Below are 141,217 nucleotides of genomic sequence, written 5' to 3' on the forward strand. Positions count from 1 at the left end.
CTCTGGACCTCCTCAGAGACCGCCTGGAGAAACGCCGTTCGGACAGAGAAGCACATGGACTTTGGGTCCCCGGGTTTACCTGGCCCTCATGGGCCACTGCATTGCTCTCCTCCCTTGCAGGTCCCATTCTGGTGCTCCTTGCTGTGCTCCTGATCGGCCCCTGCGTTCTACGCACGGTTGCCACCCTGGTCAAATGCCAGCTAGGGGCTGCCAACCTCCTGGTCCTTCTACCCACGCTTCAGCCCACCTACCAGCCTCTCCCTTGGTAGATACCGCGTCTTATCCTCCCATTCAGAGGGGGGAATGAGGAGCCACTGTGCCACTTCACCCACAGGTGTTGTAAGGTACCAAAAGCTGCAGAATTAATATTTTAAGAGGCTTGAAAAACATTTTATTAATTTGTGTGCAGAGAAATTAAGGTGTGCAGAGAAATTTTGAGAATAATCTCTGTACTATGTGATTGGCATAAAACCAGGATGGCCCTTGGCATTGTATTGTAAATGCCAAGGGAAGGAAAACATGGATTACCTGACATTCCACCACACCTGTGGGGAAAGGGGTGAATGGCTAGCCAGGTGCAGGAAGAGAAGAGCCAAAATAAACCTTTTCTTATAGTAATGAGCCACTTGCGGGCATTTGTCCCCAGGAAACTACCTCTCTTATGTAAATGCATGTGGTTTATGTGTGTGACTGGACAGAGAGATGGCGGATAAACATTAGAGAATATAGGAATGCCTTTTAATATGTAAAGAGACATCTTTTTACCATTGTGTTGACTTGTAAATTTTGTTTTCTCCAAATTGAACATGGTCCTATCATGTTAAAGGACATATGACTATAACCAATAATGGTAAAAGGCACCTAATTGCAATTTTTGCTTCTGTACTTCCCACTTACAAAACTATAAAAACTAAGTAGAACAAAGGGCCGGCGCGTTCTCCCTCAGATTTCTGTCGTAGTTGCCGCCACTTGGCCAAGCTAGACAATAAAGCTCTGGTGTGGAATCGACGGATTTTGTTCGTGTCTTCAATGTTTCAAGTCCCTCTGGATTAGGCTTAATAGTGACCAGGCCAGCTGCTGGCCAGGCCCCTCCGCTCTGCGGGGACCCTGCAGTAACCTCTGGCCACTGTGTGCCCTGGGGCTGGTCCCATGATGGAGCTGTGTGAGGAAACCCAGTTCATTCAGGGCACGTGGAGACCTATTTCAGTTCCTGTGTATATCCCCATCAGTAACCTCTGCCTCCCAACAGGCCCACTGTTGAGTTGGCTGGTGGACTTTCTTACCTGGCCAGTCCATTGGTGCGTGTCCTCCCTCTGTTGAGGGAGGAAGCTCCCAGTGTGTGGGACTTCCTGTGTGCCCAGCACAGCCCTCCTTGGGCCACGCCTGACAGCCCAAGTCTTGGCACCACCACCCTCCCAGTTCCAGCTTGGCATCTGACCCATGTAGGGTGCCCAGAGTTAGCAAATCGAAATTCAGGACAGCCAGGTAAGTGATTTCAGAGAAACAACCAATCGTGTTACTAGTACGTCCCAACTACAGTGTGGGACATACTTCTACTTAAAGTTTGTTTTCACTGTTTATTAGAAATTGAAATTTAAGTAGTATCTGGTATTCAATTAACCCTTCAACCGTCCATGAAGACACTAAGCCCGAGGCTTCTGTACATCTCATCCCAGGTGTCACCTGGCCACCATCATTCTGTTTATGGGGTTAACTCCCGCCTCCTTCAAGAAGCGCTTAGCATGCTGCCCTGCAGGGGACGGCCTGTACACAGGTGGATGTGGGATTGGTAAGTCCACCCGGCGGGGAGATGTGGGGCACTTCCTGGCTTTGCCCGAGGCGGGGGCAGGTCAGGGTGCTGCCCACACTCACTGCTGGAAGTGTGCAGCTGGCCCCGGGAGCTGCTGTGAGTCCAGAGCCCTCTGATGTCGGCAGTAGGTGCACCCCTACCGGCCTTGAACACCTCCGAGCACGGGAGACTCCCGACCTCACAGGCAGCACACAGCACACTGTGGGCTTCCGTTCAGGCCAGCGCCTTCACTTTCCAGCCCAGGGCGCATCCTAGTGCGGCCTCTGACCTCCCCCACTACCCTTTCCCCTCGGGCTCGCTGTGTCCTTGGCAGTTGAAAGGCTGCAGGGTTGGTGTTTCTTCATTTCCGAGGGGAGCGTGTCCCATGGTGTGATTAGAGCCTTCGTGCGGAGGTGTGGGGAGTGCGCCCTGAGTCCTGGAGTGGGCGGCACTCGAGCAGCGGGCATGCGGCCCAGGACCCTGCGGCTGGCCTGTCACGGGATCCTAGTGACGCCCGCGCCAGCGGCTGCCTCATCGTTAAAGCTGCTGTTCTGCCCACAGCAGTAAATCATCTCATTGCCAGCACTGACGTAACAAGCTCCTTCTCAAGTGTGCCCTAACTCGGGTCTAGGAGAACGGCCACAGGCCAGGGACGGGCTCGCGGGCACCCGCGTGCTGCCCGAGAGAGGAGACTTTTTTTTCTCTTTAAAAGAGGGTATAATTCAGTTTTCAAATGCCATTGGCGGGGGTAGGTTTGACTTCTAATCAGACACTGGGGGCCGAGAGATGTTTCCAGACCCTCTGTGGACAGAGTGATGTCCTTCAGCCGGGACGCATCCAGGGGCGAGAGCAGGACACTTCCATGGTTCAGTTCCTGGTCCCAGAGGTGTTCTGAATGATCGAGCCAGACCCCTACCCTGGCCCTTCTTGGTGCAGTATTCATGATCCACCCCCTGCCCCGTTCCAGCAGGAGCACATGACCCCCATCTGGGGTTTCCAGATTTAGCAAATCAAATCACAGGATGCCAGGTGAAGCAGTTTCAGATGAACAACCATTAGGCCGTTGGTGTGTCAACCACACAGTAGCTTTTCACTGTCGATCAGAAGCTTATGTGTAACTGGGGTCCTGGGAGTTCCCTGCTGACCCCCCACTAACCCTCGGCCGCCCAAGAGGATGCTTCCATCAGCCTCACAGATGACACCCATCCACAGGTGTGGCCACAGCTCTGCTTCTGGGAGAAGGGACCCAGGGGACTAGTGTGTCCTTGGCCAAAGGACCAGGCTGACCCCAAAGGCCGCCCAGCCCAGAGCACGCTGTGCTAACAAGCCGTGCACACAGGCACAATGAGCACTGTCTGTGCTCACCAATACAGTTGGCACCACCGCACCTCAGGCCTTCACAGTGCACTGTCTGAGCAAGGGCCCAGTTCAGAGCACTCACCAACGTGGCGCCCATGAGGCGAACTCGATGCTTTGTGGTGAAAACCAAGGCCCAGAGAAGTTAGCCAATGGGCCTGGGGTCACACAGCGAGGAATGGCAGGGCTAGTGTGAGGCTCTCTGCTCTGACCACAGGGCTGTGTTCCTGACATGCTCCTGCCCAGGCATTCCTGCTCCCGTGGCACCGTGCCCAGCCTGTTTCGGGGCCCGAGTGCCACGACCCATCATGCCATCCCTCGTGGCCATGCACGCGCTGTGGCCACTTGTCCACGAGCTCTGACCTGAGAGGCGCAGCGTCCTGGCCCTAAGTGAGCAGGTCCTGCGTTGGGGGGAGGGGGGAGCTGAGCCAGGCTTTCTCCTGACGCTGACCCCGACCCCTGTGAGCTCAGGAGGGGGCCTCGGAGCTGTTTCTGACGTAGGATCAACCTCACAGGATGGCGGGAGAAAGGGCTCAGAAGGAAAGAGCAGAAGAGACCAGGCCCAGCATATGTCACAAGCCAGACGCAGGGTCATGGAGCTGCGGAATGTTCTCTGGTCACCACATTATCAGCCTGGGACAACTGACCGCGTCACATGGCAGAACTGTCAGCTCACCGTGGTTCCCAGGAACTGAGGGTTGGGTCTGAGGGCAGGCAACCCTGAGCTTCAACTGGCAGGACCTGCCGAGGGCAGAGGGGGTCCTGGTCTCATTCCTGCAGGAAAAGTGGGGGCCTTGCTGGGGCCCCGGGCCAGCAGTGGTTTCCACAGCTGGAGAGTCTGGGTGGAGAGAGATGGGGGTGATTTGGGCCGGGCTGGGGATTTGGGAGCGTGGACACTATCAATAGTGAAGGGGACGTAAAGAGCAGCCAGTGCGTGTTTGAAATCCCCAGTCCACCGGCTGGGTCCGAGCAGGTTGATGGGACCCGTTTCAGTTTTAGGAATGCCTCGGTCCCACCCCCTCACTGCTGCACCCCCCCAGCCAAGGACACACGCCTGGGGGGGTGCTGCCGGCTCACCAGCTGCAAGTACTCCCCTGGTGACCTCACTCACACTTCAAGTCTCCGCTGGGGCAGAGAGAGCCGAGGCACAGGAGGGTGGGTGGTCTGTCCAGAGTGACAGCAGCCGTGCGGTGCTGGGGTCCACGCTCAGCCCAGAGCCCACACCCCTAACCACCGTCCCACCCTGCCTCAGGCCCATGCTAAAGCTGCAGAGAACTGCCACCTGTGGGCAGAGGGACACAAATGCCTTCATGTCAGCTGGGCCCAGTGATGCGTCACCAGCCCCTTGGGCTCCCGGGGCCTCAGCACAGAGCCCGGAGCGCCCTAACCCAGGGTTGCTGGCACTAACGGGTCCTCCTTCCCTCAACCCTGTGCTGCTCCTGGCTCCAGGGTGTCACAGTCAGGTCCCTGCTCCCGATTCTTCCAGGGATATGCTCATCCCCAAACACGGAGGATACGATAGCTTGGAAAGGGTGGTATTTAGAATGACAGCTGGCTCTCGCATTATAAAACAAAAGCGTAAAGCTCTGATGAATTTTTATTTATTTATTTATTTATTTACTTTTCTGAAGCTGGAAACGGGGAGAGACAGTCAGACAGACTCCCGTGTGCGCCTGACCGGGATCCACCCGGCACGCCCACCAGGGACAACGCTCTGCCCACCAGGGGGCGATGCTCTGCCCCTCCGGGGCGTCCCTCTGCCATCCCCAGCGCCCGGGCCATCTTTGCTCCAATGGAGCCTTGGCTGCGGGAGGGGAAGAGAGAGACAGAGAGGAAGGAGGGGGTGGGGGTGGAGAAGCAAATGGGCGCTTCTCCTATGTGCCCTGGCCGGGAATTGAACCCGGGTCCCCCGCACGCCAGGCCGACGCTCTACTGCTGAGCCAACTGGCCAGGGCCTCTGATGAATTTTTTTAACTGATTGATTTCCCTTCACAGTCCTGCCTGTCCGCGTCCAGCCAGCCCCGCCCCGAGGTTCTAGAAGAGGCTGCAGTCGGGAAATACTGACCTGAAGTTCTGTCTTATTTGAACAGGGGTTGAGCAAGACCACTGGGCCTGGGGAGCCCCCGGGGAGGACAAGCTTCGTGGAGACTCCGGCCACTGAGCTGGGCATGAGAGAGCCCGTGGCCAGTCTTCACCGCTGGGCCCGGAAGCATACAGTGGTGCAGACAGGCGGGCAGTTCTGTCTGGGGACAGGGAGAGGGCGGGGACATAGGGGGCTCTGGGATACGGAAGGCTTCGCAGGGGTGACCCGACATGTGGTCGACAGGATGAACCTGAGCCCGCAGGAGAGTGGGAAGGCGTGCCAGGGAGGACACAGAGGAAGCCTGGTGGCCCGGCCATCATGACCCATCCCTCTGGGAATGCGTGTGGCCCTCGGTGGGGCAGGACGCGCGAGATATTCGGCCCCAGTGTGCCGAAGATGAGGTCGGAGGGCAGTGCCCGGGAGCATCTCCGCCCTGCTGGCTGCAGAGGCTGACGGTGTAGGTGGGATCACAGAGTCCTGGGGGAAGGGGCTGTGGCAGACAGACCCTGGGATGCCGCCACGGACATCAGCTGGGATGGAGCTGTGGGAGAGGGAGGGCACGCAGGGCAGGGAGGCAGCTGCTGCAGGTCCCTCTGGGTGTCACAGCAGAGACAGCAGCCTTCTGAGGACGGAGCAAGGCGGCAGGTGCTGGGCTGAGGGCCACACGGCCAGGCTGGCTGGCACACAGGAGGGTCCCTCTTCTGCTTCCCACGCCTCCTGGGATCGAATCCAGTCTCCTTCCAGGGTTGGTGAGGCTGCTGCCTGGCCTCTGCATCCCCCCAGCATCCCCCCACACGCCTCCTTCCTGCCCAGGGGCCCCTGCATGCGCCCCTTCCACTGCGGGGTGCCCTGTGTGGAGCCAGGTCACGCTTGGGCACCCCACCTGGAGCTGGGGAGCATGCTGGCCCCAGGTCGTTCCTCTCGCCCTTCCTCAGCTCCCCCACTGCACACACGGGGTGGCTCTCATTCCGCCTGAAATCACCCACACCTGTCAGGCATCCCGGTTCTGAGAACGGCTGGAGTCATGGGAGGCAGGCGTGGGCTGAAGACAGAAGAAGCGCAAGAACTGGGGCTCTGGAGTCTGAGGAGGGGCAGCCACTGAGGCAGGACGACCAGGAAACCAGGACGTGTGTCTGTCTGTGTCCTGGAGGCACCACGAGCGCCTGCTTCTGGGACGGGCGTTTGGCATCCAGTGTGTCAGGAGGAACTTCTGAGAGGACTGCCCACTGGACGTCGCCCCTCGGAGGCTGCTGGTGGTGACAGAGCAGTGGGGACGAGCGGGAGGGGGCTGGTGGACGAGAGCAGGAGAGAACGTGGAGCAGTGAGGGTGGCTGTCAGGGGGGCTGTTTAGCTGCAAAGGGAAGAAGAGAGTGGGGGTTCGCTGGAGGGAGTGTTTTAAGCTGTGGAATCCCGGTGCCTCCGCAGTGGGTCGGGACACTCACGTGGCAGAGACAGGGTGGGGTCGTGGAGGAAGAAGAGTGCACACTGTCACTGAGACCGGGACTGAGGGGCTGTGAGGATGAAGGTCAAGGACCTGGGAGGTTTTGCTTCTCAGTGACAGTTGCTGTGGGTGCGGGTTCCAGGCAGTTCGGTCCAGAGGGGCTGTCAGGCGAGGTGTGGAGTGATGTGACCTTAGGTGCAAAGGTGGAGGAGAGATCAGGGTGCAGTGAGGGGCTGAAGGGGGGGTGGACGAGCTCGGGCAGACGTGCTGCTGAGGGAAGAATCTGGGGCAGCGACAGATGGACACTGGGATTGTGAGTAATCCCAGAGCGAGATCCCACAAAGGGAGGGGCAGCTTGGAGAGGGACAGGGACACCTCCTTCCCCAGGGCAGGAGGACAGAGTAACCAGGGTACACCCTGGCCAGGTAGCTCTTTTGACTGGAGTGTCATCCCAATGCACAAAGGTTGTGGGTTCGATCCCCAGTCAGGGCACATGTGGGAACAATGTTTCTATCTTTCTCCCTTCCTCTCTCTCTAAAATCAATACGTTTTTAAAAAGAGAAAAGAACAAGGGTGGTTGTACCTTCTGCCTTTGTTTTCTTGGGGGAGGAAAATGACGGGGGGGGGGTCCCCCAAGAGCATCACCCCAACGTGCACGGCTGCACTCTGGCCTCCAGAATTGCCCGCAGACAGGGCTGTTTCTGCTCCTCTTCTCTGCAGTGTGATAGCAGCACCCCGACCCCATGCGGGAGCCTGGCGGCCCGGGGCCTTGTGGTGTCCCCTTCATTCTCACCTGGAGGCAGCTTGGGCAGTGGCCTGAAACGCATTACGGGGTCAGGATGTCTTCCCATGGAAATAAGACGCATGCCTGCCTGCAGGATGTGGGAAATCGCAGGGCAGCCAGGGTGGGCGTGGGGAGGGGGCAGTCACAGCTGCTTAAGGCTGACCTGGGGTATTTAACTTATAGAACATGTTCACTCTAAATATTTCTCCTTCCTTCCTTCCTCTGTCCCTGTCTTCCTTCCGTCCTACCCGCAGCATGCTGTGTGCCTGGTAGAGCCTAGGTGACGGTGACACAACAGAAGAAGACAAGGAGATGGTGACCGCGGAGGCCCTTCCTGGGCCGTCTCCTGCTGACGGAATTTGGTTCTCCATCGGAAGCAGCCTGTGACCCGGTTCTGGCTAGTGGGGCCTGAGAGGACATGGGCTGGGGGCCCTGGGGGCCCCTCCCTCAGGAGAGGGGACCCTTATTTCTGCCTCCCGTCCTGGCCATGAGATGCTCCAATCTGTAGCAGCCACCTAGGAGTGCCCGACCCGCCAATCACCAAGTTTCTGTTTGTGAAGTCATGACCTGTTCTTACCGTTTGTGTTTGTTTGATTTGGGTCCCAGTATTTGTGAGCAAGGCACCCGGATGGCCACAGCAAGCAGGAAATAAACAGTGTGACTGCTTGTACCCGGGACCCCAAGCCTCCTGGAAGCCAAGGCAAAAAGGGAAAGCAGAGAAATTGCAAAGCTCCCACTCCTACCTGGGAAGAGCTTCTCAGGGAGTTTCAGCTTTGTTGCTCTGAAATCCTTTGTTTGACGCTAAATTTCCACATGGGAGTCTATGAAAGGATGCATAATTGCTAGGTCCGGGGTGACTATTTTGCAGGAGAAGCAGTTTTCACAGGGCTCTTTCTTAAAGACAATGAGAATTTAGATAGAAAAAGAGAGTCTAATCAGAGAGCCAAAGACTGGGTGGGAGTGGAACGGGCTTCACGCTGCCCCGGGCCACCACCCCAGAGGTCAGACATCCCCCAGAAAGGAGCAGGGCCCAGAATGAACAGAGCCCTGCTGAGGAGACAAGATCCACAGGCATCAATGAAGAGGGGAGGGCGGAGCTGTGGGTGGGGCTGGGGGGGGGCAAGGAGAGAAAAGTGTGCAAGGGAGAGTGGAGCCAGTGGGGGCCCCTGGCTGGTAGAAACCCCTGGCTGGGGAGAGGCTGCCCTCTCGTCATCTGCCATGCATGTGTGGCATCTGTATCAACATCTCCAGCCCCCCAGGCAGGGACCGTGTGCCTTGGGAGTCCCGTGGGGCACCGCACCTCTAAGCACCGAGCGGTCCAGAGCATGCAGGTGTGCTCCCGACAGGAAGGTGGCATTCACAAAGGCAAACTGACCAGACAACGGAGCAGCCTCTGCCCCGCCCGAGGACTCACAGGTTTTCACGGAGAACATTGTCCCTGTCCCTTTGCTGTATGATGATAATGGACACTACGAGACCAGAGCTCAGACACATCTCCGAGTGCAGAGAGGGTATCTTTGCTGCGATATGTCCCAAATGGCATCAGATCCAAGAAAAGCCCTTTGTTGGAAGATGCATCCGTATTTCGTGTTTTACTGAGAGGGAAAAAGTGACCACGTTGGGAAGCTCACAGGGACCCACCCATCCATAAAGCTGCACATGTGGTGGGCCCCGCCTCAGTGTAGGAAGATGTGGGGGTTAACCCGCAACGCAGAGAGACAGCACTGCTGAGAGACAGGAGGTCTGTGAGTCCCCCAGGGGCAGATGCAGTCTCTGGGCTCCCTCTCACCGCAGAGCTGCCAGCGCCCAGGGGCAGCAGTGGCTGCTGCTGTCACCACTGTGGGGCACTCCGTGCCAGGTGCTGGGCCAGGGGTTTCAGATGCATCGGCTCCTGCGGGCCTCACGGCGCCCCTGCACGGGGACAGCCTCGTCACTGCCCTTCCCAGCAGAGGGCTCTGGGGCAGCTTGCCTGAGGTGGTGACACTGAGCTTCAGTGCAGGCTCTTCTGCTGTCTCCTGAAGGTGGTGCCTGTCAGACAGCCATGAGGGAGGCTCCTGGCCCACTGAATCTACTTAGCACCTTTCCCAACATTCAGTTTTTCAGTCAAGTGTCTGTTGCCTAAGCAGGTGCAATTGTACACCAGGTTCTGTCAGCACCCCCCAAGGCTGTGCAACTGCCCCTGCTGCCCAGTGGTCCCGGCAACATTGGGCACCCCCATATGAACTGTAAAGAGTTCAGCTCTGGGCATGAGCACACGTACATACTTCAGGGTCCTCTTGCCAGTGAGTGATTTGGGGAGATGCTGGTATATACCACATCTCTGCATAAGCATTTTCCACAACTTCTGACACGGGAGCAGGCTGCTGACCCATGGCAGCAGCCCCCTGCCCCCTGCAGCATGGGTGAGGAAACCTCTCTCTCCCTGCAGGAAGATCCCATTACAACACAAAGGGCTGCCACCTCTGTGAGGGAGCTAATCTTGTGCCCGGGTAAATCAAGAGCAAACCCCCGGGGGGAGAGTTGATTGAGGGTGTTAATATTGGGAAGCTGGTCTACCTGCAACATGGTAGCCAAGATATTGCCCGGGTATGTCTAGGATAAATGGAAAGTTTAGCCCAAAAGGACTAGATCTGTTAATAAAATAATTTCATGTCCCTCCAAATAAAAATGCAGATACATTCGAGCCTCCTCTCAGGTCAGTGGGCTGAATCCCTACAGCTACTAAACTGTTACAGAAAAACCCGTATCCGCCTGTCAGAATCCCTGCTGGGGGTTGGACCCTCCTGGGAGGAAGAAGCTTCTTCATAGTAATTCCGACTACGTGCAAGGTGGCTGATTCTTTAAGATGGCCACACACTTGAAAAAGGGACAGGGTGCAGAGATAGTCCAGTCAACGGGCCAGAAAGGTGTCACCCAGATGTGTTGCTGGTAAGTGACAGCGAGATGTCTAACCCACGCTGACCTCCTGTCGCAGGTGGGCAGGCAGGTGAGTCCAGGCTATCTGCAGGACAGACACAAGGCCTGCCTGGTGCAGCTAGACTGCCCGGGAATCTGGTGGCCTGGGGGTGTGGGCGGGTGGGGGATGGGGAAGAAGCTGCACCTAGAACAGGAAAGGGAGGAATGTTTGGGAAACCTATCCCCAGGTTCCAAGAGCAGCCTCAGGCAGGAACCCTTCTGAGTAGGGGTTGGGCTCATCCCTGCAGGGCCTCCCTCTGTCCCACCTCCACTGGGGTGACTCACGCCTGCACAGGGAGTGAGTCATGTGGGTTACAAAACCAGAGGGCTCCTGAGAGGGAGGCTGGAAGGGCCCTGGGAAAGCCTCTCCGTGGGTCCAGCTCTCTCCCAGGCCTCCCACTCCGCCTCCCCACCTGCACCTGCCAGGCCACAGACCCAGTGAGTGCTATGCACACACACTCCTGGGAATAGCTGCAAGTATCCCACCGCTAGGTCTTGTTGGCCAGCCTGTCCTTTCTGTAGGAACCAGGGTGAGGCTGGCATTCCGCGCGAGCTAGTGGGGACCAGAGTCCCGGAAGGAGTAGAGAACAGGCCCAGAGCTGGCCTCGCCTCTCTCACCTCACTTTCTCACTGTGGCGCTTTTGTCTCCACAGCACAGGGAACACCTACTGTGGGCACGCCCTGGGCTGAGAAGCACATTTATCGACAGCTTATTACATGTCAAGACCTCATGTCATCTTCCCAACAACGCTGGGGGTGGATGCCCATTGTCACACACACTTGCAGGTGGAGCGCTGCTCACCGAGACCACAGGTGCGAGGGGCGACCCAGCGATCCACCCGCACCGCTAGCCCCGGTGGGCTGGAGCCCACGCTGAACCGCTGGCGTCTCCTGGACACTCTCAGAGCCCAACTAATGTGTCAGCTGTTTTTGCCTCACTCAACCTGCCCATTCGTCAGGTTTCCCCTGGGCGACAGTGCCAAGATCCCGCCCCTCCTTGTGGCTTCTTTCCCCGAGAACCCAGAAGCCGTGCATCCCACCGTCTCACGCAGAGATGAGTGAGCACGGCCACCTGCGAAGGAAGTCAAACCCGACCAGGCGAGTGAGGCCTGAGAATGCCGCCCAGCAGGTGGGAGGGCGCAGCCCGTCCCCACTGCCCCGGGAACTGGAGTCACCTGGGATGCCCCGGCCCGCCCTCCCACTCCCGGCATGTCACGCGGGGCCCAGGCAGCCGCGCGGTCCTCCCTGTGTCTGCGCCTGGGTCCCCAGAGCCCCAAAGTCGGCGACAAGTTCTCGGTGGGGGCGTTCCGGTCTCCGGTGCGGGCGGCAGGGGCGCCACCGGGCCGCGCGGGCGGGAGCGCGCGGCCGCCTCCTCCTCCTCCTCCTCGCGCCCGCCCGCTGCGGCGGCGGCGGCGCTTCCCGGCGCGGAGCGGCTTTAAAAGGCGGCACCCCACCCCCCGGCGCACTCGCCGCTCGGGCGCCGTGCGAGCTGCCGCTGCAATGCCTCCGCCCCGCGCCGCCGCCGCCGCCGAGGACGCGGGGGGCCCTGGCTGGCCCGGGCTCCGGGCGCTGGCGCCGCGCCCCTGGCGCTGGCTGCTGCTGCTCGCGCTGCCCGCCGCCTGCTCCGCGCCGCCGCCGCGCCCCATCTACACCAACCACTGGGCAGTGCAAGTGCTGGGCGGCCCGGCCGAGGCGGACCGCGTGGCCGCGGCGCACGGCTACCTCAACTTGGGCCAGGTGAGTGCGACCGGCCGCGCGACCCAAACTTTCCCGGCCTCCTGGGTGGGGGTCCCGGACGCTCGACCCGCGTGGTGGGGGTGACCGAGACTCCTTGCGACGAGTCGCCCGGGAGTGCGCGCACGGGACGCTGGGCGGAGACTACCAGGTGGCCCGCGTGGGCGCCCACGCAGGCGGACGCGCCGGGGGCAGCTCCCCGGGCGGGCAGGGGAACCCGGCGCGGACACCTGTCCGGACCGCCCAGAGTGAAAGCTCCTCTCACGGGCGCTGTCCTCCGCGCCCACCCAGCTCTTCCGGACCTTCTGCCCTCGACGGGTGGCGTGGGGCTCCGGACACTGGTGCGCGCGGGCGAATGTTCCGGCGTCCCTGGGACCCTGCGCCCTTGGTGCCCCTGGCTCCTGGAGGGAGGGCTGCCCGGTGCCTGTGCCAGGGAGTCGCAATCGGGCCCTGCAGCCGTGAGGGGCGCTGGAGGCGGTGGTCCTGAGTTTAAAACCCCTTTAGGTGCAGCGGGGGTGGGGCAGATGGCTTGTTTCTAGGTTTCTGCTGAGGTTCCAGTGACAGCTCTCCGCTGACTAGCTGTGTGGCCTTAGCCGAGTGGATTCTGATCTCTGTAAGGAGGGTGACAGCATTCAGTGTTAACTGGTAGCAAAGCCCCAGGCCGGGACATCCTGGCCAGTGAGCCTCCACCTTGGCCTCAGCTGTCACTTAGCAAAAGTAGACAAGACCTGGGCATAAAGGCCCTATAACCCCAGGGCAGGTCCCTTTTTGGTGCCCCAACTCTGTTGTGGGGGCAGTGGGGGAGGGGTAGATCCTGACTTCTGTCCCATGGAGGGGCACAGTGACCTGTGCAGTCCCATCAGGGGACCTCTCAGGGCAGATAACAGATCTTCTACAAAGCTTATAGCTCAAACTGCAGTCCTCAGTGTGAAATGTATTTTCCTTGTTATCGGTGACAGGAGCCAGCAGAGTGTGGTGAGAGCACTAACCTAAGTCACATTTCTTCTGTATGTGTGGCTGTCTCAGATGCTGCTACCTTACCATCAGCTGTGTGGCCCTCGGAAGAGTAGCTTCTGTTATTGGAACCGTACTTTACACAGCGGGCCAGAGAGCGGCTGAGAGAGCGGCAGCTCACCGCGGGTACAGCCTTTGTCTGTTTTGACCAGTCGGCAAACACCCGGTGACGAGAGTCTGCCTTCAGGCAGCAGCGGCTCCTTTTCTTCTCTCTGTAGTTCTGGATCGGCCTGGCCAGTGGACTGAGTGAAGGTGTCCCTCAGGGTTGCTTCTGGTGCTTGCTGGGTCCTCTGCCGCTGTCACACTTGACTGCTCTGCCTAGTGGCCCAGCAGTTTGCCCTCAGCTCAAAGTGAATCTTAAAGTGCATGGTAAATTACAGAGCGCCTGGGTTTCTGGCTTCTATAATCAGATGAGCAGAGGATGACTGAAGTTGGGCTGTGAACTCTGGATGCTGCCCTCCCCCCACACACATATACACAATTCCTGTCCACAGAATGAATCAAAGTACAGGGTCTTTGGAACAAGCTCGGTCAGATTCACTGAGCTGAGGCTGCTGCCCTCATTCGGCCTGTGGGAGAGAAGGTTCCTCCCTTCCGGGATGTTGTGTGTGTGTGTGGGGGGGGCGTCTCTCAGGGTCCCCCCAGTTCTGTACAGAGGTTTCCACATCGCCTGGTCACTCAGCATGGTGGCTGTGGTGCTGGAAGTGACTGTACAGACATTCACAAACGGAAGGACAAATAGATTGGGGACACGTGGTGTGTGTGTATGTGTGTGTGTATGTGTGTGTGTGTGTGTGTGTGTGTGTGTATGTGTGTGTGTGTGTGTGTGTGTGTGTGTATGTGTGTGTGTGTGTATGTGTATGTGTGTGTATGTGTGTGTGTGTGTGTGTATGTGTATGTGTGTGTGTGTATGTGTGTGTGTGTGTATGTGTATGTGTGTGTGTGTGTGTATGTGTGTGTGTGTGTGTGTGTGTGTATGTGTGTGTGTGTGTGTATGTGTGTGTGTGTGTGTATGTGTGTGTGTGTGTGTGTGTGAGAGAGAGAGAGAGAGAGAGAGAGAGATTACTCAAGGAGGGCCTATTACTCTTTACTCCAGAACTAGCTCTTCTGCCCCCTCCCCAAGTGCAATCCTAATGTGGAAAAGGCCCGGAGCATTCCAGCCTCTACCTGCTCACCCAGAACTCTTTAAAGACTTCTTTTCCTTTTCAGCTAGGAGAATTTCTGACTCATTTATAAGACGTCGATATTCTCAGCTCTGACTTACGGGGGAACAAACTGAGGTGGGGAGCTGTGTGTGTCCCCACCGTGAGCTAGTGTGTCACCTCTGACAACCACGGTCCCAGCTCTTTGTCTCCAGCCGCATTCTCTGGTCTGAAGTCTCCTTTGTGTGACTTTCCCTAAACCCTTAATGGACAGTTAATGTGACGGGTACTTGCCCTGATTCCCAGCCCTGCTGTGGTCGTGAGTCCGAGCATGCCCGTGCGTGGCCTGGTGGTTTTACTTCTCTTCTCTGACAGTCTGACCCTGCAGCCGCTACAGGGTGCCGAGGTAATTCATGTGGTTATTCACTTCTCTTGACTCATAGATCCCTCTGAAAGTCTGATGAAAGTTCTGGATCTTCTCCCTTGAAGCACATGCTTTGTCAGGAGCAAGGCAGACTCATCTCTTCTTGCTCCTCAGCTTGTCACCATATTAGAGGTCCCCCATAATGCACTGTGATTTAAAAGACAGGATTGCAACCTGGGAAGAGTCAAATGTTACTGCTGACAGATGATAGAACTTATTCTACGGGTAATCCAGTGGAGGTGAAATGTTAGGTCTAATAGAGTTGAGCAGGTTGCCTGACCAACAAGACCTTTTCACGGCAGCAACGTCTGAGACGATAAATTATAATTCACCCTACCATAAAAGCTATTGCAGGCTTAGTAATAAGTCTTTGAAAAGTGAGACTTTATGGGTAAAATTAGAAAATATTCAAAGAAGGTCTGCATGTTGAAGCAATAGGTTATGTCCATGGGTGAGAAAACTATCACAGGTTCCTCCCAAATTCACCTGTAAATTCAATGTAATGTCATGAAGTAGTGACAGGATTTTATTAATATATGGGACATGAAATCTCACAAAGGAATTATAAAACCCAGGTAGAAGAATGAGGTCTCAGAACACCTGAGGCAACTCTGAGGAGGAGGAGGAGGAGGAGGAGGAGGAGCAGGGTCTGCTCTAAGAGAGCAGAGCTTACCCAAGAGCTGTGGTCATCACAGTCTGACTTTGGCCAGGGATGGTCCCATCCATCATGGAATTGACCCAAACCCAGGCGCCTACAGTAACTGGTATCTGTGACTGTAGAGTCAAAAATGGTTGGAGAGGGCCAGGCAAGCCAATAACCAGCACGAAAAGAAATGACTCTTCACAGGAGAGACAGTCAGAACTTCACCTCACGCATACAACAGCGCGTTACAGATGAGATGGAAGACTGTGTGTGACACCCCAGCAGTAACTAGGGTGCAGGAATGCATTCCTGACATTGGCAAAGGAAAGGATTCTGTCTATGAAGAAGGCAAGGATTGATACATTACAAGTTCTGTGTAGCAAAGATATAACAAGAGTATAACATGTAACAAACAGATGAGTACGTGGATTATTTAAGAGCTGTGAGTTAGCCCTGGCCAGGGACCTCTGTCTCCTACCAGGGCACACACAAGAAGCGATCCATGAATGCATAAGTAAGTGGAACCACAAATTGATGTTTCTCTCTTCCTTCCCCTCTCTCTAAAATCAATCAATTAAAAAAAAAAAGTTTGCCATGGCTTGTGGCGCAGTGGATAGAGCATTGTCCTGGAGCAGTGCAGCTAGGTCACCAGTTCGATTCCAAGGTCGCTGGTTCAGTCCTGGAGTCACTGGGTGTGTGTACAGTCAATCAATGGGTATATAACTAAGTGGAATAATGAGTTGATACTTCTCCCCCCCACACACAGAGAGTCTGTCTCTCTGCCTCTCCGCTTCTCACTTCAGGAAAATACCAAAAAAAAAAAAAAAAAAAAAAGGAGAGAAAGAAAAAAAGAGGAACACATAAATACAGACTTCGATGAATTTCCAAGTGTCCAATAAACACGAGATGGACAGCTTGCCTCCCTGAGTTATGAGGGTGATACGGGTTAAGGTGGTAATGCCATTTCCCTCCCACCAGATTGTCCGGCGTGGAGAACTGTCAGAGCCAAGTGTTGGCCAGGATCCGGGGCTGTGGGAGCATTCAGACGTGGCTGGTGGAGGCGGAAATTGCTGTAACACTTTAGAGAGTAATTTGGCAAGTCCACCAAGAGGTCAAATTAAATTAGCAAGTTCACATCTAGGAGAGCCATACTTTGTGCAAGCGCCTGAGGAGAGTTGTCCAGGACTGTCCATGGGCATTTTTTTTTAACAGGAGAAAGACACAATCTAAATATCCATCAGTGGAAGAGTGGAGAAGTAAATCACACACAGGCATTAGCAAGGAAGTGCCCGGATGTGAATATCTCAGAAGTCATTTTCAGTGAAGAAGTCAGGGTGCAGGGGGCTGTGCAACAGCATAGATGCAGACTTTTAAAAACACGCTAAGCGGGTCTGTATTATTTGTGAATAGTTGCACATGCAGGAGGGATTTGCATCACATTCTAGTGAGCAGTAAGCAGCCTCTGCAGTGGAATGGAGGAAAGAAACTAGAGAGGAATGCCAAGTGTCATCTGTGGTGTTCTAATTCATAAAATGCGCACTCAATGTGTACGTGTGTGCCACGAACCCGCGCGGCTAGTAATTCCAGGTCCTGAGTGGGAACAGCGCAGAATTAAGAAAATAGACCTAAAGAGAAAAAGGATGGCTCGGGAGGACTTGGCAACGCAGAAGACAGCTTGCAAAAGGTGAGCCTCCTCCCCCTACCTGTTCTATTTATAGGGCAAAGTGAGCCATTAGCAAATCAAAGAGATCATTAAAACAAAGTCACATTTTTAAGGCATCCCAAGAATTCTACCCAGTGCAGAAAACCCCCACCATGCATAACATCTTAACCTCACAAACCAAAGGATAAAAAGAAGTCAGACTCCAGTCTTTCCAGGGAACAGGGGGGATAGGAAGAGTATAAACTATCCAGCACCACAGCTAACTTGAAGGTGTAGAATAAAAGAGCCTTTAGCAACTTCACAGAACAAGTGAGGTGGGGGTTGGGCAGCCAATTCCCCACACCTCTGTCCCCCAAAAGTCTAAAGTGCAAAGACCCTGTTGGCTTTCAGTCCCCAATGTGTGTATAACCTATATAAATTACATACAAAATAGGGTTTAAGCATTTTGCAGTTTTCCTGTGTCAGAATCTATTGCTTTGGTGGTGTGTACAGCATGCCTACACAACACACACATGAGCACCTACACACGCAGACACACAGATTCACATGGAATGTGACAGGGAGAAAAGCACCTCGTATACTCCTGGATCATCTGAGCATGTCCGTGGGCACACAGGTGCCTGGAGCCCAGGGTAGGAACCCTGGTTTAGACCTCCCAGGCTGGGCTGGTTCACTAGTTAAGGAAATTGTCAGGTAGGGAAGTGTTGCCTCACTGAAGATGGAAGGGTTTCTTGAACAGATGGGGCCCAGAGCCCGGAAACCCCAGCATCCAGCCACCACCCTCTGCCTGGACCAGGCTGTGGTCCTCACTCAAACTGTGTACATTGTTACCACTGACGTTGACAACTCAGAAAAGGCAGGTTGTTTATGGGAAAGGGTGGCAACAAGACAGTCTGGCGAACCAAATTCCAGCAGCTCAGCGTCGGCCACTTCTGGAAGGGACATTTATCTGAAGGGTGGCACTTAAGCACTATACTTGCGCTTGCGTTCTGGCTTTGCCCGAGGTATCGAGCTAATTTGCTGGTTCTGAATCTGAGCATAAAAAAAGGCAAGCAGGCTGCCAGGGCCCTTAAAGATGTAAGAGGCTTAAATGATTTTCAACTTGCCTTAAATAGTTTTTCCTTAAAATAGCTACTGAACGGGGCCAGACCTGGCCCAGAATTTCAGGTGGGCCTGCGTCACTCACTTGTCAGCACAAAAAACTGTTCTTGCTGTGGACAGCTTGTCTTATAAGCTGAAGCTTAGCCAGGTGTTAAAATAATGGACCAGAACTTTTTCCAACCCGAGCATCTTCTAGGGGCTTGGGAGGAATGAGGGGAAGCCCAGAATAGCAGTCACCTGTGACCTAGTTCTCTGGTATTGATTTTTGGCCAAAGGCTGTCTTGTTTTTATGCTGCAAGCCAGTGGGGGGGGGGGGGGCAGGGGGGAGACTGGAGAGTGAGGGGCTGGGTGTGACCCGGATTGGGGTATACAGACAAGATTGGGGTCATGGTGCTCTCCCTCTCATTTGGTGATAGACGGTGGCATCACCCTCTCATCTGACATCTTTAACCGGAGAGCAAGAGTTAAATGGACAAGGTTTTATTTATTTATTTTATTCGGCTGGGCTGCCCTTGAAAGTCACCGGCATTGGCGTGGAAAGAAGTGACTGGCTGAACTGGTTGCAGTGCATGGAGCCAGGAAAGCCCCCAACGGCCAGTCAGAGTCAGGCCGGAGCGGACAGCTTCATGACCGGCTCGTTGGGGAGTTGTGAACTCCTCTATGTAGACACCAAGGGTGCCAACCGGAAGCACAGAGCGTGGACACAGAAGACCTGCCTGAGGCCTCCTGCCCGGCCCTAGACTGGGGAGGGGGGCAGAGAGCCACGGGGAACTGTCCACCTCCAGGCTCCCTGGGACGTCTGAGCCTCTACCCAGATCCTTCCTCCAAAAGGCCGTTTCTCTGACCTTCCGTTGCCCAGGCTGGGCACCTGGTGCATCTCCCCTCCCCTCGGCCCTGCATCTGAGCATGTCTGTGTTGCACTTGACCTTGGCGCTGACCGGAAGCGCGGTGTCTGCTTGTGCCCAGCGAGTGTTTCCCAAGTTGGTGCTGTCGCCCAGTCTGCAAGCCGGTGTCATCAGGCCTGTGTGACCACGAGGAGACCTGGATCCCATTCAGTCTGACCTGCTACAGGTTACAAACTGACTGACAGGCCAGGGTGGAAACTGGCCTCTGACTGGCCTTTCACCATAGGCACCTTTGGCTTCTCAGACAAGGGTGGGCCACCCCAGCCCTCTGGTCATCCTAGGATGCCACACTTGGTTGTTCAGCTCTGCACATTGGCCACTGAGCTGATCACCCTTTGCTGCAAACCTCCCTCTCCAGGGCCTGAGCTCAAGGCCTGGAAGTGACCGCCAGCATCCCTGCTCTCGTGCCTCCCACCAGGTCTGTGAGCAGACCCCACCTGTCAGCTTACTGAATGGCTCTCAGGGCCACCGCTGCTGCCCAGTGCCAGCTGAGGCCTCCGTCACCTCTCTCCTTTCTGCAGAGATGCTTTCCCCGTCCACCTGGTTAGCGCCCCGTCCTTCCAGGCCACCTGCAGCCCCGCCCCCCTCTCTCCAGCCCCGTGGACATGCCTGTTTTCTGGGCTCTTAGTGCCCGATGTTGCCTGTGGCTTGTCTGTTTGTTGCTGCCTCTGGGTTTCCTGGTGAGTGGTCACAGTTGGTCTCCTGGCCACTGTCTGTGGTCAGTTTTCATTCTGCCATTTCTCTGATGGCTGAGAAGTCACACCAGGACTCCCTGGAGCCGGTGGACACGTGCTCATTTATTCAGCGAGGGTCCGTGGTATCCTCTCCCGGGTGCTGGGCCTCAGAGATAAGTACAATGGGACTCCTGCCTGGGGAGGGAGGGACGTCAGTGAGAGTGAGGTCAGCAAGGCCAGGCTCCTGTGGCTCCGTGTCGGTTGACTGAACCATCTCTACCCACACTTTTTATCTGAATCCCTTGCTTTTTGGAGTGACACTCAGCAAACCTTCTGGGTTTGTGTTTGTGCTTGTGTGTGGGCAGGGCCCTCCTGCGGTCACTGTCCTTGTTTCTAGGCCACGGAATGTGGCCCTGCAGCTGCCTGGATGGGGACACAGAGGCTTCAGGCTCTGGGGTCCCGTCACCCCACCAGGCCCCAGGTCTTCCTGATGTCCTTGTGACTCTTGGATTTTGAAGAACTGGTGACAGGCGCAAGGCCCTCTGTCCAGTGCTGTGAAGAACGGGAGTGGACAGCCGTCAGCTGTCAGGAGGGAGCCCCAGGCTCCATGGGATGGGAGCGGCAGCTCAGGTTCCCATGGTAACCAGCCCATCAATGCCCTCTGTGTCGAGACGGTGGCACCACAAGAAGAAACAGTCTCATTGTCTCCCCCTTGGCTGCTCGGGCACAGACCAGCCGTGCTCCGCAGGGTCGGACAGCCCAACCCGGCATGCCACGTCTGCTGCTTGTGGACCAGAAAGCCGCCAGCCTCAGCTTCCTGACCCTCCCGGGGTGCTGGAACTCCTGTCCCTGGCCGACAGCCATCACTATGGAGGGGTGGGCCCCTCTGCTCAATGGGTGGACCCCTTTGCTCAATGGGAAGAAGTGGCCCAACTGGGTCAGCTCTCAGAGCTCTGAGGGAAGACCTAGGTGGCACTCACCACGGGGTTGGGTAGACCGTGTCCAATGTCACAGTCCAGTGTTTGAAAGAGGCTGTGATCTCTAAACTTTCTCCCTTTTGTTTCAAAACATCGTGAGGACAAGTCTCCCCTGTGTTCCTGGAGCCAGAACCTCCTTCTTGCCCGTAAAGGGCCACACCCGTCCGGGAGATCTGCCACGCTCCCCTGGTGGGCTGGGCAGGAGCGTGGACAGGAGCTGAGGTGGAGGGTGGCACTGCCTTCTCAGTGGGTCTGTGAGTCCCACTGGCTCGGGGAAGCAAAGCTGTCCCTCTCTGTCTGGTCAGACCTGCGTCCTCCATGCCGGAAGCCGGTCATCCCTGCATGTTCTTGCTCCCCCGAGTCCTGCTCTGTCTGTTCCTGGCCTCTCCCCTGCCATGCAGCCCACTCCTCGTACAGTCTTGGGTGCTGCCCACTGCTGCCTTCCTCCCTTCCGGGCTGTTCCCCATAGTGCCAGCTGAGCCAGGAACCACACGCCTTCCTTCTCCACGTCAGATCCGTCAGAGGCTCCTGCAGAGCGAAGCTGGATACCTTCAGCCCCTGAGGAGGCAGTTGCCCCTCCCTTTGGCAGAATGCTCCAGCTGCTACAGAGCATGGCACTGCCTGAGCTCCAGGGCCATGCCCGAGAGGGTGTCTTTCTCCCCACAAGGCAAAGCCACAGCATCTCGTGCTCAGACCTCGGGCCCCAGTCCAGCTCACTGCTCCCTGATGCACCTTGTCTCATTAGAGGTGGTCCTTGGGTTCCAGAACCCCCACCCCTTCATTGTCCTCACTGTTCACCATGTCGGCTGTGATAATCACCCCAGAGCCCTGGCATGAGCCCCACTCCACAGATGAGCAAACTGAGGCCCTGAGAGATTCACGGATGTACTGCAGCTTAGGACAAGTCAGAGCAAAGCTTTCAACCCAGGCCTGACAGCAGTGCCCACATCCCTGACCATGCCCACCTTAGGAGAGCCTGCCAAGGCAGCTAGCAGCTGAGCCAGCTGTGGAGCTCGAATGGGGTTTTCTAACTGGCAAGGCAGAGGGGAGGTGGCTGCTCTGTAGCACCCTCCCTCCTTCCCAGACCTTTGCCTGGGGTTTCACTCCAAAGGCTTATCTAAGAGGAATGAAGGCAGCCCCCTGTATTCTTGACTTTGAGTCTAAGGGTCCTAACAGCAGGGATCTTCCCCGATGGCCTCCCCGCAGTCCACCAGGAGGGTGGAGCACTCTCCAGCCAGACAACCAGGAAAGCAGACAGAAGGGGCTTAGTGAGAATGTAAGGGGCCACATAGCCTAGTTGTAAAATTGTGTCATTACCAGACTTTTCTTGCTATGATACAAAAGGAAAAGGCGTGTATAGAAAATTTAGAAAACATGGACAGGAACAGAGAAAATGATAAAAATCACTTATGATCTTAGCACCCAGAGCTAATCATTGTTAATTCCTGAACCATTTATTTTTTTTAAACTGTGTGTCCATGTGCACATGCATGTATTTGTGTATGTGTGTGTGTGCATCTTTATATAGGTGCACAAAGGTATCTATGTATTTAATGTTTTATACTATTTGTAGACACAGTGTGAGACATTAGGACACATTGTATACATTTGCAGCTCCGACTTCCCGGACCCATAACTATTCTCTGGCATAATTTTAATGGCTGCCCAGTGCATCATTTTGTGGCTGGCTCATAACTCACTTCATCTTCCCTGTGACATTTAGGTCAGTGGATTCTTTGCGACTCCTCGGGGAAGGGGCTATTCTGTAGCGGGCTCGGAATGTCAGCCCCGGGTGGGGAGGTGGCAGGGGTCCCCTCACGGCCCAGCCCCCCACAAACGTGCCTCGTACCCCTGTTTACAGGGTTCTGTCACAGGTTCCCACCCCCCATCACAGCCTGACGCCGGGTCCAGGACTTGATAATGCTCGTTCAATTCAACTAGTAAGGATTTTATTGAGCTCTTTTCTTGTTATAAAACTACACATCTGATATAAACATTCTTCCATTGTGAAGAATTCAAACAGTGTAGATATAAAATAGAAAATACTCCCAAATCTCCTTCTTCCCCTCAGCCCCCCTGATTACCTCTCCCCTAGCTGTCACCATTGTCCGCACTTGAGTGAGCATGTGTCCTGTGTCAGAAACATGGAGAACTGGAGTGGCTTTGTGTTTCATATAAAATGGGATCATGCTAGACAAGTCTTCCTGCTATAGCTGTTCTTTGCCCAGTATGCATATTGGAAAAGCTTCTCACACTAGTACCTGGTTCTTTTAAAACAGTTTTAAGCTATTTTATGGATGTGACATTTTATTATGCCATTATCTATTGATGTTCATTGGTTTTGCCTCCAGTTGTTTTGTATTATAAACAGCGCTGTGTGACCGTCCTTATTCATGCCTCTCTGTGCACATGTCTGAGGATTTCTGTAGGATACAGAATAGCAAAAATGAATTAGTTTTAATCATCAGTAATGACTGCAGACACCCATTTTGTCCTTACTATGTGCTGGGGAGTTTTCTAACTGCTTTCCTGGTATTGACTCATTTGATCTTCTTAGAAAACCTTTGATAGGTGCTAGTATATATTATCCCCATTTTGCAGATGAAGACATCAGGGCTCAGAGAGGTTAGATAAATTGTTCAGGGTTGCACAGCTTGTGTCAGTACCATGATATGAACCGTGGTGATTTGACTCCGGATTTGGGAGCTGCTGAGGCAAAATGCATATGCCTGTTCCATGTCAGGTGTCGGCATGTGGCTTTCCAGGGCAGCAGTCCCGGTTGACTGACTTCACCAGTCGTGGCTGGAAAAGTGTCAGTTGTGGTGGTGTTTGCCTATTCCTGCAGGTAAAAATGAGGTCTCGCCATTGTTTTTTCCATTCACTTTGTTTTTCAATACTGTGAATGTTAAATGCCTCTTCATAAAGTTATTTGTCATTTTAATTAGTCTCTCAATTGCTCATTTGTATTCCTGGCCCATTTTTCAGTTGGGTTATCTTTTATCTCAATAATTTGTAGGTGCTGTCTCTGTGTCGGGCATCTTAATCTCTTGTTGTAAATATATTGTAGCCATTACTCCCACCTGTCAGTTTTCTGCAAACACTGTCCAGAGGGTTTGTGTGCTTGCTTGTTTTCAGAAATAAAAGCTCAGTTCCATTTGTTCACCAGGCTTTGGGCTGGTCCCTTGGTGTGATTCAGAGATGAAGAACTTAAGCAACTATTGTGCGAGGAGTGGAGTTGGAATCTGGACGCTTTTGAACAATGGAGGATTTGGGGCTGAGTTCACCAGCGAAGTTCAAGGAAGCCTTTGTGACTGGTGGCATTTGAGCCAGACCTTGAAAGGTCCACAGGATTTTTTATAGATAGAGGAACAGGAAGCAGAGAGTAGATCATGGCAGGTAGATCAGGAGTGAGTGTGTTCATTTGTACCCCATCAACAAACAGCTCCCCTTGATGGCTCAGGTGGACAGACTCTCATGAAAGGGTACACATGGATATGTGAGGAGGGTTAAGGGACCAGTGAAGGGTGTTGAGGTGCCCAGGGACCAGCAGTGGTGGAAGCTGCTGCCCACCTTGTGTTGAGGGGAGAACGGGAGAAAATGGGGTTAGCAGAACCCATGGGAGCTGGGATGATGGAGGATGCAGCCTCTACCTGCTGCCCCCCCCGTTGGCTGAACCCTCTGGAAACGTGGCCCAGGTAGGGCTGTCTGGAGGGGCTCAGGTCAGGGCAGAAAAGGGGGAATAGCCACACACTAAAAATAAGTTGAGCTAGGAAAGTTCTGGGCATGTTAAGAGCGTGGCAAACTCCCCGATGTCATTAGAAAGTAGAGGCATCTCTTCGCCGCTTCTTTGATTCAGCAACTTTTATTGGGTGCTGGCTCAGAACCTCTCTGTGAAGGTAAGGACTGTGAAGATAGGTCTGGCTGGGGACCCACTGACGTGCCCTGACACCAGGTTTAGTTTCCTGAGTATCCTCTGGGCGGGGGTCACAGCCGAGGCATGTGGTTTCATCTCTGTCAGTCCCCACATACGTGGACCTTTGCCTCCTGTCCCACTCAGAGTTTATTGAGGGGTGTTTGTCTGGGGACAGATTTTAACACAGAAAAACAAGTCCATTTCTGGCTACCATTGCGCTCGGTCCAGCATACATCTTGGTCTTCTGGTGTTTTCTTTAAACTTAAACAAAAACCCCTGTTGGTGTTCCTTTGGTACAACCTAATTTCTGTAGAAAGAAACCTCATTTTCTATCCCACTTTCAAAGTAACGGTTCATGGCTGAGCTCATTAACCATCTTCTTATGCACATTTCTTAATTTCTTATTTTCAGGAACATGACACACTATTTTTAGCCACGAACTAGACGCAGGGTTTGTTTCAGTGGATTAAACAGGTTTATGCACCGTGACTGCCAATCCAAGACCGTCCTCACCCTTCATCCTAGTGCAGGATGCAAAAACCCACTGGTAGAAACAGATGCTTTCTGCTCCTGTAGGTAGAGTTCCATGTCCTGGTACAAAACAAACTTATTAGTTCTTTCTAGGGTTTATTTTTTTCCTCTTTGGTTTTCTTCTTTCCCTCCAAGGAATGTGGTTTTCTACTTTTTTCTGATATCTGGCCACACCAGGAACATTGCAAAACCAAATTGATTCTCATTCACACTAAACAGTCTTCACACCCAAGCAAAACTCTGAAGGCCACCTTTATGGGGCTCAGGACACAGAATGACAAGCTGTGTCTCAGCAGCGGTCCCAACCCAGCTAAGTAAGTGCATTGCCCACACCTGGGTAATCTTTCCACTTTCCACCTTGAGTCTCACTCTGTTTTCTTGAGCCAGGAGCTCAGTGGCTGCACAGAACAGCAGAAAATCTTACTTACCTTCAGACCAGTTTGTTTTTCTTGCTCGGAGTTTGCTTTACTTTCCAGCGGCCATTCCTTTCCTGTCTCGGTCCCTTGCAAGTGCTCAGTGCAAGGTCTGTGCGGAGGGCTCCGCCTGCCAGGTAGCTGCTTGGCCTCCTCCAGGGCCTCTAGCACGCTGGCCTCCTGGGGACGTCTGTCAGTGGCACTGGAAGGCGGTTCTCCCCCTAAGGTCCAGAAACGTTGTACGTTGGTGGCCACTTTCCCCCGTGGTGTCTGTGTTATCTCAGTCCTGTGGTCTTGGGGCAGGACTGTGTCTCACTGGGGACAACGGGTGTGGTCTGGAGGGAACGGCCATCTCCCCAGACCCGCCTCCCCGTCCATCCTAAAGACCCTGACTTTGTCCTGAGGTCTTTTCTAGGAAGCTCATCAGCACTGAGCCATTTGTGTTTCTGTGACAGCCTTTCGTAGCAGAAGATGACATGTTGACCGCTGTGACCAGGCCTCCCTGTGGCCAGTGGGAGTCAGCTGTGCCTTCCCCTTGGGAGTCATGGTGCTTTTTATTTTTTAGTTGATTTGAGAGAGAGAGAGAGAGAGAGAGAAACATCAATTTGTTGCTCCACTTATTCATGCATTCACTGATCTGTTCCTATATTTGCCCTGACTGGGGAGCAAACCCACAACCTCTGTGTGTCAGAATGACGCTCTAACCAACGGAGCTACCTGGCAGGGGCCAGGGTCAGAGTGCTTTGTTGAGGGAGTCAAACCAGCAAGTGCGTCTGTCAGCACATGTCACCAAGCCCTGCTGGTCTCTCAGAGACCAGGCTCCCCCTCTGTTTGCCAGCACGCCCCCCCTCCCAGGACTATGGAGTTTCTGGGATTTCCACTTGTTTAATTTTTTTAAGTTTCCTGGGCCCATCTGTAGGAGAGTAGATGAACAGATGTGACGCAGGCACACGGTGAACATGTCAGCCGTTGAGCACCAAAGAGGAAGACGCAGCCGCATGCACAGGATGCGGACGGAGCTCAGATGCTCTGCACGGTGGAGAAGCCGCACCCAGGAGAGACGTCTGGCTCCGAGGGCAGAGTCCTAGAACAGGCAGAACAATCCGTGGAGAATAAGAAAGCTGATCCTTGGGGGTGACACCTGGAAACCTGTCCGGGGTGCTGTCTAGTCTGGATCTTGTTGGGGGTTTGGGTCCCATGGGCATGTTTATTCACCAGGACTCACCAGGCAGATAATGAACATCGGTTCATTTCACCACACGTGTATTTACCTTCAATAAAGGGAATCTACAAGCAAATAGCAAACTCTTCATTTGTAATGATGTGTGTGCTGAAATATTCCGAGGGAAGCATGCTGATACTGCACTTGACTCTGGAATGTTCCAGATAACAAGACGGATGGATAAGTAGGCAGAGAGGGGAGGCAGTGTGATGGATTGCTAATAGCAGAACCGAGGTACATGGGCGTTTGCCGTACACGCCTTTCAACTTTGTTGTATGAAAATTGTTCGTAGTAAAGTGTTGGGAGGGGAAGGTTGTTAGGGTTGTGGTCGGGGTCGGAGAGATTTGGGGGAAATCCCCTCTTTCCTCGGAGACGTGATCATAAACTTCTGTCTGGAGATGAGGATTAGAAGCCCAGGGACTTAATGGGGCCAGTGATGTCATCCAAGAAACCCCCATGGAATCTGGGCTGGGGGGCCTACCCTTTTATAAGGTGCGTTCAGGGGTCACCCTGACATCTGACAGGGTTTGTATGGCTCCCTGAGCCCATTACTTGCTAGTTTTTCGTGGGCAGAGCGGTTCAGCCCTAGGGAGAAATGTCCCAATAAATGTAAATGAGTGGAGTCCTGCCCTTTGGACACTCCTGCCGAGGACCAACAAGCCCGCAGCTGGCACCCCTGGCATGGAAGTGGGGGTCTGGGTTGCTTGCCTGCTAATTATCTCTTTAGTCTTGTTCCAGAGCTGAGTTATCAACATTTTATAGGGTTTTCAGCCTCTCTGGGGTTGCTGACTGGAAGAGTTGGGACCAGCAGCCCGTCCTGACAGATGGGCGCCCCAGTTTGGTCCTTGGGATCCCGGGGACCATCCCTGCCCAGGGCAGCAGGCCCGGCCTCAGGCTCCTTGTGGGGGAACCCCGTTTCCTGGTAAATGTGGCGCATGTGCAGGATGTGGGGTTGGCAGGGGGAGAAGAATGGAAGCATTATGCCATGGAGCTGCTTTTATTTATAGATTCTCCTAATGCTATTAAAATGAATGCCAGAGGGAAATAAAACTTGGAACACGTAGCACGTAATAGAAGTGGAAGGATGTGAAGCTAAACTAGGGAATGCTGGTAAAGTGAGCAGAGAGTCTCAGCACCAAGAGGAAGAGGTGATGTTTCTCTGAAAGTCGTCCTGGAATGCCTGCCCTGCACAGGGCAAGTCAGTGGCTATGAGGATGCGGTTAGGAGGAAAACACAAACTATTTCATAGTGAGAAGGAGAAAGTGTGAGGCTGACTCTGGGTGGGGAGACGGGGGGGGGCAAGGGACGAGGAACGAGGACGGAACAAAGACAGAGATTACACTAATCTCGTTATAGAGACAAATAAATAGAATGTCATCCTTGGAAAAGGAAATACAGCTAATTAAATACTTAATGGGCTTTATGAGGAGTTGGCAAAATAAAATGTATTAAATATGATAAAATATGTAAATAGGCATAATTTGCTGGCTCTGTTCTGGCAGCTGGTACAGAGCTGCACGTCCTGCATGTAAAACGGGGATTTCTGATTCCTGAGATAACGTGGTAATGGGAAGAGACACAAAGTAAATAACCATGTAGATTAGAAAGGCTGGAGTCAAATGAATGCTTTTAAATGAATGAATTGGTAAAGGAATTGAGGGTTGTTGTTTTTTTAGGTGAGAGGAAGGGAGGTAGACAGACAGACTCCCACATGTACCCTGACAATGATCCACCTAGCAACCCTGTCTGGGGCCGATGCTGGAGTACCGAGCTATTTTTACTGTATGAGGCTGATGCACTCCAATGAAGCCATCATCAGCACCCGGGGCTACTATTGAACCAATCAAGCTACTGGCTATGAGAAGGAAAGAGGGAGAGAAGGGGAGAGGGAGGGGTGGAGAAGCAGATGGTCGTTTCTCCTGTGTGCCCTGACCAGGAATCGAATCTGGGATGTCCACTCGCCGGCTGACACTCTTTCCACTCAGCCACTGGCCAGGGCTGAGGATTTCTTTAAAGTAAGGACTTTAAAAGGGAAAGCCATAGAACGACCTTCTAAGATGGAAAATGTAATGAATTAAGGCGTTAAAGTGGACACTTGGTACATAGCAATGCTAATACTATAATCATTATCATCATGCTGATTATTAACACCAAGAGAGAGAAATAACATATCTTTTTAATGTCAGGCATTAAAAAGGAGTCTGAGCCTGGCCTGTGGTGGCGCAGTGGATAAAGCGTCGACCTGGAAATGCTGAGGTCGCCGGTTCAAAACCCTGGGCTTGCCTGGTCAAGGCACATATGGGAGTTGATGCTTCCAGCTCCTCCCCCTCTCCTCTCTCTCTCTCTCTCTCTCTCTCTTTCTCTCCCTCTCCTCTCTAAAATGAATAAATAAATAAATAAATAAAAGGAGTCTGATTGGCATCAGACTCAGAGAGCACTATTTCTTTCTTTTTTTTGGAAAGTACTGTTTCTAGAGCAGGAATTTGAAGCTAGTAAAAGAAGGCATGGAGAAGATTTAGGAGACACGATTTGTTTCCTGGGAGAAGCTCAGGTACTGTGAGAAGCTTCAGATGGGAGAAGCAGAAGGGAGCAGGAGGGAGGAAGAAGCAGGAAGTCCTGGGGTGTGAGGCCAGCACCCCCACCCCCCCACCCCACTGCAGAGCACGCTCCTGGCAACCCCCTCACCCTAACCGCTTGTTTGGGAGTAATTAGCTAAGGATTCCCCCTCAGGGATGAAAGAAAAGAAAACCTTGCATTAAGTAAAACTTTGCATGTCGGTTAGCCTAGTGTTCATCTGGGAGTCAACGGAGAAGCTTATGAAGGACTCTTCTGTTGCCTGGGCATGGCCAGATCGGCCTGGGCAGCTGTCTGTAGCATGCCTTTGTCCATTAATTATAGCGGGCATGTGCCACTCTCATTCCCCAAAGAAAACAGAGTGCCTGGAGATGCTCTGTTTTCCATCCCCCCGTACTTTCCTTAGTCCGGGCATCACACAGAACACTGACTGTGAAGTGCAGGACGCGAGTCGTAAGGGGTGGGACTCTCTGGGAATGGGAGGGCTGGAGGGGGTTGTTTTCCCTCTTCCAGCTTGTCCCGTAGTAACCACTTTCCCCACGGTTACTTACCCCGTGTGACCCGTGGTTGTCGTTTTATAGGGCAGCTGTGATCTGGTGGCTCTTCCAAGCAGAGCCAGGGACAAAACCCAGACTTTAGAACCGGAAGAGCCAGGTTCTAATCCCAACACATGTCTACAAATTAGTCAGCTGTTGGCATGCCCCTTTACCTGTCTGTATGCCAGATGGCACACTCGTCTGTGAAGTTTGGTTGTGGTGGCCGCTGCCCAGACCAACCATGTTCCCATCTGGCTTTCGTATCCACTGCAGACGGAAGCCTCTTCATCAAGGAAGGGTGGCCGTCACCCGTGCAGCTGTGAAGTGGACCTCCTGAGGACAGACACCTTGTGAGGCCCTCTGTGTGGACACCTGGCAATGGTCCCTGCCCTGACCACGGGCCCAGGGCCCAGGAGGGTGGGTGGCCATGCCCACTTACCACAACCTGCTGCAGCCCGCCCCCTACATTTTGCCCAGGTTGGTTCTGAATTGAATTTTGGAGAAGCTGTGGAATGCTGGGTGTGTGTGGAATCCTGGAGGCACAGCCTCCCTTCTGGTGTGAGAACTGAAGTTTGAAATGTGGCAATTCCATGTAACCAGTCATTTAAAAGTCCCCCCTCTGAGAGTGGATCGTTTGCATTCCGCTGGGGAATACACCCTATGCAACCTGGAGGCGTCCTCATGGAGCCTCCAGTGATGCAAACAGATGCAAAACCAGGTGACGGCCTCAGGAAAGTGGGCTCCTCTCTTTTGCTCAGCAGGTCTGCAGACGGACCCTGCAACATTGGTGTCATATCCGGTGGTGTCTTTCATCTACTCCGCCACACTCAGCAGGAGGTCTGTGCCCTCATGCCAGCACCAGCGGCAGCGTGGTGGCTAGTGCACCTTCAGGCCTCAGGTCCAAGTTCCATACAGGAGACAGAGCTGGGGGCACAAGGCAGAAGAGTGGAAGCCTTTCCCTTTTCATTCAGGAAGGGCCACCTTCCTCAGAGTGTCACACTGACATCCCACAGGACAGCACTGTGTCTGTGGCTATGTAGCTGCAAGGGAGTCTGATAAATCAGGATTTTTAAAATGTGTCAGGGAGGCGAGCAGAGGAGAAAGGGTTGGGAGGAGAGGCGGGATTGACTGACCACACGTCGCAAGGACTGTGGTTGTTTCCCTTGCCTTGTGGATGGCCAGGAAGGAGAGAGGGGAGAGAAAGTCTTGCATCATTGCCAGAGAGAAACCACCTGTGAATAGTGCTCAGATGAAGCCTCAGGTCTCTGTGGGGCAGGCTGTGACCCTGCTGCTGTGGGGAGTGCAGAGGGGACCAGGTCAGGCCAGCTAGTCTCAGGACTTGCTCTCTAGCAAGAGAAATGCCTGCACCAGTAACCACTTCCCAGGAGAATGTGGTAGATTGTCCAGGAGGGGGGACAGCTAGGCTAGAGGACTGGGTGGGGGGCAGTTTCACTTTCCAAAGGAGGATGGTGAGGATGGAGATGAGGAGGAGATGAGGGTGCGGGTGGTGAGGGTGGAGACGATGACAGTGACAAGCGAGGTAAACTCTTGCTGGGGCAGGAACAGCTCTGGGTGCCCGATCGCATTGCACCTTACAGACACTCCGTGAAGCAGGGCCTCTCCCTGCCCCCACGTGCCAGATGAGGAAACTGAGCCGCAGAGAGGTTAAGTGATGTACCCAGAAGAGAAATGGCAAAACCAGACCTGGCTCCATGCTTATTTCTCCTTTGTTGCTTTTAGAACATGTTATTTGATACATGAACTGTTTCTTGTAACATGCATGTTACTTTTAAAAAGCATGAGGACAGGACTTGGGAAGACTCGTATCAGTGTTGCCTCATATTCATCTTCTGCCTTACCACTACTCAAAGAGAAACTGAGGCTTATGTAAAATTTTAAGAACTTACTTGAGCAAAAATCAATTTGAACTGGGCAGCGTTGAACCGGAAGTGGTTAGGAGCCCAGTGCTGACAGGAGCCAATGAGAGAGAGAGGACAGGGAGGCTAAGCACCGGGACAATGTGATTGGCTGGGGCTTAGCCCGTGACCTTATTTGGGAAAGCCTAGTAAGCTGTTTCTGATTGGTCATCCTCAGGGTTTTGATTTCGTAACCTGGAGGTGTTTATAGGCTTAGGGTTCGGTTTGCTTAAGTAGGTTGCGAAGGTATTAGAACCGCAGTCTGCTGGCTTCCTTGTTTAATGAGTTAAACACCACCCTGTGGCCACGCCTCCAGCCGCACAGAGAAATCACTGTCCGTGTGTAGCACTGTCCAGGTGTAGCTCTGGGGAGACAGTCCATTGCTCGGGTTTGTTTCTGAGCTCTATAGAGATGGTATCTTGTGTGCGCTGTTCCCCCCAGCCCCCACTTAACATCATGTTTCTAAGGCTCAGCCACATTGTAGCCACAGCCCAGCTTAGCTCTTGTTTGGTTCTTTTCTTTTCTTTTTTTAGTGAGAAATGGGGAGGCAGACAGACAGACTCCCGCATGCACTCGACTGGGATCCACCCTGCATGCCCACCAGGGGGTGATACTCTGCCCATCTGTGGCATTGCTCTATTGCAACCGGAGCCATTCTAGTGCCTGAGGGTGGAGGCCATGGAGCCATCCTCAGTGCCCAGGCCAACTTTGCTCCAATGGCTGCAGGAGGAGAAGAGTAGAGAGAGACAGAGAGAAAGAGGGGAAGGGGTAGAAAAGAAGCAGATGGTCACTTCTCCTGTGTGTCCTGGTGGGGAATCGACTGCTGAGCTAACTGGCCAAGGTCTCTTGTTCAGTTATTTTCACTGCTACATAGTATTTATTGGTCTGTGCATCACAACTGTCTGTCCATTCTCCTGATGAGGAATGAGTGTCATTTTTATTAAGAATGTTGCTGCTAAGAGCCTGGAATATGACCTCTGGTGCACCTGTGCTAGTTTTTCTCAGGTAGGTGGGATGGTGGGTTTATGTATATTAATAGCAACCCCTTGTCAGTTACATTTGGGAAAGCGACATTTTTCAGTTTGTGAATGAAAAATAATTATTTTTGTTGATTGATTTTAGAGAGAAAGGGGGTGGGGACAGAGAGAGAGCCAGGAACATAGATACACCTCCTGTATGTGCCCTGATTGGGGATTGAACCTACAACCCATGCACCTTGGGATGAAGCCCCAACCAACCAAGCTATCTGGTGAGGGCTCAGTTTGTGAATTTTTTGAACTTGTATAGGTATCTTCTGGTTAGAATGAACTTTTACATAATTGTGTACATCAATCTTTTCTCTTCAAATAATTAAGATAATATTGACATAGCATGTGACATCTATTTTAAGTGTACAATTCAATGTTTTATAGTTTATTCAGAGTTGTGTGACCATCATTGTATCAACTTCAGAGCATGTCCTCGCCCCAGAAAGAAACTTCGTGCCCATTAGCAATCATCCCCATTCTGCCCTGCTCCCCCGGCCCAAGACAACAGCTGACCTACTTCCTGTCTCTGTAGACTTGTCTTTTCTGGACATTTTCTGTAATAAATCATATGATGTGTGGTCTTTTTGTGGCTGGCTTCTTGACTCTGTGTGCTTTCAGAGTCCATCCTTTTTGTAACACTTATTAGTATTTTGCTATTTTCTTTTTCCAAACAATACACTTCTGTATAGATTTCCGATAGATGGGTATTTTGTTTGTCATTCAGTGGCCGTTGAAGTTGTTTCCACTCTTTTGACGGTTGTGAATAAGGCTGCTATGAGCCTCCGTGCACAGATTTTTGTGGGGTTGTCTGTTTTCACCCCTCTGGTGTTAGATCTGTGATTGGCATTGACCTGAGAAAATACCCGGCCGTTTTCCAGTTGGGTCCATCTGGAAAACCCCAGCAGCAGGTGTGAGGATTCCCACTTCTCGTCCTCAGGCTTGTCATGTCTGCTTTTTGTATTGTACCATCGCAGTGGGCGCCAACTGGGTGTCTGAGGGGCAAGCCGGGCTGGGGGCCTTGGACACTCCCTCTCTGGGGTCTTGAGTTGCCGGGAGCTAGGTAGCAATGGTTTCTCTGACTTGGAGGCAGGACAGTCTATCAAATAAGTTGAGTTTTGGTGTTCTTCTCTCTCTCTTTCTTTAAATCTTCTACCCCAAAGCCTTTCTTCCTTGGTTGAGAATAGCCACATGTACATCTGTGCTCTTGGAACTTGTGGCCCACACAACCGTGGTGGAACCCTCAGTAGTAGACAGCCAGGAGCAGGAGAGAATTCTAGAGGAGAGATTACCTGGGCGTGTGCAGGGATCAGAGGAATTGGAAGGCAATTTGTTTTTCCCCGAGTGAGGCGGATATGGAGGGATTCTGCAGAAGCTGACAGATGTGCCCACAGCTGCCGGCCTGGACACAGGGAAGGGAAAGGTTGGAGGCGTGTGTGTTGTGATTAGACCCATCACTGGGACTCTGAGTGATTGTGTGACAAAGTGTGTGCCTGCCATTGTCATTCCGGAGAGATGGAAGGGAAGTCAAAAAGGAACTGGTCCACGGGGAGAAGTCTGCAGCCTTTGGTGAGATGTGCTCTAGGGTGCCAGGGTCTGTTCTCCAAAGGGAGTGACCGGGTGGGGAGCCTCTGGAACACAGAGAGGGTGTGGGGTCCCGGAGAGGGAGCCAGGCCACCAATGGGGGAATGGGGCCAGGAGCCTTCTCGGGGCTGCTCCAGGGCCCCCAGGGGAGGAGGTCACAGTAGACCCCCAGGCATACTTTCTTTAGACTAGACTGTTTTCAGAAAATTGGAATCGTTTTCAGTGTTTAAACCTGAGGGGAGATTATCCTAGCTTCTCTGGAAAACCCAGAAGAACTGGCACCATCCCTGTAGTCAGGACAAACAGGAAAGTGTCCTGTCAGGCTGATGACAGATATTCCCTTTGCCACACCCTGCCCCACCCGTCTGCCCAGCAAGTTGGGTAGAGACAGTGTTGGGTGAGCGTGAGGCAGGCAGTGTGCTAGGCAGTGTGGACTTGCCAGCCATGGTCTGGGAGGGGACACCCCGTGCCCAGTCAACTGGGCCCTCACTGGTCACCTGTTCCTAGAACGACTAAGCCCTCTCAGCAGGGTGTGTCACCATTGCGTCCCAAGTCACAGAACGCTCACCCAGGGCCCTGGCCGAGTAGCTCTGTTGGTTAGAACGTTGTCTCCGATAAGCCAACCGTTGCAGGTTCGATCCCTAGTTCAACTCAACCCATAAATGCATGAGTACGTGAAAGAACACATTGATATTTTCTGCTCTCTAAATAACAGTAGTAATAATGATAATAATAATAAAGAGTTGCTGACCCAGTCCCACCTGTCTAGGGCACACGCCATGAGTGTCTGTCAGTGAGAGGGGTGGAAATACCAGTTCTCAGCCCCATAAGGAAGGGGTTACCGTCAAACAAGCGCCAAGTGAGCATGTCTCTCTCTTGGAGGGAATTTGTCTTTGGTGACCTGGGAGCATGAGGGATGACCTGAGGCCTGAAATCGTCCTACGGAATCCGGACCTGAGAGCTTCAAACAGTGTGTTAGCCCGAAATCGACCATACGGTGCTGGCTCACTGTATGAGATGGTAAAAATAAAAGGGATAAGAAATGAGTTTGTTTCAGGGCCCTGGAGTCGAGAGGGTTGTCAGGTGGCAGAGAACCTTGCCCTGTCTGGGAGGTGGTGCTCAGGGCTGCCCACCCGAAGACCCTCTTTAAGAAATAATATGAGGCCCTGGCCGGTTGGCTCAGCGGTAGAGCGTCGGCCTGGCGTGCGGGGGACCCGGGTTCGATTCCCGGCCAGGGCACATAGGAGAAGCGCCCATTTGCTTCTCCACCCCCACCCCCTCCTTCCTCTCTGTCTCTCTCTTCCCCTCCCGCAGCCAAAGCTCCATTGGAGCAAGGATGGCCCGGGCGCTGGGGATGGCTCCTTGGCCTCTGCCCCAGGCGCTAGAGTGGCTCTGGTCCCGACAGAGCGACCCCCCCCCCAGGGGCGGAGCATCGCCCCCTGGTGGGCAGAGCGTGGATCCCGGTCGGGCGCATGCGGGAGTCTGTCTGACTGTCTCTCCCCGTTTCCAGCTTCAGAAAAATCAAAAAAAAAAAAAAAAAAAAGAAAAGAAATAATATGAAAAAAGCTGCCTGAGCCACAGCCGCCATGTGCCAGGCCCCATTCCGGCCTCTCCCATGCAACTGGCCTCATTTACCCCCCAGCAACCATGGGATGGGGGGGAGGGAGTTGCTTTTAACCCCTTTGAATGGAAAGGAGCCTAGAGCCTTTTCAGTTAAACAGAGGAGCTGGAATTCTGAGCTGGGCAGCCGGGCTTCAAGGCCCGAGATCACACTTGGTCCCAGTGAAGTGTCCCCTGAAGTCCATGCAAGGCAATGACTGGGATCCCTCTGTGCCCCCCACCTCCTGTGTCCTTCCTCTGTCCAAGGGCCCCAGCTTCCTTGGAAGCCTGGCAGAGAAGATCTTCTGTCCAGAGGAGGCACCAGCCTCTGAGAACGTGGGTCTGTTTTGTATCCAGAGGCGTTCGACCCGACTGTGGCTTCTGGTTCCCCATCCGAACATCAGCTGGACAGAAGGACTACCTTTGGGGCTCCCTTGTCCTGCCCTGTGGACCTCACTCCTGTTGGCCTCTCCCCTGGAGGAAGGTCCTGGGCCTGTGTGGGTCCAGCAGGATCCCCAGTGTCTAGGACGGTGCCTGACTCAGAACGCCACTCAGACCCTCATTGAGAGAGTAAAGGACAACACGGGCAGCTGCCCAGCAGTCAGGACAGGCGTCACTAGTGATAAACACACGAGAAAGTTACTGCGGAATGTGAAAGTTCTGTCGAAACCCTTCATTGCCCAATATTCCATAAACCCTGCTGTTCACATGGAAGGGACAGAGAAGCGAGCTGGTTCAGAGAGCAGACACTGTGGCCAGCAAGGGGGTAGACAGGCAGCCCCCCGGGCCCCCTGGCTTCTAGGTCAGCGGCAGCTATCACGAAGAATCCCAAATGCCACAGTCAAGGCCTAACACGGAAATAATTGCACAAAGCTCTGTTTTTTGTTGACAGGTCAAAATGTGCTTTGCAGCCAGGAAAGGGTGTCCTTCGAGCTGCAGTCTGGTGACATTATGACAGCTGCCTCCTCAGTAGCTTCCTCACTTCCCATTACTAGCGTGGGGTTGAGTCAGGGAAGCCAGATGACCGCCTGTGCTTCCCTTCACGACTGTGTTGAACTGACATTACTCAGTTTGGGCACTAACGCAGGTGGACTCATGTTTTCCGTATCTTCACAAAGCATGAGCCACCCATCCCCGTTGGGCAAGTCTCCGAGAGGTCAGGTTGGTTACGGGGCAGCCTGGTCAGCAGACCCTCAAGGTTGTCACCTGGGGTGGGCATCGAGGTGAAAGTAAGCCGGGATGGTGGGGCGAGGTGAGCTGGGCCATTTCCAAGAGGATGGCCATGTCCTCCCTGGTGTCCTTTTTCCCGTGTAGAGAAAGCACGTAATGGAAAGGGACAGTGGAGAGGACACGCTGGGCAGAGGGCCTGGTTTCTGTATTATTCTTGGGGCTGGCTGCAGTTCCTGCCTCTCAGTGCTACCGTCCCTGGAGCCGAGGTCCTCAGTGCCCCGAGTGACACAGGAGAGGCGTGGGTTTTAGGAAAGGTGGAGAGAGAATGCAGAGATGTTACTCTTGATTTAGGTGGCAAATAGGCATAGCAAAGCTTAGCATCTTAACCACTTTGTAATGTGTAGTGTAGTGACAATAAGTGTACTCACATTGCTGTGAATCAACCACCATCCCTCCCTCTTCAGAACTCCATCTTCCCGCATGGAAACTCAGCGCCCACGAAACGTGAATGCCCGTTTCCCCTCTCTTGGCCCCCAGCACCCACCAGCCTATGCTCTGTTTCTGTGAACGTGGCCACCCCGGTCACCTCCCAGAACTGCAGCCACACAGGACGTTTCCTTGTCATCATTTCCTCGAGGTTCCTCCGTGTGTCAGAATGTCCTTCCCTCTTGAGGCTGAATGACACTCCCCTGTGTATGTGGACTACTCGTCTGTATATTTTGTCCACTCATCTGTCGATGGACACTTGGGTTGTGTCCACCCTTTGGCCACTGTGAGTAACACTGCTGTGCATATGGGTGTGCAAATATCTGTCCGAGTCTCCGCCTTTTTACTTCATTTGGGTATAAAAGCTATTTATTTTTGAAAAGTGGAAATTTTGAAGATCAATTTCCAAAACACTTTTTAATTTCCCTTAGGATAGTTGCTTTCTAGTCAGAGTAGTTCAGATATTGGAGTTTGCATTTTAAACATTTTGTTCATAAGGACAGGAATCCCTTTCGTGTTTTCGAACCTTGCAGCCTCCTGACTGTCCTCAGTCTAGTGGCCCCAAAGTGCAGCCCAGCGCTGGCCCTTCTTTCTGGGGAGCCTGGCGGGGCCGGCAGGAAGCAGACAGGCCCCACCTGGGTTCCTTGGGTGCTCAGTGTAGCTTTATGCTTGGATCCACAGTGTAACCGCCTGCTCAGGTGTGCCGTGCCTGGCCATGGGTGCCCAAGGTCACGTTCACATTTGGTCTCTAGTTGCAAAAGGTGCCCCCAATGTCCACGGCCCCATCAGAGACCCCGTGATGGGGTGGAGGTGGGTGGGTGGAGACTCGGGTGACCCGCCCCGCTGAGCTCCTGAACTCTTCCAGAGCCGCCGACATCTGATCTGGCAGGAGCTCTCCCAAGTTTTTCATGTTGGCAACGGATTTTAACACCTGAACCCCTCTATGCAGCCTGCCCAAGACATCCTCCAGGGAAGAGCAGCCCTGGGTACGCCCAGGTCAACTAGCAGCCCTGGCTCCTCTGGGTGCAGAGGTACTTGGAGCCCAGACTCAGGCTGTGGCCGGGCTTGTGCTGCCGGAATGTCCCTGCTCAGGTGCCTGTGCTGTGGGGGTGATGGGAATGACGTCTGTGTGCACGCACTCGCACGCGCTCACACACACACGTGTGCATGTTTATTTCTCTGTGTTGAGGACTAAACTCACTAGGAAGCCCAGCTCCCATCCAGCACCACAGAGTTCTGTCTGGCTTCTCCACCTGTGTCTTTCCCCCGGGACAGGGAGAAGTCAGACTCCCGTTACCCGAAGGTGTGAGGTGATGTCACCCTGTTAGATCAGCTCCCTGTGGTGGCCAGTCCGCCATGTCTTCTGCCAACACCTCTCCGCGTGGTACCCTCACCCTCGCCCAAAGTGGGCTGCCCTTCCCCAGGGCCCCGCCCAACACTAACACCCCCACCTGCACCCCAGAAGCCAGGCTCTGCCCCACCTGATGGCTTTCAGAATGATTTCTTTTTTTCAGAAGGGGTCTTTTATTTTTCAATCATAATGCATATGAAAGGGATTTGGACTTAGAAATCTGATAAAATGACTAATTCCAGACAGCCATAAAGAAACCTTTAACCCGTAAATGGTTTCAAATGAAGACCTTCCAAGTAAAGATTGTCAAGTTGCTCATGTGGATTGGAGGGTGCAGGCTGAGGCCAGGTGTGTAAATTAAATGCCCTCGTCTGAAGCCAGACCTTTTTGACTTCAGGGAAGAGCAAATGAAGTTTATGAAGTAAAAATTAAAGATTTTTCAGGAATTCATAGGAAGTTGAGCAGCTTAATTGGTTGCTTTGGGTGAACTATGTGTTGAAGAAAGAAAATTTAGGAGACTGGGAAATTGTACAGTAATCTTACCTTGGGTCAGAATTACATAATTATTGCAATTAACAGAATGTTGCTATGTGTATATGACCAAAATGGGAAGCAGGGTTTATATATATATATATATATAATATATATATATATATATATAATATATATATATATTTTTTTTAATGCTTTAGAAAATAGCAACAAACTGTCATTCTTTCTCTCTGGACTTCCTTAATTATAAATACCAGGTCACCCAGTGCTGACTAAATATAGGCTCAGTGGCCATCTACCATGCATTTATAACTTTCTTTGGGCGGAAGTTACCAGAGCAAGACAGAATTAATTTGCTGTGTAGGTTTTTATAGGCTCTAATTAGTTGTGTTTTTCTTACGCAGACCAACTGGGATCAATAACATTATATAACCAAACTCTGACGCTGGTGACTTTTAAACGTAGACTCTTCCCCAAAAGCAAGGCCCTGGGAAGACCAGACGCCACAGAAGCTGGACCCCACGGGGCTCAGGACACTCAGCCGGCCAAGGGCAGGCTTGGGAGTGATAAGCAAATAGCTTTTTGCCGAGTCAGAAGCCTCCTCTGCAGTCGGGGCCTTTTTGAGACCTTGAATTGTGACATTTGTGGCCGCCTATCAGCCTTTTCCCTGGGGCCGATGTAACTGTGTGGCTGGGGCAGGTGGGGCGGTCTTTTGTGGACTGACCAAAGTGTGTGCTCAGCTGGTGCCCTCCCCCAGCCCAGCGTGCTGACTGGGGGCTCACAGGCCTGCACCTGCGGCTGAGGTCACGTCCATTGGAGGGCTGAGTGGGCGGGTGAACCTTTGGAACGATTGGCTGTCACTTGGGGTGGACCCAGCCTGCTTCTCGGTGACTTTGCTATAAAACCAATAGGATAGGTCAGTTGGGTCTCTCTTTCCCTGTTTTTGGGATCTGCAAAAAAAAGAAAAAAAAAAAGAAAACCACATCATCTTTCTCATTTTTATGCAGGAAGGCGGGATGTGACCCTTCCGCAGCACCCACTGATTGATTCCTCCGACCTCACCCCGACCCGTTATAAGCAGGGGTGTGATTTGAAGCTGACTTTAGTCCTATTTACAGGAAAAAACATGATTGGAGAGGTTCTTCCTGTAAACACCCTGGCCCAGGCCTTTCTGTGTCTTCCTTGTTTGGCTCTGCAAATATTCACCCTCATCCCCACCTGCGTCCCGAGAGGCTTTCTCTCCAAGTGCTTGCTACTGTGAATGGAGGGTTCTGGAGGGTTCTGGGCGGAGTGTAGAGCCATGAGTTATCAAAGCCCCTTGTGGGCAGACATGAGCCTGGAGGTCCAGGAGGGCTTCCTGGAGGCAGTGGCCGGTGAGGTGATGGTTGGAAATAAAGTGGGTGGTTGTCTTGTTGGTGGGAGGTGGCTGATATGAGCAGGCTCAGGTGTGTGCACTAGCAGGTCCCTCACCCACGGCTGTGTCACTGGAGGACAGTGGTGATGCTGAGGGGGTCAGGCTGGAGCTGTGGAGGTGTCCTGGTCCAGTCGTGGGGCCTCCATGTGTGCTGTGCAGGGGCAGAGCTGGGCTGGGAGAGACTGGGAGGCCAGCAAGTTCCTGCCGTGACCTCAGAGCGGCGGACTGCTGGCCCCAGGTGGGGGTGATGGGCGCAGCGGCTTTGAGAACCGCGCAAGAGGTCACTTCCAGGGGGTGTGGGAGTGCTGGACACACACAGGGTGGTCCATTCACCAGGCTGAGGGGCTCCTCGGAGGGAGGACAGATTTGGGGGGAGGTGGGTGTGGCAAAGTGATGTTGACCTAAGGATAGCTGCTCTGCTCTGGGGGCTGTGTGGAGACAGGTGAGCTCCAGGACAAGACGACAAGGACCGCCCAGCCACACAGCCTCAGCCACGTGCTCCGGACCCATTCCCAGAGGAGTTGGTGCTGGTCCAAGCCTGGAAGGCCAGTGGGCGCTGGCCGGGCAGGGGAGGGGAGGGCAGCCTGCTGTCCTCTGGCATGTGACACAATTTTGGCCATAGCTCAGCATCTCAGGGGGAGAAGCCATGTGCCTAGCAGCAGCCCAGACCTCTGGGACTGGAACCGGGTCAGCCCGGCCCCCAGAGGGTTTGCTCGCACCATCAGGTGGTTCAGACCCAGGCGGAGCGCCGAGGGTCCTGAGGCTTTGACACAGGAGGTCCACTCGGATGTGAGAGACTTGTTTGGTTGCATCTCATAGATTTTTTTTTCTATTTATTCACTTTTAGAGAGGAGGGAGAGACAGAGAGGGAGAGAGAGGAGAGAGAGACAAAGAGAGAGAAGGGGGGAGGAGCTGGAAGCATCAACTCCCATATGTGCCTTGACCAGGCAAGCCCAGGGTTTCGAACCGGCGACCTCAGCATTTCCAGGTCGACGCTTTATCCACTGCGCCACCACAGGTCAGACCACATCTCATAGATTTTTATTTGTGAATCTCGCACGTGTGCGCACACACAGAGAGCTGTGTACATACATACCCGTATGTACACTTCGGAATACATATATACACACATACACACTCACATCTGAGATACTCATGTACCCAGGCACCCACATAAATGCACACATATATCTGTCCATACTACACCCTCAGCCCCCCCATACCACACTGGACATCCATTTCCAAACAGATGTGACCTATCCCACTGCTGTACCCTGTCCCCAGGGGCCATTTGCCTGGTGAGCACTCGCACAGGCCCTTGGAGCCATTGCCGAGGGCGGTCATGGTGGCCCAGAGGCAGGAGGGTGGACGTCGGTCCTGCTCACCAATGGAAAATCAAGATTTGAGTGATGAGAGGTTTTTTCCTGGGACGGCATGGGCAGTGGTGGTCAGGGCTGGGCAGGGTTGGAACCGGCCTTACCTGACTGGAGACCCAGGCCTGTAATCACCAGGTGTAACCATTCTGCATGGCCATTTGTCTTAAATTCACCAATTAGTCAGAAAGTGGGAAAGATATTAGGATGGTGGAGTCTGAAAGGGGCAACTTGAGAGCCTGTAGGGTACGTGGCCCACTGTTCCCAGGCAGGACCCAGGAACTACTGTCAACAAAGGGCAAGAGCAGGAGACAGGCTTCTGAGAGCAGTGTCCCCAGACGGGCAAGTTCCTGCTGCAGCCTTGACCTGAAGGCCACGGTATCTCTCCAGGCTGCATCCAAGCTGACGTGTGTCCTGGCAGCCCACCTGGCAGAAAGCCGGACACCTGGGGTGTGTCTGCTCTCATCTGACCTCTGCACAGCCCCGAGCAGATGATGCAGCATGTTTTCTTTGGCTTTCTTGCTGCACGACAGCATGCACATTCATTCTTGGATGTTTCCATTCACCCGTGGGGAGGGGAGGGCGGAGAGCAGGGAGTGTTTATCAATGAGCACTTTGGTGTAGACCTGACATGACACTAACTCAGCCACTCCAGGGACACTTGACCCTAATTTGTGTCTGAAAAACTTGGCCAAGACAGTAATAACTGGGATGTTTGGTGGAGTGTGTGCCTTTTTGGAGTACCTCCTGTTGTTTACCCAAAAAGGAGTCTAAATACACCTTCACATTCATAAACAGTGGGCAGATGCCGGAGGTACATGGGGCGGATCATGCTGGGGGGGGTGTTTCCTCTGTGAGCAGAGGGACCCCCGCAGAGAAGATCCCAGCAGGTTCTGGGGAATGCAGGGTTTGCAGGACTGAATTAACCAATGGCATCCGGTGTCTTATTTTGCAGATCGGAGACCTGGAAGATTACTACCACTTTTATCATAGCAAGACCTTTAAAAGATCGACCTTCAGTAGCAGAGGTTCTCACACCTTCCTCAGGATGGACCCTCAGGTACCGCTCTCTGCCCCCTGCGTGCCTCTTCCAGAGGGCGGCTGGCTTTCTCTTTGGATCTGTGGTTCTAAAAATGGCCGAGTCTGGATTTCTGTGAGGTTCTGGGTATCTGTTCGTTTCCCGTATTCTCTTTGAACAAAGCAAGATGAACAGATAGCCACATATTAGACTATCTGAATGTTCCGGACATGTGGGTTCCTTGTCAGTCTCGATCATTTAAGTTCCTGATGTTAGGTTGAGGCAACAATCAAACAAGTATAGATTTATTGATATTTTAAATGTTTAAAAATCAACAGCATGCCTAGTAATTATAGGAGATAAGTATGTGACTCAAAAAAAGTAGGCAATCCAAGTTAAGTATTTTAATAATGAGTTAGAGATTGGGCAGATGGATGTTCTTGTGGTTGTCATAATGGTCATTTAAAACTTTAAATGAATTTTAAAAGTTTAAGGCAGTGAATACAACTCTTTTTTTTTTTTTTCCTTAAAAAGTTTATGTGGTCTTTGATACTTGAACACATATTTTGAAAAAAAGCTCACATTTTAAGTGTTCTTTTTTTGGATGTCCACGGTTTATTGATATTACAGGCATGGTAGAAGGGTTAGAGGATGCCATTGGGTCCGTAATTCCCAAGCCTTGGGTGGGTAATTGGATTTCCTTTCTGCGTAGATTCGAGATTAGTATTTGAGAGATGGTGGTCAGCAGCTAGTTGGGCAGGTAAAGAATGTCAGGTGGGTAAGTGGGCCTTCAGTGACTTCATTCCTTCAAGGCTGAGGGTGGGGTAGCCGTTCCACGTCAGGCTCTGGCCACAGCTGGAAGGGGTGGCAGGTCAATAGAAAGTGAAGCATAAATTAGAAAAAGTGTTACGACCATGGGGTGGTGAGCTCTGTGACAGAAAGTGAGCTCATCATTGGAGATGCAGGTACTTCATTATTGTAGGATGTGGGAACTACCTCCCTTAAAGCCGTGTGCCACGTGCTGGGTTAGACTCTCGGCTGGCATGTGGCTCCCGTGGACACACGGGTTCTTGCTGTTGTCCCAGGTCAGCCCTCTGGCAGCAGGCTGGGGACAGCTGGGGAGACAGTTTATCCCTGGACACTGCTCTCGAAATGCCCTTCTCCAGGGCCTAACTTTGTGTCATTCTGGTTTCAGCATACGAGGACAAGGTCCCCAGGGAACACATTCCTGTGGTTGGGCTGGGAGAGGCGGACGTGTCCTGTGTGTATTTCTGAATGCATTTTATGGGGGGGGGCGGGTGGGACAGAGACAGAAGGGGAAAGATTCCACGTGTCCAGTTAACCCCACAGTTTCTCGTGGCTGGGAGGGCATTGCATGTCTGCTGAGGGACTCCATGTGCGTGTGCACTTTTATGTACCTCATCTCACTGCCTCACGGGGCCGTGCTTGCACCCACGTGTGTTCCTGTCGTGGAACTTGAAGGAATGCTTTTCAGAGGAGCCGTAATATTTTTTTGTCTCTTTGAAGCAAAGCCACATTGTCTTGTCACTCCCACAGAGGGAGCCCCTGAAGATCGTTTCGCAGAGGGGAGGGGGTGAACTGTACCCCGATTGCCCCAGAACTGGGTTCATGGAGGCCCCAAGGCTGAAGTTCACATTGGTCCTGTGTCTGTCCAAGTGTGGGGAAACTTCCAGAAGGAGCTGTTGCGATACCCTCCCCCATTTCACTGTGAGCAGGAATAGTCTCTCTGGTGAAGATGACGTGTGTCCTCCGTGTGATGTCTTCAGGTTATTAAATTGTTACCACGCAGGTAGTTCCAGCGAGGGGCGAGCAGTTTGCATGGGAGCCCCGTCCCGCAGCGTAGGCACACGGTGGGCAAGGGACAGTGGCTTTCTTGGTCCCCTTTCCCCAAGGTTCTGAGAACTGGGCTCTTTCTCACTGTCAGGACCGAGGCGTTGTAGAAGTAGGAGGCTTAACCGTGTTCCATGGAGGTCATCTTTGACTCGGGGACTGAGGGTTAGAACTTGTGCAGATATTCCACTCCAGTGCTCTTCCCTTCCTTCCAAAAACAGTAACTGTGCACCTGCTGGGGACGGGCCCTGTGAGGTGCGGAGATGCCCACCAGTGGTGCTCATGTTGGAGCAGGACTTGGAGTTTGGGTGTGAGACGCAGGCAGGTGGGGCAAGAAGGGTGGGATGGGATGGGAGGCTCCAGACCTGCCTCGTCTGCAGCCTCTAGGCGCTGCTGTGGACCAGCTGGGTTAGTAATCGTCCAGGTCCTGAGTAAGAACAGTGCAGAATGAAGAAATAAACTCAGAGAGAAAAAGGATGGAATCAGGAGGCCTCTTTGCAGCGGCCAAGATTGCTTGCAAGAGCGAGTCTCCGCCCCCAAACCACTTTATTTATAGGGCAGAGCAAAATCATTAGCAAATCAAAGAGATCTCTGATACAAAGTCACATTTCCAAGGTAACCCAAGAAATCTCTCAAGTGCAGAAAACCCTCCACCCTGCATAACTGCGATCAGCCAACATCAGAACAAACAAGAGTGAGAAGAAGGGCATGTAAATTGCTTCTAGCTACTTAAGCAAGCAAGTGAAGTGGAGAGATAGGACGAATACAAACACTCAGCTTCATAGCCAACATGGAGGTGTGGGGAAGAACTTCGCCTTTGGCTAAGCCTGAACTGCGAGGGCTTTGCCAGTGTGCAGTCTCCCACAGACGCCTGGGTTTATTCATTGTAGGTGCATTGCAAGTCCTGCACTCGGTTTGAGTCTGTGGCAGTAGTCCTAGGTGTCTGCTGTGCCCTTGGCAGACGGAGACGAAGGTCAGGCTGGACATGCTGGGCAAAGGCTGTGGTTTTCCGCAGTGAAAGTCCCTTTCCTACAGGCTTCCTAACAAGTGCCTGGCTGGGCCGCTACCAGAGCATCCTGCCAGCAGAAAGGAGAGAGGAGAAGTCAGCAGTCTGTGTGTTCTCGGTCTGCCTGTGACATCCACGTGGCGTTCCTCGCGGTTCTGATTACATGTGTATCCCCGGGGAGAGCATCATAGACAGCTGGGTTCAGAGTCACAACCGAGTCCTCTGCTTAAATCAGCCCGTTTTAATCCAGATGGCATCTATCAGCTGTCTATCGACTGATATTTAATCTGCCTCGTTGTTCTGATTAAATACTGGACAAAACTTGTCGATTACAGGCAAGTATCTAGTGTTTTCTTTGCGTTTGTGTGTGCTGGATGTATCTATTAATTTGTTTTAAGTAGCGTTATCTTTTCTTGCAGCAGGACATTTTCCTACATTAGCAAAGCCTTTTTGCCCCAACTGAGTGTTTGGAGAGCTGTGTCATTAATAGGATTATGAAAAGGAAAAGATGATTTAATATTATTGAGAGGCTGCGGAACGCCAAGTTGCCAATGTGTTGGAATGACCCAACTGGAAATGAATGTTAGAGGGCTTAGGGTAAAGGTCAGCCGAATGCAGATAGTATTTCATTTTAATTCGCTCCAGTCCCCACTGTGTGACGGTGCCTTGACAAGTGAGGACTTCACAACCCGCCCCTGGTCCCCTGTAAATGTCAGCAGAGTGTCCAGTCATAAAGACAAAACCCAGACGAAGAGAAGAGTCAGACGGAGACTCTGGTCACAGGCACCGTCTTTGTATACTGATCCTGTTCCTGAATTCTGCAGTGGTTTTCCTTACATTCTTAATTACCTTTACTTTTTTTTTTTCCTGAAAAAAGGGCCATTTTGCTTGAAGTGCTTTGTGGACCAATCCTTTCCAGGGAGGACAGCCGCCTGTTCTGAGCACACAGTGTCAGTCACCAGGTTTTCCAAAGGCTGTCATTTAAGCAAACTGAAAGCATTTGTTTCTAACTTGCTCTTTGGCCAAAAGTCTGGAAAAGGGTGGATGACACAGAAATGTGGGCCAATCGCTGTGAGGGCTCACAAATTTTTTTTAAATTACTTGTTCTGATTCTGTTCCAAGCTGGCTTATAGCTTGATGTTGCTGCCTGCGTCTTCCAACCCTTACATTGTCGGGTGATGACTCTGGTTCAGCCCTTCCCCACCCTTTGTCCTTGGCCAGATTGATGACAGAACTAGAAAGATAAAGATGTTGTTAGGTGGGCCCTCGCGGCTCCTTCGGGCCGGGGGAAACTTCAGTCGGGGGCTGCTTTCCCAGTGCTTCCATTCTCAGAGCTTGGAAGATGGTTTCCGGGATCGAGCCACATTCTGTTTGGTAGGAATGGGACTTTGCCCCTGAAGTTTAATTAGAGCTCAGGTTTCTTTCCAACGCTGATGCAACGTTTAAGCAGATCTTCCCATTAACCACAGAGGGAAATTTTTTTTTTTTTTGCTTTTTTAAAAATTTTTTTATTTTTCTAAAGCTGGAAACGGGGAGAGACAGTCAGACAGACTCCCGCATGCGCCCGACTGGGATCCATCCGGCACGCCCACCAGGGGGCGATGCTCTGCCCCTCTGGGGCGTCGCTCTGCTGCTACCAGAGCCACTCTAGCGCCTGGGACAGAGGCCAAGGAGCCATCCCCAGCGCCCGGGCCATCTTTGCTCCAATGGAGCCTTGGCTGCGGGAGGGGAAGAGAGAGACAGAGAGGAAGGAGAGGGGGAGGGGTGGAGAAGCAGATGGGCGCTTCTCCTGTGTGCCCTGGCCGGGAATCGAACCCGGGACTTCTGCACGCCAGGCTGACACTCTACCACTGAGCCAACCGGCCAGGGCCCCACAGAGGGAATTTTATCTGACAGCTTTGTGTGCTAGAATCATTTGAAGTGCAAACAAACAGAAAGTTCCTGGCATGTACAGGCACAGAGACTAAGTGACCAGATGGATTCTGGGTGGGTGGACTGTGTCCGGAGCTGAGGCAGGGTGGTCAGCTGCCCAGGGGCCAGTGGGTGAGCCCACATGGGGACAGGGGAGTGTCCAGCTGTCTTTGTACGTGGTCAGCACAACACAGCAGGGTCTAGTGCATTAATGGCTGTTGTGAACTGGTAACAAGTTTAATTTTAGAATATGCTTTAAATGCAGAGCTTTTATAACTTTGTCGGCACTATCAGCACTTCCAATTAGACACGATCTCAAAGTCAACATGGCCGGGGCCCGACTCATCATCTAAGCCCACCCTATACTCTGTGATATGGACAGCAGCCCCGCCCACACTGTCCACCTTCAGCAGTGTCACCTTGTCTGTACCCTGGACTGCCCCACGCCAAGCTCCTGCCCTCTCTCACCTGGACCACAGACGGCACTGCCCTCCTCGCTGGCTTGCTGTGGGCATCCTTGCCTGCAGATAGACTCTCCACCCTCCCTAGGGTCCCTGTGATATCCGAGTGCGACGGGGCCACGGTTCCTTGGCGTGTTCTGCCCTGCCTCCCAACCCTCCTCGGCCTGGCGTCCCCGGGGGGCTCCCTGGACCCCAGCTGCACTGGCTTGAAAATCCTCCTCAGATGACGTTAGCTCCCACCCCTGCTCACTGTCTCTTCCTCACCCTCCTATCTGGGCTCACACATCCCTTCCCCCGAGAAGCTGGCTCAATCCTTGGCTTGACATACTCTTTCTAGCAGTTGTCTGTCTGTATTCTTGACGTGTGAGATGATTGGCATCTGTCTCCCACTGGACCCCAGGGGTGGAGGGGTCCTGTCTGTGTTTGGCTCACTGCTCTGTCCCTGTACAGGGCTGGCAGATAGGAGTGACTGGGCAGAGCGTCCTAGACGGGGCACCGTGCTCAGCACTCGTCCCGAGCAGACCATGACCGCAGGAAACGCCGTCTCGAAGGGTTTAGTGGTCACATGAAAGTTTAAAATCTCAACCTGAGTAAGGTGGTGCTCTAACCTGTGCCGGTCTCCTAGGCTGCTGTCACAGACAACCACAAACTGCGAGTTTGAAGCAGCAGAGACATGTGGTCTGACAGCCCTGGAGTCCAGAAGTCAGAAACCAAGCTGTCGAGGACCCTGGTCCTCCTGCGGGCGGGCTGGGAGATGGTCCCTGTGCCCCCTCTGCCTTCTGGGGTTCTGGGCGTGTCACTCCATCCCCACAGGAAATCCTCCTTCAGAGCCTCATGCCTCCCTCCGCCTTTCCTTAGTGAGGACACTGTTGCTGGGCGGAAGCCGCACACAGACAGCCCGCAGCGATCCCATCCCAAAGCCCACAACCTAATTCCATGGGTGAAGACCCCTTTCCATTCACCCCGCAGGTCCTAGGGGACAGAGCTTTTTAAAATAAACTGCACCCGCACTTCTCGCTGGCAGGTGAAATGGCTCCAGCAGCAGCAGGTGAAGCGCAGGGTGAAGAGACAGGTGCGCGATGACCCCCAGGCCCTGTATTTCAACGACCCCATCTGGTCCAACATGTGGTACATGGTGAGTTCCGGGCGCTCGCTGTGCCCATATTCCTGGGACGGGTCAAACTCCCCCAACGAAGCTAAATTCTCACTGGAACTCCAAACAGACACACATCATCCGGGGTGTAATCTACAACCTCACTCCGGGATACACAGGCTTTCTTGTGTTATTTCTTTTTAATGATAAGTATGTCCCAGGGTGGGCTCCCCGGACAGGAAAACAGTGTGATGAGGCCTGCAGGGCGGCCCGGTGGTGACACTGAGCCCCTCCCCCAAAGAGAGGTGGCATCCTAGGAGACTGTGGACCATCTCAGTGCAGGAAGAGCATGCGGAGCCCTGCCTGTTCACTCCCCCGGAGACGGAGACGGGGACGGGGAAGGAAGAACACTTCAGCTGGGGCTGCGGGGGCTGCAGGCTAGGTTGGCCCTGGTCCCATTGTCCCTGTGTCGTCTGCGCCTGCAGCACTGCGGGGACAAGAACAGCCGCTGTCGGTCAGAGATGAACGTGCAGGCAGCGTGGAAGAGAGGCTACACGGGGAAGAACGTGGTGGTCACCATCCTGGATGACGGCATAGAGAGGAACCACCCCGACCTGGCCCTGAACTACGTAAGTTCAGCCTTGGGGCTGACGGGCTCGCCCGGCCCATCGGCCAGTAAGCACAGGTGACCCTTGACCTGCACAGGGTGGGGGACTGCGCAGGTCCCCCTGAACACAGGTTTGTCTTTTCAACGACTAGTGTAATCGTATTTTCTCTTCTTTATGGTGTTCTTAATAACTTTCTTTTCTCTAGATTACTTTGTTGTAAGAATACAGTAGGTAATGTACATGAATAGGAAATATGTTTGTCACATACTCGGGCAGCAGTAAGCTGATAGTTCTGCAGTTTTGGGGTGGAGTCAGAAGGTACGCATGGGCGTTCGATGAGGTGGGGTCCGTGCCCCTACACCCACGTTGTGCAGGGGCCAGCTGTACAGACTCGGACGACAAGGTGAATTTTCCCTCTCACCACAGTAGGCAGGACAGGTAACCATGCTGGCACGGGAGAGCAGCTGCCTGAGGGGTTTGTCCACATGCTTGAGCAGTCACACATACTTCTAGGAGACACGTCGGACCAGCACTAACAACACAAAGCATCACAGGGTTAGGACATGAGCTCTGGACCCAAGCTAGCTGGGTGCCCTGCCTGGCTCTGGGACGAGACCTTGGGCAAATCGCGTCCCCTCTCTGGGTCCCAGACTCACAATCTGGAAAGTGAGGTTACTGTGGGGCTGCTGCCCTGTGGAGCTGTTGTGAGGGTTTGGTGTGTTCTTCTGTGCTAAGAGGAGAACCTGGCACGTAGTGAATACGGTGAGCCTTTCAATATACTGAGGCACGTGGAGCCTAGCGATGGCTCCTCCCATTATATCACACCTGCCTGGCAGACGACTCGGCAGCCCTTAGAAATGATGGCTTTGAAGCCTCTGTCTACAGCACCAGAGAGCTTTCGTGATGTTTCACATGGAAGATGTAACTACGTGATTCCAAGTATAGAAACAAACAGATATGTGTTTAAAATGTAACATCAAGGAAATCTCGACACCTGCTACAACCTGGACAAGCCTCCAGAACATCGTGCTGAGTGAGACGAGCCAGTCCCAGGAGGACAAACTCCAACTGGTCCCACTCATACGAGGCCCATCGAGCAGTCACGTTCACAGAAACAGAGCAAAGAGTGGAGGTCCCTGGGTGCTGGGGGAGGGGAGGAGGGGGCTTGGGTGTCTGATGGGTACAGAGTCTCTCTTCTGCGAGATGCCAAGAGCTCCGAGGACAGATAGTAGCAATGGTGGCTCAACAGTGTGAACGCACTTAGTGCCACAGAGCTGTGTCCTTGAAAATGGTTAGGACGCTAAATTTTGTTTGGTGCGTTTTAACACCAACAAAAACATAGCATTAAGTATATGGAGGGTGTGTTGTAGAATTATGCACCTGAAACCTACATAATTTTATCAACCAGTGACACCCCAATAAATTCAATTAAAAAGTTTTAAAAAAGCATACACACACACAAGGTGACAGCGACAGTGACCGAGTACCAAGTGCATGTGCTTCCTCCAGCGCGTTCAGGGTGGTATGGCCGCAGTCGCCTTCCATTTCTAGTCGAGGCAGAATGAGGGTTTAGAACGGGTTGGTTGTATCCGCGCTCCTCTGCTCACTGAGATTTCATTTCTCAGGACCCCTATGCAAGTTACGACGTCAATGGAAATGATTATGACCCGTCTCCACGATACGACGCCAGCAATGAGAACAAGTATGTCCCACGGTCCCCTCTGTGCTCCTCCCTGCCCCACCCCCTGCTAAGCCCACAGAGGAACACTTGAGAGCCGATGGGTTGCGGGTTCTGAGAACGTAGCCTCGTCCTTCGCGGTGTCAGCCCTGTAGGTCAGCTAGAAGTAGAGATTCGATCCGTACTGTTGTTTCCAACCTTGTCAGAATGTTTTAACAGGATAACCCTTAAATCCCGTGGTCAGCACGACCGGCTGAGGCTGGACATCGGTGTGGCTGTGGGGGCCCAGGGACTACATGCCTGGTGTTCTGACTGTGACCTGGGGAGGGAGGCAGAAGGGGTGTGGGCGATGCTGGAGGGGTCTGGGCTCCAGTCCCCAACCCACGCCCCTGGCTGTGTGGCTTTGTGTTGGGTCATCTTACTGAGCCTGTGTCCTAGGGACTTTCCCGTGGACAGGATGCTGCCAGCCTCCTAGGACCGGGTGGGTGCAGGCAGAGAACGCTGTCCACACCACTCTGCAGATGCGGCGGGGGGAGGGGTGATGCAGGATGTCGGGGGGCTGGTGCACTGTCCATGGTGACTCTGGGGTTGGGTCCAGGTTCTCAAACTGTCCTGGGACTTTTTTACTGTGTCCTGCCTGTCTTTGTTAGCATGTCCCATGTCCTTAGCTATTAGCATTCTTGCAAAAATATTTCAAGGAAAAGAATAAAAGCCCTTTCTTCCTTCCCCACAGCCGACACGATGCTGGATAAGGTGTGTCCCCTCAGCTTAGCAGTTCAGTTTCCAGCTGATTCGATTCTGAGGTGTAGATGTGGTGCCCACACAGCGCTGTGCGGGGAGGCTCGGTGGCTGACATGCTGACACCGGCCACAGAGGCCCTGGGGGCTGTCGTGCTGCCTCACTCTCCAGGGTGCCCTTCCTGCTCAGCAGGGAGCATGCCAGGGGTGCAGGGCGCCTCATTTCCCAGCTGCTTGTCCACAGGGCCAGGAGAAATGATCCAGAAACCACCCAGTGACCCTTGAAGGCTAGGATTAATCCTGGGTGAGACATTGAGCTCCTTGACTCCGTGAACAGCCCAGTCACGGGCTGTGAGAGTCCCAGGGAAGGATGGATGACCCTTCCAGGGGCCAGCACACAGGCCCGGGGCTATTTTTAAAGGTGGTTTTAGATTTACATCAATGATTCCAGTCCCCTGGGGAGGCTTCTCAAAGAGGCGCTGTTTAAACTTGCCCATGTTTTGGCCCCTGCGGGAGGCACTGACCCAGTGCAGAGCAGTGGGTAATGGGGTCATTCTGGGGAAAGCAGTTTGTTTTCCTGGTAATTTCTTCCTCGTCCCGTACTGCTGCTGGGCGCTGGGCTCAGAGCCTTTCCCTGCGGCACCGGCTGCTCTGGCGTGGGGGCGGTGAGAGGGCCGTCCGGGGGACAGGGCGGTCGGTGCCTCGCACACGACGTGGGTGCTGGGGTTGTTCCTCCCCCCGTCCCGCCGGCCACCAGGTGTGGACACTGCACCTGCACTGGGCTGTGGTCACCAGGTGTGGACACTGCACCTGCACTGGGCTGTGGTCACCAGGTGTGGACACTGCACCTGCACTGGGTTGTGGTCACCAGGTGTGGACACTGCACCTGCACTGGGTTGTGGTCACCAGGTGTGGACACTGCACCTGCACTGGGCTGTGGTCACCAGGTGTGGACACTGCACCTGCACTGGGTTGTGGTCACCAGGTGTGGACACTGCACCTGCACTGGGCTGTGGTCACCAGGTGTGGACACTGCACCTGCACTGGGCTGTGGTCACCAGGTGTGGACACTGCACCTGCACTGGGTTGTGGTCACCAGGTGTGGACACTGCACCTGCACTGGGCTGTGGTCACCAGGTGTGGACACTGCACCTGCACTGGGCTGTGGTCACCAGGTGTGGACACTGCACCTGCACTGGGCTGTGGTCACCAGGTGTGGACACTGCACCTGCACTGGGCTGTGGTCACCAGGTGTGGACACTGCACCTGCACTGGGTTGTGGTCACCAGGTGTGGACACTGCACCTGCACTGGGTTGTGGTCACCAGGTGTGGACACTGCACCTGCACTGGGTTGTGGTCACCAGGTGTGGACACTGCACCTGCACTGGGCTGTGGTCACCAGGTGTGGACACTGCACCTGCACTGGGCTGTGGTCACCAGAACGTGGGTTTGGGAGGAGGGAAACGGGCCCTGGCAGAGCGGCCCCGTGCTCCTCCTGGTGGGGGGAGGAGAGACAGCCCCCGAGGGGAAGGTGGTGGGCGCCTTAGCCCACCTGAGGTCTGACGGTCAGGACTGCCCAGCTGTGCGGGGCCCCGTGTGCTGCTCCCCGCCCAGGTCGTGAGCACCGGAGGCACAGGAAGGAGGCCCTCGAGTGTTCCTGGGCACAGGGATGAGGGGCTCTTCCTGAACGAGACCTGAGCCGTGCGCCGGATGCGCCCAAATTGCTGGCCGAGTCCTCACGTCGCTTTCCTTCGTTTCAGGCACGGCACGCGCTGTGCCGGGGAAGTGGCCGCCTCGGCCAACAACTCCTACTGCATTGTGGGCATCGCGTACAACGCCAAGATAGGAGGTGAGGTGCAGCACGCAGCCCGGAGCTCTGCGGGGTGGCTAAAGGCATGGTGGGGTGTGAAGCCTGCTGCCCTGGAGCCCAGCCTGGCAGCCCCCACCCAACGGGGCCCCGAGGTGGAGGGATTGCTCACGGCTTTGCCTGAAAAGCACTCTGTTTAATACGTTTGGTCGCTGAGTCACCACTGTCCGCCAGACCACTTCTGAAAGGGCAGTGGGTTTCTCCTCTCTCCTGCCGGCCCTCAGCTGCAGCCAGAGAACTTTTGTCACAGGTCCCCCAGATGTGCCTGGGCTTGTGGCATTCTCACAGCCCCTGGGCCTCTCCCTGCCTCTCCTCTTGGCTCAGTCCACCCATGGCTGTGGTCAGCTCACCCTATGGTGCTTCACAAAGGGCTCCCTGAATCTAGCTGCCCCCCATCGTTCCCCAGAGGGGTTCAGGCCCCTGTGAGGAGCAGCGCCCAACCCCGGCTGTCCCTGGTCCTGTTGCTTAGCATCTCCATTTGTGAGTCAAGCTCCCCTTGCAGGATGGGGCGTCAGAGCAGAGTCACAGGTCTCCTGTCCCCCTCAAGCCTGGCAGTTTGACAGCTCACACTGGCAGAATGTCGCCAGGTGCTCTGCTGAGCCTGTTGGTGCTCATGGTTGAGCTGGGGCCTGAGCAGGTGCAGGCTGTGGGCACGAATGATCCTCGGAGGTTCACGTAGCTCGGGCCACTGCTGTCCTCCCCAGGACTCTGTCTCTCAGCTTTAAATCACTCCTGCTCACTCAGATGGGCACGCTGGGTGCCCCCTCCCCCAGGCACTGCCTCCTCTGTGCTCTGCCCTGTGGGCTGGCTGCATCCCATCAGCTCTGCTGTTAGCACTGTAGGGTAGGGAGGTGAGTCCAAGGGTCCCTGGTCACCCACTCCTTGAAGAACTCGAGTTTTGAAAAGCAGGTCCCCAGCTTTGACTGAATTAGGACTCTGCCTGCCCGTTCCCTTGGAAACCTCTGAGGTAGCTGGGACCCGTAGCCTGAAGCAGCAATCCCTGCCAAGGGCGTGTCCTGCAGACGAATCAGGAGACTGCCAGCTGGCCTTGCTCCTTCATGGTCAGTCCCTTTACACCAGGGGTCCCCAAACTTTTTACACGGGGGGCCAGTTCACTGTCCCTCAGACCATTGGAGGGCCAGACTATAAAAAAAACTATGAATAAATCCCTATGCACACCGCACATATCTTATTTTAAAGTAAAAAAACAAAACGGGAACAAATACAATATTTAAAATAAAGAACAAGTAAATTTAAATCAACAAACTGACCAGTATTTCAATGGGAACTATGCTCCTCTCACTGACCATCAATGAAAGAGGTGCCCCTTCTGAAAGTGCGGCGGGGGCAGGAAAAATGCCCTCAGGCCGCATGAGGCCCGCGGGCCATAGTTTGGGGACCCCTGCTTTACACAGAGGTGTGCAAGTTCTGACTGGAGCTTGTGGTGAGAGGAGACGCCTGAGAGGTCTCCCTGGGCACCAACCTCATGCCCAGCGCCCTCGGGCTGTGTGTCCTTGGAGAGCTGGTGTCACCTCTCTGAGCAATGGTGAAAGCAGTGGCTCAGGGCTCCGTCCTCAGGGAGCCTCTGAGCAGACTGGGTTTCTGTCCCTCCCGCCGAAACTCTCAGAGGGAAGATAAACTCGGTTTCTGTGGCTCTGAGTGAGGAGTAAGCCCCACCTTTGGGGTGTTCGAGCCGTGCTCCGCAGTGTCCCCTGGCCGGGCTGCATGGATGTGATCTGGGGTCTGTGGGAACTGCAGACTCTAGCCCCCAGCCCAGACCCGCTGAGTCGGAATTGCACTCTGACAGGATCCTCAGACTGGTGGCCGATGGGGACGTGCTGGTTCAGAGACTCCGGGGACAGGCAGGTGGGTTGCACCTGCATGTGGACGGTGATGAGAAGTTCGTGGGGTGACAGCTGACAAGCCTCCTGGGAAAGCCCAGGATGAGTGGGCTGGTTCTCACTGGACTTTCTGTGTACGCCGCACTGGGGTCCACCCACGTTCCCCAGATTCTAGAGAGAACACTCTACCACCAGGGCCCCGGGACAGGAATACTTCTAAGTGAATGTATTTCATGTCTGTGAGCACAAACGGCATGTGTAGCACCGAGCGAGCCCCTCCCCCGGGGGGGGGGGCGGGCAAATCCCGGGGCCTCCAGGAGCTCAGTGTGTCGGAATGGTGCTACCGGGAAGGCAGCACAGGACCGAGGACTGCGTGGCAGAATGGACGTGTGACGGCCACGGGTGCACAGCTGCTGGGCACAGCCTCACCCTCTCCGCACAGGCTGTCACCTGTCCCGGCCACCCCAGGACGGGGTCCCTGTAACAGCCTCCCCCGGTGAGTGTGCTGGCCGCAGCACAGAGTTTCTCTGGGATATTCCTGGAGCTGACCGGCAGACACACCTTGTTATGTGTGTAATTCTAATTCTTTTTGTTTTGTTGTATCCAATCTGTTCATATCATCCGTTGACTTTTTTTTTTTAACTTTCGTATTTTGTGTTTTTCTGTCCAATGATTCACATTTGGCTTTTTCTTTTACACTTTTTCCAAGTCTTTCCTGAGATTCCCTTTTTTCTATCTTTTATTTTAGAATCCTTAACATATTTATGAGTTACTTTAAAATATGTTGCACTAATTTGGATATCTAGGGCATTTGTGGGTATATTTCCAGTGATTGATGTTTCTTTTTTACAGTGGGTCCTCTAGTCCTCTGTGTCTGCACATGTCTAGTGATTCTTTGTTGCACACTAGACATCTGTGTGCTGCCTGTGAGGACTGTGGGCTCTCTTATCTTTGTCTGGGTGCTGTTGGTTCATGTTCTAGCAGTCATTTCAGTTTGGCGGCTTGATTATGCATTTTTCTCTGGTTGATCTCTTTCAGATTTACCCTTTGCCTTAGAGAAAATCCTGTAGCCCAAGTGCCTTTTGCCCTTAGATCGTGATCTTAGAGGTATTTCAATGAAGAGAATGAAATGTTTACCCAAATCTCTTAATTTGGCAAAGACTCAGGCTCCAGCAGCTGAAGAATCTGCTTAGCTCGTTCAGCCTGCAGCTGTTCTTTTCCTCCTGGACTTCGTAGTTTTGTCCACGGGTCAACCAAGTATTTAATTTTTATTATTTATTCATTTTAGAGAGGATAGGGAGAGAGAGAGAGAGAGAGAGAGAGAGAGAGAGAGAGAGAGAGAGAGAGAGAGGAGGGACAGAGAGAGAAGGGGGAGGAGCTGGAAGCATCAACTCCCATATGTGCCTTGACCAGGCAAGCCCAGGGTTTTGAACCGGCGACCTCAGCATTCCAGGTCGATGCTTTATCCACTGCGCCACCACAGGTCAGGCCTCAACCAAGTATTTGAGGGGAGTATGTAAGTCCTCTCTGTAGCTCTCTCCTGTCTGAGACTCCCTCTGTTTCCAGCTGCCCTAGCCATCCTTATCTCCATCCCAGAGGGTAGAATTGCTCTTTCCTGCTGGAGCCGTGGCCTGTCAGTACCAAGAGAGACAGGAGTCCTCAGAGAAGAACTCACAGCATCCCAGCTCACGCCCCGTGTGGTTCCGGTTCCCTTCCTTCAAGAACCGAATCCCCGGCTTGGCTCTGCCGTCTTCTGGCTGCTTCCCAATGATCTTAAAAAGTCGTGGTTTTTAAATCAAGATTTTGTCCAGAGTTTATTACCTTTAGATTGGTCCGTGTGCTAGAAACTACTCTGCCTCATCAGAACTACAATGTTTGGTTTCTATTTCTTTACCGAATAGATGGTGAGTTAGTTATCTGTGGCTGCCAGACTGTTCTTCCAAAACGCAGCTGCTGAAAACGGCATTGTCACCTAGCCCAGATGGCAGCTGAGCTGAGTGACCTGGCTCAGGGGTCTCATGGGGGCGCCATCTAGCTGCTGGGTATGACTGTAGTCTGGAGGCTTCACTGGGGCCCTAATCAGGTAAGGTGAGTCACTCATTTGGCTGCTAGTTGGAGTCCTCAGTTCCTTGCGGGCTCTTGGCAGGAGGCCTGCTCCTCACCATGTGTCCCTGTGTGTAGTGTTCCTCGGACATGGGCGCTGGCTTCCCTCATTGCAGCCACTGCAAGAGAGAACAAGGAGGAAGCAGCAATGTGTTTTGTGGCCTCATCTTAGAAGTCGCAAACCTTCATTTCAGTCATACTCTGTTTTTTATAAACAGATTCTTAAGTCTAACATACACTTGTGGGAGAGAGAGAACTTAGGCTGCACCTTTTGAATGGAAAGGTTTCAAAGAATTTGTGGAGGTAGTTTAAAATCACCACAGATGTGTTCTTAAAATTCTGAGTGCCTATTTATACCAGTGAAAATAGGAATCACCACACTTACCAAGTACCCATCTGACAATAGGCCCTGAACCAAGGCCTCTGTGTGTGTGTTTTATACCACGTGCACCAAAGACCATGTCACAGGCCTGGATCTTAGCCGCATTTCACAAATGAGGGCCTGAGAGGTTCATAACTTCCCCAATATCAAAGCAAACTGACTCCAGAGCCCAAGCTTGGAACCTCCATCCTCACAGAAACTTTTCAACCGTATATGCGGATGGATGGGTGTGGTATTATTTTATTAACATTTGATCATACTCAACTTGTGTTTTGTAAAATATCTTGTTTAATTTTATGAAAACTTCACACAAGAGGAACTAAGTCAAACTAAGTAATTGCTGAATTTCAGATTTAATTCCATGTTTAATTTTATTTGTTTAATGTTTGATTTTATGCTTCATTTACTTGATTTATGGGACTGCAAACTTTAATAAGTTGAAATGAAGGCATTGCTGAATTTCATATAAATATTTCCTTGTAATGAGTTATCTTTTTTAGATTTTTTTTATTTATTCACTTTTAGAGAGAGAGGAGAGAAAGAGAGAGAGAAGGGAGGAGGAGCAGGAAGCATCAACTCCCATACGTGGCAAGCCCAGGGTTTCGAAACAGCGACCTCGGTGTTCCAGGTCAACACTACATCTGCTGCACCACCACAGGCCAGGCTATCATGAGATATTTTTTTCAACCATTCTTCCAAGACTATTAAAAAAAAAGGACCCGAGATGATGAAACCCTGTAAGAGGCCAGGGTGACTTACTTTGCTTGTAACTCGTGTTACCCGCATAGTGGGTCACTTCAGCCTGTAGTCGTCACCTCGTCCCCGCACACCGGTTTCAACTGTTTGTTTGTTTGCACCTAGTCATTGTCCCATAGTAGCTGTCTGTCACAGCGATGCTCACAGTCGTTCCCGGCACAGTCCTCTTCCTGCGCCTTTATTCTGGTCCGTCTTTTAGCTCACTGGATTTCATCACCAGTAACTTTTCCAGGGAAGGGGGATGGATGCTGTGGGTCCTGAGTTTTTCATTTCGGGGAGTGTCACGGTCTTACAGAACTTGGTAGACACTGCACTTCTGTCCCCTGCATTCAGTGTTGCTTGGAACAGTGTGGGGCCAGCCTGGTTTCTTCCCTTGTAGGTGACTGGACATTTTGGCTTTGATAGAATTCTTCCTTCAGCCTCAAGCCCACTGGCTTTGTGGGGCCGGATCTGGGTGAGGATTCTTTTATAGCTGCTGTTCTTGGGATTTGGTGTACTTGACAATATCTGTTTTGTTTTGTTGTTTTTATTATAATTTCAGGCAAATTTTCTTCTTATGTTCTGAGTATTTATAGTTCCATATGTTCAGTTCTTTTCTTCATGGGACCCACTTAGACACATATGGGATTTCTGTCTCTCTTCCTAGTCGCATGTGTACCTTCTGTTCCTCTTCCCTTTATTTCTCCTTCATCTTCCTCCAGCCTGCCCTCCACGTCCCGGGCAGTTTCACCAGTGTCTTCTTTTCCTAGAGAAAACTCTCGTGGCACTGATTTCTAAAACTGTTTAATTTTCTCCCCATTGAGGGCGCTTTCTTTTGACTTGTGATCTCCTCATTGAACCAAGAGCTCTTGCCTTGCAGAGAAGTCATATTTTTGGCACACTTTGGGTTTCTTGGAGAAATGTTTATACGCAGCCCTGTCTTGCCCTGGCTCTGCCCCCTTTCCCTTGTTGCTTGCAGCCTCGTTGCAGAGATGACAGGCGGCCACTTCCTGGCCATTCCTAATGGCGGCTGGAGAGGGAGGGAGGACTCTCCAGGCCAGTGTGACTGTCACACACGGGGCAGAGGCTGGGCTGCAGGTCCCCTGGACTTGAGTTTGTGGACCCGGATTCTTCTTTCCTGCCTGTTTAGTAGTTTAGGGGTGACCAAGTAGTTACTTACCAAGTAACCTAGCATGAATTGATCTCATGCTGACCACATGGGCCCGGGGCAGCTCTGAGTGTCACTCACCTTTTCTCCTCTGACACCACCATCACAGAACCCGCCTCTTCTTACAGAGATGGTGTGTCTGTGTCATTTCTGGTCAGAACCCCGTTTCTAAAATAGTGGGCACTGAGGTGGCTTTTTTCCTTTTGCCGTAAAGACAATGCAGTGTGGTGAAGTGACAAACGCGCCCCACCCCAATCATATGGCCCGGAGGTGAGTCACCTGTGTCATGGAGAAATTACTGCAGAGGTGTGTCATCTTTGTTATTTTCAGAGAGGAGAGTGGGGTGCACCTGTGTGTTTTACTGGAAGTTCCTACATTTTAGGGAAATTTTAATTTTTTATGATGTTTTAGAGCTGAACATTGAGGATTTATTCCCCTTTTCTAAATATTTCGATAAAAATCTACATAACAATGTCAGCTCTGTTAGTGTTCCCCTGTGACTCCTGGGCTTAGGACCTTGCTTGCTTAGAAGTGTCCAAGAGAAGTAAATTTGTTCTGTATTCCCTCTCCACACTTGGCTTTGTAAGAACAGTTCGTCTCAAAACTTTTATGGTTTTGTCTTTTCTATTTAGGTATTTAACTCACATGGATCACTCTAAGAACATTTTGCCTTGTCTTAGATTCTGAAGATAGTCTGTGCTTTTTTCTAAAGGTTTTATTGTTTTATGTTCCACATTTTGAGTTTTATTTTGAGAAATGCATTTTGAGTGAATATTGTATAAAATGTGAAGCTGAAGTCAAGGTTCTTAGTTTTGAGTTTAGTTTAGTTTTGTTTGGCTGTGGTGTCCAGCGCCCCAGCACCGTTTGCTGAAATGCCGCTTCTTCCAGTTGAGCTGCTTTTGAGCTTCTGTCTGATTGGGTGTCCCAACCCCCCACGCCCTATGTGACAGGCTTTCAGGGTGCCCGGTGCCACCCCGGCCGGAGCAGAACTGCTCTGTCTGGGAAGCCCACCACCAGCACGTGAATGCTTCTCCTCTGTAACTTTAGAAGATGCATAGTTTTGGACAAGTTCCTCAGCTTAGCAAGATTCAGACATACTCCTGTGATGGACAGGTGTCACCTAGGACACAGCGTTTTGGGGAGAGCTTGTCCTACTCCACACTTCTTCCTGCTGGGAGCAGGCAGTCAGGCAGCAGCGCGGCTGGAGGCGGCCAGGACCCCCCTCTCGTGGCCTGGCAGATGCCTGGAAACGGAAAAGCTCCTTGCTGGGGCCTCACGGAGTCCCTGCGCCCCCTCCGCCTGTGTTTAGTCTGTTCTGGGAGGGAAGGTGGAACGTCAACAGGCCGATTTCTGTGGGGGGTTCTGTTTCAGATGTCGATGGGGGGACTGAATCATGTTTCTCCTTTCATAAACATGAAAATGTTAAGTACATAACATGAAATTCACCCGTGCCTATAAGTGAGTTCATTATGTTGATTTAGAGCCGTGGAGTCTGACTGCCTTGGTGTTCCCGTTCGGCAGCTCAGGCTGGTGAACGTTCTCAGAGGACAGTCGACTACAGACCCCTCTCCCAAGGCCGAGTGCATCTGCGGCTGCAGTGGGCATTCAGAGGCACTGGAAGGCGGGGACGTGGAGTAAAGCGGGGCAGTTGCTCCCAGGAAACTGGGGTTTCCCCATCTCACCCCACATTGTCATCAGAGCTCCATGCCAGCTGGGTCTGAGCTTCCCCGGGCGGAGCAGGAGCCACGGGAAAGAAGAGATGGACAGTTTCAGCCGTAGCTCTTGTACCCAGTGTCTCCTGGTGGCCACACCCCTTCCAGGCCACCCTGCTGCAGCCTTCCCCCTCCCCCCCACTGATGACACTGGCTCTAGAATGCCGTGGGCCACAAACCTGGTTCCTGAGATTGTCATCATGTCATCACATCACTGAACGAGGAGTTGCTTTGCTCTTGGGTCAGTTTGGGACAAGCTCTTGGCCGGCCTTTGTTTGTGGCTGTGCAGTTGTCTTGTTTTCACGGTGGCGTGATTGTCATTGTTTCCATCTCGGGTTTCTCCTTCAGGGGCCAGTTATGGCATGTGCTCACACACTGTGTCAGAGCACAGATCCCCTCGGGGTTCCTTGCAGTCCTCACTTGCAGGGTGTGTGTGTGTGTGTGCTGTCAGGGTCAGAAGCTCACTGTTCTGTCCAGTGTCTGAAGCTGCCAGTTCTTCCTGAGCTATAGGTGCATCTCATGTTCTCTGGCTTGTTCCCTGGCGGGGGGACCAGGAAAGGCCGTCTCGATTGCAAACCTCAGATCCTGGCTGAGGCTCTTCTTGTCTTGGCCATTCTGTGCAAAATCCATAGAACCTGCTTAGGAAAGAGTGACCTGTTTTAAAACACGGTTTCCTTAGTATTTATTTAGCTATGCAAGGCCAGCAGATCAGGAGACAATGGTCACTGAGCAGTGTTTGTCACACAGAGTTCTCAGGGAAGGGCCATGCCTTCATGCCACAGGGGAGGCAACCGGTCAGTCAGGAGGCAGAGCAAGCCATGGACCAGCGGGTGGAGCCTCAGCGTGGTTCTGCAGGAGGGAGGGGGTGGCCTGTCAGGCAGGCTTAGGACTGGCAGTTTGAATAGTTTCAGGATTTTGCATGTAGGGGCTGTTACCAGTTGTCTGGTACCTGAGCTGGGGGCGGTGTCCCTGAGTGTCAGAGCCTCACCAAGGGGGAGCTGTGGTGTGGGCGCCCACATCCGGCTGGCTTCTTGATTTGCATGAGAGAGAAGCACAGAGAGGGGGTGTTTGCTTTCTAGGAATTGGCAAACTCCAGGTACAGGGGGTGTCAGTTCCTCCAGAGTCAGCAAGGCCACACGGGTGTCAAAACATCAGACCTGGCATGGGCCTCGTCCCACTGACGCAGGGCTCCATGGCAGGACACTCCCGGGAACCCCCTCCACGCTGGAAGGAAACAGCATTATCAGATGGGAACAGAGCAGGAGGCCGGGGGGCCGGGCCGTCCTTGCTGGTGTCCAATCATAGCAGGCGGCAGTGGTGGCTGTGGCTGTGCCCTGACATCTCGGCAGACCACAGCTCCCCAGGGCTCGTGGAGCAGAGCTGTCCCGTGCAGCATGTTTACGTGTGAGAACCTGTTCCTTTCTCAGGCGATGACAAGAGCTGACAGAAAACGTCTAGATTTGCCGCATTTCTCAGCTGCTGACACCTGACTTGGCCCAGGAAGGCTGCGGGTAGAACAGAATGTATCTTGTGTTAGTGGTGGAAGGTGCACCAACCCTCTGCGGATTCACTACAGTAAACTCAGGATTAATGAACAGAATGTGTGGGAAGGCCTGTTTGTCACACTCAGGAAGCTGCAGTCTAATTTCAGTTGCTGCTGTTCACTGCGCTCAGTCTGCGTCCATTTGCTGAAGGCAGACTGCATTCCTTCTCCATAAACAAGTGGGGGTGTGTCCCCTGCCTGCCACCCCTCCAGACGTTAACCCGGCCGATAGCCGGTTAGCTTTCTGTACTGGAGTCTGTGCGCGCATGTGTATGTGTGTGTACATGTATGTGTACACACGTGGGGGTGTACCTGCATGCATGTGCATGTGTACAAGCATAGTTCTGTACATGTGTGGTCTCTGTGTGCACACATGTATGTACATGCACTATGAGCAAGCATATGTGTGCACACATGTGTGCATGTGTTCTTTTCGTTGCCTCTTTTTTTCTTTTTCGCTTACCCAGTAGAAGCTTATTTCCTCTCAGTTCTGCAGGCTAGAAGTTCAAGATCAGTGTGTCAGCAGATTTGGTTTCTGCCCTTGGCTTGCAGATGGCTGCTCCTTGCTACCTAAAGATGAGAAATCATCATTTCAGCAAGTTCTCCCAGCGGGTGTGACCATGGTTGGGTTCAGGCGTTGTCACAGGAAAGCACCTGTTCTGTAAGAGGAGGCTGTGCCCTGTGCCCACGGGGGTCTGTTGGGGCCTGGGGTCCTGACGGCACCCTGAGCTGTTCGCCCCAACACCAGCTCAGCAGATCCTGCAAGCACCATCGTCCTCTGCTCTCAACTCCTCCTCGTGCCGCAGGCTGGGCTCAAGGTGAGACTTGCCCCGAGCCCCAGCCCTGCACGCAGGGCTCGCTGTGAGCATGGTAGCGACCAGCAGTTCATTTCGTACCCAGATCATTTGTCCAAATTATTTTTTGTGCCCAACCGTTTATGGTAAATGGGCCTTTCTTTTTTTCATTACAGAAATGATTACTGTTTGTCTTCCACTCGGCATTTCCAGGGAGCCATTCACGTTTCAAGCTAATATTGGAACAGCAGGTTTCTCCTGAAAATATTTACCTGTGTTGGCAACCTGTCAGTGTTGGGGAAATTAGATGGTTCATTAAAACCTAAATACATGAGGCTTCCTTTTCTCACATCACAGTCACTCTCCTCCTGAGGTGACATGTTGTGAGGGTGTCGGGAGATCATTTTGGTCTCATGTTTTCACGTGTGTTTGGATGTCTCCTGGCATCTTGTTCTTTTTATTTGGAAGCTGGTGTTCTGGCACCTGTGAGTTGCATGGAAAAGCCCTAGACAATGGTTGGCATCTCCCCTTCGAACATCAGAATTCACCTGGCTGCCCCTGTGGCCGTCAGGGTCTCCTGCCCCAGACCCCACAGCCAAATGCGGCTGCTGTTGCCCAGACAGTGCCAGGTGCCAGGTGCGAGGTGCCAGGCCCTCCATGCATATTACACTCTCTCACATCTTCTCACCTGTCCCACCAAGCGAATCATGTAGAACAAGGACGCAGAGCAGCTGAGACCCTGGACCAGGGTCACACGGTGGAGCCCCCACACTGGGACTCTGTCCTCTGCTCTCTTTCCCCGACTGCAAGCTGCTTTTTTCTTTAAAAAAAAATCCATTGATTTGGCTGAGAGAGAGAAGCATCAACTCATTGTTCCACTTAGTTGTTCCATTTAGTTGTTCACTCACTAGTTGCTTCTCACGTGCGCCATGACTGGGGCTCGAACCCATGAGCTTGGCAGAACCAGGACAACGTCCTATCCACTGGGCCACGAGTTGCTCTTTATCTTACCAGGGATCACAGCTTTGTCATACCACACCCCCAGCATCCCATACTGGTTATGACCCTCTCCTGGGGTTCAGTTGCTGAGAGAGACCTGGGCCCAGCGTTTGACAGCCGGGAGAAATATCTGGGCACACGCCCAGGGACTAGGGAAAGAGGCCCCTGGGGCCTCATGACTCCTCTTGTCCACCCAGAAAGCAGAAAGGAGCAAGTATGACGAGCTGATGGAAACACAGGGGCTCTTCCCCTCCCATGGAGAGGAGGAAGGGACCCACAGGAGAAGAGATTTGGCCCCTGTCAAGAGAAATTGGTTCTTAACTCTGTTGAATTGGTTCTTAATTCTGTTGATCAAAAGACTCTGCAAACAGAGGAGGAAGACAGAGCAGCAACTGGGAGCAGATAATCTAATGTTTAAGCAGCACGGGCTTGGTGCCCAAGCAAAACTAAGCAGTGTGTTGTTTGAACTCGCACTCAATTAATTGTATTAAATGCTAGTTTTTAAAAGGCAATGGAAAGACCAATCCAAAATTCAGAGCCATCTGCTCTGTGAGGGGCAGGGGGTGGGGAGGTCGTGGGGTCATGTCCATGTTTGTTGTGGTGGAGAGTTCAGTGCCCATGACTTTACTGGGCTCCATCACTGACATGTGACACACCTTCCTTCACACACATTGCAAAGCATGTGTTTTGTTTTTTAAGTAAAACGTAATTAGTTATTTTTAACCACCCCTGGGAGTAGGTATCATTGCCCTATTCTTACAGATGGGGGACGGCGAGCAGGGAGGTCCAAACGGGTTCTAACACACACACACACACACACATGCACATGCACACACACACACACACATGTGCACACTCACACACGTATGCACGCGAGCGCACACACTACGTGCTTACTGAGTGCCAGGCGAATCGCCCCTTTTAGTTGAGAGGGAGGCTGTCTGTGAGCCAGGAAGCAGCCTTCACAGGGAACTGAATGGGTTCGCACCTTGACCTTGAACTTCCAGCCTCCAGACTGTGAGAAATAAACATCTGTTTAAGCTGCTGGTCTGAGGGGTTTTGCTGTGGCAGCCCACTCTGACCAGGACAAGACCTCAGTTACCCATTGCCACATGGCCCAGAGAAGCCCTATCTTTTTGGGGTACTCTTGAGAAAGCAGCACACCTCACCTCCTACAGACGCCTCCAGGGGACACAGACGACAGGGCCCCTCCTCAGTGGCTAAGGCACGGCCTTGTCTTCTAGGTTACAGGCTTCTGATTACAAATCAGGGATGAAATAACTTTTTCTTTTTTTTTTTTTTTTTTGTATTTTTCTGAAGCTGGAAACGGGGAGAGACAGTCAAGACAGACTCCCGCATGCGCCTGACCGGGATCCACCGCCCACCAGGGGCGAAGCTCTGCCCACCAGGGGTCAATGCTCTGCCCATCCAGGGCGTCGCTCTGCCGTGACCAGAGCCACTCTAGCGCCTGGGGCAGAGGCCAAGGAGCCATCCCCAGCGCCCGGGCCATCTCTGCTCCAATGGAGCCTTGGCTGCAGGAGGGGAAGAGAGAGACAGAGAGGAAGGAGGGGGGGGTGGAGAAGCAAATGGGCGCTTCTCCTGTGTGCCCTGGCCGGGAATCGAACCCGGGTCCCCCCGCACGCCAGGCCGACGCTCTACCGCTGAGCCAACCGGCCAGGGCCATAACTTTTCTTGAAAGAGAAATAAGTACAAATTCTCAGCAGCTAGGCCAGTAGGAAATGGCTCCGAGTTCTAGTCCAGAAGTCTATGTTTCGAAGCCCAAGTGCAGCTCCGTGGGGCTGAGGGCCTGCTTACAGCCTGCTTTCTTGCTGCCCTTGTGTTTGGGGACACACCCATGTGGCCTCGGAGTCGATTTAATTCTTTCTCCTCAGCCTTCACGGAACAGAGAGAACTGTCCAAAATGATGTTGGACAAACTGCCCAGCAGTCTGGCCTCTGGCTGCGTCCCTGCTCTGGGGTCGCCATCTCTGCGGGAACCAGCCCACCGGCCTTCTGTGTTTCAGGCATCCGCATGCTGGATGGGGACGTGACGGACGTGGTGGAGGCCAAGTCTCTGGGCATCCGACCCAACTACATCGACATCTACAGCGCGAGCTGGGGGCCGGACGACGACGGGAAGACCGTGGACGGGCCCGGCCGGCTGGCCAAGCAGGCCTTCGAGCAAGGCATTAAAAAGGTGTGAGTGACCCAGGGCTGCGGGGACTCTTGGGGGCGGGGATCATAAAGAGAACACACAAAAACACTAGCAATTAACAATCAGCGTGATGCAGGCCCGAAATGGGACCAGGCCATCTCTGCCGTGACCGAACTGGTCTGCAGGAGACACCCTGGAGGAGCTCAGAGCAGCTGTGTGGGCCAGTGCCAGCCGGCTCCCCCCGCCCCCCCCCCCCGACTCTGCGCCCTGGGGCCTGGCTGCCCGGCAGAGGGCTGTGAGCAGGTGGGTGGCCTGGTGTTTGGCCTGTGCAGGTGGCAAGGGTGTTGTGGCCTTAGGCCCGCTGCCCACAGAAACACCCAGCACGGAGCTTTCTGTGCCCTCGAGGGGCCTGTGCTGGTCTGGCGCCCCTGCAGCAGGAAGCTGGGCTCACTTGCTGCCTCCCTGCCGGCATGCAGCCTGAGACGTTCAGGATTTCTGAGGTGGAACCTGACCAGCACTAAGCATCTGAGTCTGGTGCCCAGAGACAGGCTCAGGGGACACGGGAGCTGGCAGACTTGTCCCCAGAGGCCCGCTGGCCCAGAGGTCCGTCCACAGTGGCTCTGTAAGCGTCCATTCTGAGTTGTTGTAAGTCAGAAGGGCTGGGGGCAGGGAGGGGGGAACTGGCGATGACCCAGTTGCAACAATCAGGGTGGCGAGGCGATTTCAGCGTTAGAACAGCTTCTTGGAGCAGACAGACAGAGCTGTGGTCAGCATCGAGGTGGCCTGGTGGCCCAACAGGCCCAGAGCTTAAGGCGTGGTCCCGTGATGCTGGCTGGGGTTGTGGGTAGGAAGTCCAGACGCCCCCAGGCAGCATTTGTACCCCCGACTTCTACTGGGGAGGCAGACAGAGGCTGGAGATGGGGGAGGGGTGGGCTCATTTTATTATTTACGTAGTTTTAAACGTTTTAAAAAGTTTTTATTATACTATAATCTAAGCACTGTGACTAAATATGGCTAATAATGCATCAAATCGTACCAGAGGATCAGATGGAAGGAAGCATCTGTCTCCCTGTCATTTTAAACTTCACTCATGACTTTTTTCCCTAAATAATATGATGTGATTACTTTTTTGGGTGTATTGAATTTGGTCACTCTTCTGTTAATTTCCTTGTATGGGGGTTGAGTTCTTATCTCTTAGAATGTCCCCAACCTGGCGACCCCCTTCCTGGGCTGAGGCCTCACCCCAGGTCCTTCGCCTGCTGATCACGGGCTGGCCAAGTGGCGTGGAAAGACCCAGGCAACCCCGTCAGTACGAGTGTCTCGTCTTCCCCACACTCGGCCCCCGCCACCCACCCCATCACCTGGACCTCACTCCTGGTGACAAGTGACACCTCCCCAAAACTGTGCTAATTTAAGATGCAAATTGGAGGTGGAGTTTGCTGCCTGAAAGTGGTGTCGGTCCTGCACACCCGTCATTTCTGTGATGTGATGTTTAAACAGTTGAGATCTCAGGTCGGGGCCCCCCATTTCTGGGGGAGGTCATGATGGTTTGTAGACAGTTACCGGGGTCTTCAGAGTCACTTGGGTTTGTGTAGACAGGACTTTGCTGGAGGTAGGAGAAGATTCTGAGCAACATCAGCTTCCCACGGCTGCCAGGCGAGAGAGGAGTGCAGAGGGGGCTGCGTGGTTCTTCATCATTCTTGTCACAGGGTTTGAATTACCGAGGTCATTTTTTTTTCCTTTGAGCCGCCCCGAAGTAAAATATGTCACCTAGGGGGCCTTAGATTGCAGCTGTCTGAAGCTGTCACGAAAAATCCTCCTGGAAACGCTATGATCTCACCTGAAGCACAGTCCCCGCTCTGTTCCTCCTCAGGGTCCATTTGTTACCTGTCGTCCTTTGCTGCACAGTCTGACTTCACTTTAGGTAGACGATGTTTTCAGTGGCGGGAGAGACTTCGAGAGCTGTCGTTTGGCAGAAAGGTCTATTTAATGCTGGTCTTTAGGAAGCTCAAAGCGTTCTCTCCTCAGGTGTCATCGGAAGGGGAGATGGATGGCCCTGTGGCCTTGGGCATGTCAGGCTCTTGACAGGCCGAGGGGAGGCCCGAAGCCGCAGCCCCAGCAGTACCTGGGAGCTCGCTAGAAACTCAGCATTTCAGACCCACGGGGGCTCGTGTGCACACTCACAAACGGTGCTGTGTGAGGCCCTTCTCCGTGCTGCCGGGGCCCATTTTGCAAAATGGTAGCCTTTTATTACTAGTTTGGGGTGGACACTGGGGTGACAGTGTCTTAGAGATGACTGTCATGGAGTAAAGTCAGGCTCTGATGGTTTAAAAACCTTTTCGCTTGGGTGTTAGTTGGTCTGAACGAGCTTCTGGTCAATGTTTTCCTGCAGGCGGTCAGATGCGCAGGAACACCCCTGCCCTTGGGGCTCTGTGCCCTTTTTCTGGAGTGTGGGATGTTCGGTGCCTCCCAGCAGCCTTTCTGTCACTTCCTGGCCACGCAGTCAGGCCCATGTTGGTGGTATGGAGGGTGGGTGCATGAGGCACTTTGAGTGGCGGGACTGGGCGTGCGTGCGGGCCCTTCCTGTGGACTCCATGGGGCTGGAGCAAGTGTCAGACCATGACAGATGGGCATAGGAGGGAGCTGTGGTCACTTGTTCCACCGAGTGGGGTGGCGTGGGGCTTCAGAGCAGCCCAGGGTGACCCGGAGCCCTGAGGGCAGGAGGGACGTCTCCCGTCAGCTGTCGGGCTTCCTGTTGACTAGAAAGGGATTGCAGAATTTTGCTGACAGTTTTCTTTAAATTGGCCAGTTGTCGGGCATAAGTATCAATTTCCTGCTGCGTGTTTGTACAGGAGGGTCTTTGGCAAGGGTGCCGGAGTTACCAGCCCCGTGGGTCCAGTTTCCTGTGGAGACGGATGTTGGCCGCGCTCTCTGGGACTGGCTGTGCCGCCAGCAGGTCCGGCCACTTGAGCGGAGTGGTTCTTGGATGAGCTCATCGTGAGCCAGTGCCTGTGGCTGGGATGCCCACTTGGTTTGGTCACAACTCATTGATCCTGTGGGACAGGAACCACCTGGACCCACCACTGTCCTTCAAAGATGTGCTTCCATGTGTACGTTCCTAAGAAAGACCCCACACACAGTGAAGCCACCGGCCATGGCTGGTGACAGCCCAGCCCCCGTAACGCATATGCCTGGTGGAGACACTGTGTGCCACCGTGGCACTCCACACCTGTCTACCCAGAGTTCATGGCCCAGCCCTTTGTCACGTGTCGCTTGCTCACCAGGCAGAATGCTTCTTCAGCTGGGTTTGAAGAGAACTGGCCCCTTCCCCACAGAACCAGGCCTTTCTTTTTATTATTATTATTATTAAGTGAGAAGTGGGGAGGCAGAGAGACATCCCGTATGTGCCCCTGACTGGGATCCACTAGGGGGCTATGCTCTGCCCATCTGGGGCCATTGCTCTGTTGCTCAGCAGCAGAGCTCTTCTTAGCACCTGGTACAGAGGCCATGGAGCCATCCTCATCGCCCAGGGCCAACTTGCTCCAATGAGCCATGGCTGTGGGAGGGGAAGAGAAAGAGAGAGAGAAAAGGAGAAGGCTGGAGAAGCAGATGGTTGCTTCTCCTGTGTGTCCTGATTGGGAGTCGAACCCGGGACTTCCACACACCAGGCCAATGCTCTACCACTGAGCCAACTGACCAGGGCCAGGACCAGGCCTTTCAGTCCAGAGAATGTAACATTATAAATTCAGCCATCATCTCTCATCTCAGTATTTCTCATGGCACCGTGTGTTCTTTTGGATGTAGGTGATTACAGGACATTGTAAAGGAAATTGTGAGCAGAGCTCTGGAGCAGGACAGCATATGTGAGGGCCCGTGGTTTCCTGTGAAGAGCCAAGTGATCCTTCTGGGTCCTGTCTGCAGCATAACCTGGGATTCTCAAGTATTAAGTTTCTCTCCACAGTCAAAACTGTTCTGTTAAAATAAAACAGCCCTCTATTAAAATCAAATCATGTCCCCAGTGCCATTCACACGGTCTGGATACTTTCTGTGAAGGGACGTTCAGGAGACAGTGCTGCAGGCCAGGCTGAGACCCACCCCGCCGGGCCGGGCAGCCAGGCTGACGCCTGGTTTTCTTCCTTCCCCTCCAGGGCCGGCAGGGTTTGGGATCCATTTTCGTCTGGGCGTCCGGGAATGGCGGGAGAGAGGGGGACTACTGCTCTTGTGACGGCTACACCAACAGCATCTACACCATCTCCGTGAGCAGCACCACCGAGAACGGCTATAAGCCGTGGTACCTGGAGGAGTGCGCGTCCACGCTGGCCACCACCTACAGCAGCGGGGCTTTCTACGAGCGGAAAATCGTGAGTGCTTCTGGCAAGGCAGAGAGCTCAGGAGGGGAGCCCTCAGCCCTGGCAGCAAGTTCCTCTTCCTCCTAACAAAAAGAGTAGCTGGGTCCAGGCTCATTTGTCCCCTGTCCTAGGTCCCACCGTCACCTTTCAGGGAACTAGTTGTGCCTCAGGGTAAACCTCAGTCCCTTGGCAGCCTTCCTCAGACTGTGCCTTGCTAATTTTTGCACAAAGTGCCAATTAAAACCCTCTCTGGCTCTCGAGGTCTAAAAATACCCTTTAAGAATGGGGTCCATTCTCACCACGACTCTCCTTTTAGCTGTCTCAAATTCTGTGTTTGCCTCGCTTGGGATCCACCGGTTCAGTTTCAACGTGCAGGATGGAGACAGAGAGAGTCTGGGTTATGCAGTGAAAGTGTGGAGAAATCCAAGTGTTCCTCTGGGCATTCCCTCCCTAACAGAAGGGCTCTTTCTGGACAGGGAGCTGAGCGGTGGCTTCTGTCTGCCACGCTCCCTGGATGAACATCAGTGTGATTAGTCTTTGACAAAGTGACTGTTTTCATTTGGAATGTAGCCCGAGTTTGTGCTTCCTCCCTTCTGTCACGCTTCCCTCCTTTAAAAGAAGTCAGAGGGCGGCTGTTACCTTGAAATTAGTGCAGAATTCAGATGAGCAGTCGTTAAGTTGGGTCTCAGACATTTGAAGATCCAGGCCCTGGGGCTGGCCGGGCACAGCTTGCTTTTAAAGCTCACTGGCATCTTTCATTCCCCGGCTGCTGAGCCGCGTCTTCAGAGGACCTGCGAGTTTATTTTTACACTTCTCGCTGAGAGCACATAGGCCCCCTGTTCTTCCCTGTGCTCTGCACCAGCGGAAAGGTCAGCCCCGCTCGTCCGGGAGCCAGCCTGGCAGCGGCCTGGCCAGTTAACGAAGGTATTAATTTTAAGTTATTTTTCTTTTCCATTGGAGCACACGCCCCTGGGACAGGCCGCCGAGGTTCTGAATGGTGTCCTGTTTGTGTAGGGCTGGAGCGCGTCTGCTCACGGGTTGACTGGAGTCTCATTAAACGGGTGCCCATCCCAAAGCCTGAGGAGGGGGGGCCACTGGCTGGAGGGGTGAGGTGGGGACTCTGCCGTCGTCCACTCTGACCGGGCCTTGCACTGGGAGGACAGTGCCTCCCGTCCCAGGAGCAGGGCTTGCTGCTTTATTTGTTTAGTTAACTAGACTGCATGTGCATGTGTGTACATGTGTGTGTGTGTCTGTGTGCACGCATGTGCTTGTGCATATGCATGTGCTCATACGTGTGCACATGTGCACACACGCATGTGTGCATGTGCATATGTACATGTGCGTGTGTGTTCGTTTGTATGCTTGTGTGCGCGTGTCTGTACATGTGCGTGCATGTGCTCATGTGTGTGCATGTGTGTGTGCATGTGCTTGCATGTGTGCATGCCTTAGCTATAAAGTGCCTCTCAGATAGACCCCTCCTCTGAGCAGCGCATGTGGGCAGGAAGGTGCAGCCGGGAGAAGGGCACGAGGCAAACACGCTTGGCTGTGCTGGCCGTCCTGGCACACCCCTCTGATAACAGGGATGGAGTTTCTTTTTCTGGCTCTTCGAGGGCTGCGTCTTTGCTCAGAGTCCCCTTAGAGACCTTGCCAGGGAATGACAGTCGTTGTGACGGCGACGTCAAGGCTCTGTCCTCTGGGAACTTCCCAGTGCTCTCTGTGTAGTGAGTGCCAGGCAGCGTTCTCCTGAGGGAGCCACTGCACGGTGTAGGGATGTGACCCTGGGTAAATGGAGGAATGCCTAAAGTGAGCATCTATCTCTTACCCGTTTTCTCTGCGGCTTTTTTGTTCTTTCTCTGAATGTGAGTGGCATACGGTGCATGATGTTTGGTCTCAGGAGAGGGGCTATGCATGTTGGCTCAGGTTTCTGTGCCCTGCAGGGAGGCCTCTCTGCTCACTCCCAGAGGCTGGAGAGCCAGCCGTGAGCTCCTCCAGGCCAGACACCCCCGGTGTCCCTCACGGGTCCCCATTTACTGAGCACAGGTAGGTGCCAGCTGAGACTTCCCCAGGAGCCCTGAAGTATCGAGCACGGCACCCCCTTACAAATGAGGATCCTGGGGTCAGAGATGTGCGTCCTCACTTGCGCCCCCCTCCGCAGCCACCCTCCCCACAGCCCAGACTGACAGGAGGGAGGAGAAGCTCGTTTGTGCTGGCGTTTCTGTCACCTCTTCCTGTGTGTGTGACACTGGCATCCGGTCCCCTTGCTGATGACGGTCGGCCCGGCCGAGATGGCACGAAGGATGCTGTTCCCCCTGGAAGAGGGTCTGGGTGTTGTCCCTGGGGAGGTTTGCGGTCAGGGGCCATGCACATTGGCTGCAGGGACCTTGCACTTGGGGGTGGGGGGTGCTGGTTTCCTAATACTGTCATAACTCACTGTCCCAAACCTAACAGCTGACAGGACACAGTAGGTCAGACGTGCGGCACTCAGCTGGGCCTCTGTTCTCAGCCCCACCAGGCTGGAGTCGGGGGTCAGCCTGGCTGCGCTGTTCAGGAGGCGCTAGGGAAGAATTAATTTCCTGTGCATTCGGGCTGTTGGCAGAATCTGGATCCTCGCGGTTGTAGGACTGAGCTTCCGTTTCCTGTGGGCTGTCCACTGCAGCCACTGTTAGCTTTATAGACATCCGCGTTCCTTGGCGTGGGTCTCGAGCTCCCTCCTCACAGCCAGCAGGGACAGGCCAGGTCCCTCTTGTGCCTCTTTCCACGCCTGGGACCCTCCAGACAGCCAGGACGCTCTCCCTGACTTGAGACTGGGTAGCAGCCTCAACTCCGTGTGCTGAAGGCTCAGGGGCAGTACTGGGCACAGAACCCCGCCTGGCACTGTCGGTCTCCTGCAGCTGAAGCTACACGTGCTGATTGGATGGTGGCTGCCTCTCCATTTCAGGACAGAGGCACAGTACACATCCAGCTGTGCGGTAGTGAGGTCCAGAATCCCTACCCCGAATCAGCCTGTTGGCCTCTTGGTCAGCAGAGCCAGTCTCACCTTCCTAGAGAAAATGGCCGGCTTTGTGGTTTCCACAGCCAGCCTTGTGAGGTCCAGGCAACTTATCCGCTGCTACAGTTGGAACTCAGTGCTTTGGGGACATTGTTGGCCATCCAAGGAGGACAGCCTGGGGCAGGGCCACCAGGCCCCCTACATGTTCCCAGCTGTCCTGAAGTCAGGTGGTGGCTGGGGGTGTTGCCATGGACACCGGCAGGTGCTCTGCCCTGGGGACTCTGCAGGGGGCGCTCCTCTGTCTCACTGTGTCTCACCTTTGTGTCTCAACACCCACCTCACTTTCCCTCTGCCTTGTCCTCTGTGATTAGCCTGATCCCAGGGCGGGTCCATTTATTACATGAGAGCAAAGCCGTTCAGCAGGGAGTACCAGACACGCGGAAACCACAGTTGCCAAGATGTGCCCGAGCAGTGCCTTTTCCACCCACGGCACCACGGCCACACGTGCCCAGGACAGCAGGTCCAGTGTCTGGCTTCTCCTGAGAGCTGACTTCACCCCTCCCCCCAGGTCACCACAGATCTGCGTCAGCGCTGCACGGATGGCCACACGGGAACCTCGGTCTCGGCCCCCATGGTGGCGGGAATCATCGCCCTGGCTCTAGAAGCAAAGTAAGTTTCCACCTACAATCTCCTTTTTCCTTTGTTTTTATGTTTTTATTGTAGTAAAATACACATGAGATAAAGTTTAACATTTTGACCAGTTCAGTAAGTATGTTCATGCTGTTGAGTCACTACCACCACCGTCCGGCTCTGGAATGTTCCATCCTCCCACACTGAATCCCTGTCCCCATTAAACAACATCCCTCATCTCCATCGGCTCGGGCTCCCAGAGCGGAGCACCACAGACTGGGGGAGCTTAGACACAGAACACTGCTTCTCAGTTCTGGAGGCAGGAGTGTCAGATGGAGGTGTTAGCAAGGTGAGTTTCCACTGAGGCCTGTCTCTTGGGGTGCGAACGGCTGCTTCTGCCTGTTGCTCGCCTGGATTTCTTTGTGTGTCCCGAGCCTTGTGGGAGGATACCAGTCAGATGGGGTGAGGGCCTATGCTAACGATCCACTTAATCACCACCTTGAAAATCTGTCTCCACATGCAGCCATGTTCTGAGGTACTGAGGTGGGGGTTAGGGCTCCCACGTGTAATTGGGGGGGTTAAGCCCATAGCACTCCACATCTGCCTCCCGCCAGCCCTAACAACTGTCATCCCATTTTCTGTCTCTGACTTTGCTGTTGGAACCGCACGTGGGGACCATGTGGCCTCTGTCCTGCTGTGACCGCTGCCTTGTCCTCAGGGATCATCATGCTGAGCAGCGGTCAGGACTTTGTTTCCTTTTTAAGCTCATCACTCAGGGGTTTGAAGTGGGTCCTTCCCCTTCTCTTTTCTGATGACCTCTGTAGGACCACGGGGAGCAAAGCGGGCCAGCCTCTCACCCCCAACCCCCTCTGACTCACATGGCGAAGGCACGCTCTCGGTGCCTGCCCTCCGTAAACTTTGGTTCCTATGTGACAGCACAGTGGTGAGGCTCCGCCTGTCATCAGGCAGATAAAGAATCCCCAGGTATCAGTGTGTGGATGGGTCAGAAAGAAGGGCGTTGGCAGTGACGGTGTCAGAAGCAGACGTTAGCTGATACAGTACATCAAAACCCAAGCATGGGAAGCAGTCATTTGTTGTAGATGAGATTTTAAATGATTCAAAAATCATGTCCGAGCTACTTAAGTTCTTGTAATTATGTTGTTTTGCGTGTCGGCTTGCACAAGACAAAAGAGCAGAACTCACACATGCTCCCATTTTAATGAAGGCACAGCTAAATATTTTCGATTTTCAGGCCAACGTGTTAGCTCCTGTGTCCTGAGGCTTTTGCATAAAATCCTAAATAATTAGTTACTGGTGTGGAAGTTGCTTTCAAATACTTAACAATTCATCGTTTTATATTTTATTCCATTCCTTATTGGAAACATGCAAGGAATTTTGTTCGTCAAAACTAAATAGAAAACAAACCCTGGTTTTGTGCCAGACTGTCCCATTAAACTTGGCGGGTGGACCCGCAAAACTCCAACTGTCTTCCCCCTTGTGGTTTGAGCTCGTCCAGAGGGTGACAGGCAGCAGATGGCTAACATCTCGGGGAGTGACAGTGAGGCTGTGACTGTAACTCACCAGGGCTGTTTTGTGTCAGGCTCACTTGCTGGAAACCATTCTTTACCAGGAGGTGGAGAGCTGGTCCCTTCCCCAGATACGGTGCCTGTGGGTCCTGCATGTCTGGGCGCAGGGCTGACTCCCGGTGACCAGGTCTGAGTGCACTGGTGCAGCCACCCATGTTGACCTGTGTGGACTGCAGCGATCTGTCCTTGTGTTGTTGCAGCAGCCAGTTAACCTGGAGGGACATCCAGCACCTGCTGGTGAGGACATCTAGGCCAGCCCACCTGAAAGCGAGTGACTGGAAAGTCAACGGTGCGGGTCATAAAGGTACGGAGCCCGGCGCGCCGTCCGGGTAGGCAAGGGCTGGTCCCGGGGGGCCCTCTGAGTGACCTCCAGGGATCAGTGTGAGGGGTGACGTGAGCCCTCAGAGAGAATCCTCAGACAGCACTCACTGTGGGTCACACCTGTGACCTGAGAAAAAGTACCCTGGAGCCTCAAACTCATTGAGGGAGAGACCTGAGGTCACTAGCTGCGGGTTCTTTAACTTCAGGCCTTTTTCCTCATGCAGAGAAAACTAGCATCAGCACTGACTTAACCATTCTCTTTAAAGTGACTACCTTCTTTTTTTACATGAAACATATTGTAAAAGGAAACTTTATTACATCTCATTAGTCATGGGTTTGATATGTAGTTACAGTTTTCCTAATGTACATTAAAACAAATCTGTAAATATGATCAAAATATTTGTTTGTGTAACCCCTAAAAGCAACATGCACTCTTAGCCCTGAGTAGCTCTGTGATTTTGAAAGTAGCCCTCAATTTCTTCATCCATATTTGCACAATGAAGACATTGAGATAGTTATATAAGTTACTTTGTAACTATAAAACTTCTGTCCCGCAAGCACCTGTATTGTAAAAATAACTCATAGAAGAACAGTGAGGTTCCCCCCCCCCCAACAACCTGTTACAGATGCAGGGACCATGAAACCCAGGTATTTGGAGTGTCTGGAGCAGGTAATTATAGGACTAGGCTACTGGCTTCTTACTAGAGAAACTTGAAAAGATTTACATTCAGCCATGGCATGTTAGGGAGGACTTTTTTTTTTTTTTCTTTTCTAAAGCTCAAGCCAACTATTTCAACACCAAACTTGATACTACTATCTGTGAAATATAGGTCAAGCGTTGTTACTACGAGTTCCAAGGGACATTCCTCTTAATAAGGAGGCCATTGATCAGGCCTAATGTATCTTTGTTTTGCAGGAATGTTGGTAGCAGGGTGTGCTGTAACAAGAGCTGACCTACATTTCAGTTTTGGCCTAATTAAATAGGAAAATAGATTGTATCTGGTTCTCTACCTTGCCAATTAAAATGAAACTTTGAAACTCCCTAGCATTGGCCAAGTTCAACTCTGAAGCGGGCCCGCTTGCAAGCGCTTGGGGTATGCACCCATGCTACTGTCCCTGCGTGCCCTGGAGCTCAGCTGAGGAGGAGAACAGCAAAGGCTAAAGGGTGTCAGAGTCTCTCCCTGTGGTGTGGGATTCAGGCAGTCCCAAGGCTGACCTGTCCCTTTAAGGCACAGAAGCCTGTGCTCATCCCACCAAAGGAAAGTTCTAGGCATTCCACTTTGCACCAAAATGGGACACATCTCCTGTCCTGCACTGCTGGTTGGAAGGAGTGAAATTCAGATTGAGCAGAGCAGGGGGCACTCGGAAACAATCCTCAGATGGCGTGTCCTGCTGCCTGGGGCTCTCGGGAGACGTCTGGGTCCTTTCAGCCCTTGAGTGACACAGGTGGTGGGTCCCAGGACCGTGGAGGCCATGACCAGTGCCCTCTGCAGGGGTCAAGCACTGAATGGGAGTTAGGCCTTCTAGGAGTTGCTCCATTCTAGGGGTGGGGGGCAGAGCCAGGTCTGAACGCCCTGTCTTTCCAGTTAGCCATCTGTATGGATTTGGCTTGGTGGATGCAGAAGCCCTCGTCATGGAGGCGAAGAAGTGGACAGCAGTCCCCTCCCAGCACATATGTGTCGCGGTCACCGACAAGAGGCCCAGGTGAGGCTCAACGCTAGCCCGTGCGGCTTATCAGGCACGCTGGTTTGGCCCTGACACCGCTGGGAGGTATTTTGGGGCAGGTGTTCCAACTTGCATCCCTGTGCGCACTGATGGGACACACACTCTCAGGGTCGTGACACTGGAGGAGGAGTCTTTCCTTAATGTGATTGTGTTGGGGATTTTGTTGCCAACTGTGGTTTCCCCTTTTCTAGCAAATTCTCTGTGATGGAGAGTCAGTCCCTCAGCCTTTTGCTGGAAATTGTCATCCATAATATTCAGTATAACCAAGCTGACCAGGGATTGGTCTTGCCCTGTGGGAGTAATTAGGATGAGCATCCTTCCTGTTGTTACCCTGCCGAGTCCTGCCTTCCCTGAAAACCCTCAGCCATGGACTGGGGAGATGGCCGGTGCCTCTTCCCACTGCAGGAGGGGGTTGTTTCCAAAGTGCAGCACAGCTCGGGGTTGCTGTCATCTGGACCCCCAATAATCTTGCCAAGGTGTCAGCACAGGGATGTTTTACGAGCCTCGAGCAGGTGCTGTGAGCACCAGGCTGCTTCTTTCTCCATGGTTAGGACACGCCTGACTTCACTCTTGGTGTAAAGTTGTTCTAAGTCGGCTATGTTTGTTTACTGGAATTTTTATTTTTAAAAATCGACTGTCAAGGCCCTGGCTGGTTGGCTCAGCGGTAGAGCGTCGGCCTGGCGTGCAGAAGTCCCGGGTTCGATTCCCAGCCAGGGCACACAGGAGAAGCGCCCATCTGCTTCTCCACCCCTCCCCCTCTCCTTCCTCTCTGTCTCTCTCCTCCCCTCCTGCAGCCGAGGCTCCATTGGAGCAAAGATGGTCCGGGCGCTGGGGATGGCTCCTTGGCCTCTGCCTCAGCGCTAGAGTGGCTCTGGTCGCAACAGAGCGACGCCCTGAAGGGGCAGAGCATTGCCCCCTGGTGGGCAGAGCGTCGCCCCTGGTGGGCTTGCCGGGTGGATCCCGGTCGGGCGCATGTGGGAGTCTGTCTGACTCTCCCCGTTTCCAGCTTCAGAAAAATACCCCCCCCCCAAAAAAAAATCGACTATCAAGTGAATTGGAGAGCAAGAGCCCCACTCCATCAGGAGGGGCCACCCTGTGTGGGGAGAAGATGTTCTCTGGTCCCCAGTGTCTGTAAAGGATGGAATGCATTCTTTCCTAGCTACAACTAGATACTTATTATCTTCGGGAAGTATGTTTGGAAGAAGAAACCATAAGGAGAGGAATACTGATCATTGCTTTATCCACACACTCAGGTCCCCCCCCTCTTTTCTCCCAAAGTTAGAAGCAGGGACCCTCATGTGCTTGCCCTGGATCCACCCGGCATGCCCACCAGGGGGCGATGCTCTGCCCATCTGGGGTGTTGCTCCGTTGCAACTGGAGCCATTCTAGCGCCTGAGGCAGAGGCCATGGAGCCGTCCTCAGTGCCCCGGCCCACTTTGCTCCAGTGGAGCCTTGGCTGTGGGAGGGGAAGAGAGAGACAGAGAGACAGAGAGGAAGGAGAGGGGAAAGGATGGAGAAGCAGATGGGCGCTTCTCCTGTGTGCCCTGGCCTAGAATCGAAACCAGGACTTCTACACGCCAGGCCAACACTCTACCACTGAGCCAACCGGCCAGGGCCACCTAGGCCTTGTCTTTGAGACGACCTCTACCTTAGGAGCGTCTCCCCCTCATAGTGGGACCTTTTGCTAGAACATGTTGAGAAAAGTGTTTCTGGCTGACACCAGGGATGCAGCAGAGATCCAGAAGCCCATGCTGGGTGAGTAGCCCTGAGAGCGTCTCTTGAGGTGCTGCATGTCCATCATGCTGCTGACTGTGAGGACTTCTCCAGGGCTGTCCCTCCATGTCCTGGCAGGCTGGTCGGCCAGCAGACAAGCCTCAGTCTTGCTTTGCTGGCGAGGTCTTCAAGCGGGGTGGGGGGTGAAAAGTGTAGTCCCTCAGCATCTATGGGGGAGGGTTGGTCCCAGGACCCCCTTCCCTGGACATCAAATCCACAGGTGCCTGAGCCCCTCCATGTCAAGTGGCATGTTTGCAGATAACCTGCCCACACCCTTCAGTTCATCATCTCTGGGTTACTTATAATCTGATACAATGTAAGTGTTGAGGAAGTCTGCTTTCAACTCTAAGGTTCAAACTGATGGCGAGGGAAAAAACACAATCTTGTTTAGGGAATAAGGGCAAGGAAGAGAGTCTGTGCGTGTTCCTGTTTGGTGGTAGCTCTAACTACAGTAGAGCTAATCCCTTACTACATGTCAGCAACAATGTAGCTTTGCTTTTTCAAATGTTTTCAATTCTGGATCCATAGACACTGGTAACTTCCCAGCTCGGCAGACAGACCAGTGGAGTGGAGAGGGTTTCCAGCCCTGGCCTGGCTCTTGCTCTTGGGCCCTGAAATGTGTCAGGTATTTGAAAGTGTCGGGTTATTCCTGAGACGCACACACGCTTAGTGAGACTGCCGGAAGGAGTCCCCTCCCCACAACAACCCCTCACGTTACCTTCTTAGTGCAGGGGTGGGGAGAAGTTGCCTACGGACCTCTGTGGCCCCGCAGGACTGGAACCCTCCAGAACTTTCTGTCCTGCTCTGCATCTGCTGCAGCGGGGACCTGCTGACTGGTAAAGCAGACAGTGAAATTTGGGAGCAGGCAGTGAAAGAAGTCAGCCTAATTCAATTTATGATGCATACAAATCATGTTTTCAAATATTTACAGTCTCCGAGGGAATTACATCACTGTTTGTAACTGTTTTGAGTGTTTCTTATGAGTCAGGTCCTGTCGAGCCAAACGATGTAATTCCTGGGGGACACGGAACCTCAGCCCCCCACTCCCCTCCTGAGAGGGAAGTCGAACAAAATGTGCTACTGAGCGGCCAGAGGACGTTTCTTCAGATTCCAAGTCCTTGGGGCCAGCCGCTCGGATGGGAGCAGCACTTGGGGCGGGTCTCTGCTTCTTCTGGGGAGCGTGCTGAACACATCCTGGTGGAGCTGCCTTGTGACTGCCGGGGGCTGAGGGCTTGTCCTCCGAGCCCATCCCAGGTGGTGAAACTGACCATTCCCATCGGTGGGCAGGAGAGGAAGGGGAGCCATCTGCATGTGGACAGCTGGGGACAGACCAGCTTCTGTTCGTCCTCTGTGAGTCTGTCTGGTCACCATGGCTTCTAGTATAAGAGACCAGTCCTGGCCCTGAGCTGCCTGTCCGTCTCCTCTCTCCTGGTGTTTTGAACACAGGTGTGGGCCCACATGAGCAACTGTGGGAAGTGAGGCCCAGACTCTGGAGCCTTAAATCCTAGTTCTGCTTCCCAGTAACTGTGTGGCCTTGGGCATGACCCTTGACCTCTCTGGATTAAATGGGTCAGTCCTTATACATTCTGAGACCAGTGTCCGGTGTCCGGTGTCTGGTTGGCAGTTGCTGCGTCATGACCGACCGAGACTTCAAGGCCCGTCCCCAGCATGGGGAAGTGGGACCGTAAGTCCTCGCAGCCCGACCGCTGGGGAAATGAGCTCCGCTGGTCTGCTCTGAGTCTGCACAAGACGCTGGTCTTTAATTCCTGTGAGCCCATCCCAGAGTGACAGCCATGTTCTGGGTGGGGACATCTGAGCTCTATGGGGGTTCCTGGCCTCCCGAGCCGCTCCTGGAGTCTGTTGCCCTCGTGGGTGACTGAGCACTGCCTCTCCCACCAGGAGCATCCCCGTGGTGCAGACGCTGCGGACCAGTGCCCTGACCACTGCCTGCGCTGACCACTCAGACCAGCGCGTGGGCTTCCTGGAGCACGTGGTGGCCCGCATCTCCCTCTCCCACCCGCGGCGAGGAGACCTCCAGATCCACCTGGTCTCCCCCTCGGGAACCAGGTCCCAGCTCTTGGCAAAGAGGTAAGGCCAGGCTGGCCCAGCGGGGCCGGGCCGGGCAGTTGGTGGGGTCAGCGGCCTGCAGGAGCAACTTGGACATCCGAGCCAAGACAGATACCTGCTCCTTCCCGGGGCACCCGGGGCTGCACTTTCTCCGTCTCTGTTCCTCGGCTCTGGGCATGCCCTCTCGGTCCTGTGTCACACTCAGGGGCGTTCTTCGGACTGACTGTGGTCATGTCCATCATGTCCATGCGCAGGCTGGGAAGGGCTCCCCCTCCCCCTCCACCTGACCTCTGAGAGCCTGCCGGGCCCCCACCCACCCTGCTCTCCTTTCCTCTCACCTCCCTCATTCTGCGCAGGCCCAGCCCGCGCACCCGGGATTCTTAGAGAGCGTGTTCTCAGATTCTCTGGATCGGCACTGCCCCTGTGCTGGCTGGTGCTGCTCCTGCCTCCTACCCCGCCCAGCACCTCCTACCCACCCCGAGGCCGCCTGGCAGTCATCTGAGTCTCGGGATTTGCACCCCCCACCCCCCGCAGATCGTGTGATTATAGGATCTATTACCTTCTCTTGCTTTCACATCTGAATTCGGCAACCTTTTCTGCTTGCCAGGGTATTTTTTTCCACCAGGAGTGAGCTTACATTTATAAGTGCTTCAGCCCTTAAAGGACGGGTTGTTCTGTCCCTGTTGTGTTGGATTCTGTTTCACATCATGTGTGAAATCAGCCTTGACCTTTGCAGTTTCTTCGAAGAAGGGCCCCTTGATAAACATTTTTATACGTTGCATGTTCAGAGAACCCCCAAATTGAAAACCAAGTCCTACATCATAGAAAACATTTCCATCTGAAGTTCTGATGAACAAAAGAGTCCCTATGTGCATTGTTCCAATGCAGAGACAGAAAATGGGACTGAGAGGGCAGACAAGCTGGAACTGTTCCTTCTCAGGAGGGCAGACCCGTGGGCGGGGCAGCCAGCAGGTGCCCATGAGCTGCTTCCTGTCTCTGCTCTAACTGCACATGAGAGCACAGCCCGGGGCTAAAGGCCAAGTCAGGAAGGGCCTTCTGTCTGGGAGGTCCGAGGGAGGCTGACTGGGGAAGGGGCTCCTGGTCCTTCCTGCCCACACGCACCCAGGGTGCCTCCCACCCACTCTGAGGAACAACCAGGCCTGTCCTGTCATCTCCCCAAATGCAGCTGTTGAAGCCCATTGAGCCCTGGAGGTGCAGGGACAGCCCTTCCCCCGCAAGTCTGAGTAGCCGCACATTTTCCTTCTTTTGTCTGAAAACAGCACAGTAGAACTGGCTCTGGACAAAGGGGGATGTCTCACTCACTCCACATGCCCACGTGTTAGAGGGGCTGCTGGGCTTCTGGGGGAAGTCAGGTCCTGGCCTCCTCCTGCTTTGTGCCTTCAGGCACCGGGGACATGGGCTCTGGATGGGAAGGGACCAGACACCCTCTGAAGGCGGTGGAAAGGACAGGGACAGGAGTCATGGTGGCCTCCAGTGAGTGTGCAGCCAATCTGGGTACCTGGGGTCTCTCCGGGTGGAGGGAGGTGACCATGACAGACAGCGTCCCTGTCTCGAGCAGTGTTGAACAAGGGCGTTTGCGAAAACAGTCAGCCTCTCCCCTGCACTTTCGCCTCATGGAGGGCCAGGCCTCACACCTGCTGTCCTCCAGGTGCTGAGCACAGAGCCCTCCTTGGCCTCCTGCCCTGCCTCCCAGGCCTTCAGGCTCCTCCTGTTCTGACCCCGAGTCTCACATTGCAGGTTGCTGGACCACTCCAGTGAAGGGTTTTCCAACTGGGAGTTCATGACCGTGCACTGCTGGGGAGAAAAGGCTGAGGGGGAATGGACCTTGGAGATCCAAGACATGCCGTCCCAGGTCCGCAGTCCAGAGAAACAAGGTCAGAGGCTCTGGAAATGTGGTCCCTTTCGCATTTCAACCCTTTTGTCAACTCCAGAACTTTTTATTTAACTATGTCTCCAGCCAATTTTTTTTTATGAAGGTAAAGTTCACATAATACAAACTTCACCATTTTCATTATTTTAAAGTCTATAATTAAATGGCTTTAGCACATTCACAATGTTGTGCAACCATCACCATCACCACCATCTAATTCCAGACATTTTGTCCCTCCGGAGGGCTCACCATGCCCGTGAAGCGGCCAGTCCCTGTTCTCCAGCCCCTCCCTGCCCCTAGTCTGCTTTTGACATGTCTGTGTGGATTTTCCGCCTCCGGACATTTTACGTGAATGGACTCACACACTTTGTGGTCTCTGTCTGCCTTCTGTGACTTAGCACGATGTTTCCAAGGTTCCTCCATGCTGTGGCATGTCTGTACCTCTGTTCCTCCTGTGACTGAGTACTGTTGCTCTGTGCTCGGTACCTCCTCAGCTGTGGGCAGCTGGTGGCTCCTACCTAGTGTTTGTTACGAATAATGCAGCTTTTTTTTTTCTTTTTGTATTTTTCCAAAGTGAGAAGCGGGGAGGCAGTCAGACAGACTCCCACATGCGCCCTACCAGTATCCACCCAGCATGCCCACCAGGGGGTGATGCTCTGCCCATCTGGGCCATTGCTCCATTGCAACCGGAGCCATTCTAGCACCTGATGCAGAGGCCATGGAGCCATCCTCAGCTCCCGGGCCAGCTTTGCTCCAATGGAGCCTTGGCTATGGGAGGGGAAGAGAGAGACAGAGAGGAAGGAGAACGGAAGGGGTGGAGAAGCAGGTGGGCGCTTCTCCTGTGTGCCCTGGCCGGGAATTGAACCCAGGACTCCCACATGCCGGGCTGACACTCTACCACTGAGCCAACCAGCCGGGGCTGAATAATGCAGCTTTGAACACCCATGTAACATGTTATGTGGACATATATCTATCACTCTCTTAGGTGTGTACCTAGGAGTAGAATTGCTGAGCCATATAGTGTTTCTCTGTTTAACTCTTTGAGAATATTCTATAAAAATGTTTTCCACAGTGGTCAGAACTGTTTGCATTGTGGATGTTACCTTTACAATATCCCCATCAACACTTGTTCTGTTCCCATTTTTTGTTACTGTAGCCATCCTCCTGGGCGTGAAGCCCTATGTCTCTGTGGCTGTGGTCTGCATTTCCCGATGACTAATGATGCGGAATGTCTCTCCTTGTGTTTATTAGACATAAGTCTTCTTTGGAGAAACGTCTATTCAAGCCTTTGGCCCATTTTAACGTTGGCTTGTTCACATTTAATTGTAAGAGTTCTTTAAATAATCTGGATACTAGGTCATTATCAGAAAAGTGATTTGCACATTATTTTCTCTCATTCTGTGGGTTGTATGGAAGGGGTACTAAGAGTGGCCCCAGACTAAGCCCCGAACAAGCCGGTGTCCATCGTGTTCCATGTCCATCCTGGTGCACTCGGAAGCTGGGTCTTTGGCTGGTTGAGATAGGAATGGAATAAACACCTTCTGGTAGTTTCTAGCTCTGACCTGTGACTTGTCAGAATGCGGGGGCCTGGGATGCGGTCTTTAGCATTGTCGGGGAGGCCACACAGTCCTGCAGCAGTTTCTGAGGTGGGGTCATTTGTGCAGACTTCACTTTGCAGAGAGCTGTCGCTCCTGAGGTTGTCTCTGCAGTGACAGAGTAGACAGGTGGCCTCCCCTGTGGACACTACAGGCCCTCTGTGTGTGTGACGAGGACAGCTCCTCTCGCTCAGTTGCATACTCAGCACCTCCAGGCATTAGGGCTTCCCCCTGAACACAGATGGAGCCTGCTTGGTCTGGCAGATTTAGGGGTGGGGAGTGAAGAAAGAGTGAGAGCTGTCTCAGATCCAGTCTGCAGTGTCGGTCGGGGAAGGTGACACTGGATGACCAGGATGACTCCTGCTCCAGGGAACTGGACTTGGAGGGAGGAAGCCTGGGAGCCCTGCCCTGCCGTCGGGTCAGTGCTGAGGGCTGACTGATCCCACTGTCATGGTGCTTCGGTGCTGGGGTGGCTCAGCAAACACACACACACACACGCACACATACACGCACGCACACATACACACACACACACACACACACACACACACACACACTGCCTCCAGGAAGAGCTGCCTGTTCCCACTTCCCACTTCTCTGTGCAGCGCTGGGCCCCGCTGGGCCAGGGGCTGTAAGCCTGTGGTTCATTCCACCTCCCTCGGGTCTTGGCAGCTTAATTGCTTTTAAAAAGAAAAGCCAGCTCCATGCCAACAGTGTGCTGAGTAAAATACTTTAAAATCTCAGATAAGACCTGGGGTTTATTATGTAATTAAAGCATTTGAATGATTTGCTAGTTCAAATCATACTCATCTCTGTCAGACTGAACTTGGTTTATGTCATCAATTTTAAAACTTTAAAAGAACAAAACTGAATGGTCCATGGGTCATCCTTCTTTTTTTTTTTTTTTTTTTTTTAGAGGGACAGATAGTCAGAAAGGGAGAGAGAAGAGAGAAGAGAAACATTAATTCTTCGTTGTGGCACCTTAGTTCATTGACTGTGTTCTCATATGTGCCTTGACTGGGGAGTTCCAGCAGAGCAAGTAACCTCTTGCTGAAGCCACCGACCTTGGGCTCAAGACAATGATCTTGGATTCAAGCCAGCAACTTTGAACTTAAAGCCAGCAACCTTGGGGCTCAAGCCAGCAACCTTGGGCTTCAAGCCAGTTACCATGGGGTCATGTTTGTGATCCCATGCTCAAACCAGTGACCCCAAGCTCAAGCTGGTGAGCCCACACTTAGGCTAAATGATCCCTTTCTCAACCCGGCAACCTTGGGGTTTTGAACCTGAGTCCTGCATTCCAGGCTGATGCTCTATCCACTGCGCCACCGTCTGGTCAAGCCCATGGGTCACCCACCTACTTTCCTCTTCAGTCCCTGGGCTGAGGACCGTCTGGCGTAGGAACAGGGTAGGAATGGAACTGTGTACAAATTCTGCTGCGCAGATGTCACATTTCCAAGTGGCTTTTCAGCAGGCATAGTGACAGTCAAATAGGCAGGGCACTATGTTGGGGAACATCAGCCTACTTTAAGGGAAGTGCATTCAATCTATGACCCAGGGTCCATCCTTACAATGGCCTTGACCCCCAACTCTTTATCTCATTGGAGCCATCCATGTCTGAGAAGAGCTTTGGTCCAAATGGTTATGTCCTATGTCATTAGTTTCTTTCTTCCTTTCCAAGGTGAATTAAGAGGAGTGAAGGTCTAGTTGCCATTGGTTCAACCACTTATTTAATAAGCCACACTGTTTTTCTGACTCAATATTGCTAATCAGTAAACAGTTATCACCGAATCCTCAATAGGCTAAAAAGGCAATTTTCCAGGGGAGGAAATTAAAAAAAAGAGTATTTGGTATTAAAAAATTCCAACACACAGGCAGACACCTTATTAGACATCTCTAACTTCTCAACCCCATAGTTAGATGATCACAAACAGAGCCTTATGTTGTGTTGTAGCTGTAATATATAAAGAGTGCTTACAAATTACTAAGAAATATAAAAGCACCCCACCAGAAAAATAGGCAAAAAGCCTGAAAAGGCAATTCATAGAGAAAAAATATAAATAACCTATAAACAAAAAATATTTCATCTTTGTAGTAATCAAAGAAAATAAGAGTTAAAACAAGGGAAATATGGTAGCAAGACAGCAAGCAGATGTTCTAGGGGCTGCACAGCCAATTCCAGGCTGTAGATGGTGGTCTGCACTTGGGACCATTATGTGATCTGGGGGAAGAGCAGGGATGTGGATGTAGGAGGGCCTGGCTCCCAGGACTGTCTCCCCCGTTACTGTCTGGGGACCTTGTGAGGAAAGTTTCCCTCACTGTTGTGAGCACTTGATGGGAGGGAGTGAACACCTCTGGTGCCGCGGGGCACAGAGTGGTTGACATGGAAGTTCAGGTTTTCCTTCTTCCCTCTTCTAACCGGTCTGCTGCAAGTGTAGGTTCTCACCACAGTCTTAGGAAGTGGTCCATTTGCCCTCTGGGAAAGTTCCAGCCCAGAGTAACTGGTGGAGACCTGCCTCTGGGTCTTTGAGGAAGTTGTAAGTGGCTGAGGCTCAGGACTTGAAAACAGTAGAGTCCAGGGTTACACTCGGGCTGGCAAGAGTTCCTGCTATTCAATGGATAGAAATGAAAACTCTCCTGAGTCTTGACCTCCACTGGTACATTTCCATTCTTCCTTCTTCTCAACAACATTCTCTTCTAATCCAAAGAAACCAGCACTCGCTAACCACCATCTAGGTTTTGCGATACCCTGAGATGCATCGGCTTTTCTGTGGCTCCCATGTGCGTGCAGGTGTGTTCTTGGGGTCACAGCCATTTACGTTCCCACACATCTTAGCTTTCTCTGGAGCCTGGCCCGGCACACCTGACTCCACCTGCCCGCTTCCGTGGAATCCCACCTCAGGGTCTCCTTCCCACAAACCTGAAAGTGGAAGCCGGAGCAAGTTCAGAGAGGTCCAGGCAGAAGGTACTGCATTTGCCAAAACTTGTGGAGTAAACTCTGGGGGCTCAGGTTAGTTCTGGAGATCAGACCTGACCCACGTGCCACGTTACCTGGACTGGGAAGAGGACATTTCTGTGCGAAGCTGGGTGGTGGGAGGAAGACCAGGTGACCCACAAGTATTGCAGTTGGCACAAAGGACTTATGACCTGGGGACCCTGTTCTGGGAGAGCCCAGGGCAGTGTCTTAGAGCTGGGATCTGAGTTCCAATGGGGCCCCTTCCTGCCTGGTCAGGGAACCTCTTTCTCAGTCTCTGTTTCTGCCCATGAACGATGGGAGAAATAGCATCTGCTCCAGAGGTTTGGGTGAGGTTCATGTGCAGGAAGTTTTTATATGAACAAATCCTTTATGAGGATGTTTAAAGGTTTCAGGATTCTGATCGGTGTCTGACCATGGTGCCTAAAATGTCAACACTGCCAACAACTAATTCTTGACGTTCAGCGTCTTGGAACCCCATCCCATGTGACGTCTATACACCGAATTCTATTAACCCTTTGAGTAGTATGAACATTAATTCCGTCCTCACTCAAAGGGCTATCAAAAAATTCACTACTCAAAGGGTTCAATGGCCTCACAAAGGTGCTCCATTTGCTTGAATGGAAGACTTAAAAAAAAAAGAACTCAGGAAAAAAAGTTTTTTTTCAAACATTGCTCAGGATAGTTCAGAGAGTTCACACTATCGACCTCCAAGCACAAGCACTAATTATGTTTTACTCCATGAATGTGACATTGGATTCCATCTGTGGCTCCCAACTTGGGCTCCTCCCCCTTCCCTTAAGCCTAGCCTGTTCCCACACAGGTAGGAGCTGCAGTGGCCCTAGGGGTCAGCAGTACTTGAGAGCCTGTGGCTTCACTCCCCACAGACTGCCCTGCATTTAGCTGTTGGCAGGGGCAGGTAACGTAACCCAGAGTGCACCTGAGGCTTGCAGTGACTGACAGGAGGTGAAGCTCACACCCTTTCTGACGAGGCCTGTTTGGAAGATGTTCCCTGGCCCAGCATCTACTGTTCTGTTTGAACATTTTGGCTAGCTTGATGGTTGTTCCCCCTCTTTCCCTACCTGAGCCCTTCCTCCCGCTATGGTTGTCCTGGGACAGCCCCTCCTGGGCAGCCTCCGAGTGTGGGCTTTGCCTGAGACTGTTGTTGTCCAGGAGACCTGGATAGCATCTGTATCCTGGTGGCAGGACAGGGGCTTTAGTGACCTCTGTGTGACATTGGAGAGCGATAGGCAGTCACAGGCTCCTGTTCAGAACTGGTCTGGTGTGGCTTTGCTGGGGATAGGCAGCTGGCCTCTGTGGTGCAGGACTAGTCCCGCTTCTCTGCCGGGGGCTCAGCACCTCGAACATGGAGAAGGGCAGTACTAGGCTGATGGGACGAATGAATGTGTGAGTGTGCCACCATGAACCTCGTTAAATCAAGAGCATATAATTTTAGTCAACTCTATTTTCTGTTGTGTGTCCTCAGCAAAACGTTGAATAATTGGTTAAAAGCAGGAGAAAAGTCTCCCCCCCTGACCAAGTACTGTCGCAGTGGATAGAGCATCAGGCTGGGATGCGGAGGAGCCAGGTTTGAAACCCTGAGGTTGCAGGCTTGAGTACAGGATCACCAGCTTGAGCGTGGGGTCGCTGGCTTGAAGCCCAAGGTCGCTGGCTTGAGCAAGAGGTCACTCGCTCTGCTGTAAGTCCCCGGTCAAGGCACATATGAGAAAGCAATCAGTGAACAACTAAGGAGTAGCAATGAAGAATTGATGCTTCTCATCTCTCTCCTTTTCTGTCTGTCTGTCCCTATCTGTTCCTCTTTCAGTGTCTCTCTCTGTCTCTGTCAAAAAAAAGTCTCCCTGGGGGATGGCTTTTTTCCTTTTTTCATCATGCAAAGTTCCGTGCTTTCTTGATTTCTCCTAGTGGCTCTTTAACACATTTCCTTCCTCCTAAGAGCAGCCTGTCCTCATCGTATTGTTACTTTTATTGACCTCTGTGGCGCTGACATCTTTGTTTCCAGTAGAAGTTGAAGTTTTGCAGCCACATTTGGTGGCTCCATCTGTCTCATTCTGGTACCTGGGAAGTCAGATTTGAGTTTGTTACTTCTGTGATGGCTTTCCAATGTGTCACTCACTCTCGTTTCTGGAGAATGTGAACCTGGAAACGGAACTGAGGGGCTGGGTGGGTTCCCGTCACCTCACACGTGGCCATCAAGATGTTCTGTTCAGTTTGCTTCATCATCATCAGTCTGTGTTCACTTCGGCTGAGAGTCCCTCTGCACTCTCACGGGACCGTGTCAGTGACACTGCCCTGTGTCCCCTCATCCAAGAGAGGTCACTGTCCCCACCTCCTTCGGTCCAGGTACAGCCTCGCCACCACCGCGCACCTGGGGGCGTCACAATGTGTTCAGTCGGTTCTGTGTCTCTTGATCATGAATGTAACAAAACACTAAACTAAAATACAAATTGTTGATGCAAATTAAAAATAAAAGGATATGGGAAGAGGAAGAACTCTCCTGAAACCCTTTCTCAGGTTGACTTCATTCCTGTCAGAAGCACATCACCGTCGAAAGTACGTCTCAGTTCCATGTGCTGTTTTTTTCTGACACTTTGCAGACGTCACTGCATATTTCTCTCTGTTACTTGCACATCGAGCACTTTATAGTGTCATCGTATATCCTTTGCAAGCAGCATTTTATGTATTTTGTATAATACGTTGCCAAGGAGAAATACCATAATTTATTTAAGCGCCCTTCTGTCATTGGACATGTGGATTGCTTTCTGGGTTTGTTTGTTTTTTTGTCATTATAAATAGACAACTTAATGCAAAAAGCTTTCTCTTGAATTTAAAATCATTTCCTTGGGATCCTTCACCAGAAATCCAATTACTGGGACAAATAAGAGGTGGAAACCACAAATGTATCTGCTTTTGCTACATATTACCAATTTTTTTTTCAAAACAGTTGAACCAATTTGCAACCTCAGGAGGTGTCCATCGGCATATTCATTCCACAGTTCTAGAGGAGAAAAATGATGTTTTCCCTTAGTTTGTGTTGTGATCATTATGAAGGAGGGTGAAGACTTTTCAGGTGTTTGTGTATAAACTGTGTCTTCTCTTGAAAGTTGCCCTTTTTCTTTCTGTTCTCGGAGGTCTTTATGTTGCTGCTCTCAGGCTAATGAATGCTCCATGTGACACTGCCGTCGCTAAGGGGTTTGTGGTACAAGATCATGAGGAAGATGCTCCCATCTTCCCTGCTTTGCACCTGGCTCTGTGTGTGCGTGTGCACACGTGTGAGGGGCACATGTGTCTGTACCCTTCTTGTCCTTTCCTGTCCACTCCCAAGTCCCCTTTGTCTTCTTCCCTCCTGCTTGCCGTAGTGTGGACCTAACATGCATTTTTAACTATGTGCTAAATTTATTAAAGTTGTTATTTCTGTGTGTGTATATATACAGTATTTCATATAACAGCTCTATTGAAATACAGTTCACATACTATAAAATCAAGTCTGTTAACGTGCTCTTGTATATTTTTATATTTTTATAAATAGATGAAGCCATTTGCATTCCTTCCACCCAAAGCTCTGCATTAAGCTCGGTAAACTTCGTAGCGCAGGCTCCCTGGACCTCAGAAGGAAAAAGTTTCCACCACCGTGTTAGACTGACACAGATTTCTTGATTTTTCTAGGCCTCTCTCTCTTTATTGTTTTGAATAAAGAATTCTCCCTGCATGTTTTAAATATGGTAAAATATTAATAAATATGGTTAATAACTTCCCTTATGGCCAAAGAAAACCCAGGTTTTCAAAAGTAATAAATGAGAGATTTTTAAAATTCTGTTAAGATTTGAGATATATAAATATATATATATATATATATATATAGAGAGAGAGAGAGAGAGAGAGAACATCAATTTGTTGTTCCACTTCCTCATGCATTTATTGCTTGACTCTTGTGTGTGCCCTCACCAGGGATTGAACCCACAACCTTGGCATATGAGGACAGCACCTCTCACCAACTGAGCTTCCCAGCCAGGGCCTTAGATGAGAGGTTTTAATCTAATAGATCCACTTCTACCTTTCCTCTCAATTGTAAATTCTCCTTGCCAGAACTTTTACTGCTTAATTCAAAATGCCCAGGTCCTGGCTGGGTAGCTCAGTTGGTTAGAGCATCATCCTGATACACCAAGGTTGCGGGTTCGATCCCTGGTCAGGGCACATGCAAGCAGCAACCAGTGAATGCATAAGTAGGTGGAACAACAGGTCAGTATTTCTCTCTCTCTCCCTCCCTCTCTCTCTCTAAAAAAATCAATCAATAAACATTTTTTTTATTAAGATGCCAGGAAATGAAGCACGTCCTTGCTGGTGGTACTTTCCTATTGGCAAATTTATCCTTAATTCTGTTCTTTCTTTGAATAATAAGAATAATCCTGCTTGTTCATTACAAACTCAGTTCATCCAGGGGAGACACCACACTAAGACGGAGGATGATGAGAAAGCCATTCTTGGCGGCCCTGCAGGCCTCCCCGAGGATGGTCCCCTGCCTGTCACAACCACAGTCGCTGGGCTTTGCTGGTGACTTGAGCAGAGTCTTGTGGTGCCGTCCCCAAGTGTGTAAGCAGAGGATTTGCTGTACTTTCTTGTGCAGTCTCAGGAATCTGAGGAGAGAAGCCAAAGAATTTGGATTAAAATCCCTTTTAAGACCTCCTCCTCCTGGAAAATAAGGAAAGAAGGTTACTAGTTGGGTTTTCACAGGGAGACATGAGCAGGCATGCCGCCCACGTGTCTTGACCAGAATACAAGTCACTCTTGTTAAACACTTGGCTTCAAGCAGACTGGCCTTCCAAAGGTCACCAGCCCCCGACAGTGGCTCTGCGGAGTGGCCCGGGGTCTCAAGGGGGTCGGGGCAGCCAGCGAGGTGCTCCCCACTGCCTCTCTCTGGTTTTCCACTCAGTGTCTCAGCTCCCCGGACTGAGTGTGGGCACTGGGGCTGGTGGGAGAGGAGGGCGCCAGCTGGGGGTCTGGTCCCTGAGTGTGCTGGGCATTCCTGCTGACAGGGGCAGTGGCTGGACAGGAGGAGCCCCCCCCCCCAGACCAGAGCCCAGTGGTGTCCTGTTCCTGGGCCTCCACTTCCATCTGTTCCGCGACTCTGTGGCGACTGATCTTTCTATTTCAGTGGGGGCTGTGAGCTGGGGAAGGTATGAAATGATATGCTTGTTAGATTTTATTTCACACTGGATAACCACTCCTGTGTGCCGGTCACCACACTAAGTGCTTAGCCGTCTTTAAATCACTTCATCCCCGAACCACACTCTGGGGTAAAGGGTGTTGTGGTCATCCCCATGCCCGGACGAGGGAGCCGAGGTGCAGAGAGAGTAAGTGTCTCCCAGGGGGGCAGAGCCGGACTCCAGCCCTGACCCTGTCCCTGCAGGGAGGGCTCAGCCCTGCTCACCTCTCTGGCCCCGTCTGCTGTGATCACACGCTCAGCACGCTGTAATGGCTCATGTTTGCAGACACCCCACACGCCCACCAGTCGGGGATGGCGAGGGAACCGCGCCTGCTGTAATGCAGGGACGGGAGGTCACCGACGTGCGTTGTGTTCCTCAGTCTCACTAGTGATTACAGAAATGCCTCTTTTTCAAAACAACTTATTGGGGTAACGCTGATTATACAGGTTTCAGGCGCCCAAGTCTGCAGCACATCTCTGTACACTGTGTTGTGTGCTCACCCCCAAGTCAAGGCTTCATACATTACCATTCGTCCCCCCCACAGTCCCCCACCCCTAGAAATCACCACGCTGTTGTCTGTGTCTATGAGGGAATTTTTGTCTTTTTTTTGCTCTTTCCCTCCACCTCCCTCACCCAAGCCCCCCTCACAGCTGTCAGCTCTCTGTGTATGAGTCAGTCTGTCTCTATTTTACTTGTTAGTTTATTTTGTTCATTAGATTCCACATATAAGTGAGATGTCTTTCCCTGAAGGGCTTATCTCACTTAGCATAATGCTCTCCAGGTCCATTCATGCTACTGCAAAAGGTGACTTCCTTTTCTTCATGACTGCATAGTATTCCATTGTATAAATGTCCAAGATGCATGGTTAATTGTAAAAACGGGGTGCAGGATACCAGGTCTCCGAATAAAGGGGACAGGGCTGGGTGGATGTTCATTCTTGCTTGGATAAGAATTTACCTCTGGAAGGATTCATGACAGATGGGTCACTGGGTTGCCTGTGGGGAGAGAGACGGTGGCCAGGCTGGGGCTGGCGGTTGACGACCACTGTGCTCCATGCAGGCATGGATTTTGTATTATTGTGTATTCAGAGCTGTGAAGCCAAAGCTCTGAGTATACAGCTTTTTTTTTTTTGTATTTTCCCAAAGCTGGAAACGGGAGGCAGTCAGACAGACTCCCGCATGCACCCGACCGGGATCCACCCGGCATGCCCACCAGGGGGCGATGCTCTGCCCATCTTGGGGCATCACTCTGCTGCAATCAGAGCCATTCTAGTGCCTGAGGCAGAGGCCACAGAGCCATCCTCAGCACCTGGGCAAACTTTGCTCCAGTGGAGCCTTGGCTGTGGGAGGGGAAGAGAGAGAGAGAGGAAGTAGAGGGGGAGGGGTAAAGAAGCAGATGAGCGCTTCTCCTGTGTGCCTGGCCGGGAATTGAACCCGGGACTCCTGCACGCCAGGCCGACGCTCTATCACTGAGCCAACTGGCCAGGGCCAGAATACTACTTTTTAATGTTTTTGTTTCTTGACCATACAACCTCTTTGTTTATAGCTTTTTGAAATTAAACTTTTATTTGCTAAAAAATTCATGCTCCTGAAAGGAAATATATACCATGAGGTTTTTTTAAACAAAAATTAAGTCTGTCTTCTACTCCTGCAGCTTCGCCTCCCCTCCAGCCCCTTCTCTCCTTCTGGTTTCTTGACATTCAGCTTCCCTGGTTTTACTGAGAGGTGACTGGCATAGGGCGCTGACTGTGGGTAAGGTGCACAGTGTCCTGTGGGATGATCAGCACAGTGGCTTAGCTGCATCCATCATCTCTGATAGACACACACAGAGAAAAAGAAAAAATTCCCCTTGTGTGGAGAACGCTTATGAGCTGCAGTTTCAGTTTCTTGGGGTTCTTTCCTCCTTCTCCCTCCACACGGCTGCATGGTGACCCCAGGCCCAGAGCCGCCCCTCTGGCTTGCCCACCAGAACTGCTTCTGAAAGTAAGAGTCTAGTCTCAGTGCCCAGGTCCCTGCTGGGGGTGTTCGGCGACATCACGCAGGTCTGAAATAAGTCCCGATGCAGACCATCACTGCAGAGCCCTTGGTCCTGCCGTGCAGTCCCTGTGCCCCCTCTCTAATGACAAAAGTCAGTCACTCAGGGCCTCAGATGCCCGGATCCGGTGCTGGGGTTGAGTGTGGGTCTGCCGCATCTGGGGGTTGAAGACGGCCAGCTTGCTAGGGCCTGTGTCTGCACCAAGCCCCTGACCTGCTGCTGGTGTTGCCCTCCCTACTCACGTGGGGACATGTTGGGGAAATGGCCACCAAGTGTCTGAGTGGCTGTATCCTAGGAGCTGGCTAGCTTAGGAGTGGTGCTTCAAAGTCAGGGGCACAGGTCCCCCAGAGCTGGCCTGGCCAGGAGAGACCTGGGGGGTTGCTGCAGGCGTTTGGGGCCTAGCTCTTTGGTTGGTCAGGGCGATGGCTCAAAGGAAGGAACACTGCTTGGGGCCATGTGCCCCAGGCCTGCCCACTGAGTCAGGTCTCCGGGAGAGAAGGGAGGCTGTTGTCCTTAGTGATGGGGTGGGGCCGTTGGGGAGGCTGCGGGAAGACCCTGGGGCAGAGAGCGTGGGCAGCAGGCACGTCCCTGGTCCTGGTGGCTCGGAAGTGAAGGAGGGGCCACAGAGCCCTACTATATGCGGGGCGGGGGCTTGGGAGCCGGAGCTGGGCAGCAGCTGGCACCTCCATGAGGGGCCGGAGTTCGAGAGCTTCCCCAGGGAGGGCTCTTGACTCCGGGTCGGTGCCTTCCAGGGAAGCTGAAGGAGTGGAGCCTCACCCTGTATGGCACGGCGGAGCACCCGTACACCACCTTCAGCTCCCACCAGTCCCGCTCCCGGATGCTGGAGCTCTCCACCCCGGAGCTGGAGCCGCCCAGGGCCGCTCTGTCACCGTCCCTGGCCGAGGTTCCTGAGGACGAAGAGGACTACACAGGTAATGAGCCCGGTTCCTGAGGACACGGCAGCCTCCGAGAGGTTTGGCTGTGCGCTGTGGCCCTGAGCGTGTGGGCTGCTCCCGGCTGAGGTGGGGTTAGGATGGTGCTGGATGTCGTAATAATGTTGCTAATTTGTACTCACACAGCTCCCTCCTCCCACGGCTCTCCTAGTACTTTACAGACCAGTAAGTACACTTCAAACTAGTAAGTACCTCCCCTCCCAGGCCAGACAGCGAGGTTCTGTATGCCCAACCAGAAACGGGGCTGCTCCAGGCTCCCATCTCACGGCAGCGTCCTGACTCGCTCTCACGCCCGCCCACGCCAGTCCTTGTCACCAGGATGTGGGAAGGACCAGGGTCCTAAGGAGGACAGGATGGCTGGGTGGAATGAGCCCAGCCAGGGACAGAGCGGGCGTGCAGGTCCTGCCCGGCCCCACAGGCTGCGACGGAGACCGAGGGCTGGGTCTCCAGACCTCATGTGAGGAGATTCTAACACTACATGAAGGGGCTCGGACTCTGCCAGGCAGTAAAGATGCTCAGTGAAGTCATGACTAGTGGCCTGCCTCTCCCCACAGAGCCAGCAGCAGGGGAGGGTCTCAGATGCTGCCCATCCCCGATGAGCACTGGGTGGGGGAAGCTGTTCTTCCCCTCAGAGACTCCCAGGGCAGCTAGGAGTGAGAGACGGGGCATTTCTGGTTGGGCCTCTCTTCCCTGGCTGCCTGCCTGCTCCGTGCTGAGTGGTGGGCGGTCTCTGAGACTGCGGGTGCCCGCGCTGCCACGTGCTCCGTGCTGAATGGTGGGCAGTCTCTGAGACTGCGGGTGCCCGCGCTGCCACGTGCTCCGTGCTGAGTGGTGGGCGGTCTCTGTGACTGTGGGTGCCCGCGCTGCCATGTGCTTCCTGATGAGTGGTGGGCGGTCTCTGAGACTGCGGGTGCCCGTGCTGCCCAACGTGCTGCCTGATGAGTGGTGGGCGGTCTCTGAGACTGCGGGTGCCCGTGCTGCCACGTGCTGCCTGATGAGTGATGGGCGGTCTCTGAGACTGCGGGTGCCCGCGCTGCCACGTGCTCCGTGCTGAGTGGTGGGTGGTCTCTGAGACTGCGGGTGCCCTCGCTGCCACGTGCCATCTCACAGCTCAGGAGCGGGTGGCACAGCGGAGCATTTCACCCATGCATATCAGGCATAAATTATGGTTGATTCTGTTTTAAATTTCTTCTGCCTTTGCTTTAAAATGGACCGTTGAATTATATATGAACTAATCTGCTCTGTTTCCCTGCTGTGATTTATAAGCCTTGGCGAGATTCCATAATTGTTAATAAATGACTGATTTTTTTTTAATGGTAAAATCTGCCGCTGATGCTGAGCTGACCTGTCCTGGAATCTCTGTATGAGACGGGTCTGCAGCCAGGACCCTGAGCCTCTCCTGAGTGGCCCTGCGGATAGAGGGGGTCTCTGGTGTTCAGATGGGTCCTGATGCTCAGGGTGTCGCCTGCATTCTCAGGGCAAGTGGGACAGGTGGGCCAGTAACAGGCAGAAGGGCCAGAGAGGATGGCGTGGATGGAGGGAAAGGGGGAGAGGGCTTTGAGGAAGAAGAGGGAAGAGGAGGAGGAAGAAGGGGTGGAAGAAGGGGGGGGGGTAAACAGGAAGAAGGAAGCAGCCTGGGTAGATCCAATGCCCAGTAAGAGGCACGCAGGATATGGTGTCTTTGGTGGCCCTTGCCCCTGGCCGTCTCAGACAAGCCCAGGGAAAGAAGGGTCAAGGGTCATTGTGAAGTGGGCTGATGATGACTGACAACTCGTGCAGAGCTCGGCACCGAGACGGAGTGGGCCTCGGGGAGGTTTCTGGAACATACGGAGAGCTGGTCCCTGGTGGTGAGGGACTTAACCCCAGGTCCAGCAGCAGGGCACCTGGTGAGAGGGGAGCCCCAGGCACTGTGAGGATAACGGACCCAGACGGTGGTGGGCACGACTCTGATAAGAGAATCAGGGCCCCTGTGGGCGTGTCAGGTGTCTCTGGTGGCAGGACAGCTGCGCTGGGAAGGGCCCTCCGTTGGGAACCAGGCAGAGGAGGTGGAAGGCCGAGGTCTTTGTAGAGTCTGGGGTTCTGGAAGTAAATGGGGGTGTTGATATCCAACTTCGAGGGTGCTGCTAAGGCATGGGAGGACCTGGGGGTCCAGCAGGGAAGATGGGCAGTGGCCGCAGCGGGCTGGCTGAGATGCCGAGAACCCTCAGTGGCCTCGTGGTAGTCTGTGCACTTTTCCTGAACGGCGTGAAGGGCGACGAACCCAGCGATACTTACAAACCATGTTTCTGAAGAGACTGTTCTGAGCGGTCATGGCCAAGCCCCCGAGACCCCAGTTGCTTTGTAACCCTCATTCCTGAGTCGTTCATCCTGGGTTGGCCCCTCCGATGATCTCAGGGAGCATTTTCAAATCTGCCTGTCGAGGGAAGTCAGCGGTCAGCCCAGAGGTTCAGCACATGACCCGGGTCCCTCGTGTGTGGGGCCTCAGGCAGTGAGCCAGGGGGCCGTGGGTCTCTGGAAACGTCCCTCCAGCGGGAGAGGGGAAGGGAGATGTAAGGACCGTGCTGCACGGTGACCTGTGCTCACCCGAGGATGGGGCACAGCAAAGCACAGGCGTCCCTGACGCCAGGAGGGGTGGACGAGGACAGCCAGCCAAGCCAGGCGGGTTTAATTCCAAACGCAAAGAGTTGAGTCTTGATCTTGGGCTTTTGGAGATAATTCTAGAGATCCACATGAGAGAGGGTGCTCACAGGTGTCAGCTAAACATCCCTGCACGGGCAGAGGCTCACTGACCTTCCCAGGGGACTGGACACAGCCGGTCACCTGGACGCCCTGTCAGTGCTCTGCTGGTCATGCTGTTGGATGGACCCGGCCTTGCCTGGCCCCTCAGTGTCACTGATGCACCTCTCCCCTGCAGAGAGGCCCCAGGGGAGGGGAGAAGAGTCAGCACGTGGGGACCAGCAGCTGGAAACACTGCTCCAGGACCTTCCCCAGGGCCATCCTGGGCTGGGACGTTCTAGAATATTCAGCGTGCGTGGGTAGGAAGGACACCTACATTTTCCCAGTTTCAGTCCACTGTTGTGACTGTTCTAGACCAGATCTTGACCATATGACGTTTCCTTCTGGGCCAAGAAAGAGTGAGAAAATGGTTTCTCCCCGCCTTGGCCCCCCAGGTCGCCTTAAGATTGAGGCCGATAACTTTATCAAGTAAGACTGAAGTGTTACTCTCTGGGCTCAGCGAGAGGTCACTTCAGAAGGAGGCCATGCATCTGCAAGGCCACAGCTGGCTGGCAAGCTGAGAAGCCCAGAGCCTGGTAGCCAAGTTCTTATGTTTTCAGCCCAAACAGTGCAAGGGGGCAGGATTCCTGAGGCGAACCCCGTGAATGGACTGGGCTGACGTGGACAAGAATCAAATCAAATGGGAACTGTCTTCAAACAGCAAACAGCTGGGAGCCAGGGCCAGGCCGGAGCAGGGCTCAGTGACGTGTATCGAGCTTTGGGCCCCTGGTGGGCTGAGTACCAGGCAATGCCACTCCATTCCCACCCAGACCAGGAGGTGCAGTCCAGCTCGTCTTCAGGGATAAACTCGGCTTAAAAGGGGTTCACAGTGGGACCCACAGTGAAAACATTAGAAATACCAACAACAGCAAACGTTCAGGGAGGGAAGGAAAATAAACCGGCTTGACACTGGGAGAGGCTGGAGGCTGCGCAGAGGCAGGAAGAGGGCTTTGTGTAGCTCAGCAGAGACCATTGTGCACAGAGAAGGGGGACTTTTGTCTTGCCGTCTGTCCTGTGCGGGGCTGGTGGCCAGCAGATCACCTCCTCTTTGCTCTGAACTTACTCCCACCTTCTCCGATAACTAAAACTTTATGGAAGTTTCTTTTGTCCTTTCTGAAGTGTCGAAAGCCTTCACAATGGCCCACGGGGCCCTCCCAGCCGGCAGGCTTTCCTGAGCCGTGTCCTGGAGGAGGGGGGAGAGGGATGGTCGGTGGGGCAGTCTCTCCCCCACTGTGCCAGCCTCGGCATGCCGTCACGTGTGTCAGGCCAGGGGGAAGAGGACACGTCTGGACATGCCTCTGGTGACTGGTGCTCATACCGGGCTCTCCCTGTGACATGAGAGGGAAGCCCCCAGAGGGTGAGGCTGCTGGTGTCCAGTGAGCTCCTGCTGTGTCCCCGTCACTTGACAGCAATGCCTGGCCCCAGAGTTAACCAGAGGGAGACAGGGAGGGCCACAGGGAGGACGGCTGAAAGGGGCCCGCCACACCCTCGATCGCGGGCACGTGGACATCCAGCCTGGCCCCCCGCCCGTCTTTCCCGCTGTTTCCTGTGGGGTCAGCAGTGCTCCTGGCAGCGGCCCAAATGCCCTCAACACCCCCGTGACGTTGCTTTGTCTTCCGGATGCAGATGTGACGGCTGGCTGGTCCAGCATCGTGGAACGCAGCCTCACCTGCCCCCACCAGCCTCTCTTCTGGCCTCGCACAGCATTCTTCTCGCCACAGATCTGGGTTCCCACCTGCCGCTGCTGTTCTACCTAGAGGGTCAGACCCTCAGACACAGACCCTGAGCTGGGGCCACCATTCCCCTGTGGTTGTCCAGACCCCAGGCCCACCACTGTCTAGAGAACTCCTTCTGACCCCGATGCAGGGTCTTTGGGGACTGCACTGGACTCAGAAAGTCTCTATAGCTGAAAGGAAGTGCTTGTTTCTTTAAGGTGTGTGCCACCCAGAGTGTGGGGACAAGGGCTGTGACGGCCCCAACGCAGACCAGTGCTTGAACTGTGTCCACTTCAGCCTGGGCAGCGCCAAGACCAGCAGGTATGGGCTGGGGCCTGTCTGCGTGTCGGGAGCCTGCAGGGCAGGCACCACACAGGGGCATGTGTAGAGCTGTTCTCTGCCCGACAACTGGCACCTGCTAGGAATTCATGCAGTGCCCCAGAAAGGGAATCCCAGTGAGCTTCACCACTCTGAAATTTCATCAGTTTTAGTAGCTGGTTTGTCCTCATCACACAAACAGTTTGTGTCCATGACAGGAACCAGGAGCTGTGTCATGGTGACCTTGGTGGTCATAAACTTTTCTATTTTGTTCCACTATAATGGATCATATTCAGCATGGTAAGGCTGACCACTGGGGAGCTGCAGACAGATGTCCTTTTAGGGCCAGAACTGCTCTAAACATCAGGGGGCTCCTGTGCCTGAGTGCCCAGGCAGAGGTGTGAGCATGCATGGGGGGCACACTCCCACCTGGGTGTAGGCAGAGGTATGGGCATGCAAGGGGGGCACACTCCCACCAGGGTGTAGACAGAGGTATGGGCATGCAAGGGGGGCACACTCCCACCAGGGTGTAGGCAGAGGTATGGGCATGCATGGGGGGCACACTCCCACCAGGGTGTAGGCAGAGGTGTGGGCATGCATGGGGGGCACACTCCCACCAGGGTATAGGCAGAGGTATGGGCATGCATGGGGGGCACACTCCCACCAGGGTGTAGACAGGATGTGGGCATGCATGGGGGGCACACTCCCACCAGAGTGTAGGCAGAGGGATGTGGGCATGCATGGGGGCACACTCCCACCAAGGTGTAGGCAGAGGTGTGGGCATGCATGGGGGGCACACTCCCACCAGGGTGTAGGCAGAGGGATGTGGGCATGCATGGGAGGCACACTCCCACCAAGGTGTAGGCAGAGGTGTGGGCATGCATGGGGGGCACACTCCCACCAAGGTGTAGGCAGAGGTGTGGGCATGCATGGGGGGCACACTCCCACCAGGGTGTAGGCAGGGGTGTGGGCATGCATGGGGGGCACACTCCCACCAGGGTGTAGGCAGAGGGGTGTGGGCATGCATGGGGGGCACACTCCCACCAGGGTGTAGACAGAGGTGTGGGCATGCATGGGGGGCACACTCCCACCAAGGTGTAGGCAGAGGTGTGGGCATGCATGGGGGGCACACTCCCACCAGGGTGTAGGCAGGGGTGTGGGCATACATGGGGGGCACACTCCCACCAGGGTGTAGGCAGAGGTGTGGGCATGCATGGGGGGCACACTCCCACCAAGGTGTAGGCAGAGGTGTGGGCATGCATGGGGGGCACACTCCCACCAGGGTGTAGGCAGAGGGGTGTGGGCATGCATGGGGGGCACACTCCCACCAGGGTGTAGGCAGGGGTGTGGCAGGTGCAGGCATGACTTCACCCCATCCTGGAGGTCACACAGCTGCTCCCCTGTGTTGGGCAGAGGCAGTTGAGCTGCAGATTGCTCACTGGCCAGGAGACCCCAGGGCAAAGGCAGGGGGGAGGGTTTGTTGGAGCTGTATCTTCTGAAATTCGAAATTCGAAATTCGCAGTCTTCACAGTAGCTCCACAGTCACATGGTGCTTCCCTAGGGCGATGTGTAAAGGGCAGGGTTCCCAGCTTCTGCCTTCCCAGGGATGGCTTGACCTTCGACCTTCGACCCCCACCCCCACCCCGGGCCTCTGTGTTCTGGGAGGGGGGGCAGACAGGACAGCTACGGTCCCCTGCAGCCTTCTGTTCTTCCCCGCTCAGCTCAACTGGCTGTGGCATTTGTGCTGCTGGGGTTGGGGAAGGGGGTGAACGACGTGTTGGCAGAGTGTTGCAAAGGCCCTCTCTGCTCCTGGTCCTCCAGGAAGTGCGTGAGCACGTGCCCCTTGGGCTACTTCGGGGACCCAGCAGCCAGACGCTGTCGCCGGTGCCACAGGGGATGTGAGACGTGCTCGGGCAGGGGTCCAACCCAGTGCCTGTCTTGCCGCCGTGGGTTCTACCACCATCAGGAGATGAACACCTGCGTGACCCTCTGTCCTGCCGGGTCTTATGCTCATGAAGGTAAATGCATGTTGCTGGGCATTGAAATGACGAGTCTGCCCTTCCCTGGGCTGCGGTTCCCTCCCCGGTGGGACTTTCCTGCCCTCTGCTCCCTGTGCACCCGTCCCTCTGAGAAAGAACTCTGACCAGGGGAGGGAGGGCGCAATGGTGACTCTATAGAGCCTTCAGACCGGGCGCTCCTGGCCAGTCTCACACAGACGTGGTCAGAGCAGGTGCACTGATGCTGACATGAACCTGCTGGTTTGTGGAATCTCAGTTCTGAAAGTCAATGTCCGTTACTGAGGACAGGCAGAGAGACAGCTCAGGCCAGCGGCTCTCGGGTCAGCAACGACTGACACCAGACATCAGGGACTTCAGACATCAAAACAGGAAGGCCTCCGGGGTGCCCTGCCGCCTGCCCTGCACTGTCTCCCCCTGCAGCCCTGGGTGTGTTGGCAGAGTGCTTGCACAGGCAGGTGGGGGTGGCGGATGGGTCGTCGGCTCCCACTTGTGGACTTGATGGTCGAAACTGGGTGAAGGGCCCTCTTAGGAAGACTTCCTGGGCCGCAGTGGGTGTGAGTGAAGACAGTTTGCAGCCCCCCAGAAATGCGGTGCCGCCCGCTGGCTAAAGAGGCTAGTGTTTGTGGTGCACTCGGCACACAGTGACCACACCCCTCAGAGGGGCCATGAGGGGACATTGCTGAGAGGTGAGAAAAGGCCCATGACTAATGATGACCCAGGTGGGTCTTGAACTCAGAGCAGGGAAGCCAGGTGGGTAGCTCTGCCAGTCTCAGGAAGTGGGCAGAGGTGGGGGACTCAGGGGCCCAGGACATCACTCCGTGTTTCATCAACTCGGTTCCCCGGGAAGAGACAGAGAGAGCATCTGGGTCAAGTGGATGGAGGGTCATTCCTAAACAAGGTGAAAGAAGCCACCGTTCTGCTGTGGTGATTATGCGTGTCTATGTCCGCGGTCACTGAGTGTTCAGTAAAGACCCTGGAGGATGCTGGTGGGGGGGCTCAGGGGCACCCTCAGGCTCCACCCTGTCATGTGTGCAAAGGCCCTGAGTCATCTCTGCTCAGTCAGCCAGGAACTGGCTTCTGTCCTGTTGAAGTTAGCAGAACCGAGCTTGTGTCCTCTGGACAGGGCCCCCCACGTTGTCTGTGGACTTTGGTTTATTGCAGATAAAAGAGCTAAGACCCCTGACATCTGATACAGGGCCTGTGGTCCTAACGTGGCTGCCTGATTCCTGCATCATTCGTCCTGGAGCTGACGCCCGGTGACGGCTGCTCTGTCAGCCCTGCTGGGGACAGGAGCCCTGTGGGCCCAGGTCTGACGTGCCGGCATTCTCCCACTTCCCTTCTCGTCTCTTCCTTCAGGTCAGAAAAAATGCCTGAAGTGCCACGCAAGCTGTAAGAGGTGCATGGGTGACGCAGAGAAGTGCACTGTCTGCCAGGAGGGGTTCAGGTGAGACACGGAGTTCTGCTCCTTCCCGTTTCTGTCACCTCTCTCTCTCTCTCTCGTTTCCACTCAACGATTTGCTGTGTTTTTGCAAATTCTCACAGAAAGCCAAATTTTCAGAAGCCTTTCAGGGTAAAGATGAAGAGTCTGTCCAAATCAGACTTGTTGTTGTCTCTCTTCTATCAAGCGCAACACACATCCTCTTTAAAAACATTGTACTGGGGTCACGATTTTTATCAGAATACTTTGAAATGTTTGTTTAGCCCATTCAATGCAGCCAAACTGCATTTACTGCAACCAAATGCTCATTACCTGTTCCTCCAAGTAACCGTTTGGAATGACGCCATGGACCCTCCCGCAGTCCGGAAACAGGCTCTGCGTGTTAAGGGAAGTGTCCACCTGCCGTCCACACGCCTCCAGGAAAGTCTCTTGAAATCACATCTTTGTTTCCTCTGGTAAAATGGGGGCGTGGAGCCACCCTGCCTTGGGAAGATGAGATGGGATGAGCTGTGTTGGGCCATAAATGATTTGCCACAGGGTCAGCCTGCCGTGGCAGCCCGTCTGGGACCCAGGGCCTGCGTGTGTGGGGATGGGCAGCTGTGGATGTGGCAGGGCAGCTTGGAGGGAGGCACTGGGGACAGACTGGAAGGAAACTCAGAAGAATTGACTGGGGTCACACAAAGGAGACAGAGTTGGGGGGAAGGTTGATGAGAACAGTGCTTCTCACCCCACGGAGTGCCCCCGAGTCACCGAGGCTGTTGTGAAAACGCAGATTCTGACCAGGCATCTCTGACTGGAGCCCGGGACTCTGCATTTCTGGCAGGCCCCCAGGGAGGAGGAGGATGCTGTGCCAGGCTGTGCCAGGCCCAGGCCCTCCCTGCCGGCCTACCTGTCATCCAGGCTGAGGGCACCGGCAGAGGGGTTTCTTGGTGGAGGGTGTGAGGAGGAGCTGCACACCCATGTCTGGTCTCCACAGCGCCTCCGACGTGGGCGTCAACATCACTCATGTTTCTTCCAGGAGTGGAAGTTGCCCCAGGGAGCACGTAGCTGCTTCAGTGCCTTCCATGGGTCTGACTCTTTTCTGACCTGGTTGAGGGCAGGAGAGAAGCAGGCCCCCAGGGCCATGTGCACGCCTGCTGTCCTCTAACCCTGTTAGGTGCACGAGGCAGGGTTGCGGCAGTGACAGGATGCATTAATGAACCAGTTCCCCAGGAGACAGGGGATGCCGGGGTCCAGCCCCAGGGGGGATCCAGGGGTCCCACAGGAGGAGACGGCGTCCGCGAAATTGAGTGAGAGAGCCGAATTCTTTTCTTTCTCTTTATTCTCTGGTTAGCATTTACTGCCAGGCATCTCTGCCAATGGCTGGTCTAACATTACTTTTTATGCACACACACTAAGTTACAATCACATGGTATTTTGAATACATCATTGTTTTAGTTTCACTATGGTTACATATTTCTAGATAACAGTTAATTCATATCTATAAGCTACAAGTCAGGTGGTAAGTTATTCAAAGTACAGTTATACAATAACTTGAATAGTAATAACAATATTGGTACAAACTTCTAAAAGATTAGTACTAATTAATAACTCTATTTTACTGTTGTTGTGAGTCAAGGGCGCAGAGAGAGATAGCAGACAAAATCATCAAGGACTAGCAAAGGACCACCGCTTGTTCAGGCAAATAGCCTTGAGTTCATGTAGTGTCCTAATTCTTTTTTCACAAGACTACAAAAGGCTTGCTATTTAAGAAACTAACATAGTATTAAGAGTAACTTTTACTTAAAGATACATAGAGTGCACCTGCAAGATAGCTAGTAGCAACATAGTATCAGAAGGCATTAATTGCTATTGCTGCTATGAATCCCACCACATTCCTCTCCTTATTCTTGGAAAATACAAAAATCTCATAAGAATGTTTTACTGAGAAAAGCCCAGCAACTGCCTTCAGTGACAAAACAAGTCTTTTAACAAAACATTCTTTACTTTCCAGCTGCACTTCCATCCAAGGCCACGCAACAGGCCACTCCACTACACCTTACCTAAGATTCTAATGTCTAGTTAAACTTTATTTATTTACTATATTTATACACTAGTTAAGTTCTAACTTTATTCTTTCTAACATGATTAATAAGAAGAAATTCTCCTACAAACTTAACCCTTTATGAGGGATATCATGGCCAGGCTCTTATGTTTATGAGCCCAGTTCAAGGGGCTTACAGGCTTTTCTGTGGAACTTACACCTTCTGTCTCATTTCCAAAGAAATTACTACAGATCTACAGGGAAAGCATGGTACTATTATCCCTGTGCCATAAATAATAGCACACACCCAGAAAAGGGGGGAATATAAGGCCAGATTAATTCAAAAGATTAAAGGGGGAAGTATCGTTGTGCCTTTCCTTTGCGGTGACTTTGTCAACCCGCAGCTGTTGGTCTTCATTGCGGTGACTCTATCAACCAGTAGCCATCGATCTTCTTTTGCTGTGACTTTGTCAACCAGCAGTTGTGGATCTTCTCCTGCTATGACCTAGTTAGCCAGCATTAGTGGATCGGCTCCCGACAAGGGGACACTGAGGTGGCCGCAGCAGGGGGCCTGGGAGCTGCAGCTGTGATGTCACCTCCGAGGGCCAGGGCTCCTCGACCCCAGGCTGGAAACTGAAGGTGTCAGGGAGGCTCCATGGTTCCAAGTCAGTGGGACCCACCCCCACCGGGGAAGTGCTACAGGGTCCCAGGGCCTCCTCTCTCTGCCCCTGGGTTCTGGAGGAGAGGACGTCAACCGCTCCCAGATGAACAGTATCACAGGGAGAAAACGCAGCAATCCAGAGAGAAGCAGGGGTTTTATCGCTGGCCATAACCCACAGGAAGCTCCCTTTTATTGCCCAGCGTCCTCGTGAGCCGAGGCTCCAAGTCATTGCTGCCCCATTAGAGCTGCGTCTCCTGCCACCCAGCTCTGAGGGCAGACGTGTAGGAAGAATGTGCATTTAAGGACTGGATGGAACTGGCTCCGTGAGCAGGAAGGGCCTGGGTGTCTGCTGTCCATGGTTACCCCCGCCATATCCCTCATGCAGGATTCCGTGTGTCTGACGCACCCAGGACACCAGTCCCACGTGTCGAGTGTCAGGTGCACTCACAGCGTGTGCATCGAGCACAGTGTGCTCTTGGGAGTGAAGAAGCAGAGTGTCTGATGTGTATTCACACTGCCCGGTGCCAGACTCTCACCAACACCTTACGAGTATTTGCTCATTTAGCCCCCAAAACAGCACTGCTGTGCAGGAACCATGATTATCCCAACAAAGAAGAGAGGACCTGGGGACTCGGAGAGGTTAGCGGACTTTTCTGGGGTCTGGTTGCACAGCTAGGACATGGCAGGGAAAGGACCTGGAGTGGACGGCCCAGCGACAGTCTCCTCCCTAAGCCTTGACCTTGGAGGTGCGAGAGGAAGACGGGAGCCAGAGAGGCAGGTCCTGCCGGGTCCCGGGAGGGGATTTGAGTTCAAGTTTATGGTGAAGGACAGAGGCGGGAGCCCATCCGGGTTTTGTAAGTGTTGCTAAGATTGCAGAGGGCTCGAGACAGTGAGACTGCCCACCTGTCACCAGGGGTGACCCTCACACGCTCAAGTCCTCCTCTTGGGTCGGGTTCAGGTTTGGTTAGTGCCAGTGAGGAGAAGCCATCACAGACCAGGAGAGAATGGGAGGACCTGGCTGTCTGCACCAGGACCTGGGTCCCGGTGCTTTGGAGATGGACCCAGGTCCCGCCAGCCACCTGCTGGTAATGGTCCTGCTCTCGGGCCCAGGACAACCCTCCCAGCCGGACCTCCGCCAGAATCAGAACCGCTTTTCCGCTTATGTCGGCTCAGAACCTTTGTCAACTCAGAGAGCTGGGCTTCAGCGACTTGCATTTTCTCTCATGAAAGACCTTGAGGGCAAATCTTCATTTAATTAGAATTCGGAAGGGATGTCAAAATCTGCCTTTTTTCCCCCTCCGACAGCCTTGCATGGGGCAGCTGCGTCCCTGACTGTGAGCCGGGCACCTACTTCGATTCCGAGCTGGTCAAGTGTGGGGACTGCCACCACACCTGCCGCACCTGTGTGGGTGAGTTCACGGCCGCACAGGCCTGGGTTTTGCTGTGCCGCGCCGTCCCGGGACCTGGGTTTCGCAGGGGGTTGGCCCTCTTCAAACCAAGAAGGCCTTAGGATTCCTCAGTAGGCCAGGGGTTTGTAGCAGTAAAGTCACAGAGGCCCTGGCAGGGGCAGGAGGGAGGGGGGATAGGTTACTGTTTACAGGTGTGAAGTTTGAGTTTGGTAAGATGAAAATGTCTGTCTGGGGATGATGAATGGATGGATGGTGGTGATGGTTGCACAACATGTGAATGTACCTAATACCACTGAGCTGTACAATTAAAAAGATCTTATGTTACCGATAGTATTACAATTTTACAAGCTAAAAAAGAAGTCAGAATGTCATACTTTAAAAAAAATTTTGTATCCCAGGCTGGGTCGCTAGGTTGGTTAGAACATTGTCCCGAAGTACAGAGGTTGCCGGTTTGGTTCCTGGTCAGGGCAGATATAGCACCAGATCGGTGTTCCTGCTCTTTCTCTCTCCCTTCCTCTCCTCCTAAAATTGATAAAAAGAATTAAAGAATTTGCTTTCATTGAATTGGGGGGGGGGAGTGGGGAGTGGGGGAGAGAGAGAAAAGTCAACTGATTTTACTTAGTTCAGTTTTTGTTGTGCGATCATTGGTTGCTTATAGGTGTTCTGACTGGAGATTGAACCTGTGACCTTTGGCATGCCGGGTTGACCTTCTATCCAGCCAGGACCACTGGGGTGCTCTTAGAATGATCACCCTGGGTTTCCCAGCTGAGCAGGCTGCGGACTGCTCGTGAGCGGGCCTGTCTGCAGCTCCGTGCTTGCACAAGAAGGCACAGTCCTGGACGTGACGCTGTAGACTCAGACGAGGGTGGTTCAGGTGTTGAAGGGAAGGAGGCTTTAAAACAGTGCCCTCGTTCTGTGTACCTGTCTTTGCTTACTGTGAACACTTTAGCCACAGAGAAAACTACTTCCATAAGAAAGTTTATGTCTTAAAATTCCCCACCGAGATGACAGCACAGATGTCTCCCAGGCACCGTGTTTATGTAGAACAGTGAGAATGCCTTTGCTTTATTAGGCTTCGTGCTGCGAGTCATTTGCACTTGGGTGTGGGAATGCGTCCGGAGTCTGTGGTCTCAGACGTGTTCCCAGCTGTCTTCTCCCGAGTCTCCTTCCTCACCCAGCACTGTCGTCCTTGTTCTGAGAATTGCCCGTTAGGTGGAGCTCGTTGCTGCTGTCACCATCGAGAATCAGGTGTCTGCTAGGTCACAGTTGCCATAGCCCAGGTCCTGGGAGATGGGGCATGATGGGTGCCTCTCCTGCTGTGGACATGTGACCCCACGTGGCTGTAGGGTGTGCTCTCCGGCAGTGGGCACCCCGGAACCCTTGCAGCCAGGAGGAGACGTCCCTTCTGGGCCCCCCTGGAAGCCCCACAGAGCTGGGCCCAGCACAAGGAGCACAGTGCTGCTCCCAGCTGTTTACCCTGCGGCCTTTTTTATTATTATTATTATTATTATTATTATTATTATTGTATTTTTCTGAAATGAGAAGCGGGGAGGCAGAGAGACAGACTCCCACATATGCCTGACCAGGATCTACCTGGCATGCCCACCAGGGGGTGATGCTCTGCCCATCTGGGGCGTTGCTCTGTTGCAACTGGAGCCATTCTAGCACCTGAGGCGGAGGCCATGGAGCCGTCCTCAGCGCCCGGGCCAACTTTGCTCCAATGGAGCCTTGGCTGCGGGTGGGGAAGAGAGAGAAAGGAAAGAGAGGGGTAAGGGTGGAGAAGCAGATGGGCGCTTCTCCTGTGTGCACTGACCGGGAATCGAACCCGGGACTTCCACATGCCAGGCTGATGCTCTACCACTGAGCCAACTGGCCAGGGCTGCCTGTGGCCTTTTTGTCTCTTTCTTATTCTTTGTTTCTGAGACTTGGTGGGTGCCTGGCCCAGGTTGACTGAAGAGCATTGCTTACGTCACTCAGTCAAATGTCACAGACACTTGAATCTGTAAACCTCAGGCCTGTGGTGTGCTAATGCTTTTGCCGTCAGTATTTCCATTCACTGTTCTTTTCCTGTGGCTCCGGATGGCTGGTGGCTGACAGTGTCCAGCCTCTGCTGGCTCTCCCTCACTGCAGCCCCTCTGTCACCGCAGGGTTTGTACCCAGCAGACCTACGGTGTCTGGATGTCTGCCCTCCTCCCTGTGCCCGCCTGCCCGGGTTCTTTCTGAGATCCTGGGACGTGTGTATCTACCCACAGCAGCCTCGGGGACAGGGACCCCATTTCCGTGCTTCGTTTCCGGTGTGCGCTGTGTCAGAAGCACCTGTCCTCGGCCACCACGCCCTCCCCGGGAGCCCCACTCGTTTCTTCTCTGTCCCTATCATCTGTACCAAACACCTGTCCACACCTTTCCCACCAGACGTCATCTTTCCATCTCTCTGTCATGTACATGGTTCTACCCAATAGAAATAGGATGCATTATAAGTTTTCTAGAGAAGCAGGGGAAAATCATGCTAACATAATATCTTAATTAACCCTACGTATCTGAAATGCTGTTGTTTGAACATATCATCAATGTAAAAAAATGACTTTCATTCTTTCTTCTGCTGAGGCTCTGAAGTCCAGTCTGTGTGTATGTATCATAAGCTCACAGCACATGTCCATTTGGTGGGGCCACATGTCCGGTCATGGAGCCACATGTGGCCTGGTCTGGTGGGAAAGGAAGGCTGTGGAATCATGGCTACCAGCATGAGTCAGATTGGGGGGACGTGGGGCTCAGACCTCCATGTCCCCAGCTGTGAGGGGTGGGCTGACCTCCCAGGAGCAAGTGAGGAGAGCCAAGTGCAGACACACAGCGGGCACCTGAAGTCCAGCTGTGGTGGTGGCCAGGGGACAGATGAGCAGCAGTCGCTCTCAGGGACCCTCCAGCAGGCCTGGGACACAAGGTGGGCAGGCAGTCCCTGATAGCTGCTGCTTTTCCCACAGGACCCAGCAAAGAAGAGTGTATTCACTGCGCCACAGACTTCCACTTCCAGGACTGGAAGTGTGTGCAGGCCTGTGGTGAGGGCTACTACCCAGAGGAGATGCCAGGTCTGCCCCACAAAGTGTGCCGAAGGTACGTGCCCGTCGACGGTCTTCCTGGTCAGACCCAGACCTCTGGGAACGGTGGTGCCTGTGCCCGCTGAGGGGTGGTGAGAGGGCCGAGGTGGGCAGTCCCCTTGCCCAGGAGCTGGGGGACTGCTGTGCAGCATCTCGCCCCTGAGGTGGGCAAGCAGAAACCGTTCTCAGAGCAGGGGACGCCTGCAGGCAAGGTGCACCTCCTGTGTGCCAGGCACCATGTAGCTGGGACAGGGCAGGAAGCAGACCCAGGTACCTGCCTGGTGGTGCTCATACCCCAGTAGCAGAGCCCTGGGGCACCACCCAGCTGTGCCACAGTCAGGATGCATCCACATGGTAGGACAGGAAGTGGGCAGTGGACCTGTGTGCTGGGGAGACCAGTCCCTGGGAGCTCAGCTCAGAAAAGGCATCAGGTGGAGCCCTGGTCCAGATGTGGCCCCAGAGCAGGACATCCCCCCCTCACCCCTGCTCCCACTCCAGACAAGAGGCCACAGCACCACCCAGGAAGGTCAGTCTGGTAGGCAGCAGCAGTCCCCAGGCCAGCTCCAAAATCAGCTTTGTCACATACCTGGAGGGGCGTTGTCCAGAGCCCGTAAGTGCATAGGGATGTCCAGGTGACAGAGATGGAGCCTTGGAGGCCGGGGCCTGTCAGCCTTGGGCATGCTCTGCTCTGTGGACAGACTGTCCTCGCCGGCCCAGGGAAGAGAGCGGTCAGACGGGAGGAAGGGTGTGCAGACGCTTGGCCAGGGTGTGAGCCCATCGCAGGAGACACGGCCATAGTGAGGGGCACTGGTCTGGAGGGCAAGGGCCTGGAGAGGGTGGGCCTCCTCTCTGGCAGCAGGAACATGTGTCCCCGCACAGGTGTGATGAGAGCTGCCTGAGCTGTGAGGGCTCCAGCAGAAACTGTAGCCGATGTAAGCAGGGCTTCACGCAGCTGGGGACCTCGTGCATCACCAACCACACCTGTAGCAATGGTGAGCTCTCGCGAGTGACAGGTGCACCCTGCCCCACATTACCTGCGGATTGCCCTCGAGGAGTAAGCCCACTGGCTTTGGGTCACAAGGGGATGGAAAAGAACACATGGAAAAGGCAGCCCTCTGAGCAGACACGCTTCCCCTCCTTTGCCCTCCTGCCCCCCTCCCAGGCCTCCTCAAGTCTCCCTCCCTCCCCTTCAGGCCACTCAGGTTGACCAGACACACTCCTGCCACAACCCAGCTACTGGTGATTGGTTTGTTGAGTGCCTTTTAGAAATGATTTTGTCCTTGTACCACACTCATGCCTTTAACCCCAAGGGGCCTGCATGTGGTGACTTCCATTCGGAGAGGCCTGACCTTGGAGGTCAAGTCAGGAGGCCTGAGGGTCTGTGCCTGACCGGAGCTCACACTCGAGGGTCAAGGGAGGAGCCACCTCAGTGGCGTGGGAGAGCCCTGGTTCTCTCAGTAGATGGGGAGACCAGGGTGGGCTGTGAAAGCAGGAACTCAGGGAGACCTGAAATCCTTTTGGAGAAAATGCTTCAAAGGCCAGGAAGTTCCCTGTGTAGGAAGTCACGTGCTCAGGTAGGACAATGAGGTGCTCACAGGAGGGTCTGGAAAGCCAAGAGCAGGGCCAGCTGGTCTGCATGACTCTCCTCTGCCTGCCCCTTCTAGGCCGTCCCCTGCCTCCCCGGTCTCCCTCCTGAGCCCCGCACCCTTAGCACAGGCATCTGGACTGAGGTTCACATGAGCACTGAGGCCCCACTGGCACAGCCCAGAAGTTCTCCTGGCCCCCAACCCCCCAGGCTCCCTGAATCCTTGTCTCCCAGACTCAGCAGGAGCCCCTTCATGCCATGTGCCACCCTGCCATGCCCGGAGAGTCACAGGTCACAGGGATGGCCGTGAGGGCAGACCTGGCTGCCGCTCTCCCTCCTCCTGTGACCCCTTGGCCTGGAACACCACTGGGGCCAGCACCGTGGGGTGGTCAGAACAACCAAACAGGTCCCCAGGTCTGACACGTGCCCTTTCTCTCTTGGGGGCCCCAGCCGATGAGACGTTCTGCGAGATGGTGAAGTCCAACCGGCTCTGTGAGCGAAAGCTCTTCATTCAGTTCTGCTGCCGCACGTGCCTCCTGGCCGGGTAGGGACCCTGCCACCCGCAGAGGGACAGGCCACTCCCATCCATCCGTCTGTCCGTCCACCTGCCTGCAGACTGGGCCAGAGCCCATTTCCAGGGAGCCCCCTGACCTGCCAGCTCTGCCCTGCCGGGAGCAAGTCCTTCGGCAGCATCTCGGGGCACCCAGACCGGGAGGGGGGGCCTTCAGGAGGTGTTCCAGGAGCAGCGATGTCCTCAGCTACACAGCGTTCTCTGACAAACCCAGCGTGTCCTGGGAGTCCACAGCACCAGCTCCAGGGCAGCCTTGGGACCAACAGTTTACTGAACCTTCAAGACCAAAGCGGAAAGTCAAGACACAGCCTCTCCCCCTGGTCCTGTCTACAGTCCCCCAACCGTACTCTCAGCCACCAGGTCCCGCCCACAGAACCTGGCTGTGCCAGGTGGGAGGAAGGGGGAGCCCCACACCTGCTCCTCCAGCTGCCACAGAGCTGTGTGGGGGATGGCTTGGCCAGACCATAAAAGAGATAGATCTAGGGGCATCAAGTGTCTGACCACTGGGGACAGAGCTTTTTCTACCTAGTCAGTGGCTTCTGAAATCGCTATGGGGGCTCAGACAGCCAGATTCCAGACCCCGAGGGGGAGGTTCTCTCTTTCCCGGAGCCTTCTCCTTTGAGTGAGCCCAGCGTCCCTATCACCACCTCTGTCTGTGTCTCTAGGGCTCTCATGGCCCAAATGCCCACCTCCAGCTGACCCAGAGCTTCCTGAGGAGTGTCCGCAGGAGGCATCGAGGACAAGCAAAGGTGCCCCAGGTCCAGTGATTCCTCTCGCCCAGAATTGTTCACCTGACACGTCCCAGGTTGTGGAACTGCTACCGAAGCCGATGTGGCCGCTGCTCCTGCAGAGACTTGCTCTCCAGGTGGCTGTCCCTGTGTCCGACTGTCCCAGGAGCCTGGCGGTGCACTTGGGTCTCTTTCTGCCAAACCTGTGTAGGCATTTTATAAGCTATGTGTTCTGATTTTTACCGATGTTAATTATTTTGACAAATATTTCATATATTTTCATTGAAATGCACAAATCTGCTTGATCGACTCCCTGTGACGGGAGTAACATTTGCCTTAAATTTTTTCGAGCTTGTACGTCTCCATTTGGTTCTGCTGCCCCTTTGTACACATCTGACTTGTCCCTGTGAGCTGGGGAAACCAGCAGGTGTTGACTGAACCCAAACTCCGAAGAGGAAACCCACAGAGCAAATACAGTGTTAACCTTAAATTAATAAAAGAGTTAACGTCCCACCACTGAGGAGCCTGTGTTTATTTGTGAGGCACAATGATTGACGTGGGTGCTGACTGGTGTGTGCAGTGGCTTTTATTTGGGGTTTCTGGATCTCTCCATTGTCATTCTGGGGGGAGTCCTGGAGCTTTAGGGACGTCACTGTAACAGAGGCATGGGAGGAAGTCTGGAGATGTGAGAGCTTGTGGGGCAGAGTCGCAGCACACGGGTTGCTCCTCACAGAGAGCTGCCAAGGGGGTTGAGTTGGGTTTCTGCACAGACTGAAGTCCCCACCCACGGGTTCCATGCTGCCCACATTCTTACCGAGGCCTCGTGACAGGGCCAGGCACTTGGGCTCGCTGGGAACCCTTAGGCTGCAAATGACGGAAATGCCCCAAATAGAACTGATACAGGAAGAAACAAAAGTGGGTGAAGGTCACTGTTTTGGAATTTCAGGGCTGACCCAGAATTTCAGGGAAGGGCACAGCTGGGCCTTGGGACCTTTGGGACCAGCACTCATGTTCCCGGGACCCTCTTTGCATGGTAGCAGTGTCCTCCTCTCCAGTGGACGGGACAAACGATAGAAACACGCACTTCTAGCGTGCGGAGGACCCGGGTTCGATTCCCGGCCAGGGCACACAGGAGAAGCGCCCATTTGCTTCTCCACCCCTCCGCCGCGCTTTCCTCTCTGTCTCTCTCTTCCCCTTCCGCAGCCAAGGCTCCATTGGAGCAAAGATGGCCCGGGCGCTGGGGATGGCTCTGTGGCCTCTGCCTCAGGCGCTAGAGTGGCTCTGGTCGCAACATGGCGACGCCCAGGATGGGCAGAGCATCGCCCCCTGGTGGGCAGAGCGTGGCCCCATGGTGGGCGTGCCGGGTGGATCCCGGTCGGGCGCATGCGGGAGTCTGTCTGACTGTCTCTCCCTGTTTCCAGCTTCAGAAAAATGAAAAAAAAAAAAAAAAAAAAAAAAGAAACACGCACTTCTTCCAGGTGAAATTGGGACAACCTCCAACCCCCCAAACAGCCTTTCTGTATCTGCTTCTCACCTGTGGTTGCTCCGCCCTGCACCCGTGCTCCTTTGTCCCATCAGCCATGGCCGCAGGGACAGGCGTGCAGCAGAGCCCGGCTGCAGGAAGTTCCCCCAGGGACAGCTCTCAGAAAGCACAGCTCACATGAGCGTGAATTGACCAGAGTTGTCAATAGGAGGAGTGAAGAAATGAGTGTGTTTGGGGGACTGTAGACAGGACCAGGCTGAATATTGGTAAGGATTCAACCTTGCCTGACCAGCGGTGGCACAGTGGACCTGGGACGCTGAGGACCCAAATTCGAAACCCTGAGGTCACTGGCTTGAGTGCAGGATGATCAAGATTATCCCAAGGTTGCTGGCTTGTGCAGAGGTTCACTGGCTTGGCCTGAGCCCCTGTCAAAGCACATGAGAAAGTAATCAATGAACAACCAAAGTGTCACAACTACGACTTAATGCTTCTCATCTCTCTCTTCAGTTCTCTCACTCAAAAAAAAAAAAAAAAGATATAGAACCAATAGGGCTAAATAATTAGAAAAAAAATGTTTTATTCCCCACTGACTGACACAAGGCTAGGATGGGTAAGCAAAAGAAAGGCTTAGGTGTTACTACAACAGTCAGGGGTCCCCAGACTTTTTACACAGGGGGCCAGTTCACTGTCCCTCAGACCGTTGGAGGGCTGCCACATATAATGCTCCTCTCACTGACCACCAATGAAAGAGATGCCCCTTCCGGAAGTGCAGTGGGGGGCCAGATTAATGGCCTCAGGGGGCTGCATGCGGCCCATAGGCCGTAGTTTGGGGACGCCTGTATTACTATTTTAAAATTATGTTTCTGCTAGTACATTTTCTTCCAAAATGTAAATGGTTTTTCTTTGTTGCAGATTAATAACAAAAATTTAAGTTATTCCAAAAAGGTGTAAACTACTATTTTAAGTATATACCCTTCTAGACAATTCTACATACACATTTTCTTTTTTCTATTTTTGGTGAATTTCATTTACTATTTTCGGTTTTTAAGGACACAAATCTTGAGAACTTTCAGCTTTCTCTAATATTTGAATTTAAGAATGCACATTTGCCCATCATTTTTGGTTAGTTGTATTTTTATTATTAAGTTGAAATTATTTTGTAACTGTGATGGTTATATATTTTGGGGGTTATTTATACTTTATATAATTTTAATCCCTTGAAGTTCCTTGGTACTTGCTTTATAATAACAATATGGTTACTTTAAAAAACGTTCTAAGTGTGTGTTTTTGCTGCCACCTCGTGTGCATCTTGGGAATAACAGCTTAGTGCGCATCAGGAAATTTGGCTGTAGTGGATTATCTATGAATGTTGAATGCAATTTTATGTGGATGTGTATTTCATACTTTTATTTTTTTTTGTACCTTTCCAAAGCTGGAAACTGGGAGAGACAGCCAGACAGACTCCCGCATGCGCCCGACCGGGATCCACCCGGCACGCCCACCAGGGGGCGACGCTCTGCCCACCAGGGGGCGATGCTCTGCCTCTCTGGGGCGCTGCTCCACCGTGACCAGAGCCACTGCAGCACCTGGGGCAGAGGCCAAGGAGCCATCCCCAGCGCCGGGGCCATCCCCGCTCCAATGGAGCCTCGCTGCGGGAGGGGAAGAGAGAGACAGAGAGGAAGGAGAGAGGGAGGGGTGGAGAAGCAGATGGGCTCCTCTCCTATGTGCCCTGGCCGGGAATCGAACCAGGGACTTCCGCATGCCAGGCTGACGCTCCACCACCAAGCCAACTGGCCAGGGCCTATTTCATAACTTTTAAACATAAGGACTTTCTAGGTGACTTTTGTTACTGATTTCCACATTAACTGACATTAGATCAAAAAACATACTTTAATTTAAAATTTTTAAATTGCTAGAAACTTGCTGTTTAGTATGCTATGGTCAGTTTTTTGTTTGTTTGTTTTGTTTTGTTTTTTTGGGGTTTTTTTTGGTATTTTTCTGAAGCTGGAAACAGGGAGAGACAGTCAGACAGATTCCTGCATGCGCTGACCGGGATCCACCCGGCACGCCCACCAGGGGCGAAGCTCTGCCCACCAGGGGGCGATGCTCTGCCCCTCCGGGGCATCGCTCTGCGGCAACCAGAGCCACTCTAGCGCCTGGGGCAGAGGCCAAGGAGCCATCCCCAGCGCCCGGGCCATCTTTGCTCCAATGGAGTCTCGGCTGCGGGAGGTGAAGAGAGAGACAGAGAGGAAGGAGGGGGTGGGGGTGGAGAAGCAAATGGGCGCTTCTCCTATGTCCCCTGGCTGGGAATTGAACCCGGGTCCCCCGCACGCCAGGCTGACGCTCTACCGCTGAGCCAACCGGCCAGGGCCAATGGTCAGTTTTTAAAATATCCCAAATGAGCGTCTCTGCTGTCATCTCGTGGTGTGCATTTTGGGAGAAACAGCTTAGTGCTGTTTAACAGGGAGAGTTGTTGAGTATAGTGGATGATCTGAGTATTGAATCCAATTTGCTGCTCATGTAGTTTTTTATACCCATACTGATTTTTGGGGGCATGTGTGGAAGGTCTGTGGGTTCTGAAAGATGTGTGCTCTGTAGCTGTGTTCTATAGGCATTTAATTTACGTTACTGTGTGTGAACTAGAAACTTCCTGGTATATTGAACTTACCGCTATGAAGTGCTCCCCTTTATTTCTATTGAAAGTAGTGCTTTTGCATATGAGTCTATTGTATGTTATTACATAATTTTCATTTGGTTGATTTTTGCATAACATCTTTTTCCATTCTTTCCCTGTTAATCTCTGTACTCTGCTGTTTTAGGTGGCTCCTAGTGTTTTATCTGAGTCATGAATGGTTATTAAAATGAATTGGTTTTGGTGGAGGACATGATGTCATTGTGCAGTATTTTCCCCATTCATTGGTCCCAATGCCACTTATTATATAATACATATTTTCCCATTGATGCAAGGAGACATCTTTACCATAGAAAAATTTCATATGAATTTGAGTCTGTTACTTTACATTTTATTCTGTTCCATCAACTCATCTATTTATAACATTTCCCCCCACTGTTTTAATTAATGTGGCTCCATAATACAATACATTTTTGCATCTTGTTGTGCTAGCTTCTATTCATTATTTTCTAGGATTTTGTTTTCAATTCTTTAACAAGCGAACTTAAAATGAGCTTATTTTAGTTTAAAAAACCTACCTGTTATTGTAATTCACATCATAATATATTTATAGACAACTTTGGAAAATGTATATCCTTATATATTTTTTTGTATCCAAGAATAGGATGTGAATTTTTACTTGTTCACATATCTTTTATTGGGTAGTATGTTAAAATGTCATTCATGCAAATTGTGCACATTCATGTTCAGTTTGGTTATCGGTCCAGTTTCTATTGGATCCTTTCTTTGATTAGATCTTCAATTTACTGTTTGTACACAAAAAGGATATTTATTTCAGCATGTTATTCCCACCTCAGTTTAATAAATTCTATGATTTGTAATAATTTTTAAGTCGATCCTCATGTGTTATCGAGGAAAATTAGCTATTGTGCACTAATAAAGTTACTTTGCTTTAGCTGTATAAAAACATAAAAATAGTAAAAACATCATGAATAAATGAGGTATTGTGAGGAGTTAGAAAAATTATTTTTGTTATACGTTTATTAAGAATTATGCACAATAGTAACAAGATTCTTAGCATTTTTAAATGAGTTCAAGTCCTGGAACCATGGTGTTCTAGAAATTAGAAGTACTTTATAATTGAAAAGTGCAATGGCAGAGAAAGTTTGCAGGCTAATGCAAACTTCTGACTGAAGGGCAATTTGCATGTGAAGCGCCTATACATGAAAGACTTTAGGCTGCTGTTTTCAATTTGAATCCAGACCCTGGACAGATGGGTTAGTAGATGGAGCGTCATTCTTACACACCGAGGTCACAGGTTTGATCCCCAAATCAGTGAATGCACAACTCTATGGAACAACTAAGTAGAACAATGACTTGATGCTTCTCTATCTCTCTGAAATCAATGGGGAAAAAATTGACCCTAGTTAACTGCCAGCAGCCCTTCTTTATAGGTGTCTTTTTTCTTACTATCCACCTATGTGTCAAATGGTGTGTGAGTTGCACGGGGTCCCCTGGGAAGAGGGGATAGAAAAGGCATGGAGGAGAATTCTTCAGCCCAGCTCCAGTCAGCTATTGAGCAGAGGGGGTGCCTGGGGAAGTAGGTGTCCTAGTGACCTCAGGACAAAATCTCCAGTCTGGCTCGAGTCCAGTGTGCGAGGAACAGAGTGGGGGCCCCAGGAAAGTAGCCAGGACAGACCGCGAAATCTCCACCCCTGCTCCAGTGAGCATGTTAGGGGCTGCGGGGGTGCCCGGTAGTGGAGACCTGGGAGCAAAATTCAGCGTGTGTTCTGGTCAGAGGTGAAGAATTGAGGTGTGAGTCAGACCCAGACTTGAGAGGAACAGCGGTGTGGGTGTGAGAAGGCCTCAGGTGCGCCTCTGGATCCAGACAGGGGCTGGAGACCAGTAGCGCCCAACAGAGGAGCAAAGACACACACACACACACACACACACACACACACACACACACACACACACTCGCAGCGCCGCACACGGAGTCGCGCCCAACAGAGGAGCAAAGACACACACACACACACACACACACACACACACACACTCGCAGCGCCGCACACGGAGTTGCGCCCAACAGAGGAGCAAAGACACACACACACACACACACACACACACACACACACACACACTCGCAGCGCCGCACACGGAGTCGCGCCCAACAGAGGAGCAAAGACACACACACACACACACACACACACACACACACACACACACACACACTCGCAGCGCCGCACACGGAGTCGGGGACAACAAGCAGCGACAAACACTCCCCAAGCCCAACCGAAGCGCGCCCTGAACAGGAAAAGTCGGCCGTCTTCGCGGTCTTCGCAGTCAGAAGACCGCTGAGGCGGGGGTGGGGGTGTGTGGGGGGGTCCTTTCCGCCTGCTAGACCCCGCCCCGGCCGCCTGGACTAGGAGGGCCGAGGAGCGCGCAGAGCCCAGGACAGGGAGGGGCACGGACTGCGAGGAGCGGGGCGGCCGGCGCGGAACAGCTGGGTCTCTCTCTCTCTCTCTCTCTCTCTCTCTTTCTCTCTCTTTCTCTCTCTCCCTCTCTCTCTCTCTCTCTTCCGGACGGCGAACTCTGGCGAGGGCAGGACATCTCCCTGTGGGAGGGTCAGTCCTTGGAAAGGAGCTCCATCCTCGCCTTAGACAGGAGCTTTCTCCTCGGAGAGGGGTAACTCCCCGGAGAGGGTCTCCCTCCTAGAATTTGGTGACCTTCCCAGTGAGGGGCCTTTCTTCTGTAGAGTGGCTCTCCTTCCAGGGAGGGGCGGACCGTCCCAGGAGACGTTTCTATAGAGGGACAGCCTCTCTAGTGAGGGGAGGGAGACTTTCCCCGCCCCCCAAGGTTTCTCTTGTCAACTTACATAACGTCAAAACCTGTAGAATTTTTATGAGTTTATTTGAGCCAAACTGTCGACGATTGCTGGTAGTCAAAGTCTCAGCGGATTGATAAAATGATCTGTTAAATGGCATTTTGCCCTGTATTTTGTACATCAGAATCAAAGCAGAAGACAAGGAGGTTACATGAAATTGATTAGTGACAGATTAGGGAGACCAAGAACGAGAACGAGAACGCAAAGCAGGGAAATCTGTGGGAGTGGTTAAAAGTAAAAATGTATATAATTAAATTTCTTTTACGTGGGCAGTAATAAGAGTGCTAACAATGACCGTGATAACAACAATGGGGGTGGTTGGCTTCTGCTCTGGTGATATGCTTGCTCTGAGGAGTGCAGGAAAAAGTTACCCTTACATTTCAAAGGCATGCTATTGTTAGGTAGGATAACAGGCACCAGGGCAGGAAAAGGGGAGGGGGAACAAAGGGGTTTTATCTTACCCACTGAAGGAGGGAGTCAGCAGTCATACAGTCTGCTAGAACAAAATCACCAGATGTCCAAATAGCTTTGAAACACTACGTTGGTCAGTGTATCAGCAAAAGGGAGCCTTGGAAGTTAGTTAAAAAGTATATGACTTCCAGGACCCCAGCAGGTAGTGGTGCTCAGATTAGCTGAGTTGCCCACTTGTGCCTGGTGCCAAAGTGTAAGGTTGGTGGATAATGGGGATGGTCACATGGGGAACCCAGACCTGCGAACTTTGGCTAGGACCGCCCACAACCAAGCGCACCAAAAGAAGCTTCGCAGGAACCCTTTGGGAAAAAAACGACTGTCTGCCAGCCAGTGAGATTTCACCATGTCATATTAGCTTGACTTCCCTAGAGGGACCCTTTAAATATCTCCCACGCAGCTTAATCCTTGCGACTTCCCTGGCCTACATCTCCTCCATCTTTCTTTCTTCAGAGCCAGGGAACCTCGTGGGGCGGGATGTGCTGTACTCAATAAAGCCTTTTGTTATTCCACACTTTGTGGCTCTGGCCCCTTCCTTCTTTCTCGGTGGGGAAAAATACCTTACACCAAGTACACAGCTTTGCTTAATAAACTGCTTGCGGCCCTGGCCGGTTGGCTCAGCGGTAGAGCGTCGGCCTGGCGTGCGGGGGACCCGGGTTCGATTCCCGGCCAGGGCACAAAGGAGAAGCGCCCATTTGCTTCTCCACCCCCCCTCCTTCCTCTCTGTCTCTCTCTTCCCCTCCCGCAGCCAAGGCTCCATTGGAGCAAAGATGGCCCGGGCGCTGGGGATGGCTCCTTGGCCTCTGCCCCAGGCGCTAGAGTGGCTCTGGTTGCCGCAGAGCGATGCCCTGGAGGGGCAGAGCATCGCCCCCTGGTGGGCAGAGCGTCACCCCTGGTGGGTGTGCCGGGTGGATCCCGGTCGGGCGCATGCGGGAGTCTGTCTGACTGTCTCTCCCCATTTCCAGCTTCAGAAAAATACAAAAAAAAAACAAAACAAACTGCTTGCTTTGCTTGAACACTGCACCCTGTCTCTTGCCTGAATTCTTTCTCACCTGAGAAGCTACCTTGGACCTGAGTTTTCTTTGGTGCCATTATCAGGTACCTTATTGTAGATGCAAAAGACAACAGATAGGCTCAATTTAAGTAAGCCTTTGACATTTGTTAGAGAAAAATACCTCCCTAGGACATGACTACTCACCATGGGCTGTTTTAGTTAGAAAGTTTTAGCCTGACCAGGCGGTGGCACAGTGGATAGAGCTTCGGACTTGGACTCAGAGGACCCAGGTTCAAGACCCCAAGGTCTCCAGCTTGAGTGCGGGCTTATCTGGTTTGAGCAAGGCTCACCAGCTTGAGCCCAAGGACGCTGGCTCGAGCAAGGGGTCACTCAGTCTACTGTAGCACCCCCCTTCCCCCCGTCAAGGCACCTATGAGGAAGCAATCAATGATTGACTAAGGAGCCACAACAAAAAATTGATACTTCTCATCTCTCTCCTTTCCTGTCTGTCTGACTCTCTTTGTCTCTATTGCAAAAAAAAAAAAAAAAAAAAAAGTTTTAATTTCAGACCATCCTGTGTGGTTATTTTAGGTTTCTGAGTTATTAAGGCCACCATGCAAGCCTCCCCTGAGCTTTTCAGGTTCAGCATGTGGCCCCTTTTTTGTCCACACCCTCCTCAGAGAGATGAGGCTTCCTAGTGCTCCCCTGTCTCAGTAGAGCCCAAGCTTTATGTTGATCAGGTGTCCTAGGTTCAACTTCTTCATGCAGTGGGACACTCCTGCTTAACAGCAGGGCTGGCAGCCACTTTGGGGCTACTCTTGAGGGGCTATGAGGATTCTAATTATTAGTACTGAGACCAATCTGGAACCCACAACCTTGGCACACAGGGTGGACACTCCATGCACGGAGACATTGGTCAGGGCACCATAGGTTTATTTATTTTTATTTTTTTTATAATTATCTTTCAGTTGAAATAATTTTAGAATTCCAATTATAATGTATGTTGCAGGTTATTTAAAATGGTATTTAATAACTGTAGGTATAAGTACTTCCTGGTTTATCTGTTAATAATGATTTTAAGGTGAACTGTTATGAGAGTAGGAAACATGGGTTATGTAATTTCAAATCTTTGAAGTTTGTTGTCATTTGCTTTATAGTGCAATTTGGAAACTTCAAGATGCTCTCAGCGTGCATCTCTGCTGTTAGGTCGTGTGTATCTTGGGAATACGTTGATGGAGGTCAGTAGGAACACGGGTAGATATTATCTGTCAGTGGTCGACCCACTTACCTGCTTAAGTATGATTTTTATCTCTGTATTAATTTTCTTTTTTTGTGTTGGAATTTATTGTTTCTAAAAGAGGTATTTGTAAGGTCGATGGATAATGGGGGATGGTCCTGTGGGGAACTCAGGCCCTCCCGAGAATTTTGGCTAGGACCACCCACAACCAAGTGCGCCAAAAGAAACTTCCCAGGAGCCCTTTGGAAAAGAGCAATACCCCCATCAGCCAATGAGATTTCACCACATCATATTAGCTTGACCACCCTAGGGACCCTTTAAATATTTCTCACGCTGGTTACACCTTGCGACTCCTCTGGTCTCTGTCCCTCGAGACCAGAGGACCTCATCGGATAGGAAGTGCTCTGTACTCAATAAAGCCTTTTATAATTCCACACTTCATGGCTCCAGCCCTTCCTTCTTTCTCGGCGGGGAAAAATACCTTACATTTTTGTTCCGAAAAACCGGGCAGAGTTTGAAGTCCGCAAGGACAGCTCCTCTTCCCTTGCCCTCCGAGAAAGAACCAGGATCTCCGACCTTCCACCCACTTTGGCACACGGTGCGGTAAGTCCCCTGCCTCCAGCCACCCTGGAGTTCTTTCTGCCGAGACTCCCTGTCTGGAAACCGCAACTACGTCAGGAACCTCTTACCTCTTTCCATTTCGAGTGTGTGTGCCTGTGGAGACATGCCGAGCACATCCACTTTACCTTATCTGTTCATGGCCAGAGCTTGAGTTTTGGGATGCTGATACTCAAATCTGACCACTCCGAGGACTGAGGGTGGCTGTGGGGCCACAGGAATCTCCCTCCCTAAAGAAGAAAAAACTGTTCTTCTCTGCTGTGGCCAGGCCACAGAACCCACTGAATTAGCCTCCTGAAGGGACTTTCAGTTTTAACACCCTCACCAATTTAACTATCGCCAAAGAAGCTGGGAGCTGATTGGGGCAATGCTCTGCCCCTCCGGGGCGTCATTCTGCCGCGACCAGAGCCACTCTAGCGCCTGGGGCAGAGGCCAAGGAGCCATCCCCAGTGCCCGGGCCATCTTTGCTCCAATGGAGCCTTGGCTGCGGGAGGGGAAGAGAGAGACAGAGAGGAAGGAGGGGGGCGGGGGTGGAGAAGGCAAATTGGGCGCTTAGCTCCTATGTGCCCGCGGCCGGGAATCGAACCCGGGTCCCCAGCACGCCAGGCGATGCTCTACACCTAGGCTGAGCCAACCGGCCAGGGCCAGAAGGTTTTATATTTTTTAACGTTATTATTATTTTTATTAAAGATTTGTCTGCGAGCCAGATGCAGCCATCCAAAGAGTCACATCTGGCTTGGGAGCCATGGGTTCTAGACCCCTGGTCTAGGGCGTGTGGCTTCTGGGATACGGCTACGGTGTTAGGTGTTACTGGAGAGGTATTAGGCTTGGAGGCAGATGGGAGGGTTTCCCCTGGAGGGGGAGAGGTGAGGGTGAGTGGGCGGGACTGAGGCCAGGGACACCAAGGCAGGGCGTTCCCATCTTTTTTCTGCTCCAGAGTTCTCTCTGAATGAGAACTTGGTCAGTGACACAGCACATACCCCGATAGCTGCCTTTGGAATAGACAAAGGACAGAGTTAGTAAAGAGTGGGGCTACATGTTGATCTAATCGCTGAGCCCCAAGGTGAGGAGTTTCGTCTATCAGCCTGCTGCATTTGCAAATGAAGAGCCACTCTTGGAAAGGAAGGCATTCTAGGCTGGGGCATCCGAAGAGGTTGGATGCCTGTCTGGTTGCAAAGGGATCAGGCGGATGGAGCCGCAGAGTTTTCTGCTGCGGGCAACGTAACACTGCGGAGTCTCGTTCTCTTTCCATGGTGAGTATATTTGTCATGGGATTGTCTGGAAAAGTAACACTGCTGTATGTGGGTGGGCCCGACTTGTGCCGGTAGAGTTATGTGATTTTCTGGACAGTGCATCCAGACAGGTAAGACTGGGTGTGTTATGCAGCTAATGCTCCCTGATGTAACTCGAATGGCATGTTTTCCTTCTGCCCCCATGTTTGGAACAGAAGGAGTGTTCCTGGGTCTCTGGAAGAGGGTGTATTCTGGGAATGTTACCTGCTTTTGGAAGTGTTTTTACTGAGGAGGGTACGGTCTCCTGGACGTGTGGGGGTGAGACGCTTTCATCTTCCTTCCTTTCGTGTTGTCACTGTGTGGACTCGGCTCGCAGTCTGTGGCGTTATTTCGACGTGCATTCTGTTACTGCTCATTGTGGAGAATTCCCATGTTACTTTATTCCCGGTGCCCCTATTCTGTGTACTGGGAACTAAGATGTTGTTTAGGATTGTTACCCTTTGAGGTGCGGGTTGGCCGTTTTATTTACCGGGTGAGTAGATGTCTTTGAGTTTCACTCGAAGTGTGGCTCCGCGCTGCCCTCCGGTGGACATGTGTGGGAATCGCATGGAAGCCTGCATCCTGAGAGGGATCCATTGGCTTTGATGTATTTGTATTGGTTTCAGTCTCGTCTTAAAGTTTTTTGGTATTGTTGATGACGGCTGTCTAGTGTGTGTGGGTGGGATGCCTCAGAGTGGAGGTCAGAGGAAGAGTCCTCTGGCATGAGTTGGGAATGTAGAAAGTAGGGACACGGGAGGGAAAAGGTTGTGACAGAGCGGATCCCAAGAGGTAAGATGTCACTGTTGTGTGAGGGGTTTGGTCTTTCACAGTCCTATTGAGGAGCCACTGAGCCATTTCACCCGCAGGTGTTGTAAAGTACCAAAGGCTTCAGAATTAATATTAATATTTTAGGAGGCTTGGAGAACATTTTATTAATTTGGGTTAAGGTGCACAGAGAAATTGTGAGAATAGTCTCTGTACTGTGTGATTGGCATAACCAGGATGGCCCTTGGCATTGTATTGTAAATGCAAGGGTAGGAAAACATGGATTCCCAGACATTCCCACCACGACTTGTGGGGAAAGGGGTGAATGGCTAGCCAGGTGCAGGAAGAGAAAAGCCAAAATAAATCATTTTCTTATAGCAGTGAGCCATTTGCAGGCATTTGTCCCCACGGAAACTACCTCTCCTATGTAAATGCATGTGGTTAATACTCTGGACAGAGAGATGGCGGGTGAACACTAGAAAATATAGGAAGGCCTTTTAATATGTAAAGAGACACCTTTCTATCATTGTGTTGATTTGTAAATTTTGTTTTCTTCAAAATGATGTATGGCTTGCTTGCAAAGTGGAATATGGTCCTATCATGTTAAAGGACATATGACTATAACCAATAGTGGTAAAGGGCTCCTAACTACAATTTTTTGCTTCTGTACTTCCACTTACAAAACTATAAAAACTAAGTAGAACAAAGGGCTGGCGCGCTCCCTCAGATTTCTGTCTGGAGCTGCCGCCGCTTGGCCAAGCTAGACAATAAAGCTTTGATGTGTAAACGACGGACCTTGTTCCTGTCTTTCATGTTTTGGGTCCCTCCAAATTTGGCTTAACACTATGTTCACAGTGCTCTCTGTTACTATCTGCAGATTTCATGGAGTTCTGTGGGTACTGAACAGGGATCAGGACGTTGTGAGTTTGCTTCTTAATGTCATTTTGTCCGCTTATTAGGGTGCCTTCTTCCAGAGGTTGAGTGATGGGTCCTTTCTGTTGCTGTTCTCTGTTAGCCTTTCAGCGTTGTGATGCTTGGCGGCAGGTCTTCCTTAGATTTGCGTTTGGGGAGCCCTGTTCATACTGTCTTTCATTTTTCATCTGGTTTCCCGATTCCTCGATTCACTAAGGTGGAGAGAAAGTGAAAGTCATCTTCCTGAATGGTTCTGGACAGTTGATTCACAGCTCGCTTTAGCTTCACAGCTACTGTGCTCTGGATTTGAATCGCTGCCGCCCTCCTGTGGACATCTTTAATTACTACATGTTATTGTCATTCATCAGGTCCCTTGTTAGGCTGCCGAATGCGCTGTGGGCATGCGGCAGGCAGTCTTGCTGGGAACCTTCCTTAGAGCGTATCATTACGTTCCACTTACATTTTTCGGATTGCATTGTGTGAAACTGAGAAATACCGTTTCTGGTATTTCGATTTTGTAGGTCCCTCGCACAGTGTTCGTAGTCCGGTGTGGACTGAGAACGGTTTCTAAGTGAGAAGTCCCAATCCAACTGTGAGCCTGGGTTCTGCTGTCAGACCTGAGAAAGTACTGATGAAAAGCATTGCTTGCTGTCTCATTGCAGAGAGCAGAGGACTTGCCTTTGTGATATGGACAGCTGTGGTAGTGCTGCCTCCTTGCTCTTCTGTCCCTGTGAGATCATCTTCTAGCTCAGGGAAGACAAGGTTTATTTACTTTCCCTAGACGTTCCTGTGAAGCGTTGCAGGGTCAGTTGGGATCGGGAGGCTTTGCACATCACAGCTTTAAGCTGTGTCTTCACCCTGGCTTTACAAAGTGATTCCAAAGGTAGGGCAGGGTCATCAGTTTCTGCCTTTGTTTCTTTGCTTGCTATTCAGCATTAAAATAAGAGTGCATGTACTATTACATTGTGGTTCCCACATTAGCCATCTGGTGGTCTTAAATGCTTCTATTTCCAACTTTTTGGGAATGCTGTCTTGGCTGCAGGGGTGGGTTCTTTCTGCAAGGTCTTTGCTTTGCAGTTAGTTATGTTCTTAGAATATGTTTGTATACTGTCCTGGAAATTTTATGGTGTGCCTTCCTGTGCAGGTTGTCTGTGTAGACTTCAGGTTTAGGTGCTACTGTTTGCTGTGAGGCAGGAAGGTTTGATGTCCCACTCTGCCATGTCTTCTCTGTTCTTCTGTGTTCCTGATCTGGATGTTGTCTGGGTATCGTCTTTGAGTGAGAGGTACTTCAAGTTCCACTTCAGCTTTGTTTGCAAGCATTATCAAGGGATGAGGGTATGTGCCTGGGTTCTACACCTCGGTTATGCTGTCTTAGTGCCACTAAGCTTTCTTCGTCTAGTGAGATGCCTCAAAAGTGGGTGGCAGCATCCTTCCCTATGTCTGGGTGGTATTTTTTCTGTCAGTATAATCAACACTGCCATGGAGTTTGTGTTCCCAGAATGATGTCAGAGATGAGGTCCCTTATTGGGTCAAAACAACTTCTTTGACTGCCATCGTGTGGTCATTCTGGGAATAGCACCACTGAAGGGAAATCTTTTTAATTTTTGATGTCCTTCTCAAGGACACTTTAAGACAGTCTGGTCTTTGCAGGCATCACTGTTTTCTCATTGTCTCCGAAACTGTCTGTTTGTTGCAGGTGTCAGTTCCTTCCATTGTTGGGGTATGCGACCCTTTTATGGAAAACGCAACGCCATCTCCATGACTGTCTTATAGTTGGGTCATTCCCTCCTTCTCTGTTACTCCTCATGCTCCTCTGTGTCATCACAGTGGCTCACAGATCACTGAGGGTTCAGGCACTTTTTTTTTATTGAGAAGAAGAAGACCTGACCTATTTCCTGCCTGGTTAATTGTGCGTGTATGTGAATGTCAGTATTTCTGAACAGGAGAAGTTATTTCAAGTTATCTTATCCTTTATGAGTGATGACATCACTGCGATAGGGAATATTCTGGTTCATCTCCTTTAAGAGGTATTTCTTTACTGAGAGAATTCCACTGTGGTAACAGTGACAGTTCTGTATTCCCTGTGCTCCACCGTGCTTGATATCTGAGTTTTAAGACAGCGGCCCGAGATGATAGTCATGATTGGTACTCCTGGTACTGTAAGCGATGTGCATCCAAAGGTCTGCTACGGGGAGATGGCTTTGGCAAAGTCTACTCACTGTTACCGTTGGCATTCTCATCAGCAGTTCGATGGCTCGTTAGTCTCGCCTCCCTTGTGTTAAGTTTTTGGTGTTTGCTGTGCAACCTTCACTTGTTAGTCCTGTTTTTCGTGCATGCCGACCAATTTCTCTCTCTGACTTCTGAGATCGTTAGGTCAGTCTCTCCCATTTCCCATTAGGTAGAGTGACATGTTGTTTCCGGTAGTTTTATGTGAAAAGGTTTCCAATATGTTTGTTTAAGCTGATGAATGTGTGATGGGATCTTCAATACAGGATGGACAGATGAGAAGGCGCCGAGGAAAGTCATTGGCCCTCCTTTATTCCCTGCCTGCTCAGAAGAGATTGTTGTGGGAGATGGAGGGCTGTCACCTTCTTTGTTCCTAAGGCGCTGTAGGTGGGAGTTCCTGAAGGGGTTGTACTTACTTAGGGAAAGTGACCTCTGCATTCAGTTTGTTGGTGTTTTCTGTGTCTAGGTGCAGGCTGAGAGGGAGGGAATGTCAAGGTTCCATGACTTCCATGTTCACGAAGTGTCTTGGACATGGTACCAGTAACTTTTGCTGTATGTTTCCAATTGGACATAATCTCAGTGCTTCCCCTATGTCTTTATTTATTTGTTTATTTTAGGTGCTGTTTACAGAACCCTGGGTGTGTGTAAATCAGGAGGACCTGGTTTTATCCTGGACAGGGCAGTTGGATGGGCTCTGTGTTCTGCCTCTGGTTTATTGCTGACAGTGGTGGGTTTTTCCTGCCGGGAATGTGGTGTATGGTACTTTGTGCATTCTCATGATGGTTGTTGGGTGTCGTGCGTTGCTCTGGAATTGCCTTTGGGTCCCGTGTTTCAGAGTGCAGTCTATGGGTAGCATTGAAGTCTGTTTTGATGGATGTGGCCTGGTAAGAATGGCTTGATATATGTCTCTGCCGTCTTCTCTCTTTACTTTAGGTTTTGTGTTCTGTACTGTGTCTGTGCTCCTGTTTGGAGTTGGATGCTGACGACCTGTGTCTGAGTGTGTGTGTGTGGCTTGCTCACACTGGCCCTGTGTTGTTTGTGTGTCACAGCTTGTTCATCATTTCCTATGACCCAGAGCTGCTGTGACAGGCCCCACTTTACGGTAATGGTGTGATCACTGTGACACTAGGACTTTGCCATCATGGTGCGTGTAGCTTTGAAAAACCTTTTCAGTAGAGGCCACCCCAGGGGAATAGAAAGGGGGAGCCGTGCCGTGAGCACATTGGGGATGGCACTACTGTGGGTTTCTTGGCGCTGGGTTTTGACACCAGGGAGAGGCCCTTAAGGTTTCCTCCATCAACAGGGACATAAAGTGCTTTTCAGTGACCATGTTTCCAGTACATTTCTGTTGATTAGTCTACTTGCCAAAAAACGACAACCTGCTGTTGAAAATGAGCAGCTGTCACTGTGAAACGGATGGCTGCAGAGGTTGTACATGGTGAAATTACTGCCTTTCTGGTTTTTCAGGACCTGTAAGTGTTCTGCTTGTTCGTTCTGTGTCCTTTTTTATTATTCTGGTGTTGGGTTTGTTGGGGACGTGAGGCTTTCAGAGTTTTGTTTTCATGTTTTATTTTCACCCAGAGTTCAGAAAGGTTTTGATCAGTGTGGCTGTTTTGAATTATAGTCCTGTTGGATTTTTCCTCCGTCTCACCGTTTACTTGCTTGTTTGCTGACATGTTCATTCTGTGTTGCTGGAGGACTTTGTTCCTATTTTCCATACTTCTATTTCTGCCCAGGGTTTCTGGGGGTGCAGTGCTTGTCCATGTATCCCACCTGTGCCTAACTTGTCTTTGGCGTTGAGGTGGGTTCCCTTACCATGAGTGTGTGGTTTGAGGTCCCATCACTGTGTGTGAAATGTGTATGTCAGCCTCTGTTTGCATTGTTGGATGTGATTTCTTTGCCCCGGATGAGCAGATAGTGCTTCATTGCATGTGTTCTTTCCGCCTTGTTATCGATTAAAGAAGGGAATGATACAGCATTTGGAATAGAGTTTTGTTCCTGTTGTAGGGTTTCAGCTGCTGTTGTATTGATTCCGTTGGTGCTGAGTGCATTGATTCCACGTGTCTGTTCCTCCCAGCGCTCCTTGAGTGTGGAAGTCAAGGTGTTTTATGACTGTTCAGTGCTGGGTGCTGCAAAGCCCTTCTTTCCTGGTTCCAAGTGAGTTTTCTGGATAAAATGTATCCGATAGCTTTTGGTTTTCCTGCTAGCCATTGTGTTATCATGGGACTTTCTCTCATTTTGCTGTTTTCAAGTACCAAGGAGTTTGACTGTCATATGTTTGATCAGTAGTTTGCTGGACTGTAACCATAGTGTGCATTGCAGTGTGCTGCAGTAGACTGTTTTGGTAAGCTGTGCAGTGAATTTGTTGGCTGAAAGCAAATTCAGCATGACTGTCCATGGCACGTTACGTCTTTCTCAGCTTAGGAGGTGTTACTGAGGTTTGATGATGGGTTTCACGGGTCATCGGAGCGCAGGCAGTACTTTTATCAGGGGAGGACATCTACTTTCATTCCTGCAGTTGTGGGGTATGTGCATTATTTCACACTCCTTATGTCTAAACCTCTCAATGCATGTATGAGTTCCCCATGACCCTCCTGGTCTTGTAAGCACAAGATATTGTCTGAAGCGTCTGTGATCTCTCGCCTGTTACTCTGGTTTTCTCACTATGTCGGCCCTGGGTTAGCAGGAAAGGGAGCACTGTTTTTATTGGGGGACAGTGTCCACACTCCATAAAGAGTCAGTGATACACCTCCATCCTCTTGGGGAGCCCATGCTTGTATATGCTGAATACTGGGTCGGTGAGGAAGGATCCCATATGTCCTCAGAGGGCAAATTCTTCTGCACTCGGATCCATATTTTCGTTTCCTCACTCGAGTGCTGCCACCCAGAGGACATGTTGGGAGTTGCAGTTGACCTGCTTTTCTCCATCATTTCAGCTCCCTGGAATTCAATGAAGGGTACCTTCTCTGTCCAGAGAGGGTGGAATGAAGATGCCTTTGAGGAGGACCTGTTTTCTCCTCATAGCCAATGTGAATTCTACATGTATAGCCAACAGTTATACTGATTTTTTGAGGGAGTCATGCACAGTGTGAGAGGATATAGCAGTGTTATGACAGGGAATCTCTGTATTCCACGCAGAGGTGCCTTGGAACAGTCAGAGGAGTAGGACACACACTGACCGCACATTCCAGGGTTTCAGGAGGGGTCCCAATACAGGTGGTGTGCCATCTGTACGTCTGCCTGCCAATATCCATGTATGTGCTCTCTGGTCCCAGTGCTCATGTCTCAGGGAAGGTGAGCCTGTAAGGGTGAATCCGTGTCAGCTCCCATGGCAGATCTCCATGTTCTGTCTGTAATCCCTCAGAAGTGCAGAACTGAGGTCCTGTGGCATCATGCAGTACTCTGCCTTCCTGTATTGTGTGCACTCACAGCCGAAGGATGTGGTCGTAATATGTCACTGATGTTTTCGCAGGGAGAATGCTTTCCTATCCCCCTCACCTCATGATTCAATGACATGGTTGCAGGATGTGTCTACTGAGTTCTTTACCCAGATCACCCAATCCTGTATATGAAGACTGTTATTTCTTGTCCAAGTGGTGGCCAATTGGATAGACTGTGAGACTGAGATGTAGAGGACCCTGGGTGAAAACCCTGAGATCTCTGGTCTGAGTACTGGCTCGTGCAGCTTGCACATGGGTTCCTTAGGACTTGTGGTTTGAACGTGGGATCATTGATATGAGTCCATGGTCGTTGGATTGATCCCAAGGATCCTTGCCCTAAACGTCAAGGTTGCTGGCTTGAGCAGCAGGTTCCTCCCCTCCCTTCATGGCAGATATGAGAAAGCAATCGATGACCAGGTAAGGTGCCTCAAAAAACAATAGACCGTCTCCACAGAACCCGTTTTTGTCTACACTGTGTTACCAGGTCATGTTTGTGTTTAGCTAGAAAGCCACTTTTCAGTGTGGTCATTTGTTTTAGAGAGTCATGTGAATTTTGATCAGAAAAGTCATTTTTATTGTGTTCGTGTGGGTGTACGGATCAGAAATGTTTGATCAGATATGTGGGGAGCAAAGATCTGGTCTGTGTTCATGGCTCATCTTTGTATTATGTGAGCAATTTCTTTAAAGAGTTGTTTTAATTTTATAACCTCCATAATAATGATGTATTTTTTAGGTGAGAGGAGGGGAGATCATGATGCAAACTTCCACGTGTGCCCCATCGGGAGCCAGGCAGGAACCCCATCTGGGGCAGATGCTCCAGTACAGAGCTGCGTTCAGATCCTGAGGTGACAGCGCTGGGGGCACGCTGCAGTGCTGGAGGGGGAGAGGGAGAAGGAGTGAGGAGAAGCAGATGTCTCCGTGTGCCCTGAGCCAGAATGGAACCTGGGTTGTCCATAGGGGATCGAAGGTCTATCCACTGAGTGAGCTGTCCAGGTCTATCTTTATGAGTTTTGTTCATTAAACTTTAGGTCTGCAATTCTGGTTGGGTTCTGGTGCTTTGCAACTGGATGTGTCCCTGAAAGATAATGAACGAATGAGGGTGAGAGATGTGCGGGGAGCACCCGAGAGGCGGCGAGAGGCGAGGTGTGCGGGCGGGCGTACTTAGGCGCAGTGCAGTCCTTACCAACGGTGAGAAGGGGTGGAGGTACCTACGGTCGGGTTCCAGGTGATGCCATTGTGCAGGCCGCGTGAGGTGAGGTACCATGGAGTTACTCACGTAGGTGGTGAAGAAAAGTGAAAAAGTGATGAAGCGTCAGGTTTTCTTCTTTGCTCATGGGTGCAGGCAAGACTTAGAATGTCCTGCATGTTTTGGGGCATACGTTTCTGTTTCGTTATATTGTAAGTGCCCTTGTTATTCGTTTTGGGATTTCTTTTACAACTTGCAAGGATACGGACTGTGCAGTTCATTTTTGTTGTGGATTTCTAAAGGAACCGTAAGGATAGGAAGATACATCGTTTCTAAGTGTCACCGCAGGTGTGGAGCAGAACACAGGCACCTTTTTAGCTGACGTCCGTGGGATGCCCTGGCGCCCTCGTGTGGGCATCTTGGGGAAATGACACCTCAGCGCTGGTGCGCAGAGAAGGTTTGGCAGAACGGGTCCCCATTGAAGGAGGAATCCACTTTTCCGTTCACGATAAGTGGTTTCTCTCCTTACTGATCATTTCGAAGGAGGTGTGTGGGTGGGGGGGTCCTCTCGTTTCTGAAGGAGAGAGTTGTGATTTATCTATTTCGATGATAAATTTTTCTGTTTTTTTCTTGCAGTTCTGCTCTATGTCATTGGGAGCTTCTGTTTCCGAGTTTCTGTGCAGTGCATGGAAAGCAGGAACTCCCAGGTTCATGCCACTCATCGGTAGGAAGCGCTGTTGTTTGTAGTCATGGGTTTTGCCGTCAAACCTACTAAGTGTTGTATAATGTCCATTTGTATGACGTTCCCATCACACAGCTAGGTGGGTTCCAAAGTAGATTTATAGTGGTGAGTAGGAGAAGGAATTGTCCGGTTCCTATGTATTAATTACTGTACTAGTTTCCATAGAATGACCATCCATCTTTATTCTGCCCACCGCATGGAAATTTTCCCACTGTTTCCCTTGGAATGTACTTGTTCCCTTATGGTTTTTGCATTTCAGAATGTCTCTGTTGTGGTAGAGTTTTGATATTGTAAGGAAGGTGACTTTTCCATTGTGATTTTAAAATGATGAAGTGTAAATGAATTATTTTGCTAAGGTAAATGTGCACCGAGTGTCCCTGGTTCCTGAGTGTTTTCATGTGAATGAGTCAGAAAAAACTCAAGTCAGGTATGAGCGGCAGGGCGCGTCCCCCAGAGGCTGACCAACCAGAGATGAAAAGTGGAGTCAAGAGAAAGGTACCGAGGTGGCCTGGAGGGAAATGGGGTCCAGACCGGAGGTGGATACTTTGCATGGGAAGAGGGAGGATGTTGGTGGATGTGAGGCCAGGTGGTGCCAGGCAGGGGTCGTTGTTTCTGGGTCAGAGGTATAGAGGTGAGAGGATCGCGACCCAGAGATGTCAGGAGGGGTGGAGACACGAGGGAGGGGTTAGGGGAGAAGGTGTAACCGGGAAGAGAAGCAGAGAGGAATCGCTGGATGGTTTGTGGAGCGCACGTCCCACTCCCAGTGTAAGTGAACACTTCCAGTGGGAGCACTTTTCAATTTCAATATAGACAGTGTTCAGAAAAGAATGTAATTCTTTTTCTAAAGAAATTTTAGTCCTCAATTTTAGAGAGAGGAGCGGGAAACATTCATCTACAGTTATCGCCCCAGATGTGTGTTGACCAGACAAGCTTGCGGTTTCCAAGGCGACGTCAGCATCCCAGGTCTATGCTTCATCCACTGCACCACTGCAGGTCAGGCTAATTTTTCTTATCCTCAATATTAATATGAATATTATTTAATCAATATTAAATAGTATGAAAATACTGTGTGTCTTTGGGTAGCATTTTATAATTTTATTAGTATAGATCATCTTTGTTCTTATGAGCAGAATCCAAGGCAATTTACCTGTTTTACTGTTAGTCGGGTCTGAAGAAATATATTATTCATTCCAGAGTTTTTTGTATAAGTGAAGTATTTATGTGACTGTTATTTCTCTTCCAGTGTAGTAAAATTTTTTGTTTGTAGTAAATGGTAGGTGACTGTCATGAATCATCCAGGTAACTAGTATGTAGTTATTATCAGTATATTGATATAGGAGGAAGTCCTATGAAAGTTGTCAAAGCTTGAAAGGGACGAGGTAGAAGTGAGATTATGCCAGGAGGTTGCAAAAATAGTTTCATAAGTTAAAAGTACACCGAGGGGCCCTGGCCGGTTGGCCCAGCGGTAGAGCGTCGGCCTGGCGTGCGGGAGACCCGGGTTCGATTCCCGGCCAGGGCACATAGGAGAGGCGCCCATTTGCTTCTCCCCCCCCCCTTCCTCTCTGTCTCTCTCTTCCCCTCCCGTAGCCGAGGCTCCATTGGAGCAAGGATGGCCCGGGCGCTGGGGATGGCTCCTTGGCCTCTGCCCCAGGCGCTAGAGTGGCTCTGGTTGCGGCAGAGCGACGCCCTGGAGGGGCGGAGCGTCGCCCCCTGGTGGGCAGAGCATAGCTCCTGGTGGGCGTGCCGGGTGGATCCCGGTCGGGCGCATGCGGGAGTCTGTCTGGCTGTCTCTCCTCGTTTCCAGCTTCAGGAAAAAAATAAATAAATAAAAATAAAAGTACACCGATGAGTCAGTAAAATAGTACCATCCGTCTCAGCGTTTGACATGAGTGTAGGTCTGGGATGCACCTGTGGTAGTCATTCTAAGTATGGTTAGTTATTACCTGTGCTTCATGGAGGGTGTTGGGGAATATACACTATGGTCAAAGTCTTCATTTTTGAGGAGGAAAACTTTAGAGGGTGAATTCTGGAATCCACTTTACTATATAGAAGGTGAAATGCAGAAAGGCTAGGGCAAGGGGGTTTGTGGGGAAATGGATTTATCACAAAGGTGGAGAGACCCGTATATCCCCTTGGAGAGCCATTTCGCCATGAGTCATTGGAAGTGCCCAGGTGTAGAGAAGTATTGACAAATTATGAGGGTTGTACTGTGATAGGTCAGAATATCTGTTTGTGAAGTTTGTAAGGGGAACTGTGACCCTGGGTTGGCGCAGTGTGTGGAGTAGTCTCCCGCTCTAACTTGGGTGAGAAGTACCTGAAGTTTCAGAGGTTTATTCCCTTGGGGAGGGTGATCTGTCTGTCCCAGAGCTATGGATGTTCGTGGATCCAGAGGATAGTGACAGTAAATGGGACCTCATGTGCTAGGGGTTTGTTAGTAGAAAGAGATGGAAAGAGTGGAAAAGGTTCTTGGGAAGCTGATAGAAGTCTGGAAGGCCTCCAAAAGCATCCAGGGGAGTAAGTCAGAATTAGATCCAGGGAGGCAAAAAGAGTGAGAGCTAGGCATTTGGGAATGTTGTGGAGTGCAGGGAGCTGAAAGATGGGGACAGAAATGGGGTTTCAGTGTGGAGGTTCCGAAGACTGACTGTTATACATGAGATGTAAATGATGTGTATTCCCATTGAATTGTTTAGGATGGTGGACATTTGTTGGCCGGGATGGACGTTTCTTATTGTGCATGGAAATAATTAAATTGTGGCCGGGTGAAGAAAATGGAACATCTCAATGATGGCATAGTGGAGGGAGAGAGAGCAGGTCCTGCTGTTCCCTAGGGTGACACGTGTCGGAAAGAAGGAACAGACGCAGTAAAACCACACATAGGTATGAAGAAAGACAGTTCACAATAAGAGCACACGCCAGACGGGGAGTTACTCACGTCAGTGGAGGAGGGTGGGGGTTCTTTTTTTTTATCCATCTCAAGGAGGGTCCAGACAGGGTGTGGGGTAGAAGCAGAGGTGCTCCAAGTGTGTGACAATGTCTTAGTCATTCTGAGAGTGTCATAGCCAGGGATCCATAAATCAGTTCATAGCCAGATAGAGGCCCTGTCATGTCCTCAGGGAAGAAGTGTGGGTTTGCAATGAGGAATGGAGGAGCAGCCGAGAGAGCGTAGGTGGGGAGCATCAGGACATCGGGGCCAGCTAAGTGTCCCAGGGAGAGAAGTGATCCCAGGCGAGGTTGGTGTTCCTGCAGGAAAGAAGGAGCCTTGTGAGAGAAGGTGGGACAGGGAGGAGGGAGTGGTGGATGGTGTGGAGGTAGGACATGGACTGGAAATTATAATCACAGTTAGTGGCTTTTTGGACTATGGGAAGCATCTGTGTGGAAGGGTGAATGGCTTGTGTGCCTGACACAGAACTTTTCAGGGGCTTGTGAACACCTTGGCTCCTTTGAGAGAGGGCAGTGAAGGAGCAGTGTCACAAGAAGGGGAGGAAAGGGGTACGTGAAATCAGTCAGTGGGGATCAGACTTACCACATCCTTCTGTCAGCTAGGGTCCAGAGGGGAAGGCTGTGTGTCTCTTGCAGAGAGGAAAGAGTTTTCTTCCTTGTTATTTTAAATGAGGTGCATGATGGGGATCGTTTGCTGGACTATGCGGCTGACTCGCAGGTCTCCTCACTGGTAGTAGGAGAGAGTGTGAGGTAAAGAAGTCTCTGTGATAGAAGTCCTCTAAGGATGCTCGCAAGAAAAAGATACGGGGTTTTGGTGGGAGGGGGTAGAGTTTGGGTTGTGTTTTAGAAAGTGTACCAGGGTTTGGTAAGCTCTGTGTGTATTTGAAACAAAGAGGTTAGAACTCTTTCTAAAAGTTTTATTTTTATGCCGAAACCACGACTGTGAATCAACTGTCAGATAGTGAATGTGAGGGAGAAACATGCAATCATAGTGAGTGGTACAAGTGTATGGCATACTGGAAGGAAGAAGGGAA

The 141,217-nt window shown here is 52.4% G+C and overlaps 1 protein-coding gene and 1 long non-coding RNA gene across 4 annotated transcripts; one reads left to right on the forward strand and one right to left on the reverse strand.

The window, feature by feature from the left end:
* Positions 1–6,231: 6,231 nt before the first annotated feature.
* On the reverse strand, positions 6,232–7,477 carry LOC136384782 (uncharacterized). The gene is made up of 3 exons (XR_010747654.1): positions 7,253–7,477; positions 6,671–6,859; positions 6,232–6,579 (listed from the first exon to the last, which is right to left on the reverse strand). It is a non-coding gene; the product is annotated as an uncharacterized lncRNA (long non-coding RNA).
* A 4,153-nt stretch (positions 7,478–11,630) lies between these two features.
* On the forward strand, positions 11,631–116,360 carry PCSK6 (proprotein convertase subtilisin/kexin type 6). 3 transcript variants are annotated; one of them, XM_066354716.1, is made up of 22 exons: positions 11,631–12,145; positions 43,240–43,344; positions 49,556–49,666; positions 50,110–50,253; positions 51,858–51,934; positions 54,409–54,497; positions 67,816–67,988; positions 72,095–72,307; positions 75,853–75,953; positions 77,704–77,804; positions 79,408–79,525; positions 83,219–83,407; positions 85,145–85,281; positions 97,852–98,031; positions 98,179–98,217; positions 102,761–102,863; positions 104,682–104,878; positions 106,235–106,322; positions 110,306–110,409; positions 113,388–113,517; positions 114,381–114,493; positions 115,537–116,360. In XM_066354716.1, the coding sequence occupies exons 1-22, from the start codon at positions 11,909–11,911 to the stop codon at positions 115,632–115,634; spliced, it is 2,847 nt and encodes a 948-aa protein (XP_066210813.1). In that variant the 5' UTR covers positions 11,631–11,908; the 3' UTR covers positions 115,635–116,360. The 3 variants fall into 3 exon arrangements, with proteins under 3 accessions (XP_066210813.1, XP_066210812.1, XP_066210814.1); XM_066354715.1 differs by having other exon boundaries at positions 77,701–77,804; positions 115,537–116,359; XM_066354717.1 differs by lacking the exon at positions 98,179–98,217 and having other exon boundaries at positions 77,701–77,804; positions 115,537–116,359.
* The last annotated feature ends 24,857 nt before the right edge of the window (positions 116,361–141,217 follow it).

The sequence above is a fragment of the Saccopteryx leptura genome, chromosome 13, assembly GCF_036850995.1.
Source record: "Saccopteryx leptura isolate mSacLep1 chromosome 13, mSacLep1_pri_phased_curated, whole genome shotgun sequence".
NCBI lineage: Eukaryota > Metazoa > Chordata > Mammalia > Chiroptera > Emballonuridae > Saccopteryx > Saccopteryx leptura.

Bases quoted from the DNA above. Each gene is read 5' to 3' on its own strand.
- PCSK6 (XM_066354715.1), top strand. From the start codon at position 11,909: ATGCCTCCGCCCCGCGCCGCCGCCGCCGCCGAGGACGCGGGGGGCCCT. The intron at 102,864-104,681 runs GTATGGGCTGGG...CTGGTCCTCCAG, and splicing joins GGCAGCGCCAAGACCAGCAG to GAAGTGCGTGAGCACGTGCC. The intron at 114,494-115,536 runs GTGAGCTCTCGC...TGGGGGCCCCAG, and splicing joins CAACCACACCTGTAGCAATG to CCGATGAGACGTTCTGCGAG.